Source organism: Strongylocentrotus purpuratus, unplaced genomic scaffold (genome assembly GCF_000002235.5).
Source record: "Strongylocentrotus purpuratus isolate Spur 01 unplaced genomic scaffold, Spur_5.0 spur5_scaffold_7, whole genome shotgun sequence".
NCBI lineage: Eukaryota > Metazoa > Echinodermata > Echinoidea > Camarodonta > Strongylocentrotidae > Strongylocentrotus > Strongylocentrotus purpuratus.
This window is the reverse complement of record NW_022145613.1, coordinates 8,363,787-8,491,928: the sequence shown is the minus strand read 5'-3', so window position 1 is coordinate 8,491,928 and position 128,142 is coordinate 8,363,787. Positions and strand designations below refer to the sequence as shown.

The 128,142-nt window shown below is 38.0% G+C and overlaps 4 protein-coding genes across 5 annotated transcripts; 3 read left to right on the top strand and 1 right to left on the bottom strand.

Annotated features, from left to right (window-relative positions):
• Nucleotides 1-27,033: 27,033 nt before the first annotated feature.
• LOC115919789 (putative neuropeptide Y receptor type 6) lies at nt 27,034-46,313 on the bottom strand. The gene is made up of 3 exons (XM_030973993.1): nt 46,050-46,313; nt 45,381-45,545; nt 27,034-27,618 (listed from the first exon to the last, which is right to left on the bottom strand). The coding sequence occupies exons 1-3, from the start codon at nt 46,311-46,313 to the stop codon at nt 27,034-27,036; spliced, it is 1,014 nt and encodes a 337-aa protein (XP_030829853.1).
• A 1,065-nt stretch (nt 46,314-47,378) lies between these two features.
• On the top strand, nt 47,379-68,490 carry LOC584366 (G-protein coupled receptor GRL101). The gene is made up of 22 exons (XM_030974624.1): nt 47,379-47,481; nt 48,816-48,935; nt 49,497-49,619; nt 50,086-50,295; nt 50,686-50,826; nt 51,624-51,794; nt 52,536-52,658; nt 53,305-53,439; nt 54,093-54,227; nt 55,349-55,468; nt 56,849-56,963; nt 57,818-57,886; nt 58,294-58,365; nt 58,955-59,026; nt 59,924-59,995; nt 60,691-60,762; nt 61,442-61,513; nt 61,930-61,998; nt 62,283-62,481; nt 63,096-63,755; nt 64,260-64,428; nt 65,107-68,490. The coding sequence occupies exons 1-22, from the start codon at nt 47,469-47,471 to the stop codon at nt 65,340-65,342; spliced, it is 3,168 nt and encodes a 1,055-aa protein (XP_030830484.1). The 5' UTR covers nt 47,379-47,468; the 3' UTR covers nt 65,343-68,490.
• Nucleotides 68,491-89,094: 20,604 nt separating this feature from the next.
• Nucleotides 89,095-93,626, top strand: LOC100891320. Its single transcript, XM_030973885.1, has 2 exons — nt 89,095-92,355; nt 93,562-93,626. The coding sequence occupies exon 1, from the start codon at nt 89,116-89,118 to the stop codon at nt 91,996-91,998; it is 2,883 nt and encodes a 960-aa protein (XP_030829745.1). The 5' UTR covers nt 89,095-89,115; the 3' UTR covers nt 91,999-92,355; nt 93,562-93,626.
• A 6,864-nt stretch (nt 93,627-100,490) lies between these two features.
• On the top strand, nt 100,491-123,062 carry LOC577208 (solute carrier organic anion transporter family member 4A1). Of its 2 annotated transcripts, XM_777452.5 has the most exons (14): nt 100,491-100,607; nt 106,108-107,165; nt 112,045-112,196; nt 114,265-114,520; nt 115,088-115,266; nt 115,667-115,760; nt 116,389-116,488; nt 117,204-117,325; nt 118,131-118,385; nt 118,803-118,998; nt 119,589-119,745; nt 120,115-120,290; nt 120,990-121,054; nt 121,477-123,062. In XM_777452.5, the coding sequence occupies exons 2-14, from the start codon at nt 107,015-107,017 to the stop codon at nt 121,749-121,751; spliced, it is 2,178 nt and encodes a 725-aa protein (XP_782545.4). In that variant the 5' UTR covers nt 100,491-100,607; nt 106,108-107,014; the 3' UTR covers nt 121,752-123,062. The 2 variants fall into 2 exon arrangements, with proteins under 2 accessions (XP_782545.4, XP_030829747.1); XM_030973887.1 differs by lacking the exons at nt 100,491-100,607; nt 106,108-107,165 and adding an exon at nt 111,281-111,458.
• The last annotated feature ends 5,080 nt before the right edge of the window (nt 123,063-128,142 follow it).

The window sequence follows — 128,142 nt, the reverse complement described above, 5'->3', positions numbered from 1 at the left end:
AGCAGCAGCATTCATTTTCTTTGCAACGTTCAACTGATTGTAAAACACCTGTGCATATTTATTGCGTTGCCCCACGCATAAGGATTGGTGTGGCGCGATAATCAAGGGGGTGAAATGCATGTTTCTTCACGCGTTCGCCTCAAAGATCGGGAGCGCAATCACTGTGATTGGAGAAATTTAAAACAATGCGTGAGGGGAATTCTATTGTTCTGATTGTTGAAACGGGTGGTTCGATTCAGAAAACGGACAGAGATAGTGGGATATATTTCGGTATGTGGAATAAACATTCAAATCAGAATTTCACAAAAGGAACTGTCGAATCCAAATGAGTGTATAAACTGAAATGAAGATAGAGAAACACACAAGAAGTCATTATGTAAGTTGTGTTGTATTAGGCCGACTATTCCAAAAGATTTCCTCTTCATGTTGAAAGGTGATCAACTATTTAGGGATATTTATTTTTAAATCTAGTTCATCCGTTTCTTGAATTTTCCTTGTTCTTATGTAACCTCTTTGTAAGCTCCTAGTGGCGAAGCAACGGATGTACAAGGAGTGGTACGTGCCTCCCTCATCGGTTAGCGACGAAAGACTACTACAGAAAGGGGAGAGAAGGGGTAGAGAGACAACAAAATAGAGCAATAAATCACGAGAGAGAAGGAGAGGGAATGGAAAAGAAGATGACAGGACCACTAGCACACCTTGCCTCCCCCTAATCGGTGACACAATTAATTGGCATTTTATCAACAGAGTAAGACTGGTGAACCCCCCCCCCCCCCCAGATGCCAGCGCCCCCGCAAAGCCTAGATCCACGCTACGCCACTGTTTATTCGTATGTATCCCGTTTGGATGCATCTTTAACCCGAGATCTTTAGCCTCTTGAGTGAGGATCTAGAACATTGGGATTTCCTTCTTCTTATTCCCTAAAGGTCTCACCTTTTGTGTATCTGTGTCGTTATTTCCGATATTATGTTCTCACTGCTAAATGCTTTGGATAAGTCTTGAACGCGCCATTCTCTGGCAATCCTCTTCATTCAACGGATTTAAGGAAAAGAGGGAGATGGATGGAGGGGGAAACATAGAGAGAAGGAAAGAGAGGCGGCAGAGAGAGAGAGAGAGAGAGAGAGAGAGGATGAGAAATAGTGAGAGGAGGGAATATGTGGGTTTCGAGAGATGATTTAGAGAAAGACTTGCAGAAAGAGAGGATTAAAAAGAGGGGAGGAGTTAGATGAGAGAGGGGGTAATAATGAGAGGATGAGGAAGAGAGAGAAAGAGAGGGGGTTGCATAAAAAGATGGGATTGGAGCGACTTCAAAACATATGGGAGGAGAGATATATAATAAACGAAGGAGGGTAGACAATAACAATTATTAATCACGCAAAAAAAAGACAATATATACTGTAAAGATTTAGAGACAAAGTGAAGCACTCATAAACACATAAATCATACCACTTTCGGAGAACATATAAATAGAAATGAGAGGCCAGATCCATCGAAACAAATACAGAGATGATCAAATCAAACCCTTTTTAGGTACATTGAGAATCGGAAGTCGTAAGGATCCGATGGCACGATTAAGGCCGAATAAGTCGGCAGAGAACTTCTTTAAGTGTTCATGGAAATACTCTAAAAAGTTAAATGTACTTAATTTAGCCAAAAAACAGAAAGTGATATAATCAAATCCGTATTTTGACTGACTACTCCCGGGTAGTCTCATCCCTAGGGCTGGTTAACCATCTTAATACAAGTATTGTACCCTCGAAAATTAACCCGGGTCGGTCCTAGGTAAACTACCCCTGGACAGTTACCTGCCCCCAACCCCCACCCCTTTCCAACTACCCCAAATATTTCCTCCTTGCGATATTACCCTGATTACTCTGAGACAACCACCCAGGGGGTACCTCATTTATAATGAGCGAGAAGTTGTACTGGATCTTTTTCAGAATGGTAGTTTTCCGCGTTTAGTTGCCAAAGTAAGAACAGTTGTCTGGGGTAGTTATTGTTCTGGTGGTAAGTTGGCTGAAATTATAGTCCAGCGGTAGTTATCCTAGAATTTGATGAACCAAGAACAATATTTAAAAACAAAATTAATAAATGCGCTCAAGGGTAAAATCGGCATCGTGCCCCGCAGTTAACAAGTGATTGAATCGATTTTTGGTTAGAGATATCATGGATTTAATGACATTCTGTGAATGTTCTTTTCAAGTCCTACCTCTTCGTGGTAAATCACGTGAAACCCGAGTGAATGAAATGAATTAAACATCACACACCCACACAATACATGGAACACACACGCACCTGTTGAAAGGCACGGGGGCAGAGGTGCGCAACAAGTAAGCACACTCTCGTTGGACGGTTGTGATTTTTTTGCATGGCGTGTTTGTGTTTTTGGCGGGAACGCTTTGTGTCGTCTGCGCTCACTCAGAGTCACGACCACGCTCGTATTACCATCTGCGAAACACGATAGCGTCATCGAGCCGGTGTTCGATGCCCGTTGAGTACCTCTTGCGTGGGTAGCGAACCAAGAAAGATGCGGTAAGGCACACCCTCTTCACCTGGGTGAGTGCCCCGGTGGAGCATTGAAGGGGCACGCTCAGGGGCGTGTTCTCATGGAGAGTCGTGGAATAGCTAACTGCTCTTGTTTTGTTTCCAAACTTTTGCACGCTGTCCGAAGGTTGACCTAGGGAAGACAAAATATCAACAGTTTTTTTTTTTTTTTTTTTTTGGAGGGGGGGGGGGGGGTGGGGGAGTCAAGTGAGTGAAGAGTTCATAGTGGAAGCATCCTATTAAAGTATGAATACTTCACTACTTTATTTTGTAGCTGGGATGAAATGCTGATTCTCCATTTCTTTCTGTATTTAAGCTTTTTCAGAATTTAAGTCAACTATATTTTTCCAACACTGTTAAAAAAAACTGCTTAAAATTCTCCAATAATTAAATCAATTAAATTGTTAATGTTGAGGTTATCACATTTTCATATCATACATTAAATTTTGTATTATTATCTAAAGAAAATATCAACAACTTTTTTCTTCTATCATCATCATGATTTTTTTGTTGAATGATTTTACAAACTGTAGCGGCGTCGATTTATGATCATGAACCATGTTAAATCGAATCGGGTCAAATCAAATGAAATATATATTTATAGACTGATTCATGTAATTACATATTTAAGCCCCTTATCTGATATCAGTCATATTCAAAATTGATAATGAAAAAATATGTGATGTCTAGGATTCATTGATTTCAATACACTTATAAACACAACGAGAGATGAAGAGTTAAGATAATCCAACATAATTTTATTCTCAATAAGTTCCAATTCATGCATGATTCTGTTCTTTGTTTCCAATTAATCAATTAACATTCTATTGTCATTTTTTGTTGTTGTCTTCCCGTTCAGAACCTACATCAATCCACTCCAGTTCTAGTGACAGATGTCTACATGATTCTGTTTCTGTATTAACAGCAGGTAGTGCGTGTCTGAGTGAGATCCACAAACTTTTAGTCCTAAGCATGATGATGGGACGACAGGCTTTTATTTTTCTTGTACTCGGAATAGGTAAGGTGTTTTTCAAATCTATAATTATTTCTTTAGTCATTCATTTATGTGTTCATTTGTTTATTCATTTATTCGTTTATCATTTAATTATTTATTCATTTATATATCTTCCTATTTATACTCATTTATTAGTGTACGAAGTTTTGAAAACTGCTAAGATGTGAACTGAAATTGGCAATTTGAGAACAGTTTGTATGGTGTTTGAGTTGTCGCTTATTATTATAAATAGTTTGTAGCTGATACTGTTGTAGAAGTTAGATTGAAAGTAGAAGTGGTGACGGTATTGGCGTTAGTTTTATAAGTCCATAAAACAGTTATACGACCTGGCAGATCAATCATTATCAGTAGTAAAAGAAAAGAAGTGGCAATACTAGAAAGAAGGAAAAGGAAAAAAGGAGGAGAAGAATTAAAGGAAGAAGACGAAGGAGGAGAAGAAGTAGTAGTAGTAGTAGTAGTAGTAATAGTAGCAGCAGCAGCAGCAGCAGTAGTAGTAGTAGTATTAGTAGAAGTAGCAGTAGCTGGAGCAGTAGTGGTAGAAGAGTTCTAGAAGTGTACAGTTGTAGTACCAAAAATAGAAGACAATTCATACCCAAAACAGATCAATTAACTCGTATTCGCGGCAAGACGAAAAATGACGTCATTATAAACATTTATTCAGAATCGCAAAGCCCATGAAAACTGTGTACATACGCATGACAACATCCTTTCTGTTTTGGCGGGTATACCATATAATAGCACTTCCAAAGGTTATTCAAATCATCGAAGAACGCCGGCTGGTCATACATCATCATTGAAGTGTCACGTGATGCTAATACCCACGTGACTGACACTTTCATGTTCATCGCTTCGTCTGCTCCTTGTACTGGGGAGGATTTTCGTTTCGTATTGACGAGTCGCAAACACCGTGAGAGGGCAGTTTGCCTCTGTAAAATCGTAATTATGAGACAGTTTCTTCAGTTTCTTCACTTGTCTCAATTAAACAGAAACAGTTGTACCAGAATAGTTGGGTACTTGGGCTTCTGAATGGTAATATGCATATACCGCCCTTCTAGCTCTGAGCGAAAGCTTTCTTTTGAGAATGCAAAAGTTTGCTCCCCCCTCCCCTCTATGTCTAGAACGACCCCTCTCAAGATGGGTAGCTGGTCAGGGTAGGTTGTCCTATGGGTCCTATTGGTTAATTGTCTTACCCAGTAATTGGTGTTGGGAGAGTTGTTCGGATTTAATAGTCTGTGCGAGTATCCCAAACCCTGATATACCTCACATACTCACATACCATGCATGTAATGTGTTTTTTCGTGTGTAGCGGCATTTTACGGAACTTCAATTTCTATTTATGAATTATGATTGTTTCAATGTCATGCAAACCTCTATGACTCTCCTGAGTCAACCTAAAGAAATCCATATGATCTAACTGCTACTGAATTTGAATACCTTCGCAAACCTGCGGTGGGCGTTTGTCAAACATGCCGTCCGCAGACAAATTAATGATACCTAGCCTATATTTCATATTTTTATTACGACCGCTTTTCTGTGACATGATGCAGACTGTATAGTTGAAGGAAGAACGCCCTCACTGGCAGCAATTCCCAAGACATGATGCTCTTTGATAAAACACTAAGTCTTGTGTTCCACAACCGCAATGCAAATGAAATACATGAAAACTGCTCTCGATTTATTGATGTTAAGGACTTGGAGAAATAATCATAATCACTAAATAAATTATAGTATTGATGATAATGAGAACACAACTTTGAACACCGGTCACACACCTTCCCGGCCCTTCGCATAACATCATGTGCATTAAATGAATGTAGTTTTATTATTTGTATTATTATCATTCATCGATAATACCATGAACAAAAATGCATTTAACGTTATGTATGGTATTAGTTAATGGGCTGGTTAAGCATAAGGTAAAGTAAACAAAAACAATTTCGAATACATCTAGCATGAAGTTAGGAATCGAGATTTGTTACTCCTTGAATCTGTACTTTAGAACATCGTATATACCATACCATTAAAGGGATAGTTGAGTTCTTGTTTCAGACCGCAAATGCCTTCAAAATGCATGGTTGTCGCTCTTAAAAATGGTATTTAGTTTAATACTATAGGAAAGTTCTAATGCATTTCAAATTTGATACGTCAAACAAACTTCAAACAAGGAACTTTAATAAATTCCAATCTCCATCATCATGTTGATCGTGAGGTCTTTGGCAATGCGAACGCAATTTCTTAGTCACTTCTGTGAGCGATTCTTGAGCAAATAAATATTGGAGGGTTTGGTTTGACGGCGTGAAGTGATGCGATCTTCGGAGGACAAACAAGAGATCTTGGTAGTAATCCCGAGAACAGATGATGTGATTAAGAGCTATGCTCAACATCGAGACACACGACATAACCATTTGATAACTAATCAATAATGATAATAAGTTTGATCAAGAACCAGGCAGATTGAAAAGGGGGGGAAAGAGGGGAGAGGGGAGGGGAGAGGGGGGGGGGAAGATAAGCGGTGGAAGGGCAAAAAAGAAAGGTTAGGACTTAGGAGCCTTATAAAGTAGCAACAAAAAGGAAAGCGATACAAAGGAAGGACTGAAAAAATTCCCACGCCGGATGTTTATTGCTAGTTTACGATTTCAAAGTTCTAAAGAGGAAGCTAAATCACTGACATTTGGATTTATGTATCAATCTTGGTAATACCAAATCTTTCGACAAAAAAAAATCAGGTGACGCAAATTATTCCGAAAAGGGACAAAATAAAACAATGAATGTACATTTCTATTATTATTGATAGAACGTGGGAATTACATGGGAATTAATCATTTGCGTTCTAGGAAATTGTAAGCAACGTGAGACGCGGACTCGTAAAGGTCAATTAAGAAGAAGATATATAGGATCGTCTTGTTGGTGTATCACAACATTCATGTTAGCGGCTTCCTCCATTGTTGGTTATAGGTTAAAGAACAAGAGAGAGAGAGAGAGACAGAGAGAGAGATGAGAGAGAACATGACGGAGGAAAGCGAGAGGGGGTGTGGTAGAGAAAACAAAGTGAGAGAGAGAGAGAGAGAGAGAGAGAGAGAGGGGGAGAGGGGGGGGGGGGGGGGGAGAGGAAACTACAGGGTGTATTTTGAATTGTCGATCTATCCGCTAAGAATTAAAAGAATTGTTGTCGCCTCGGTTTATGAAATAATCACCAAAAAGATGGAGTTCTTATTTAACACAAATAACAGCAAAAATGCATAATGATGCGACTGTTCCCTGAAAAATTGCCGAGTAGGCTTGCAACGTTGAATGCGACGGAATGGGTAGACGGCGAAGAAGGGTCACTATCGGGTCGACGGACTCATCGTATTCCGACTCGTCCTATACCGTAATCACTCCAACTGTTTACTCAAGTTTCTTGGATGACCTCATAATAACAGTTTGATTAACAAAGAGAAATGATTGGTGTGCTGTCAAGGATTAAAGGAACTAATCGCCCCGCATGTTCTGATAAGATAACGAAACCCATTTCACTTATTTAGCTCGACAACTCTCGATTTCTCTGTTTCAGGGATGGTGATTGATTATGATGGTGACGATGATTAAATGATCATGACATAAGTGACGATGATTAAATGATCATGACATAAGTGATGATTTTAAAATGAATTACCCATAGATTCAAAAGAATGCAATGGCCCCCAAAAGGCTAGATTTTCTTTAATTTGTCAAAATTGGTCAAAAAGTCTCGTCGATGAGCTTTATGTAAACTATCACCACTTATTTTTTGACGAAAGGTTACTGTTGTTAATCTAATCTTTATATCCAATTATGCATTGTGTAGTAAATGTCGGCGAATACTTTGATAGAACCTTGAATCTTATTTCAAAAGCGTTAAAGTTCGCAACAAGAACGATGTGTAATAACAAGACTCTTTAGAATGTACATCATCTCAACTTTGCTTCATTTGATGTGTATACAACACATCTCTCTCGAACATACCAAACCACGAATTTATGAACCTTTCATCGCGTTCAGTTCGCGCGGGAAAATATCATAATAACATACGCTTTCACGTCAAATATTGCAATATCGATACACAGTTGACAAGCATCCGAGCGAATGATTAGAATTTTTGGTATCAATCATGTCCAAGGTGAATTTCATCACGGATATGAGATCCCGAAAGTGTAGCATAATTGTGATACTGAATAGAACTAATTGGCTCGCCCCAGAAAATCGATAAACATTATTTGGATGCTTGTATCATTTTGTGAAAATCTCGGCTGATTTTATGAATGTGCGCAAGGACAGGGCGTTATTGTACAAAGATCATATAGCGTACGAATCATGTAGTACATTTCTCTTGCAGGCGCTTGATGTGTACTTTTAGACTAAGAGCCTATATATTCAGAAAGTGACATCCAAAAAACCCGTGGCATTTTTGTTCTCTTTTAGTTCCTAAGACCATCTAGATAATCTGTCTTCGAAAAAGAACCCATGCACACATCGGTCGATTTCATCCCATACCCATGTATTGAAAACATCGTCAAAAGGGGGAAGCATGATGTATTTTAAGCACAAATACTGATAAAATTTCGGGAAGGATTTGTAAGACGTTGTTTTTCTTCACCCTTTGACACTTAGACCTGTCAATCAAATTTTGTCATAAGGAAGAAGTCTATAAACTGTACATCACCACAAAATATGAAAAGTATAATTTCCTTCTGGAAGGAGGTTTAAAGTGACTCGGGAACATTGCCTTAGATTCTGAAACAAAATCTTGGAATTAGCTCATGCTGCAATCACAATTATAAAGCTCAGTCAGGAATCCTATGACTTTTACAAGCCGATCGCCTGTCTGATTATCCAGATATTTATGATTGGAAATCGAAATTTCATTTTTCGTTTACCTAACGGTTTTATAACACTACAGTCTAATGGGGAAAATGAGTACGGTAAAACCGGTCAATCAAAGATATTCCCTTTTTTGAGGCATTTTATGATCATTTTGAAGCGCAGTTTTTTTAGGGCTTCAAACTTACACCGTATCACCGACACTGATAACACGTAGGGCAATGCATCTTAGATTTAAAAACGATGCCTTTAATGTGTAATTGTCATATAGTCTTTAGCATTGTAATATAAGCAGTGGCGGATCCGGGGGGGGGGGGCACAGGGGGCACGTGCCCCCCCCCCCCCCGGCGAAAAAAATATGTTAAAATCAGCCCTAAATTCGCCCAAAATATAATGAAAAACAGGGGCGTGTCCCCCCAGCCCCCCAAAAAATACCAATGGCTGAATGGCTAAAAAAGACCCCCCCCCCCAACGGAGCAAAATGTCAAATGTAAACATTTCGTGACCAAAAAAGAAAGAAAAAAAGTGTCCTCTTACCCCCCCCCCCCCCTTATTCAGCGGCTGGCGATTTTTTGGGGACTAACAAATATATATATATATATATGTTCTCTTTTACACACGGTGCCCCCCCCCCCGGCAAGAAATTCCTGGATCCGCGCCTGATAAGATACAAATACCTGGAGCCTAACATGACAAACTGACCAACAGTTAGTCATCTCTGTTAGTCAAGGCAATTTGACGGGAGTAATACAATCAAATGCATCGGAGAAGGGATGCTTGCAGATCAAATGGGTGCATTTGTTTAATCTGATAATATTCTATTTTTCTGTGAGCAATGAACGGTTGTATACAAATACGCTCATTTTCGTTGCCCGTATTAACTATTGCCTGTCACTTAATCATATCTGCTTCCGCTTGATTCGAATATTCTATGGACTCTGCAATGTTGGTGAATAAGATCTCTTTCACCAATACATGTATACAGATTCTATTTGTTTCAAATTGAATTCACGACAGAGAGGCGCGGTGTTTATGCAAAGAGACTTTTCGAGAACAATGCATTCTAGGTCATGATTATTTTTGGTAATTACTTCCTCAAATACAACCCTTTATTCGGCAATATTTGTGTATACAATCATGTATTATCTGTGATTGAGGGTTGCCAATTTCAGGGAAGTGAAGGGGAGCGGTATATAATTCGGTTCCGGCTGTTTTTTCAACATCGTTATAACAAAAGATAAATCGATTAATTTGTTACACACATATCAGTGTACGACTCGCCATTTGCGGGAAAGATTGTACATATTGTCTCTTTCACTTTGATAAACAGGTATAGAGTCCTTCAAAAATTCTGTTCGATGCAGTTAAAAATAAGATTTACCCCTTTCCTTTTTACCTTTGTAATTTTCACTCGTGAAGACAAACATTCGAATAACTATAGGTAGGGTATGCTTACACAAAGGGAGAAGGGAGGGAATGTATAGTTTACAAGATAATACATTTGAGCAATCAATACAATATCTTTAAACCAATAAACATTGAATTTCCGCTTTCAGAAAATAGATTTGTTTATTTTGTTGTGGGTTTATTCATAATAGTTTTGTTTATCAGGTGTTGGTTGTTAGTTTTGTTATCGCAGTTCATGCCTCTGAAATTAGGATGAAGTTAGCGCCATTTCGGCGTTCGGTTAGCTTGAATGTCTGTTAATTCGTTAATATCTGTGCGTGAATAATACACCCACGCTCTGTAACAAGCTTTATGTAAAAATTACTAATTTCCGAATTTCATATTTCTGATGATTCTGTCTAGTCGTAGAAGTACATGCATACCCGACAGAAGGTCGTATTACATGGCTTTATTGAGCTTCATTTCTAAGACAGTATCAGCGAAAAGGTTAAAGTTAATTCTACAAGTATCACCTACTTAAACTCTTTTATTCACATTTTTTTCCGCGATGAAATTTCATATCGACCTCAAACAATCGTGCTAATATCCGTATTCGACCCCTATACTTCATGTTACACCGCGGATTCTGGAAGTCATTGTGTCGTCTGCTTCGGTTTTGGTGCACTTTTCTAAGGAGAATCGCGCCCTCTGGCTACGGAGGCCTCAAATTTCATATCATTTTTGCGATAGGTCGCTCTTCGCAAACACAAAAAACAGTCGCATCTCAAATCGATGACGACAAATGTATTGAATGAAATAGCGCCCTCGAATGTCGCCTTGTCTCCCTTTAGAAAGTTTGAGAAGCAGTAATATTTCGGTTTTCTGAAATGCCAGAGGAAGGCATTCTTCGATATTTCGTTTGATAATCAAACCTGGAACCTGACATTTGCATTACTTGTGAGACGCATGCAATAATTTCTTTAATCTTTAGCTGTTACTGAAATTTTGACAACTTTTTAACCACGAGGACATTTTTTCAAATTTTATTGTAAACTCGGGGGTAAGGCGCGGCTCAGGAGGGGGGGGGGGGCTTGCGTTTACAAGAACATTTCTTTTCTATCGGCAGGCACATAGCCCAATTTGATCAGAAAGCTCTACCCCTTCCCCACGATTCCAAAATGCTACTATTTCTAGTGAAAATCATTTTTTTTAAACAAATGGACATTGTCGTTGAGACGAGATATACATAGGGCTTAATCTTTTTTTTAAAATTGTAAATAACAATATCGATATTTACAAAAGAATAAAATAACACAAGCTATACGGTAAAAGTGTGAAAGAAAATAGCCAAGCTGACCATATCAAATCGGGTGGTATTTAATGCCACTGTGAGCTTCATGTCCACGTTCAACCACTGCGTACATAATGCTCATGCATGAAAGTAAGAATGGCGGTCACTGTCAAATTTTACGTCAAATTAAGAAAATTGCATACAACTACAAACAAACGATTATGTATTCCATTTTTTTTCACACTCATTATTATCTGAGGGGTCCACAATTTACAAGCTCTGCTTTTTAGTGGACCTCTCCATTTCCTCAAAATATAAATGCAGTTAAATTTTAAAATTCATTTTTTGTCTTCCTAAAATGTATAAATTATTATTAAGATTTTTTTATTACAAATGTAACTATGTTTTGTATACATTTTACATTGTATTCATTATTATGTATTGTATTTTGTTGGAAATGAAAAAATAAAAATGAAATGAAAATGAAAAACAAAAATTACGATTCATAAAAAATGAGGAGACACAACAAAAGTAGGCATACACAACAAATTAACAGACAGTGCTGAACAATATCTCTCAAACGTAAAAGTCATTATTCAACACAGTGCTTTCTAAAACATATACAAATTAAGGCTTGTTTGATGTTTGTCCAACATAGCAACATTAACTCTGCATCCGGACTATTGCAATTTAGTATCTTGTGACAGGTGAGTGAGATAGTCTGTCAATCGGACGTAAAAGAGTCTACATTGAGTACACTGTGAACTGGTAAAGTCTTTTCAATAAATTCAAAGACCAATAGAACGCTTGAAAATGGGCACGTGAAAACGAACCTGTATATTTGCTCCTTCCCTATCAGAAATCTTTTTTTGCAATTTCTATTTTCGTTTTCTCTTATCATTAGCTCTGGTCGACATCGTCGCCGGCGTCAATCTCCAGCAGTGCGATGTCGAAGTGGAGTTCGAGTGCGAGCCCGGTGTCTGTATACCTCGGAACCTGACGTGTAACGGTATTTTCGATTGCGAACTCGGCCAGGATGAGGAAGTCGCATTTTGTGGTGAGAAAATAAAACTAACAACCTTCTCACTAGTATATATGTTTTATTTAATTTATGCAGCATCCACCCCCCCCTTCCAGAACGCCAAGTCTCTTAAATTTTCGTTTTCACCGAGTCTGCATACAATTTAGTAAATACGTCTGTTACGACACAGGGACGATGTCATACAAAATACTCAAGAATCAAGCCAGGTTTTCCAGCATGTCATGAAATAAAATTCCCTGATTTTTTCCCTGAAAGAGTTTTAAACTTCCACGATCATTAAGGGCGGCATTTTACACACTTAAAACCTTAAAACCCACATAGCCTATCATCAAGTAAATACTGTTTTGTGGCTGTATGTATAGGAGACGGGCTACTTTCTTTTGGGTCCAACTAAATACCTTAATTTTCCCCTGGGTTTAGTATTTTTTTTCTCAAATTCCATGGCTTTTCATGACTCAAAAGAAGAGACTATAATTTAATTGTTCTCCCTGGTTCAAATCGGTAATGCTGTCTAAAGCAACTCGATAACGCGTACTGCTCGTACACGACTTCTAAACAGGTAAAAAATGCATCTTTTCACCGCAGCTTTGAATTCATGCGATCTCACCCAGTAAATCACTGGATTGGCGATCAAATTGACATTATATAATATCATTACAATTTCAAACGACGTCTGATCCTTGCTCGACGTTAATCCATGAATGCTTATCGGCAACCAAAGAGCGAAAGATGTTGCGTAAATGGCGGCAAAAGTCGTCAGCAACCGGCGATTCTCTCTCAACCGCTGATCGTTTCCGCCCGATCGTGACCGCGTCACACTGCGATAAAGAAGTACGTAACAGATCCCTGAAAGTGCGAACAGGGCAAAGACGGAGAGAGATATCCATCGCCCTATCCCGTCTTTTACTAATATTTGAACGAGAGGGAAAGAACCAACTAGCCATGCCAGCGCGCAGGCGAAAATGCATCGAGGTGTAGTCACGAGATTCCTGACGCCGAAGGGGTCGACGTGAACGGTTACGAAGCGGTAGACGGCCACAAGTAGGATGTTTAGACTCGAAACAACCGTGCAGGAGTTCCAAGTTGAGCTGTAAATTTTCTCCATGTGAACACTCTAAAAAACAAGAGACAAAAACACAATTACTATAGTATCTAAATGGGCAATGGGGCACGTGACACGGTCGCGCGGCACCAGAAGGGGCGACAAAAATGAAAAACAGAGAACATAATGGGGAGAGGAAGAAGAACACAAAGTGTTATACAATAGCGAGAAGAGGATAGAATATCCTTTGAAAGCAAATGTAATTAATGCAGTTGTTGTGCTGTCTCGAAATGTCCGTGATACCCGAGATGCCCTATATGCGAGGTGTCATTTTGATTGCGCTATTACCTGCGCTAATGGAGCCTATGAATGGAACTACATGTAATGCATGCGCCAATAATTCAACTGAACGTCGTTTTCCACTGTAAAATTGTCATTCATCCTTTGTACAATATTGAGCTGACCCATCACTTCGTCAGAAAATGACGCAAAGTAGATTAAAGAATACCCATGAACAGAATGATACTATGAGTGCTGATATTAATCATTAAAACCCCTCTAAAGTGTTAGGAGCCCCAAATTAGCCAACAAAATGATGGAAAAATCTCACTTAAATTGTATCATAATGTGAAAGAAAATTTCATTCAAGACACATTTCTGCAAAGACTTGTGTTTGAAGACAAATATTGATAAAAGAATAAGACAAATATTGATAAAAGAATACGTAATGTTGGTTTTCTGTTGTATGCAGAAAATCAAAACTTTGTATTCGTTCATTATTATGCGCGATAGCTTTAATATAGTTGGTAGAGCAGTGGTCTCGTAACCCGGTGACCCGGGTTCAAACTAAGTCGATGCGCTAGTACCCTTTGGTAAGGCATTCATTCTCATTACCAGGTCCCTCGGAGAGGACCTAAAGCCGTTTGCCGTGTGGTTGCTTACTTGCAAGCATTTATGCTTTCTTAGCAGTCAGGTCAAATAACCACTATCAATAATCAATAAATAAATATAGCAGAAACTTCAAACACATTTGTTTTAAAAAAAACCTTGCAGAAATGTGCCTTAAATGACATACTCTATCGCGGCCGAATCACGGCCAAAAATTTCTGCCCGTGAAGCAGACGCTGTTGGACGCTTTGAGGTCGCGATAAAGACGCGATACAGCCGTACTTTACCCGTCGTTACACGCGGTAAGAAATTCACACGCGGTTGGCCGCGCGAAAAAGTTTTGGGCTGCCCGAAAATTTAGACCGCGGGTAATCGCGGGCGGTAAACGTGGTACACGTGGTACACACGCGGTAAAGACGCGGTACAGACGCGGAACGAACGTGCTAGGACGTGCTACGGCCGCGGTTAAGACGTGGTTACACGCGGAATTGGACGCGAAATTTTAGCGGGTAATCGCGGGTGGAGCACGGTCATAGCACGTTTGTTCCGCGTCTGTACCGCGTTGTTATCACGTGCATTAGCGTGTGTACCGCGTGTAAGCTTGGTAGGCCGCGGTACCGCCGCGCTTCACCCGCGATAAGGACGCGGAACAGTCGCCGGCGTCTGTTCCGCGGGCATACCACGGATAAACCGCGGGTAAGCCAATTTTGCACATTTTCCACCACGGGCAACCGCGGGCAAAAAAAAATCGCGAAATTTTACCCGCGATACAGACGCGAAAGGCTGTGTGACCGGGCCTTTAAGAGGGCTTACACGTGGACACTTACCCGTGGACAATCGAACATATTGAGAAGTGTAAATACAGCGGCGGTTAAGTCTATAAGCGCCATGTTGAATGTAAAGACGTTATGCTGTTTTCTGAGTCTCGGTGAACCGACAATGAACAGGAGGATGAACCCGTTGAGGAGCATCGATATCGTGGTCAATGGAGTATTGATCATCTCAAAAAAGGTATAACGTGATTCGTGAGTCAGCCTGTCGTCGCACATATCTTCCGAAGAAGGATTAGTAGCCAAAGAATTCATTCTCGTACCCGATTCCATCATGGAATCTACGAAGAAAGTTAATTGATTTGGTTCACTATGACTGCAATATCTTTGGGATTAAAGATACGTTAATGTTTTGTTTTTAAGAACATTGGTTGCAGTTTAATTTCAAGTCGATTGAAATTCTTCAAAATGTTTCACGTTAATGTAAATCGTCATTGATCACAATTAAGCCTAACCAGGGCCACTGATTCTAAACATAACGTTCTTGTGAAGACGTAATTGCGTCACGCAGAAGAGTTGGCACGGTAGAGATTGATTCCGTGTTGGTTTAAATAGAACCAAATAGGTCGCATAAAGAGATCCCACGGGCTGTGTTTGTCGTCCAAGCGTAATTAAAGAGAAGGTTGAGTTCTGGGAAGAAGTGAAAAATAATTTGTGAGCGTTATCATTGTATTATGCAAGTGTGGAAGAACATCAGATACAAAATATTCCCTGAAAAGCATGTCTCTTGAAATGCCTTCATATTCTAAATATAGCATGTAACATCGTAAAAATAGGGACAAATTTTTATGCCACATGTCCGTGTAGTCCCATATACATCACTTTCTGTGTACACTGCTTGTAACTTTACCAAGACTGGGCCAAATTTCTTATCATTTTGATGATTCCAGAACCTTGCAGTACACACCAATACTTATGATTATGCTAGATGATCGACCTTTTCGGTCGATTCCACAACGTTTCTTTCACAATGCAACCGCATGACTGGAACTCAACCTTTTCTTTAAAGGGACTTGGTAACATTATTCAGATGAGAGATAGTGGTGCTAAGGTAGTGACTTATGGATGTACAATTAAAGATAATCTGAAAATTTGAGTAAAAACGGACCATTATTCATGGTACAAATTGGGAAAACTGATCTGATCGATTCCTTAATTCTCCCAACTATATTATTACAATTTAATTACATTAAATTACATCGTATTATGCAAGTGTGGAAGAACATCAGATACAAAATATTCCCTGAAAAGCATGTCTCTTGAAATGCCTTCATATTCTAAATATAGCATGTAACATCGTAAAAATAGGGACAAATTTTTATGCCACATGTCCGTATAGTCCCATATACATCTTTCTGTGTACACTGCTTGTAACTTTACCAAGACTGGGCCAAATTTCTTATCATTTTGATGATTCCAGAACCTTGCAGTACACACCAATACTTATGATTATGCTAGATGATCGACCTTTTTGGTCGATTCCACAACGTTTCTTTCACAATGCAACCGCATGACTGGAACTCAACCTTTTCTTTAAAGGGACTTGGTAACATTATTCAGATGAGAGATAGTGGTGCTAAGGTAGACTTATAGATGTACAATTAAAGATAATCTGAAAATTTGAGTAAAAACGGACCATTATTCATGGTACAAATTGGGAAAACTGATCTGATCGATTCCTTAATTCTCCCAACTATATTATTACAATTTAATTACATTTTAGGTGAATGGAAATCTCACAAAGCAATAAAATGGCTCTACATTCCATTTCAGACATTTAAGTGTTGACAGATTGTTTATAGCCTGTTTTATGTCTTTTTTTCATGGAAAAACGGTTGGGAAAATTCAAAAATGGTTGGGAGAATTTACTGTTAATCACTGTTAGAGGGTGTCATACATCGACGCCTTGAAAGAAAACCATAGATATCTTCGTGGTTTGAGAATTTTTTCAGGATTTTTTGCATGTCAGAGGGTTAATACAGTAGAAGGAATATAATAAGTAACATTTTATACAAAAATTAAGCAGTTTTTTCATCAACCTTCAACAATGTTACCAGTCACTTTAATGTCTCATTCCAATTTACCTTCGTACAAGATCACGTTCAAAACGCCATCGTGTTAGATTTTTAATCCCATGATTATCTATGGCTGAGACTACAGTCAAAATGTGGTAATACTAATACCGATCTGTATTCCAGTTCTGATTTTTAAAACGTATGATTATCAAGTGCTGGGTGGTATAGTTACCAATCAAATCACACGTGTCATTCATTCGGACACTCATTTAGGTTTTTCGCGACGAGCCTGACACGTACTGCTTAATTGCTTTTCATCAATGAAATATGAATTTACTGGTCTGTGACGTGCTAGTTACTTGACTTTTTCATTCTTTATTCATTTCAACAATCTTGATTATTAAAGTGTCAAATTTCAACATATATCATATTTATTCATATAATATTCATATTTTTATTTTAGGAATATTGTAATCACACTATGTACACAAATATGTAACAAGAATTAATCATTTTTGACAAAGTTTAAATTAAAGTGAGTCGGTAACATTGCCTGAGATTCTGAAATAAAATCCAGGATTTAGCTCATGATGTAATCTTCAATTATAAACTTTTTAAGTCAGTCAGGACATGACTTTTACAAGCCGATCGCCTGTCTGATTATCAATATAATTCTGATTGGAAATCAAAATTTAATTTTACGTTTTCCTAACGGTTTTTTTTCACACTACAGTCTATTGGGGAAAATGAGTACGGTTAAACCGGTTACTCAAAGATTTTTACTCTTTTTTTAGGGCTTCATTATCACACCATATCAAAGACATTGATAATACTTAGGGCCATGCATCTCTGATTTAACATTGTTTAACGATGCCTTTAAATATGCTAATTTCTTGTCTCTTTTTGTAGATGCTTGATACAATAAATATATACATTAAACAAAAATTGGCAGTATTTTACGGTATGTAAACTGGGTTGTTTTATACTTTATACACCTATACATGTACAAACAAATAAGACAACATCTATTTCTCTTCTAAACACGTTTTCTACAAGATTAAACCAGCCCTCTGAAATGTTCCGGAACTACACGATTTCTGCATACAACATACATACATTTATGACCGCATTCTCGAATTATTTAGACCAAATGCTATAAATAACGGAGTTGACGATCAAATTGGAGATTTATGAAACGATGACAATGATTTATTACGTCGAATTGGGAGTCGCCATGAAGCCTGAAGCCAAGATAAATACAGTGAAACCTGTATACAAAGACTACTCAATGGAGACAAGAAAAGCGGTCTTTATAGGTAGGTGTACTTGATGTACATGTTATTTAAGTACACGCTTTAATGACAGACATTATTCAAGGGAAACAGAAAATATGGTCTTTATAGACAGGTGGTCTTTTTATACAGATTGTCACAAAAAAAGGTTTCACTGTATAGGGAAGGGAAGGTGATAGTGAATATAATGGCAAACGTTTTCAGCAAACGACGATTCTCTTTCAACTGCTATTCTTCGTTCTCCGCTGATCTTGATTGCGTCAGACTGCGGTATAAAGCTAATTTCATTTTGTACTTGCTAGGCCTATTATTATTACATCTTAAAAGTCTTGAGATATTTAAAGAACAAAACTCTCACGCAACACCAGAATAACTGCATCTGACTGAATAATTCACATCTAAGAATATGATACTCTTTACATTGAGTACTTTGAAGGTTATATGTTTGATTATCTATTTTTGACAATCTTGTTTCGATTTATAAGTGTTAAATCCAGTAAAGTAACTCTTGGCTACTTGGAGGTCATAATAAACTCAGTCACATCGGAGCTTAAATCTAAAGGCGTCACGTTGAAATTGAAGATAGTATGCTGTTTTCTCATTCTCGGTGAATCGATGCTTAAAGGTAAAGACCAGTTATGGTCAGAAACGTTGTGGAATCGATCAGAAAAAGTTAATCATCTAGCATCTAGCATCTGCAAGGTTCTGGAATCATCAAAATGATAAGAAGTTTGGCCCATTCTTCGTAAAGTTACAAGCACTATACACAGAAAGATGTATATGGGACTACCCTATATCTCTCACAGACCATGAGAGAAACAAATATACCAAATATATGAATTAGTAGGCGGTTTCCCGGCAATTTTTTTATCATCATGTATTAGTCAAAACATATTCTTTCACATGATTGGTAATGAGAGCTTCCATTTTATTTTTTGAAATTGGGGCGTTTCCAATACTGGTCTTTACCTTTAAAAGGAGGATGAACTAGTTGAGGATATTCAATAAGGTGGTTGTTTGAAAAAAGAAAGAATTGTATAGGTACCAGTCCCGTACGCTGAGTGCTGGCGTATTGAGGCGATGCATAATTCTCTTCATTGGGAGTCGTTACAAGTGACACTGAGCATGTTCATGACAGTAGAGGCTATATTTGGCACCAGATGCGATAGGTAAACTCTTAAGAAGTCAAACAAATTATCGTGCATGTCGTGAACTAGTTGCGATTCGACATTCCTATTGGTCAGATGACCAATAATGGATTTAAGGTCCGGTCGGATGACATCTATGGTGCTCAAATTGACATGTCAAACATACTGTATACGGATGACCACATCAACAACTGACAGAAATCGCCAGTGTCACTCACTTGAAACGTGAATTATGTTCTCTTTATATCAAATATATATTTTGACTGCAGTGGGCCGATCTTGCTGCTAATTTGTTTTTGCGGATCAAATATGCAGTGACAAGCTATCATGCTACCTATTTGATAACTTTGTGTATTCCTTTGACAGTTTGAATGATTCACAATTCGGTGGTCAATCGTCTCTTTGTTTTCCCCATCTCTTTTGAAAATATATATTTGGTAAACCTATATCACTAACAGTCCAACTCATCACACTGATCAAATAATAATTATTATGACACATTACCCATTGTAAGTCGATGGAGGGCGTCTCTAATTCAGACAAGATTCGTTATGAGTCATAAGACATTTAATCTAAGTAATGTTTATTTACCGACCATAGACATCAAATAAATAATATTCAATACATTACTGACACAACGTCGTTTCTAAATATGCATCTTTTCACCTCAGCTTTGAAGTCATTTGATCGCACCCAGAAGATAACGGGATTAGTAATCAAACTGACAGCAATTGAAAGTATGGAAATGTTTTCAAACATGTCATTATCTAATCTAGAAATCGCAAAAGCGAAGCCCGGGATCCAGCTAGACACAGAGGTGACGTATATGGCGACAAAAGTTCTCAGCAAACGGCGGTTCTCTTTCAAACGGTGCTCGTCTACGTCCACGCCGCGCCGCAACGATCGTGGCCGCGTCACACCGCGGTAAAGAAGCACGTAGCAGACCCCGGTCAGTACAAAGACGACCAGGATAAAGAACATTATCCAAGGGAGAGCGTCTTTGACTAAGTTTCCAATGTAAACGAAAGAACCGAAAAACCACGTCAGCACACAGGCAGAGATGCATCGAGATGTGGTGACGAGATTCTTGACTCCGAAAGGGTCGACGCGAACGGTAACGAAGCGGTAAACGGCAACAAGGAGGATGTTCAAAGTCGATGAAACTGCGCTCGAACCCCAGGTTGAATTGAGGACTTTCCGAATCTGTAATTTAAGGCAAAATATACCGAACAAGTCTTAACAAAATTTGAAATAAATTCTTGTCTCTTCTTTCCTACTCAATTTCATATCTAAAAAAATAGAATCTAGCAGTAGCTTAGCATGAGCCACCCCACTCAGGGGGATTTCTCTAGTCATACTCATAAAATAAATTGGGAATGTATACGGCTAATGATTAGGTGTAGGGGGTTGGTGGTCCAGTCGTTTCCTTTATCTCTGTCTTCTTGCTTATTCATTCTTTTAAATTGTTCACCACTCGATTGGGGGAACGCGTCCCCGTCCCAAATGTGCCTACGCCCCCTGGAATTTGGAGACCCCTTCTTATATAACAAGGGTATTTTCATGTATCTTCTATACATGAATAAATCGTATGTCTCAACGAGCTTGAATGGAAGAACTAATACAGAGTTTTACAATTCTTTTTTCAGTCACAGCACCACTTAAGAAATAATAAGTTTCGCGTCACCCTCAACCCATATTCATCTCAAAATCACAGAATATTTATTTTGCATCCCTCTGGCACTAATAAACTGCTTTGTTCACATGTACGGGCACATTTGATACGAGCGAGCGAAGCGAGCGTGCCAAAAATTAGGATATTTCATAAGTGGTAAATATTTTTCTTTTGTAATCAATACACTAGATAAGGTATGTATGCGGGCACCTCACCATCGAATAGACGTGAATACAAAAATCGTATATCAGGTCATCTCGATATACGAATGTGTGTATATTCGGGCACCGCGTTGCCTAGAATTAACCTGTTTCTAAATGTTGCGAGCGAGGTGTACACGTAATTCCGATATGAAATATTATTAAATTAAACATTAAATGTTATTCGGGCACCACGTTGCTCAAATATAGAGGTATTCAGGCTCTACGCTGCCTGTCTCTAAAATTTGGAAGAGAGCGAAGCGAGAGAGGAAGAACGACGAATTTGTTCTTCTTTGAAATCCAATTTCCACATGACATTACATACTCGGTTTTTGATATTTGGTTTCACAAAATTGTATTCCAAAATATTTTTTGTATAACAAAGTTTCTCTAACAGGACTCTTGCAGGACCCTTGTCTTGCAGCACTCCGGTTGAAAAGCACTGAACTAATAAACAACAAATAACGAACAGATTCCATGGGGCGATTAGAATGCATTTCCATTACTTTGTAAACATGGTCGCTTCATGTAGTATTTTTTGTGAAGAGGATAATAATAGAAATACTGAATACAACGGTGAAACTTACCCTATCATTCGTCAATTCAATAGTCCACATCCCGAAAGCGGCGGTAAATAAGTTTATAAGAGTCATATTCACTGTAAAAATGTTATGCTGCTTCCTCAGCCGCGTCGAGCAGATCACAAACAAAATGGTAGAGCCGTTGAGGAAAATTGAGAGGGCAATCACTAAAATCATGCATATCTCCAAACTCTTGTATCCTGATCCCTGAGTCGGAGTATCGGGTAGGGGGTCATTGCCTGTTTGGTTTATGGCAGCAGATATCATGATGCGAGCAATGAAGCTTAGGAGAACCTGAAGAATGGCACGAGTTTCGTTTCGATTCGACTAAGAATTTAGAAATTACCCCTAATCATGGAGCTAGTGTCGATATTTTTCTCTGCTGTTGCTTCCTATATTCACGACAATGTCATTCTTTGTGATAACGCTTTTTAAACGTTGGTCAGTATCCGTATCTGTATATGAAATATGTAACAGACAAAGCGAAGTCGCGCACAACAACTTTCATGAAACGAGTGCATTGTGCATGAAAAAATCAAGATCATCTGATTTGGTAGCCTTATCATCCTGCTTATCATTCAAGATCGAAAAGAAAAAATAGCACCGTCATTAAAGTAATAACGATCGGGAATTAACCCCTAACATGCCACGCCCATGCCCTCTCACTCAAGAAGGCAAAATTACATACAAGATACTCACGTTCCTTGCTTTGCGTCCTCCTGGTATTGCTTCACCGTTTTAATGAAGTTTAGTTTCATCTAATTCATGACTGTCTAATTGGCCTTTTCTGCTGATGTATCGTGCGGAGGGCTTCGCCAGTCTTTTGATTGGCATCCTTTTTAGTCGGTGACATTGATAAGTTTCGAAATATGATTACATATTGCGTTTTTTGAACGAGACATTCAATGAACCACAGAGGTAATTAAGTGCTGATTCTGGGCATGCTACTCAATGGGCACGTTAAGATTAAACAACAAAGCATTTATGACATGGAACCATCGATGTTGACATTAATTGGTGATATGCCTTGTTGATTTCGTCAGAATTTTTTTCTTCCTTTCTTTCTATATGGAGTTTGTTAGCTTCATATCTCATGAATGAGAATGAAATTTCATGACGTGTGACATATAACCATATCGAAGAGATTATATACGAACACTCAAGGTTTTGGTGGTACTACATGACAGTTCTAACATTTACTATCTATCTCCATAAAGGTGTAGGCGTTTGGGGGCGCACCTTATAAAAAAAATTGTGATAAAGCGGATCAGTCAGAGTAATTAATCCCGTTGCAGACACAAATCCGGAAGTTCCCCCCAACAAACTAGCTATATCAGCCCCTGATACACGTGAGTGGTTAAAGCCCTATTTTTCTAAACAAATTAAAGCTGTCAAGATGAACACAATCACATCGCAACATCTTCTCTCTTAAGCCCCGTCTTAATAGAACTTTTTCGATCTTACCTGAGCGATATGTGGATGAGAAACAGTGGGGGGGGGGGGGGGTTGATCGTAAAACACGGGGTGAGCTTTTGGACACCGTCCTAATCAGCCATCTGCAAAAACCTCACTCAGGTGCGAAATTTTTATTCCCAAACAGGTTTGCAATTTCTTATATTTCCGTTCTTCTCAATGGCTAATATGTTCTACGTCATTAGCAGCTTGGAAAGAGGTCACAAACAATTATACTTTTATTTTTTATTGCTTTGCCTCACTATTTATAAAGGCAAAACAACTGAATACACTGAGACTTGAATCCACAACTCTAAGATTGTATTACGCTGACCTTACCGATTGGACCAACGATGGGTTAATGAAAGGTGATTCTGCATGATTTCTATAACCCTATCACTCACCCTAACGATTACGTCATTGCTAATGACGTAACATATCAGCCAATCAGATGACCGGAAATATTAGCATTGGCAAACCTGTTTGGGAAAAAAAATTAGCCACCCGGGTAGGTTACCATAACAACCGCCACCTGTTCATCGCGATCAGCTTGTGAGCGCTGTGTACATGACATGTAAATTTCGGGTAATTGTATGCATTTTTTCACGGCGATGACGCAATTTACCCGGGTAACATTCCGCGAGCGTCTTAATAGGCCGTTTATCAGAAAGTCGTCACCCTCCTATCACCTCGATATCGTCCGGACGTTACCCCGATTGACGCGTCTTAATTGAAAGTGGGTAAAACGACGTCCGGACGTCACCGCAACTTTACCGCAACTTTATACGCACGCCAGCTATTAGGGACTTTAAGATTCGCACGAAGACAATGGGGATTGCTACGGTTGACGTGCTTTTAATGCACTGCCTTGAATGGAGGTCACATGTATCAGTCCACGCAAATCTAAAAGTCCCTATTCTCCACTCCTGACGACGGATATTCAACCTGTTCGAAACGTCAAGCCACTCCAGCCACTCATCCTCTCCAAGCGATATAGTTCTCCTTAGAACTATAATCTAAGAAAGATAACCAACATTCTTTTTCAAGACTATACCAACAGTCCTTTTCAGGACTACAAACCCTCAAGAAAGATTACCGAGAGTCTTTTTCAGGACTCCTCAATCCTCCCTCTCTCTCTCACATGGTGCACCCGCAAGCTTTCTGTATATCTTTTCTGACCTAAAGGTTTGTAATTGCCATTGCAGCATGAGCTAAATCAAGAATTTATTTATTTTTAATTTAATTTTAATTTTAAAGGATCTAAGACAACGTTACTGGATCCTTCTAAAGCCGATTGTGTGAAGTTTTAATAATCGGGCGCTTATGGACAACAGTTAGTTAGATAGTTAGATAGTTTATTACATTGAATTTAATTTATTTATTCACTACCATTGAAACATTAAAACAAAAGATATATGTACAATGACGATGTCAATATAACATAAATACATGACATGAATTATAAAAATACATGTTCAACAGCGATATACATGTACATTATACAAAATATTCAAAAATAGTTATAAGTAATTTTAGTCTCAAGTAAAACAATAAATGATTACCTGTATTTACAATGAGTTTTTGATCGATGGTAGAATAGAGTAAAAAATAGCACATGTGCTAGTCGAGTCTGACTCTTGTTATCTAAAACCTTAAATAAATTTCATTGAAAAATACACAATGTGTTTCCAAATCCTATAAATAAGATTTGTGTATAAAATTACAATTTAAAAAAACGAAACTGGTTGCTATATACATCTACGGTATATAATTACAAGGTTATAATTCGTGGTTTTCACCCAAGAGTAATTTTGTAAGTTTTTTTTACGGAAAGAGACTCTTGATCTGTCAATTCTTAGATCAATAGGAAGCATATTCCAAAAATTACTTCCAACAAACGAAACAGAAAACTTTCCTTGGTCTGTTTTGAATAAAAGAAGACGTAGTTGTCGACCCGTTTTTTGTCTTGTGGAATATTCATGTTGTATCATACTGAAATAATGTTTTAAGGAATGACGAATGAGGTAGTCGTTCATTTATCAAATCACACACAAAAGTACAAATAGCTAATTTATGCAATTTAAAAACATTCAACAATTTGAGGTCATGAAACAGTGCATTAGTAAAAGAACGATGTGGCTTGAAAGTCATAGCACGTACAGCCATCTTTTGAGTATAACATCTACAAGTCAAGTCTGATTTATAAGTACTACCCCAAACCTCGATGCTAATATGTGGCTGTATCAGAGCTTTATACGACAGGATCAATATATGTTTAGGGACAAAGTGCCGTAATTTAAAGAGAATATCGACCTTTCTTCGTATACGGTCATTAACAGATTTGTTATGAGAATTCCATGTTAAATGTCGTCAATGGTAATGCCAACAAATGTCACTTCCTCCACTTCTCTTAATTCTGCCTCAGATATATTTAATCTCCCTCTAAGCACGGCCTTTCTCCTACGGCTACTAAAGAACATGAAATTGGTTTTTGACGCATTGATAGTAAGCTTATTTGCAGTGCACCAATTCTGTATTGATTTTATATGTTCATTTACTTCAGACTCATCTATTTGATCTACACCTTTGGGAAAAGTATGAAAAATATTAGAATCATCTGCAAATAGTCTAAAATTGAAATAATTTGTCACTGTTGGCAAATCATTTATTTAGATTAGAGTTGGTCCTAAGACGGAACCTTGTGGTACACCACATTTTGATATGTCTACTTTCTGATGATGACTATTTGTATTTCACAAACTGTATTCTGTCACTAAGATAGCTTTCGAGCCATTTCAGTGCATGTCCTCGGATGCCATAATGGGATAGCTTTTTAAATAATATGTTATGGTATGGTTTATTGTGTCAACAGCCTTTTGAAAGTCAAGAAACACACCAGGCGTAACACATCCTTCGTCAACACTTTTCAATACTGTATTCATAAGATTAATTACTGATAATTTAGTACTATACTTTGTCTAAATCCGTATTGATTGTGATATAAAATGTCATGCCTTTCTAACAAAACTGGTCAAACGAACATTAACCATTTTCTCTAATACTTTACCCAATATTGGTAAGACAGAAATGGGTCTATAAATCCCTGTTTTTAATGTTTATTACCTTTCTGAAACAGTGGACTGAATTTAGCAATTTTCATTTAATCAGGGAAATTTCCTGTTTCTAATGAAAGATTGAAGATAAGTGTTAATGGTTCAGCCAAAATAGATGCACCATCCTTAATCAGGCGAACTGGAATGTTGTCGTAACCACTAGCTTTCTTCTTAATTGATTTCCACAATATTTCATTTTACAAAGAGTGTAACAATATATTGAAAATGATTATAATATACATGTACATATAGTACCGGTATACATTATTCATAATATTGGGCCGATCTTGCTGCTAATTTGTTTTAGCGGATCAAATAGCTATCATGCTACTTATTTGATAATTTTGTGCATTCCTTTGACAGTTTGAATGATTCACAATTCGGTGGTCTTTCATATTGCTTTATCATAGTCATCTCGGCTTCGGTGTCACGACGAATTTGGTTTGAAAATTGATAGGCTGGTTAATCGTCTCTTTGTTTTCCCCATCTCTTTTGAAAATATATATTTGGTAAACCTATAGCACCAACAGTTCAACACCTCATTCCACAGATCAATTTATAATTATTATGACACATCACCCATTGTAAGGCGATGAAGGGCGTCTCTATTTCAGACAAGATACGTATGACATTTGATCCAAGTAATGTTTATTTACCGACCATAGACATCAAATAAATAATAATCAATACATTACTGGCACAACGTCGTTTCTAAATATGCATCTTTTCACCTCAGCTTTGAAGTCATTTGATCGCACCCAGAAGATAACGGGATTAGTAATCAAACTGACAGCAATGGAAAGTATGGAAATTTCTTCAAACATGTCATTATCTAATCTAGAAATCGCAAAAGCAAAGCCTGGGATCCAGCAAGACACATAGGTGACGTATATAGCGACAAAAGTTCTCAGCAAACGGCGATTCTCTTTCAAACGGTGCTCGTCTGCGTCCACGCCGCGCCGCAACGATCGTGACCGCGTCACACCGCGGTAAAGAAGCACGTAGCAGATCCCGGTCAGTACAAAGACGACCAGGATAAAGAGCAATATCCAAGAAATAGCGTCTTTCACTACGATTCCAATGTAAACGAAAGAACCGACAAACCACGTCAGCACACAGGCAGATATGCATCGAGGTGTGGTGACGAGATTCCTGACTCCGAATGGGTCGACGCGAACGGTAACGAAGCGGTAAACGGCCACAAGGAGGATGTTGAAAGTCGATGAAACTGCACTCGAGCCCCATGTTGAATTGAGGACTCTGCGAATCTGTAATTTAAGGCAAAATATACCGAACAACTCTTAACCAAATTTGAAATAAATTCTCTTCTCTTCTCTCCTACTCAATTTCATATAAGAAAATGGAATATAGCAGTAGCTTAGCGTGAGCCCACCCACTGAGGCGGAACAAACACGATTTGGAGGTGAATTTCTCTAGTCATACTCGTAAAATAAATTGGGAATGTATATGGCTAATGATTAGGTGGAGGGGGTTGGTGGTTTAGTCGTTTTCCTTTTTCTCTGGAGACCCGATGCGTTGTTTCTTGTTTAAAAATTATCTATTGGGGAACATAACTTGTTTTCTTTGTTATTTACCTGTATCTTCTATATATCTTGAAAGTAATGAATAAATCACATGTTTCAACGAGCTTGAATTGGTGAACTAATACAGCGTTTTACAATTCTTTTTTCAGTCGCGGCGCTCACTTAAGAAATAATAAGTTTTGCGTCACAAAATCACAAAATATTTATTTTGCATCCCTCTGGCACAATTAAAGTGCTTTGTTCACATGAACGGGCACATTTGTTTCTAAGTTTCTTTTGTAATCAATGTAATCAACTAGATAAGATATAAAATAATGTATGCGGGCACCTCACCATCCAATAGACGTGAATACAAATACATATATCAGGTTATCTCAATAAACGAATGTGAGGATATTCGGGCACCTCGTTGCCTAGAATTAGCCTGTTTATAAATGTTGCGAGCGAGGTGTACATGTAATTTATATTAAAAATATATAAGATATATCACTGTAAAAATAAAATGTTATTCGGGCACCTCGTTGCACAAATATAGATGTATTCTGGCAATACACTGGCTGTCTCTAAAAGTGACAAGAGAGCGAAAATTACATACTCTAGCGGTTTCTGATAATTGGTTTCACGAAATGGTATTCCAAAATATTTGTTTATATAACAAAATTTCTCTCACAGCACCCTTAAAAGTGTCTTGCAGCACTCCGGTTGAAAAACACTGAATTAATAAACAAACAATAACGAAAAGATTCCATCGGGGCGATTAGAATGCCTTTTTTATTACTTTGTAAACATGGTCGTTTCTTCTAGTATTTTTTTGTGAAGAGGATAATAATAGAAATACTGAATGCAACGGTGAAACTTACAGTATCATTCGTCGATTCAAAAGCCCAAATCCCGAAAGCGGCAGTAAATAAGTTTATAAGAGCCATATTGACTGTAAAGATATTATGCTGCTTCCTCAGCCGCGTCGAGCAGACAACGAACAAAATGGTAGAGCCGTTGAGGAACATTGATAGAGCAATCACTAAAATAGTGCATATCTCCAAACTGTCGTATCCCGATCCCTGGGTCAGAGTGCCGGGTAGGGGGTCATTGCCCGTTTGGTTTAATGCAGCAGATATCATGATGCGAGCAATGAAGCTTAGAAAAACCTGAAGAATATTGGCACGACTTTCGTTTCGATTCGACTAAGAATTTAGAAATTATCCCTAATCATGGAGTTAGTGTCGATATTTTTCTCTGCTGTTGCTTCCTATGTTCACGACAATATCATGTTTTTGTAATAACGCTTTAAAATAACGCTTGAAACGTTGGTCTGTATCCGTATCTGTATTAAAAAAACTATCAAATGAAACTTACTTTCATCTTATTGGCCTTTTCTGCTGATGTATCGTGCGGAGGGCTTCATCAGTCTTTTGATTGACACCCCTTTTAGTCGATGACATTGATAAGTTTCGAAATATGATTACATATTGCGTTCTTTTTACAAGACATCCAATGAACCACAGAGGTAATTAAGTGCTGATTCTGGGCATGCTACTCAATGGGCACGTTTAGATTAAACAACAAAGCATTTATGACATGGAACCATCGATGACGACATTGGGTAATTTTGAGATCTGCCACGTAGCGTAGCAGAGCACCTATTGATTTCGTCAGAATCTATTATTTTTCACTTTAATTCTGTAAGGATTTTGTTCGCTTCATATGTCATGAATGACATGGTTAATGACAATTAAATATTCATGGCATGTGCAATATGCATTATTATTGATCCTATCGAAAAGATCGAAGAGACTATGTCACATATAAACACGTAATACCACATGACAGTTCTAACATTTATTATCTATTTCCATAGAGGTGTAGGCGTATGATGCGCATCTTATTAACAAAAAATCGTGGTAAAGCGGATCAGTCAGAGTAATTAATCCCGTTGCAGACAAAACTCCGGAAGTTCCCCATACAAACTAGCTATATCAGTCCGTGGTACACGAGAGTGATTAAAGCCCTATTTGTCTAAACAAGTTCAAGATGTACACAATCACATCGCAGCATCTTCTCTCTTTTGTCACTCATTTTTGTCATAACGTTCTTCAAACCCGCCTAAAAGCAAACATGAACAAAATTACTCATTTCTTTCTATAATAAATATAGGATTTAAAATGAATTCTTTAAACACGCCGAGTTTCCTTCCACCAACATAATTCAATCGACCAAAATAAATATTAAAAAAAGCGTTTTGAATTTGAATCCAATTTAGTGTATAATTGAATTGAATTGACTTTATTTTCTTCTACAAAACATACAAATCAATTTACATTTCAACGATACAACATATACAAATGACATTATTTTTAACGTATACACAATAAAACAATGATAATAGAAATGTTGACATTTAAACAAAATGTAACTGATAACACAAAATTAATAATTATTCATTAATAAATCTGAAAAAGAATGAGAAGGGCTGCGCAATAGGTGTTCGCTTGATAGCTTGTTAGCCTGGGACGGGTTGGATGATTTAAATAATTGAACAAATGACAATGTTGATGATGAGAATGAAAATATGTTGATGTAAATATGACGGGGGGGGGGGGGATATAATTTACTTTCCTGACAAGTTTCAAACCTAGAAAATATGCAAATGACAATTCAGTGCCTTTGGACATTATTTAAAGGGATTAGACATGATAAATAAATAATAACATTTTTTTTTTTTTAATGAAATTTTATGTTATTCCGCATGTAACCATGAACCTAATACATTGGTATGTTAAAGCATGCATGTAGTATACGTTATGGAGATAGGAAGAAGGGGAACTGAAGAACTGAAGAGAAGTGAAGGTGGTAATGGAGAAAGGCCATGGTCATGAAAACCATCTTTCTCACAGTGATAGAAGCGGAAGAATTAATAAATAAACATATTAGATCATTATACAATAGAATCGCAGAATCGAAATCAAATTACATCTTCAAGTAAATCGACTTTTCACACTTCAAACACTAGTTTCGATGGACATTGCGAGTCCCGATACTTTTGATATTCTCAATTATGCCCAATAGATATACTTTCAATATCGTTAATCCGTTGTTTTAAAGCGTGACTTAATCGTCACTCGCTGGAATAAGACGTAGAGAAATACCAATTGCTGCCTTGAAGAATAGGCCTATCATAGTATTAATCCCGGAGAGAAAGTAAATATGCTATACCATCCCGTTGACAGGAAGTGGAACTACGTGCCTTCTGTATCTTTTCACCTCCTCCTTGAATTCTTTTGATCGTACCTAGAAGATAATTGGATTCGCATTCAACCTGACAGCGTATGGAAACAACCTGGTGTAGTATAACGCCGAATTAGAATCCTCAAACCCGAACGAAAATCTAGCCTACCAGATTGCGACGTTGGTGATGTATGTGGCGGCAAAAGTTCTCAGCAAATGGCGATTCTCTTTCAACCGCTGCTCGTCTGCTTCCACGCCGCGCCGATCCAATCGTGACCGCGTCACACCGCGGTACAGAAGTGCGTAGCAGATTCCGGTAAGGGCAAATACAACACCCACAGAAACCGATATCCAGACACCGCTTCCACTTATTAACACTGCCACAATTGGCAGGCGAAGATGCATCGAGGTGTGGTCACGAGATTCCTGACTCCGAAGTCCGAAAGGTTAGACGTGAACGGTTACAAAGCGGTAGACGGCCACAAGGAGAAAATTGAGACCTGACGCTACGTTGCATGAGCTCCATGTCATTAATAAGACCGTTAATCAGTGAACTATTAAAGTGAAAATAAGTTCCATATCATTAAAATTAACTTACAGGTGAGCGTTCGAAGATAAAGTAAATCCCGATGAAAGGAGTGATCATATCTATAAGCGCCATGTTGAACGTAAATATGTTATGCTGTTTTCCCAGTCTTTCTGAACCAACGATGAACAGGAGGATGAACCCGTTGAGGAGCATCGATAAGGTTATTGATGGAAAAAACAAAGAATTGTTTAAATACCAGTCCCGTACGCTGAATGCTGTCGTATTGAGGCGATGCATACGTCTCTTTGGGCTTTGGGAGTCGTTACCAGTGACACTGAGCATGTTCATGGCAGTAGAGGCTATGTTTGGCACCAGATGCGATAGGTACACTCTTAAGAAGTCAAACAAATTATCGTCCGTTTCGTCGACTAGTGGCAATTTAACATTCCTCTTGGTCAGTTGACCAATATTGGACTTAATGTCCGGTCGGATGACATCTATGGTGCTCAAATTGACATGTCTAACATACTGTATAAGGATGACCACATCAACAACTGACATAAATCGCCAGTGTCACTCACTTAAAACGTCAAATATGTTCTCTTCATATCAAATATATATTAGGACTGCAGTGGGCCGATCTTGCTGCTAATTTGTTTTTGCGGATCAAATATGCAGTGACAAGCTATCATGCTACCTATTTGATAACTTTGTGTATTCTTTTGACAGTTTGCATGATTCACAATTCAGTGGTATTTCGTATTGCTTTGTCATAGTCATCCCGGCTTCGGTTTCAAGACGAAGTTGGTTTGAAATTTGATAGGCTGCTTAATCGTTGTTTTGTTTTCCCCATCTCTTTTGAAAATATATATTTGGTAAATCTATATCACTAATAATAATAATAATAATAATAGTACATTTATAAAGCGCAGAAACTATCCAATATTAGGTATATATTCTACTGCGCTACAAAAGCTCCTGATATGCTTAGCTTTACGGTACAGTTAATTAAAAAGAAGTGTTTTCAGTTTTGACTTAAAGACGTTTACAGATGGTGATTTCCTGACTTCAAATGGCAAGTTATTCCAGAGTTTTGGGGCTGCACAAGCAAATGCTCGATCACCTAGCGTTATTTTTGTTTTGATAGATGGGATCTGTAGCAACAAAGTATCTCGGGAACTGCGCAAGTTGCGATTGTGTTGATTAGGTTTGAAATTCAACAGTTCTTTGATATAAGTGGGAGTTTGACCAAGAAGTGCTTTATATACAATCAGCAAGATTTTGAATGTTATTCTCTGGCGTACTGGTAACCAATGTAGATTTCTCAAAATTGGGGTGATCCGTGTGAATTTAGAACAACCACAGATCAGCCTTGCACAGGTGTTTTGAACCCGTTGCAATCTCACTATTTGACAGTCAGGGATCCCATACAGTAGACCATTACAATAGTCCAGCTTATTGGTAATACATGCATGTACAATGTCTTTCGTAATGTCCTTATCTAAATATTTACGAATACGTCTGAGATTATAGATCATGTAGTATGCTGATTTACAGACATTTGTGATGTGCTCTCTCATATTCAAATTCGAATCGAACTGTACTCCAAGATTTCTTGCACTAACAGATGGTTCTATTACAGAGTCTCCAATTGATACACTGTTCAAGTTGATTTTGGATGTCTGTTTAGGTGTGCCAATGATCATTAATTCAGTTTTACCATCATTAAGCATGAGCCTATTTTGCAACATCCATCCACGTACATAGTCAACACATGTTTCTAGGAGTGAGACACATCGCTCTTTAGCATGTTCATCAGGTCTGAATGATACGTACAGCTGTGTGTCATCTGCATAGCAGTGGCATGATATCTCGGGGAAATTTGTTCGAACATTTGAAATGAGATTAGCAGTGTACAGAGTAAATAACAAAGGACCCAGCCGAGAACCTTGTGGAACTCCGAAAGGCACTGGCAAATCATCAGAGATCACATCGTCTATTTTGACCTTCTGATATCTATTCGCCAAATACGACTTTATCCATTCAAGAACACTACCATCTATGCCAAAACAGGTCTTTAAAGTTTCTAATAAGCAAGAATGATCTATGGTGTCGAATGCACTACTTAGATCTAATAACAGTAAAAGAGAGACTTTCTGGGAATCCATAGCCATCAATAGATCACTCTTTATTCTTAGCAGTGCAGTTTCAGTACTATGGAATTGTCTATATGCAGACTGAGTACATGGCAAAAGTGAGTTGTTATTGAGGTGATCCATAATTTGCTGGGTAGCAGCACCCTCAACCAACTTCGATATATATTTCAGATTGCTGATAGGTCTTAAGTTCTTAAAATCTGCATCAAGACCAGGTTTTTTCAATAAAGGTGTGATAAGGGCATTTTTCCATTGCATGGGAAAATGACCAGTCGAGAGAGAAAGATTAATCAGTGATGTGAACACAGGAATTAATATGTCGATACATTGTAGAAGAAGTTTCGTGGGCATAGGATCTAAAGAGCATGACTTCTTACTGAGGTTAAGTATAAGTTTTTCAACTTGGTGCTCAGAAAGAGGTTTGAAATTGCTCAAAACATCGACATCATGGTAAGTTGCTAATGGAGAATAGGTCCTGGGTTCATTCATTGCATCTAATCTAGTTTCAATATTCTTGTGGATTTTCACGACTTTGTCACGAAAATAATCACCTAGGTCATTCACAAACTTATGTTTATCAGTACTACAAGGTATCAGGGGTTGTTTATTAGACATGTTCAATAGAGACTTGACAACATTGAATAACTTGTTTTGATTATCCTTGTTTTCCATGATCAGATCTCTGTGATATTTTCCACGAGCTTTGTTCAAAAGTTTCAATGTTGCATTTCGAACAGACTTATAGTTGTCCCAATCACTATCGGCCCTAGTTCTCAACCAGCGCTTTTCAGCCTTTCTCTTTTTCCTTTTTTCTGTCCTGACACAGTCAGTATACCACGGTACTTGGGGACGTAACACTATCTGTTTAGTAACAACAGGGGCATGTTTCTCTAAGATATCACTAAGCGTAGTATCATACAACAAAGCTAGTTCAGTGAGGGTACTAGGTGTGTGCATACAGAGCTCGCTTTCAGCGATGTCTAACTTCAATCTATTCACATCAATAGCAGACAGCTTTCGAAATGATATCAGTTTAGAAGGCAATGGAGGTTTAGAAGAGTTTAGAAAACACATGACTGGAATGTGATCAGATAATATAGAACTATGTGGCCATGGTGACCCAAATACGATATCATCAGACTAACAGTCCAACACCTCATCACACTGATCAAATTATAAATATATATTTTTTTCAATGATATTTTATTTTCTCCATTGCTTTTCACAAACAATAACAAAAATAACAATAACAAAATCAATACATAAAATAGTCTGCATGTTAATATTATTATATAGAATATGATTTTACATTCACATCTAAATAATACAAATGAACTTATACTATTTACATCAAATAAAGCATGAAACATGCATGCATGAAGAAGGCATGAACATTAAAAGACATTTAAGAAAGAAAAACACACACACACACACACACTTACATACACACATGAGGACACGTGCACAGACACTCACACAAAAACCCACTGAAAACATGCTAACATTTTGTGAGAATCTCGACCATTATATCAGCCATGTCCATTTCATTGCTTCTATTCGCCTTCCTTATTTTATTTATTCTGCACGAAGCTATTCTTAATTGTCCCACTTTCTGAAATGATATGTGAGTGTACCTCGGTTTTCAGCTAATTTCTTCTCCTCCTCTCTATTTTCTAATAATCTTTTCTTAATCTCAAAATAAGTTGGTGGTTTTTGTCTATTTTTATGACACATTAACCATTGTAAGTCGATGGAGGGCGTCTCTAATTCAGACAAGATTTGTTATGTGTCATAATACATTTAATCCAAGTAATGTTTATTTACCGACCATAGACATCAAATAAATAATATTCAATACATTACTGGCACAACGTCGTTTCTAAATATGCATCTTTTCACCTCAGCTTTGAAGTCGTTTGATCGCACCCAGAAAATAACGGGATTAGTAAACGCGTCCCAGTCCTAAATGTGCCTACGCCCCCCCCCCCCCCCCTTGAATCTGGAGACCCGCGGCGTTGTTCCTTGTTTAAAAATTACCCGTTGGGACCATAACTTGCTTTTTGTTCTTCTTATATAACAAGTTAGGGTATTTTCATTTATCTTCTATACATGAAAAAATCGTATGTCTCAACGAGCTTGAATGGGTGAATACAGCGTTTTACAATTCTTTTTTCAGTCACGGCACCACTTAAGAAATAATAAGTTTCGCGTCACCCTCAACCCATATTCATCTAAGAATCACAGAATATTTATTTTGCATCCCTCTGGCACTCGTCAAGTGCTATGTTCACATGTACGGGCACATTTGTTTCTAAATGTTACGAGCGAGCGAAGCGAGCGTGCCAAAAATAATGATATTTCATAAGTGGTAAATATTTTCTGTTGTAATCAATACACTAGATAATAATGTATGCGAGCACCTCACCACCCAATAGACGTGAATAAAAAAATAATATATCAGGTCATCTTGATAAACAAATGTCAGGTTATTCGGGCACCTCGTTGCTCAAATATAGAGGTATTCCATACGCTGCCTGTCTCTTAAAGTGGCAAGAGAGCGAAGCGAGAGAGGAAGAACGACGATTTTTAATTTTTTTTTGAAATCCAATTTCCACATGAAATTACATACTCTAGCGGTTTCTGATATTTGGTTTCACGAAATTGTATTCCAAAATATTGTTTATATAACAAAATTTCTCTCACAGCACCCTAAGAAGTGTCTTGCAGCACTCCGGTTGAAAAATGCAGAACTAATAAACACAAAATAACGAAAAGATTCCGTCGGGGTGATTAGAATGCGTTTTTATAACTTTGTAAACATAGTCGCTTCATGTAGTATTTTTTTTTTGGGGTGAAGAGGATTATACTAGAAATACTGATTACAACGGTGAAACTTACAGTAGCATTCGTCGATTCGATAGCAAAAATCCCGAAAGAGGCGGTAAATAAGTTTATAAGAGTCATATTGACGGTAAAAATGTTATGCTGCTTCCTCAGTCGCGTCGAGCAGACAATAAACAAAATGGTAGAGCCGTTGAAGAACATTGATAGGGCAATCACTAAAATAGTGCATATCTCCAAACTGTGGTATCCCGATCCCTGGGTCGGAGTGTCGGTAGGGGGTCATTGCCCGTTTGGTTTAATGCAGCAGATATCATGACGCGAGCAATGACGCTTAGAAAAACCTGAAGAATGGCACGAGTTTCGTTTTGATGCGACTAAAAATTTAGAAATAACCCCTAATCATGGAGCTAGTGTTGATATTTTGCTCCGCTGTTGCTTCCTATATTCACGACAATGTCATTCTTTGTGATAACGCTTTTTAAACGTTGGTCAGTATCCGTATCTATATAAAAAAAAAATTAGACAAAGCCACTACCGCGACGAGGTCGCTCACAACAACTTCTATGAAATGAGTGCACCATGCATGAAAAAATCAAGGTCATCTGATTTGGAAGTCTGATCATCCTGCTTATCATTTAACATCGAAAAGAAGGCATAGCACCGTCATTAAAGTAATAACGATTTGGAATTAACCCCTAACATGCCACGTCCATGCCCTCTTATACTCAAAAACGCAATTTCACGTACAAGTATACTCACGTTCATTGCGTTGCTTCCTCCTGGTATTGCTTCACCGTTTTAATTAAGCTTTGTTTCATCTAATTGGCCTTTTCTGCTGATGTATCGTGCGGAGGGCTTCGTCAGTCTTTTGATTGGCACCCCTTTTAGTCGATCACATTGATAAGTTTCGAAATATGATTACATATTGCGTTCTTTTTACAAGACATTCAATGAACCACAGTGGTAATTAAGTGCTGATTCTGGGCATGCTAGTCAATGGGCACGTTAAGATTAAACAGCAAAGCATATATGACATGGAACCTACGATGTTGACATTGGGTAATTTCGTGATCCGCCGCGTAGCCTAGTACAGCACTTATTGATTCCGTCAGAACCTTTTTTTCCTCTTTCTTTCTATATGTATTTTGTTCGCTTCATATCTCATAAATGACATGGTTAATGACAATGAAATTTTCATGGCATATGCTCTGCATAATTTTTGATCCTATTGAAGAGATCGAAGAGACTATGTCACATACAAACACTCAAAGTTATGGCGGTCCAATGGCACTACATGACAATTCTAACATTTATTATCTATCGCCATACAGGTGTAGGCGTATGGGGGCGCACCTTATTAAAACAAAAATATTGAGTTCAAGGGGCTCAGGCCGAGTAATTAATCCCGTCGCAGACAAAGGTCCGGAAGTTCCCCCATACAAACTAGCTATAATTTTGAAAACGGTCAGCAAATAAACCATTTGGGTAATGGATCAAATTTGATGCACAAATCTTTTAAGTGCCTCGTTACAAATTAGTTCATTTACCTGATACGAAAAATGGTTTTTGAATAGTCAGAAGTCAAATTGCGTACATTGATTGTTGCTAGGTAGGACAAACACTACGGCCTGTCCTACCTAGCAACAATTAATGTATGCTTTTGAAATACCATTATTCGTAACGGGTAAATGAAATAATTTGTAATGAGGCACTTAAAAGATTTGTGCATCGAATTCGATCCATTACCCAAATGGTCTATTTGCTGACCGTTTTCGTGATAGTTCAAACTGTGTTTTATTAGATTTCATGCACTTCGTACTTTTATCTGTCACGCGATCGTTATATTACCAAATGAAAAGTCTATATTAGCTGCATTATCAAAATGGTCCATTATCTAGCCGAGCCGTTAATCCCAACTAGGAGATTAGATATTAAGTGAATACATAATTGCTTTACATGTGGTTACTAGCCTTTTCAGTTTTGAAAATATGTTATAGCACTGTTGTGAGCGAATCAAAACAAATACTATTCTGAAGTTTTGAAACTAGAAAAGTTAAAGCCTCTCTAAAATGTTGGGAGCCAAAAATTCGCCAAAAATGTTTTGGCAAAATTTGACTTAATTGTATAATGATGTAAACGAGCACGTTATTTAACAAACGTTCTCAAATTATTGGGGCCCCCAATACTTTGAAGGGGCCGAGAAACTAAAGTCCCTGGTTAAATTGTTCCCGTGAGCTCATTGCTTATGAGTGCATTTCAATCCTATTACATATACAGATAAACATGCTCTCTTCCTGGGTGAACCCGTATCAAATATTCGACACCATCTCCTTGATTGACAAGACGCTGCTTCTGCATACGCATTTATTAACCGCAGCTCTGAATTCCTTTGACCGCTTACTGTAGGTAATACGATTTATAATTACATTTGAAATAAATACCAGGAGGTAGCAATGATTTTAAAGTTTTTACTTTAATTTTTCATGAACCTATATATGTATGTCGGTAGCCGGAAGGAAACAGATTTGATGTATAAGGCGGCGAATTTTTCAGCAAACGGCGGTAAAATATAGTGAAAATATAGTGAAAATATAGTGAAAGACGCTGTTCGTCCAACGACCGTAACCGCGTCACACTGCGGTAAAGGAGTCCAGTTAGTGCAAACACCACCATGACATAAACATGATAACTCGACAAACATTCTCGAGTAAATCTTGGTACCAATTGAGCTACGAAACCGACTAACGAGGCCTATGCGCGTGCGAAGATGCATCGAGGTGTGATCAAGAGTTTCCTGACTCAGGAGGGGTCGACATAAACGGTTATGAACCGCTGGACGGCCGCTATCAAGATGTTTAGACTTGAGACAACTTTGCAAGAACGCCAAGCCGTGTAGATAAAGAGCAGGATATGCATCAAATTTTAAAGGAAGAAATACAAGTCTATTTGCTATTTATTTTCCCTTTATCAAATTACATGGGCTTTGAATATATTAACTTGTTATATTTGAACGACAATGATGTAGGCTGTAATGATTTAATGATGGACTTTTATAATTCATACAAATAAATGGTCACATTATGATCAACTAAAAACAAAACAACAATACTACACAGGGGAAAAACCATCATTGACAACCGACTATATTTTAATTTGAATGAAGTGGTTTCATACCAATATAATTATGAATATAAAATACAAATAGAAGCCGGACTCGAACATTGGCCAAGCCTTACAAAAATACCTTTTGTTGAATTGCAATGATTAAACTTACTCGTTGGCGTGCAAATGTAATAACAATTGTAGTTACAGCCGTGATGATATCTATGTACAGGGGCCAATTTGAAAGTAAAGATGTAATGCTGTTTTCTCAGTCTCGGTGAAACGATGATTAACGTGAAGATTTTTTTCCTTCATAGGTATTTAATTCTCTTCTCTCATAAAGTAAAGTGTACATAATTTATAACATTGTATACAAAATTACAAATAATCTTCACATAGGTCTAAATAATTGGCTTTTAACGTTTTATATATTTTTTACGATTGCCTTGTTTTAGCACATCTAAACTACTGAAACTATATTTGGGGAAATACTTATAAATCACTTCTTATCAAATTATCTATTTACAGAAAAAGTCTCTAAGAAATATAACAAAGTCACAAATACAAAGTCCAAGTATACCACTCTTTAAACAGATGCAAATATTGCCCTTATACGATTATATTACATTAAATACTCTTATTATTATGTACTCTGTAAGACATACAATTTTTCCTGAGATGTATGGTAATATGTTATTCAAAATTTAAATATCAATTCATATGCCACTCGTCTAAAAGACTATTTTCATCAATCCACAGTAAGACCTGCTTCTTTACTTAATTCATTAAATGTTGCTGGCGTGAACAAATAGAACCAATTACCCACTTTTGTAAATTAAGTTCAACTTTAGTCTGTGTTTATATGATTTGACGAAAAAGTGTAACAATACAATATTTCGTGTAGTATGTTTGTGTGTGTGTGTGTGTGTGTGTGTGGGGGGGGGGTATGGTAACTAAATCATATTTTGTTCAATTTTTTTATGTGGGAGCCTTATTTATAAGCAATTATCTTCATTGTGGTCCTGACCATATATTTGTATGTTTTATGTATTCTATTTTCTATTGTATTTTTTGCTTTTACATGTAAATGGTTCAATAAATTCAATTCAATTCAATTCAATTTTTGCAACCGAAAATAATCGAAGCAGCACATACCGATAATTGAAGTACCAACAAATGGCATGTTCCTAGTACATGGTGCTCCTGTCAGGTATCAGAGACACTGCATGGTCTTATGACAAATCGTTCACCTTTCTCTTCAGCGTCTACAAACAATATCACACTCCAGCACGCCGTTTGTATGGCATTCGATCATTCTGTATGAGGTGACTAAATTAAAGTTGCCAAAGTAACCAATTACCTTTTGCTTCTTTAACCGTTCCTGTCTTCAAACAATTCCTTTTTGACATGAGCGTTGATTAATGTTTTTTTCTACTAAACATACTTTCGTAACAACACGACTCGATTAGCAAATCCGTCGATCGGTAACAGCGCCTGTCAGTTCACGGCAAGTATGATATTTAAATATAGCCGTCAGGCACAATTACCCAACCAATTACACGCGTAAGACATATCGACTTCCATTTGAACCTCTCTAAACATTAATCGCGGTTCTACGGAGTAGGCCTAATTACACATTAGAAAAAGTGCACTGAGGTTTAAAGGCCCACTGTACTAGCTACCTGCTCCCTCCATATAGAAAACAATGCCTAATCGGTGACCATTGGTCCCCTATAATCCTCTTTTTCTTATGTTAATTGAGAGCTGAGTTGATGAGATAACCACCTTTCCAGTGACCCTGCAGAGTGGTATAATCTCTCCTGTAAACTAGTACAGATAAGCTTTAATTCAAGTTGATTTAATCCTGTTCGCTGGCAACAATATCGATAATGTGATAGTCTAAAAAGCAAGAAATTCAGAACAGAAAAAATGTCTTCGATGTTGAAACACAAAACATTCCAACTTCTACGAGTACGAAGAAATTCTTTCCCTGATTGAGTCTTAAAAGAACAAGTTCTCTTGCAATGCACACGTTATGAACATTGTTAGTGTAATATCTAACGTTGCTTTAACAGTTGCTGATACTGAAATCATTTATCTGCAGTTTACCGGTAATCAGGCTCACAAGCAACCACTCTTTCATGAAGTCAGATTAAAGTGAGTTATTATCAGGGATGGCACATGCACTTCTTACAGATTTTCATGGTGGAATTCAACAGAGTAGCGGTTATGGTATACGACTGACACGTCTCAACGTAATTAATCCATGGCATAAGTGCATCATCCGTGACCGGCTATGCCATTGTTAACATGTGTTTATCAAAAGTGAGAATGAATTTATAATCAACATGAATATATAGCTATACATGTATATCACATAATTAATCCATCATCCTATATAACTTTGTTGACATCAACTGGCTCGACGCGATTGCCCCATATGCATTTTTTCACCGCAGCCTTCAATTCATTCGATCTCAACCAATAAATAATAGGATTAGCGGTCATACTTAAATTATACAACGCTATTCCAATGTCTTTCAAAGTCGGATTGCCACGGGCTGACAAAAGCCCAGTCACGGTAATCGGCAATGAGAGAGAGATGGAGGTGAGGTAAATGGCTGCGAATGTTCTCAGTACACGGCGATTCTCTCTCAACCGCTGCTCGTGTACGCCCACACCGCATCCCATCGGGCGTGACCGCGTCAAACCGCGGTAAAGAAGTGCGTAACCGAGGGACTTGGTAATGACAATTAATGCCTTTTTACTGAAAGGAACTCGCGTATCGACCCGGGAGCTCTGGTTTCGAGACCAATGCTTTTCTACTAAGTCATTCCACCTCCTCAAGATAATTTTCAGTTGCACACTTTCAACTTACAATACTCGATTGCCCAAGGACAATGATAAGAATCGCATTCGGAGCTGTGACGAAGTCTATACGCGCCATGTTAAAGGTAAAGACGTTATGCTGTTTCCGCAGTCTCGGTGAACCAACGATGAAGAGGAGGCTAAATCCTTTTAGGGGCATCAAAACCGCGATCTCGAGAACGCCCAGGATATCCCAATAATTGTATCCGGATTCCTGCGAAGGAGAGTCACCTTGCGTGTTGTTTAGAGTAAAATTAGTCGCTGCAGGTACCATCTTGAGTTAAACAATATCTCAGTCTTGTAAAACAAATATTTCAATCCGTAGGAGATGAAAAGTGAAAAGCGTATGACACAGTTAACTTCATAATCATCGAAGAAACATGAATATTATCGGATTCGGGTTGCACTTCGCATTAAAAAAATCAATATCACACTCAATCTAACGTTGCTGGAAAAAATAATCACACAAATATGATCAATTTTGTATGCTTGAAATGAAAAGGTCTTCGCCAATAAGTCAAAATGCCATACAACACCAACTATGAATACAAATAACAGGAGTAAGGATCAGAACTATTCAAGTAGACATGCTCCTTTATGCCTGCTAATATTGAACTCGAAAGGTCTTCTTGTCAAATAAATTGTATGTGAAGTTACCATGGTAACCTACTCTTAGAAGGAAATGAAGATAGACCCGTTTGATATTCACAAGGGCTTTTTTGAAATTCATAATAACTTCGATGGTTATATTAAGTGCTGAATGTCGATATTTAGAGTTTACACAGGATTTGTGTCAATCATTTAAGAACTCATTATGAACGTAATAGCACGCTGTGTCCCTCACAGAACTCCTGTTTCTTGTCACACTTTGTCAATAACGTTATTTTATGTTTAGTGTGAACCTCTTTGCATCTCACTGATTGGTTTATTAAGTCAATAAGACCTGACATCCATGCTTTACACAAACAATTTCCCTAACCCAGATTACCGACCTTTTTCTCTTTCATTACAGTTGTCAAAAGAAATGTCACCCCCTTCCATTCAATTCAATTCAAATCAATTTTTGCAACCGAGAATAATCAAAGCAGTATACCGATAATCGAATTACCAAAAAATGGCATGTTCCTAGTACATGGTGCTCCTGTCAGGTATCAGAGACACTGCATGGTCTTATGAGAAATCGTTCACCATTCTCTGTAGCGTCTACAAACACACTCCTGCACGCCCTTTGTATGGCATTCGATCATTCTGTATGAGGTGACTAAATTAAAGTTGCCAATGTAACCAATTACCTTTTGCTTCTTTAACCGTTCCTGTCTTCAAACAATTCCTTTTTGACATGAGCGTTGATTAATGTTTTTTTCAACTAAACATGCTTTCGTAACAACACGAAGCGATTAGCAAGTCCGTCGATCGGTAACAGCTATTGTGAGTGCATGGCAACTATAAATATGACATTTAAATATAGCCGTCTGGCACAGTTAACTAATCAATTACAAGCGTCATACATAGCGATTTCCATTTGAACCTTTTTAAAAATTAATCTCGGTTCTACGGAGTAGGCCTTATCACACATTAGAAAAAGTGCACTGAGGTTTAAAGGCCCACTGTACTAGCTACCTGCTCCCTCCATATAGAAAACAATGCCTAATCGGTGACCATTGGTCCCCTATAATCCTCTTTTTCTTATGTTAATTGTGAGCTGAGTTGATGAGATAACCACTTGTCAAGTGACCTTGCAGAGTGGTCTAATCCCTCCTGTAAACTAGTACAGATAAGCTTTAATTCAAGTTGATTTAATCCTGTTCGCTGGCAACAATATCGATAATTTGGTAGTCTAAAATGTTAGAAATTCAGAACAGAAACAATTTCTTCGATGTTGAAACACAAAATAATTCAACTTCTACGAGTATGAAGAAATTCTTACCGTGATTGAGTCTTAAAAGAACAAGTTCTCTTGCAATGCACACTTTATGAACATTGTGATTGTCATATCTAACGTTGCTGTAACAGCTGATGATACTGAAATCATTTATCGGTAGTTTACCGGTAATCAGGCTCACAAGCAACCACTCTTTCATGAAGTCAGATCATAGTTAGTTATTATGAGGGATGGCACACTTCCTACCGATTTTCATGTGTGGAATTCAACAGACTAGCGGTTTTGGTTCACGACTGACACGTCTCAACTTCATTAACCCACGACATTAGTGCATCATCAGTGACCGGCTATGCCACTGTTAACATGTGTTTATGCAAAATGAGAATGAATTTATAATCAACATTAATTTATAGCTACATATATATCACATAATGAATCCATCATCCTATATAACTTTGTTGACTTCGACTGGCTCGACGCGATTGCCCCATATGCATTTTTTCACCGCAGCCTTCAATTCATTCGATCTCAACCAATAAATAATAGGATTAGCGGTCATACTTAAATTATACAATGACATTCCAATTCTTTTCAAAGTCGGATTGCCACGGGCTGACAAAAGCCCAGTCACGGTAATCGGCAATGAGAGAGAGATGGAGGTGAGGTAAATGGCTGCGAAAGTTTTCAGTACACGACGATTCTCTCTCAACCGCTGCTCGTGTACGCCCACACCGCATCCCATCGGGCGTGACCGCGTCAAACCGCGGTAAAAAAGTGCGTAACAGATTCCGGTGCTGGCAAAAACCACTAAGATAGCGACAGGTATCCAAAATCCCGAATTACTCGCTACGAATTCGATCCACGGAAAAGAGCCAATTACCCACGCCAACGCACAGGCGAAGATGCATCGAGGTGTGGTCACGAGGATCTTGACTCCAAAGGGGTCGACGTGAACGGTTACGAAACGGTAGACGGCCACAAGTAGGATGTTCAAGCTCGAGATAACCGAACAAGAACTCCAAATCGTGTTGCAAATCTTGTAAAGCTGTATGTGATAAAAGGGAAAAAAACATAATCAATATCTTTTTAATAACATTCTTAATGGACTATTACGGAGTTGCTTCAAATAGGAACGAAATTGTTCTCTACATTTTACCCTGCTTTCGTAATCAGTTATGCAAACCTCAGGCTGGGTTACTATCAACTTTCGGATACAACTGCACATTTTCTAGAACAATGCAATTGGATTTCCATAGATAATAAGGTAGCACCTTTTTTTTTATTTTCTAGAACTCCATTCTACTCAGTTTGTTTCACTGTTAGTTGTTTGTTATACCTAGCTGACTTGTGTGCATGCTTGTACATGAACATAAGCTCTAGGGGACTGACGTTTAAGCCATCTCCGAGGGACTTGGTAATGACCGAAAGGCATTAGCGCATCGACTTGACTTTGTTTCGCACCCATGAGCTCTGGTTTCGAGACCAATGCTTTCCCACTGAGTCATTGCATCTCCTCAAGCTAATTTTCAGTTGCACACTTTCAACTTACAATACTCGATTGCCCAAGGACAATGATAAGAATCGCATTCGGAGCTGTCACGAAGTCTATGAGCGCCATGTTGAAGGTAAAGACGTTATGCTGTTTCCGCAGTCTCGGTGAACCGACGATGAAGAGGAGGATGAATCCGTTGAGGGGCATCGAAACCACGATCTCGAGAATGCCCAGGATATCCAAATAGTTGTATCCGGATTCCCGCGAAGGACAGTCACCTTGCGTGTTGTTTTGAGTAAAATTAGTCGCTGCAGGCATCATCTTGAGTTGAACAATATCTCAGTCTTGTAAAACAAGTATTTCAATCCGTAGGAGATGAAAAGTGAAAAGCGTATGACACAGTTAACTTCATAATCATCGAAGAAACATGAATATTATCGGATTCGGGTTGCACTTCGCATTAAAAAAAAAAATCAATATCACACTCAGTCTAACGTTGCTGGAAAAAATAATCACACAAATATGATCAATTTTGTATGCTTGCAATGAAAAAGCCTTCGACGATAAGTCAAAATGCCATACAACACCGACTATGAATACAAATAACAGGAGTAAGGATCAGAACTATTCAAGTAGACATGCTCCTTTATGCCTGCTAATATTGAACTCGGAAGGTCTTCTGGTCAAATAAATTGTATGTGAAGTTACCATGGTAACCTGCTCTTAGAAGGAAATGAAGACCCATTTGATATTCACAAGGGCTATTTGAAAGTCATAATAACTTCGATGGTTATATCAAGAGCTGAAATTTGATATTTACCAGGATTTGTGTCAATCATTTTATAATGAACGTAATAGCACGCTTTGTCCCTCACAGAACTTCTAATTCTTGTCACACTTTGTCAATAACGTTATACTATCCAATCCAAAAGATATTTGATATAGCGCCTTTTCCTTGCAGTTACAAAGCGCTGCACACACGCTACACACTGTTATACTATGTTGCGAACCTCTTTGCATCTCATTGATTATTTAGATTGAGGCAATAAGACTTGACAATCATGCTTCACGCAAACAATTTCCCTATTAACCCAGATTACCTCCCCTTTTCTCTTTCATTACAAATGTGACCCCCTTCCATTTATGACAATTCCTTTATTTTCCTACACATTGTAACTTGAACTGATTGCACTATTTTTTAGAATCAACTGACAGGCAATTTCAATGCCCTGTTGTATTCCCTGTAGAGAGCATTTCAAAAGATGACGCACATGACTATATTAATTAGACTTGTTTTAGATCCATATTTTTAAAGTCTTTACAAACATCGTGATTTTCGTATTTTGAGACAGATCCTCTATTTTGTAATTTTATTGTACAGGATGTGCCAAGGATGAGTTCCCATGCAGTCATTCTTGTATACCAATAGAACTACGATGTGACACGAACTGTGATTGTGAAGTAGACTGCGCTGATATGGACGGATGCGGTGAGTTTATCTTTTCTTTTCCTTGGGGCAGGGGTCTTTTCTCTCCTTCTTTTTTTTTGTTGAGTGGGCAATTTAGTTTTTCCATATATAATCATATATATAGTTGTCACCAATTGCCTGTCTCTTCCGCTCTTTCTTTCCATCTCACTCTCTTTCTCTCGCACCTGCTCTTCCCATTTCTTATACCAAATCGATTGCAGACTACAATACAATCCAATATTTAATTTTTTTCTTGTGGATACTTGTATCTTAAAGGAAATAAAAATAATAAACTGGAAAATGCGAGCACTCTTATTGCAATGTTAATTATGTTAATTAAAGCTTTCAAAGGTCATTGGCGTTTTGAATAGACTCAAAGATATTTTTCCATTGCGCATACTTGTAAATTTGTAAAGCACTATGATTTTGCCTTATTTTAATTATTGTATTATTGTATGGGGCAATTGCGCTTCGTATTTGCTTCAAAAGCTTTTTTTTAAAGAGCCGTAAGGGTTATAAGAAAGTCATATTATAGAGCACATACAGGTACATTATTTTTTAAGTTAAACTTTTAAAAAAAAATTGATTTATATGATAAAAGTATTGGAGCTTTTATGTTTCCTTACATGTACTATATAACTACTTTACCTGATTGTTTTAATAATTATTTTATTTTTAATGGAGATATAAATCAATATGGTACTAGAAATTCAAACACACTTTATGTTCCTTCATTTCGCTATAATTTGTCAAAAACAGTAATAAAATATAAAGGATCCATTATTTGGAACAACTTACCCAATTCTCTCAAAGCATGTCCAACATTGTCTAGTTTTAAGCGTAATTTTAAACACAAACAAGTATCAAGTTACAATATACTTGTTTAACTTTTATTAATTCTGCCTGTCCTATCTTTATGTGTATGTATGTCTCAGTTAATGTAATGTCTATATTGTCAATATTTTGCTTTTAATTACTGAAGATTTTACTTTTGGGGTTGTAGAAAAAAGGGGACCAGCCTAGATATGCCAATGGCCTTTTCTGGTCCCCCACATCCCTACTCCACCCATTAATTATTTGTAGTGTTACTGTTGTTCTTGTAATTGTTCTTATCATATTTTACATATATTGCATTTTATATCATTGTATTTGAATGTTAATTGATGTAAGTTTTTTATTGGATGTGAAATAAACTGAACTTGAACTTGAGCTTGAAAGTACCATTTATATTTGAGAGGTTTTGTAACGTGATATTCGTTACAAAATATTAAGTCATATAGATTTTATATATACTTTGATGTATATAAAGTAGACGTAAATAATTATCGTTTTGTATATCTAATTTCTGTCTGCAGAGGCGTTCCCATGTTTAGAAGGATACGAGAAGTGCACCAAGAATCATTACTGCATAGCTAAACACCTCTGGTGTAATTTCGTGGATGACTGTGGAGATAATTCGGATGAAGATTTATGCTGTAAGTAGCCAAAATGAAGATTATTAATTATGACGAATTCGTACAGAGATTGTCCGTATATGAGAAATACAGTGCCCCTTTCAAGATAAAAGTTCTTTGAATAAGCAATAATGCACACAATAATACTTATGGTGATTAAAATGTCTGTCCACATCCAATTTACTTTATAACATGAAGTCATGAATGGATTAAGTTGATCAAGGCTGGCTCAAATATGCTAAAGAGTATTGCGTTTGATTCTGATCCCGTTCTAAATCAAAGCTAGTACTGAGAGACTAAATTCAAAGTCACCTTGTTGTGCGACCCATTCTCATGCGACAATTGTTTCCTCGATCAATTTCCTTTACACTAACCGATTTCCTAACTTCAGCATTGGAACCAGCACTATACCTAACCCTTACCCTAAACCCAAACCTTATCTCAGTCGAAACCTACGCGTTAATCCTAGATGTTTGACGACATCGAGCCTGGAGCTACAGTTGCTGGAGCACAGGGCTGATCACTTAGTCACCGATATCTGTTTCAGACTCAATAACATAATTACTTTGTTCACCTTTATAGATCATCCGGATTGCTGGAAAGGTGAATTCCAGTGCTCTAACAAGCAGTGTATCAACACGTGGTTTGTGTGTGATGGGAGTCAGGATTGCATTGATGGGAGCGACGAGGCACGCTGTGGTGAAGGTAAGGTGAACACTCGGTAAAAACGGACGTTTAAGGAGGACAACGGAAGTCCTCCGCTAAAGATACAAGTTCCGCATCAGTGAACACACGTGACCTTTAAGTCACGCTGCTCAGTTTGCCGCTGCTTAGAAACTGTGTGCGCAACTAGACTTGATACACTTGACATAAATTTCTTTTAAAACAAATATTAAGATGTCTTTTGTGTGTTAACCTTCAAAATCGTGATCGTAATCTGTAAATCTCTGGACTACTAAAAGATGAATTATTATACATATGCAATGAATGATAATATCCCTACAGACTATTCCACTTTGCATATTAGGGTTAAAAATGGGAAGTTTGGGGGTCGTATATGGCCCCTTTTGTTTAGAAATATGCCATACAATTTTCTCGCATTCACTGAATGATCTATAATACAACTACCACTTTAAACTGTATTTTTTAAAAATCTTTCTTAAATCCTCAGAACATTTCGTTCTCTGTGAGAATGGTAAAAAGGTCTACGAACACGAATGGTGTGACCGCCTTGTGGACTGTCCTGATAATGAAGCAGATGAAACCAACTGTGTTTGTACCGCGGATGAATACAGGTGCCCTAATGGCAAGTGCTTGCGACCCTCGGTGCGGTGCAACGGTGTCTGTGATTGTTTGTCTTGCGATGACGAAAAAGAGTGCGGTAAGTGGCATCTAGTGTAGTAAGAATGTTATCAATATCTTTTTAAAAAATGAGGGAACTTTAATGTTGCGTTTTAATTAGAAATTACACATCTTTAGATAGGAGGGTGCTGCCCCGCCCACGCCCCCCGCCAAAAGAAAAAATCCCTGGCCATAGGCACCCCTTCGTTACTGTTCCCATGTCGTTTATATTGGGTGGAGGTAATACATCTGCCATCATTGCAAGATTATTCCCATAAGTCACTTCATGAATGTCGGTTACGCTGTCCTAAGATTTTTTACGGTTTCTTAGCAAACCCTTTCCCGAAAATCCTTGATCTGCTTCTGCTAAATGCACTAATTTTCTCTTGCTTGATTTTTTTCCTGCTTATTTACTCTTTCAATTTTGCAGCGGATGAAGACATGTGTAATTATGAGACGAATGGCATCCTCTGTCAGATAGCAAACAACAAACCATCGAGGTGCGTCAGGAAAGAATACATCTGCGATGGATTTGGTGACTGTCCCAACAAAGCCGATGAGTTCAACTGTCGTAAGTTCACCTTTATTCTTCAGGAATAGGGACTTTTAGATTTGCACGTCGACATAGTGAACGGCTACGTGTGACGTCATTTTAAGGCACTGCGCCAGTGCCTTAAGTGCCTTAAAATGACGTCACACGTAGCAGTCCACTATGTCGACGTGCAAATCTAAACATCCCTAATACCTCAGTCTGCACCAACAAGACCAACAGCATACCAACAGCAGACCGATCAAACAATTACATTACCTCTTCAGGCCAAAATTTGGTCGGTTTGGAATGGCGATGTTATCAACTTCTGATTGCAATGGGTTGTGCTGCCTTTGCCTATAACCAAGAGAAACGAAACGAACGTATTCAGGGAAGAAATATGGGGATTTTATTTCATTTCGTTTTTGAATGCAATATTGAGTAACCATGATAAACTGCTCAGTCAATTTGATGAAAGTACTTGAATGTATCTTGAATGTATCTTGAATGTCCCAAAGTTCGATGCCTCCCCGATGCAATAGCTACACACCTTTTCTGTTGGGAGATCATAATTATATGTTACCGTATGTTAGCGTATGTTACATTCTGTATATGACTATATCGCTCATACACATTAACCTTTAGGACATCAGCATTTACTCCTATCTTAGAACAGCTAACTTTTGAACAACTTTCCCCGGACAGCTATCTCTTAGTATGGGGATTTTATTAACCAGTGAAAAATGACATTGGCTAGTTTTCCTAATTTTGTTGTTGTTGATGTGTTCGGCCATTCTGTAAACCTTGCATATTTTAACCCTCTTTTCCATCTTATTCAGAATTGCCAGGCAACACAACGGGCCACTGTGACTCGGAAGGTAATCCTCCTTACATGATGTGTGATATCAAAGATGGCGCCGACGATCCTCGATGTTTGCCTGCGCTGAAAGTACAGTGTGACAGATACCGACGACCACACTGCATGTATGGCTTCGATGAAGAGACTTGCAGTAAGCACCCTACATAATTTGTCTATGTTGCTAATTGCAAAGAAAAACAAACATATAAACAAACATACATACAAATAGACAAACGAAAAGCCAAAACTCTTGGGTTTTATAAATATTAAGGTAGAATGCATACACCCCAAGCTTCCTTCCTTTGGTCCGACTGATAACAGATTTGAAGAAAAAAATGCAAAAGATTTACAAATCTTGGAACTAGAAGCTATTTTGATAGACACTTTTTCAAATAAATACTTCAATAAGATTCAATTATCGAAAGGAAATGGACACCTATGCATCATCTTTCTCACGAGGATAGATATAGAATTACACGAACTGACTTCGAATATCCCTCGTTAGAAATGCATTTAAAGCAAATAATTTTGAAAAATTACCGAAGGCAATTGCAATAGCGTTTTCAATTAAATATCAACACGTACATGTGTACCAACATTACAATGAAATTTTTAGTAATTCGAGCAATATTCTGTAGGATAATACAATAAAATTGTGTTAACATCTTGAATTTTTTTTGCGATTGTGTTTTGAGTATCATTAACGTTTCAATGGCAAAATAGGCAAAATAGTCAGCTTCCATTTGGCCTATTGCAAACTTCTCTAATATCATAATCGTTGCACCTGTTTAATACTTTTAGTGGCTCTGCTACTGAACTGAATGCGGCAGGACACATCTTTTTCAAATAAATAATTTATCCCTCTCCGGCTCTTTTTGCTCCGCTTTTTCAGATGCGACTCGCCCTTGTGATCCCGAGGTAGAATACGAGTGCCCGTATGGGAGGTGCATCGACCTAACAAGCCGATGCGACGCACAACTGGATTGTTTTGATTTCTCCGACGAAGCCAACTGTGGTAAGTTGTGACCAACTCATCCTAATTTGTAATGAACCCCCTCTTGCACCACCACTACCGCCACCACCACCACCACCCCCATATCAAAATTCAGGAACACTGTCTGCAAATAAGTAAAAGCAACATAAAAAAGAAGGGGAAGAGATAAACATGCGAAAAGGGAGTATCCCTTTGGAAAGAGAGAGGGTTTGCGGGGCTCGGAAATGAAATGAAGATATTTACATACTCAATAACAAAGGAGAGTAGTTTCGACCTTCATGACGTTTTCACTTGCCCATATTTAGGAATTGATTCCACTTCAGTCTCTAGACACTTTACGTAATTATTATGCAACCACTGTATAAAAAAAGAAACAATCATAACGTCATAGCATTCCTAATATTAACATGGTTTACTCGGCTATTGCTTCAACAATGGCGTAGGTCATCTAAGTCCCTGCAAAAGTGTTGATGTTGAATATTTACCCCAAAATATAATGACTCACATTTTGTTCGTGAATGAAGCGAAGCAGCTGGGGTCTATTTCCTATCGTTTTTATTCAGGTGCTTTAATATCTTATTGAGCTTGTCGATACTTCGGACTTTTCATCACCATAATTATTCAAATTATTCTGATTTTCTTTATTGATATTGGTTCTCCCATGTAGAGTCTTTCGAGTGTCTACCGGGAACCTGGAAGTGTCACAGTGGACAGTGCATCCCTGAGAAACAGAAGTGTGATTACACACCAGATTGTTTTTACGTCAATGGAACTGTGGATTCGTCTGATGAAGACGAATGCGGTAAGACCAAGGCACCCATATTTTTCTTCTGGAATTGCTAACTTGCTGATATTAATTGAAACCACATTTATGGTCTATTACTGTTTTAACCGCAGCTTTTTATGAAGGACCTGTGAGAGCATTGGTTTGACATTATTCACCTCTTCTATTAAAAAAGTATTCAAGTTATCGGCTGAATTATTTTACCATGTTTACTGCAGTTAATGGAGATAATGTGGCATTATGCTCTATAGGGTAATGACTAAGAATCAGTTTATACCAGAAGCTATGCCCAATAAAACGGTCAATGACTCATCCATATTTTGGAAGTCTTCCCCCTTGCGATTGAATTTCATTCCAAATTGTTGGAGAAATGGTAGTGGTAGATTTCAAGCAAACAGTTTACCATAATGCTCTGTCTTTCTTTGAATGTTCTTCCTTCCTCTGTCTGTTTGCTGACACACGCACTGACAGAAGTTTTAAAAAATACAAAGTGGTGTTGCCTATTTCCACGAGCAATTTCAATTCGGTGACATACAAGTCACTTTATGTTTGTCTATGTGATTTTCTTGTTCCGTATGTGACTAGGAACTTCTTCTCTAGCACACCATTTACAAAGTATTTAGTAGTCCCATATATAAACTCCGATGTCGTTCCTCTTGTAACTTGTCCAGACTATAAGATCTTTGGATGCAGGGAGGGTGAGTTCAGATGTCACAGCGGTCAGTGTATACCTCAAGATGAAGTGTGTTTCTTTGATTCTACGATGAAGAAAGGATGCAAGGATCGCTCACATCTTAATGATTGTGGTAAGCCATGCTGATTATTATTGCTCAGTTATGTAGTCGATATTAAAGTCCTAAGATGATAGCATGAGTATCAACGTTATGTTATAACTGCAGTATAATTTTCGGTTATCAAGGCCAACTTTGACAGCTTTCAACAATCTAGCCGGCGACTACTGCTGCTGCTGATACCCGGCCCCCCCCCACTCAGAGGTCGGAATGACCGCATGCGTGTTGCCAAAATGTCCGGTAAAGGGGTATTTTTCGTGCGACAAAGTCCGGCCCGAGAATTGTAAAAAAAGGGGTGTATTTGACTTTCCACCCTGAGATTTCTTTAAAAAGGGGGTGTTTTTCTTTTTTTCTCTCATCTCTTTGGACTCCTGAGAAAATATTCCGAATTAAGGGGGGTACATTGAGCATTTTTCCTGATTTAGGGGGGTCTCCAAGGCAGGAAAAGCCCGCGAAAAGCCCGCGAAAGGGGGGTTTGGAAATGTTGGCAGTCCTCAGATAGGGGGTGCTTTCAAAAAGAGGGTACGAGCATATGCGTACCCTAAATAACACTGAGTGGGGGGGGGGGGGCCGGGTGCTGATACTACTTATATTACTAATACTACTACTACTACTACTACGACGACGACGACGACGATAACAACTGTTACCAGGGACTTTTAGATTTGCACGACGGAGAACGTGGACTGCCATTTTAAGGCAATGTGACGTCACTGCCAGTGCCTTAAAAGGACGTCACATTGCCCTAAAAGGGCAGTCCACGTTCTCCCCCTCGTGCAAATCTAAAAGCCCCTACTATTGCTACTACTACGACGACGACCTCTTCTATTAATATTAAAATACTGGTATTAATACTTCCCAAATTTATAAAGAAACTTATTTCATTCAATGTTGATCTACCAATTAAAATAGCATGAAATGATTATCGTTGCATTATTGCAGATAGAATATTTTCATATTATTTTTAGATTGCATGACTGTAATATATTTGAAAAATTGCACATGACTTGTGTTAGATAATTTTATAGTGAATTTATGAAATTCATTATAAAATTACAGGATCGTACACACGATGTGGCATTATTGATCGTATCTGTCATACTAATTGATATCTGTTTTGTTACTGTTTTGTTCAGCAAACCGGACTTGTCGCGAGAACGAATTCAAATGCCGTAATGCTCATTGTGTCAATATGAGTGACGTATGCAACGGAGCTGTTGACTGTCTACCCTACTGGACAGATGAAGATTTCTGTCGTAAGTACTTTCTTAACTTCCAATTTTGTTTTTGATAAGCAGACAGTATGATACTCAATGTATGATCTTTGCATGGTATACTGGCATTGTTATTTGCGTCTGAGATACATGTCTCGTACATATGCATTTGGAGACCAAACCCTAAACCTAACCTTAAGCCTATAATACTAAGCCTAATGGCTCGTTCAGATATGAGGTGGTAAAACCGAGTTTTGTTATAATTTTGTGATGACGTAAAGTGTAATACGCGTCATATTCCTCTATCTTACCGAGCTCATTAGATGATTTCAAGTTCGGTGTCGAAAGCTGGTGTTGGTGTCGTGAAAACACCAATACCAGCCACAACACTGTTCTTGAAATCATGCTGGTGTTGAGGTTGACCTCGGAAAATATGATGCGTTTCCGGTAGTCTGTGTTGAGGGCTGGTGTTGAATATCGTCTGTTGAACACAAGCCCTTAGCATGGGCGTCAATCCTTACGTAATACCTATTGTTCAGGGAAGTGAATGAATAGATCACCCCCCCCCCCTGAACAATAGGTATCAATTACAGATCTACGCCCATGGCCCTTAGGATTGGTAAATTTATCATTTCAAGTTCGGTGTTAGTGTTTGTGTTGACGCATACCGCAGCTAACAATGCGGGAATCTGTCATGAATCTCACGATCACGCCACGTTAAAACCAATTGTACGGACAAAATTACTGTAAATCATAGGAGCTGTTTATTTATTTATGAGAAATTGTATTTTCTCTATTTTTTTTACAATATGCTTTTAGATTTTAGAGTCTGTATGATGAAATTTGAATGCTATTTGTCACAGATTTCACTTTCATCGTCGAGACTTTTCGCGTGAAAGTGTGACATCACTCGGTGTTTAGCTAACAATAACTTGATCGGTATCGTGATTCTAAACTGACCATCGGTGTTGAAGCTCGGTTCAGCAGTCTTTCCGCGCTCCTCAACACCACCAACGCCGACACCGAACTTAAAAAATTATGCGCAAGTCCTTTGTTGCGCGCAGTTGCTAGCCGTTCTACGCGTTAACACAACCGCGGTGGCTTTTTTTTTGCGGCAGTGTAGCGCGCCATATCTGAACAAATCTTAAAGCCCCATTGTCCTACTTGTAGCTACTTGCTCCCTCGATATAGAAAACTTCCCCGATCGGTGCCTGTTGGTCCCCCATGATCTCTTTTTCTTATGTTAGTTGAGAACTGAGATAATAAGATAGCCACCTGTCGGTGACCTCGCTGTGTGGTCTAATCCCTTCTGGCCCAGTAGTGTTGACGGTCTTTAAGACAGTTACCTCCTAGCCATCATGATATTTTATAATCAAAAGTGATATGAGTATTCAGATCCTTTATTGTATTTCCACCTTTTAGCTCACGAGTGCGGACCTGCACTTATGTGTATATGCAACCATACACAGATGAGCTGCATCAACGCTGGACTTGAATCCTTCCATAATTTCTACGTCGAAGAACAGATCTCGGAAATGTAAGTGTTCATAGAATAAATCTTGATTTTTTTTTCGTCTCCAAACGACCAACAAAAAGGACATGAAGAACTAGATTTTTATTTTTAATAAAATTGATTTGATTTAGTTGAGTTTGTACTCCGGAAAATTACCGGTTGCTTGTGTATTTGAGTTAGTCATGGTCATCGACAATATATCTTTTTTGTCCTGGAAAATGTGTCCAAAATTTGTGCTTGTGTCCTAGATTGCAAAGGGCACCAAGTGCCAGTAATTTATCGCAATACACATTTTCTGTGTGTATGTATAATTAGGTTTTTACAGACGGATATAAAAAAGTTATGATTATTTATGTATGGGACCGACCTCTAACGTCACCATCCGAAGACATGAACCTGGGTTCGTCAGTGTCGGTTTGATAATCGAAAACAAAGAGCTGACCGAGTAAACTTTACCGCGAAACCAACTCACATTGGAGGTGAGTTGGCTTAGTTGATAAAGCGTCCGACGGTTGATTCGTGGGTTCGAATCCAACCCAGGTAGTTGACTGAAGCCTGCCCTGTGTGTTAACAGGCACCTCCCCCGTTTCATAGACGCAGACAGTACAGTGGGAAACACTCCGTCCCTCGGATAGGCCGTTTGAAGACAGGCCCTGTGTAGAGGAGAGACACCACCTTTGCACGTGAAGATCCCATTACTTTATTCGTATAAGTGTAGAGGAAACATCGGTGTAGTGGTCCATCTGCACTCACCCAGTCAGATATACCAGGAGGAGAGATGCGAGGGTTGCAGTGATTCAGTTCGATTTTCGCCTTCAATGTACAGATGACGTCAAATACTAATGATAACAATATAATCTGTTTCCTGATCTTTACAGAAATCTGAGTGGGAACAGGATTCAAATCTCAAACGAGGTCCTTTCTGGGCTTCCCGGTTTGCTTCGATTGTGAGTATTTTTTATTTGGCTTTTAACATTTACTGATAGTACTATTCGTTGACATAATAGCTTTCCAATTAAGACCTTCCACTGATCCCGAATTTTCATTACTTGTTGTTTTTCGTTGGCGTGCAGGAAATGTGCAGGAAATATTCAATACGTTAAAAAGAAAAAACATTTGATGCCTGTGTTTTTTTCTCTAGTAGTTTCTACATGAATGCATATTCTCTGTTGGAGATCATTGTCTGCTTCGTTATGCCAAGGGGTGACATTCAAACCTCATACATCCTTTATTGCACTTCATATTTCCACGGTTAGTGGTTCTGAAGTGTAAGTCATATGCCTGCTTGATTAGCCATGAGCATCTTAATATCTCACTTCTATTTTTTAGAATTTGATTCCATTCTTTCTTGCAGAGACTTGTCAAACAATAGCTTAAATGACATCGGAAATGATACCTTCAAGGGTTTAGCCAACCTCAGATATTTGTAAGTAATAAATATTCCTTTACAAGTTCCTTTCATTCTTTTTTTTTTAGTTTCACCCTTCTCTCCTCTTCTATTTATCTTTTTTTCCCTTCCAGTTTCTTTTATGATTTTTGTTTACTAGTGCTTTATGGTTGTGCCTTGGTCGATATAAATATTCTCGTGTGAATAAATATATCCTTGCAATATTGTTTGTCCACCGTGCACCATCTTTGAAAATATACTTCATCCTGAATGATTAGCAAAATATGTTTAATATGAAGTTCGATATACATTTTCGATGAACATTAAAATATGTCACTGAGTCAATCGATTTCAAACTGTGGTTGTTATTATGACTATTTTTCTATTTTATGATTTTCTTCTCATCAAACAAAAAGAAGACATTTGCAGTAAGGTGAAGAGTTTGTAAATCGAGTCGTTTATTAGTGCAGTCGACGACCAACTGCATAGGCCCATCAAGTTTGAAACATAATGTACATTTTACATAATTGAACATAAAACAGGACATTGTCTTGTCTGAGGTGTTTCTTTTCTTCTGAGTTATTAGCGATATGTAGTTACGTACATTTTGTTTTGTGTTTTACGACAGGAATTTAGAGAACAATAACCTCAGAGTGATTCGTAAACAGACTTTCAACGGTTTGGAAGGCCTTCAGACCCTGTGAGTATATGATCCTATTTCAATATATGAAAATCTTAATCTCCGGACTCTTCGATTAGTTTTGATTTTGATTTTGATTTTGATTTGATTTTGTAGTCCAATAACTAAGTCTACGAACTATTTTTTTATTCCGAGATTGATATGAAAAACACCAAAAAGGGTAGCAAAAGTATCAAACAACATTAGACTGAAAATAGGGAAGAATTTGAAGTATACAGATGAGTAAAATTTGAACCAAAGAAAGAAGAAGATTAGGAAAATGAAGAGGTTTGAAGGGAGGAAATAAACGGGAGAATAAACAGTGCAAGAGCGTAAACAGACACGCCTTGTTCAGATACGATGAAGGAAAACCGCGGCGGTTCTGTAAAACGCTTTGCATTTTGTATCTTATACATGTAAATGGTTCTCTATATCCGATAACGTTTTACAAAATTTGATAATAACGTCGTATTGTTAATTCGTGCTCCTTTTCTTAACGAGAAGATTGAGTTCTGAGGAGAGGTGACAAATTATTAGTGAGCGTTATCATTGTTATTATGCAAGTGTGGAAGAACATCAGGAGAAAAGAAAGTTCCCTGAAAACCATGGCTCTTCAAATACCTCCATATTCTAAATGTGTCACATGTTTCTGTGTACAGTGCTGGTTACTTTACTTGACTGGGTCAAATTTCTTATCATTTTGATGATTATAGAACCTTGCAGTACAATAATACTTATTTGCTACAAGAGCAACTATTTCTGATCGATTCCACACCGTTTCTTTCACAATGCATTCGCATGACCAGAACTCAACTTTATCTAATTCTCTTCTAACACTCAAACACTATAATGTCAAAGATTTTTGATGATCTATCCTCGTTTTTCATCATTGCTTCTTTATTTTTTTAATCTGGACAGACGACTTGGAGGAAATAACATCCACGCAATAGAGCCTCATGCTTTCGAAGGGCTAAGGAATATCACAACGCTGTAAGTAGCAAATTTTCCACACTCGACCCAGGTGATGTAAATGGGTACCTGGTAGGATTATTCCTTGAAATGCACTGTGCGCTTGGTTTGGTTTGGTTTGGTTTGGTTTTATTTTCCGTATAAAAATTCAATACATACAAGAATACAATTTACAAATAATACAAATCAAGAATTAAAAAACGGCTGGAAACTTCAGAGCCATTATTAAAATGGCTCTGTTCTTCCTAGAGGTCCAGATATCTATGACTGCCGGAGCTAAAACTATTTGGTAATAATTTCCAAAGCTCTTTGGAAGCGCATAAATACTATACAAGAACCGAATATTATTAGATTATTAAGTATGACCTCTTTAGATATACTTGTTTCCAGTGCTATAGACGCATACCAATCATTTATAGTAAAATATACAAAATTCTCCAAAAGTATTGCTGTAGATTTAACAGAAGTATATTCCATATTTTCAATAAAAATCACCACTGCCTTTGTAAACTTAGCAACTAACTAAGGGTCTTTGGTTGAGCGCTATATTTTTTAATCCTCCAATATTCTTTCCTCATATGCACAGACTACTCACTGATGCCACGAAAACAATTTTACACGCACATGCACAGCCCGTCTTGTTCATAACTTTAAGCAAGTAGATAATTATCACATTTGATTATCAAACTCTTTCGATACCTATTATATTTCTTCAGAGACCTAAGTAACCAGAATTTGACGGAGATCCCAAATGCTGCGTTCGTTGGACTATACCGGCTTCACTTCTTGTGAGTATAGATTATGTTTTACTACAATTAGTACTTTAAGTGATAGAATAAAAAGATGTAATCTTCAGTTGGAAAAGACAAACCGAATGTATTTTTGTATCCATGATTAGCCCTTCTGTTCCAATGCTTGATATATTGGTAATGTGGTAGAAGTGGAAACGAAAACTCATATTAATTTCTTAGTACCCGATGCAGAGTGGTAATAACGATTGTGAGAACTTTAATTAGTTAGACAATCAATTACTTTTTTGTTAATTTAAAAAAAATAGTTTTAACGTTTTTGGAAGGAACAAGAAAATACAAATGTTGAAAGCTGGCGACTGTAATTATATGAATGCTCACTTCACAGTACTCGCCACTCTGTAATACTTAAGATATCAATGGGATGTTGTCGTAGTTGGTTTTAATTCACATGAGCGAGCTTACAATGTTAGTATACAGTAAGAAGTGAAATTAGGTGATTAGTATATATATATCTATCCTCCTGATAATCTATTGAATGTAACATCTTTTAGCCAAGCGCATTTGACCTAATGAATAGCATCAAAGAGTATTCTTCTTGATATAACGTACAGAAGTAAACGTTTTGAGACGTTAACGAGATTTATAAAACCTTTAATAAAATTTGTTTAGCGTCGATTAGAATCTTAATGGTATTCTTTGTCCATGTCACGTGCAGAGACCTTTCAGCCAATCACATCGTTATGGTACCAGATGGCGCTTTCTATGGTCTTTATCAACTCAAGAAACTGTGAGTAAAACTGTCTAATACCCTTTAAGATGTTTAGATACAACATGCTGAGAATGTCGTGGTTTCTCTTTGTTCGTATGTCCCTTGAGTTAAAAAAGAATTGACATTTGTGCAACCTTCAATACTCCTTCAAATTTCATGGCATTCTTTGTTATAATTTGGTCAGTGCTTATCAACCTGCAACATCATCGTCATCAATTAAATTAAGAGGTTCTAGCGAAGGAACCGGCATTACCGTTCAATTTGACATGATGCTTTTAAAACCTTAATGCAACTAATTGTATAAGCGTTCCAATTACGTGTTTATTACCTCATTGTTAATTTGCCGTTGTAATGTATGAAGATTTTCGTTGAGGGAGATGGCAAAATAAAAGTTTTTTCTTTTGTTGAATCATTTTTAATCATCCATATTTCAGAGACATATCAGAAAATGCGATTGAGGTCGTGAGCAGACGAACTTTCAACCTGCGTCTTTTGGAAGAGCTGTGAGTAAATTTTTATTGATTACTGCCTTGTACAATTAGAATAATAAATGCTTACAAATCATTTCTTGGGCTATTTGCTACAAAGATATAATTATTCTGTAGTCTTTATATTTATTATTAGTATCAATATTTGCATCACTATCATCATACTGCCGACTCAAAATGGCAAGACAATCTTATGTCCAGCGACTCCTTCTGTTGTTTATTTTTATGTGGACTCGTTTAAAAAAATAAATCAGTTTACACGATATATTTCAATATCTTTTTGCCTGAATATTTTATAGAATTACAGACGAATATCGCTTCTGCTGCATGGCCCGTCACGTGTCTAAATGTCTTCCTCTACCGGACGAGTTTTCATCTTGCGAGGATCTCATGTCAAATCCCATACTGCGCATGTGCATCTGGATTATCGGCATGATCGCTTTGATTGGAAACTTGGTCGTCATCATGTGGAGGGTCAATAGCAAACGAGACAATAAGGTAAGGGAAAAGGCCTGTATTGACAAACAAACAATGACATTTCCCGATTGGACTTCTTTGGCATATCAGTAAAGCTTCCTAGTATCTCCCACCGACAGGTTCTGCCAATAAGGTGTGCCGGTAATGTTTGCAGATGAGGTGTGCCGATGAGATGTGCCGATGATATGTGTCGAGGCATTAAGGTATAAATGTCGATGAGGTGTGTTGATAAGGGATGGCGGTAACCTGTTTCGATGAGGTTTGATGATATGATGTGAAGATAAGGTATGGTCATAAGTTGCGTCTATGTTCTATGCTGATAAGGTTTAGTTGATAAGGTGTACCGATAAGATGTGCCAATGAGGTGTGTTGATAAGGGATGGCGGTAACGTGTTTCGATGAGGTTTGCTGATATGATGTGAAGATAAGGTATGGTCATAAGTTGCGTCTATGTTCTATGCTGATAAGGTTTAGTTGATAAGGTGTACCGATAAGATGTGCCAATGAGGTGTGCCGATATGATAATGTCGATAAGGTGTGCCGATAAGGTGTTTACGCCTAAATGACGAAGCATGGCAAAGTTTTTTCTAACTGATGAAAATAATCATACCCCTCTCTTGTGTTTCCGCACACAGGTTCATTCGTTCCTCATAACCAACCTAGCCGTGGGTGACATGTTAATGGGCATCTACCTCCTCATCATCGCCGGCGTCGACGCCTATTACCGCGGTGATTACATCGTTCACGACAAAACATGGCGTAACAGTGGTCTCTGCAAGTTTGCCGGCTTTCTCTCCACATTCTCCAGCGAGCTCTCCGTGTTCAGTCTCACCATCATCACCCTCCATCGGCTTTCTTCGATCGTCTTTCCCTTCCGGATCAAAGACATGGAGTTCACGCGCGCTGTCTGGGTCATGTGCGTGTCATGGGGACTTGTCGCGTTTCTGGCCGCGCTGCCTCTGTGCGGAGTGGCGTACTTTGGCAATTTCTACGGACGGTCGGGTGTGTGTTTAGCCCTGCACATAACGCCGGATAAACCCAGTGGATGGGAGTACTCCGTGTTTATATTCCTGGGGTTAAACTTCGTATCTTTCATAACGATTATGGTGTCGTATGGAGTCATGTTCAACGTCGCAAGGAAAACCCAGAAGGCAGCGATGAGGTCGCTGAAGTCGAAAGGAAGCGATTCGATGGCCAGGAGGATGTCGGTGATTGTCTTCACGGACTTCTGCTGTTGGGTTCCCATTATTCTCTTAGGTTTGGCCTCACTGTCTGGAGCGTATGTACCGACCTCTGTAAGTGAATATATATAAAATTCTGCTTAGTTGAGACTGGTGTATTTTTAACGGTTCCTCGGTAATTAAGTTAATGAAGGTTAAATCTTTGGCGTTACATATTAAGGGTGTATACTGTGCAATGTTAGAGAAAAGTTTTAGAAAGTTATTTACAGAGAAAAGAAAGGGTATTCTCATCGATAATTAATTGATTGTTCCTTGATTGTTCATGTCTGAATTTCTATTCAATTATTCACCCCCAATTTTAGTCAACAAACTTTGACTAATCATTGAATAAATATTTTACTTGGAATAATGGACTCCAACATACACTTGGTACGACCAGCCAATGTGTCTAACGCTTAGGTATGTCACACCACACGTTTGTTGCCCTTGTAAAATACCCCATACTGTCTTGCTTTTCATGAATACATAGTACAATCGATGTTATATGGATAACAATTGAAAGATTGCTTGGATTAACAAAGTACAACACGGCGTGTTTGCCCTCTTCGTATCTTACAGGTGTATGCTTGGGTAGCTGTGTTTGTGATGCCGGTCAACTCGGCCGTCAATCCGATCCTTTACACCCTAGGCAGCGCCATCACCGTCCGTCGGGCAATACAGAGGTTCTCCATCAACCCCTCTACAACAGTTACATCAGAATACAAGACTGTCATGAACAATTCCTCAGGTAAGATGATAATGATGACAGTTACTGTAGTATCAGCGGTGTAGCTGGCATTGTTGGAATGAGGGTCGGTGTTGGAGCCGCGTGTGGTACTCACTCGACGTCCAACCCTCCTTAATCCGGGCATTGGACCATGCAGCAATGACTGCGGATATCGACATGAATCATGTGAATTGTGCCATGTATTGTAGTCAGCGAAATTATAATCAATGTAAGCTCATTGTCATTTGCCCAGTAATAATACAATGGTTGCCGTATCCGAATCTCCTTCGTTAAGCAAAATGTATTTTGGTTACTCCTTGACGAATCCTTGAACCTCCCTATCCAAAACCTACATTTCGTTCTCTGCACGCTATTATATGCCTCAAACTTAAACTTTGACTATAAAGATTGTCATTTCATTTTTTAAAGTTTCCACGCAAACATGGATTCTTATTTTTGTCCAACGTAGCCTATGTTAAAAGTCTAATATCAAGACAAAAAGAGGGAACCAATTTGCAGTTCATTACCCTATATGCAATAATAGTGAAATATGCAATTGGGAATCACAACAGCTGTTAATCCATTGCCTACTGGAACCGGGTGGTCCTTGTATTAAGCCTATGGGGATCAGAGAATTGAGGAGTCAAGGGGTTAACACTCGCATATCACCATCTCATTTGTCTTTTGTGTGTGTTTCAGACCGGAAACAGGGTGGATACAAGGGACGTCCCATGCGGACGATGTCGAATACCGCTACTGAAAATTGCAAACCCGCTACGACGACGACGACGAAACCGAAGCCCCCACCTGCCAAGGAGGAAACGATAAAAATGATCGACCTCGGGAAAAGACGGCACGATAACGGAGACGATGGCGAGAAGAGGGCATTGACCTCGGCCGGCAATAACAATGAAAAGACATCAAATAACGTGTGAACACTGCGGGTGCCATGATCGGTATACACATTAAAAGGATATGTTGTGTATTCGTTTTGCTACGCACCGTGAATTGTTTCCATATCTTGAAGGAGAAAGGAAGGGGAGGTCTGGAAAACGATTGCGAATCGGAAACTTTGCCAAGTGTATGGAACATTGTTGTCATCGTATGTTCAGACTTTGCTCGTCACACCGAAGATTTAAGCCAAGTGAGGAGGAACAATGATGTTGTCCCTCACACTAGAGGGCAGTATTCAAATAGCTCCTTGTCGGTCGATTCGAAAGGATTTTCGAGATTCATTACAAATGACGCCGTGTAAGAATAGAATACCAGAATGTGAAGACTTGGTATGCAAAAGTAAGGACATGGTCTAATCGATCTCTAAAATTAATGACCACATTTGATCATTCTTCTTTTAAAGCATGGTTTTGTTTTTGTTTAAGTTATGGAGGAAAGTTTTGATTTGATGGAGAGAGAAAGGATTCCCTTCATTCTCATATGGAAGGCTTTTGAGGAAAAAGCTAAGAGGATATGTCCAATGTTGTTAAAACGTATATCGCGTTTCTCGAGTACAGTAGTTATTTGTTTGACCGCTATTTGAAATACTCAATTGTATCTAGCTGTGACTTTAAAACGGGATCCTAATTGTGATATTATTGTAGTTAGGTCAGTGTAAACTGCAAGAAAACGGAGTATATTTTGTTTGCGTTGTTTTAACCCCTTGCCTACGGGAACATGGTTGGCTACTATATTGAACCTATTGACATAAAATAATTCAGTAGTCAATTGGTTGATAAAAGAAACTGAATCAATGAAGTCCATTAAAGATGGTAATTACCACACGTTAGGTGTTTTTCGGTATGTTTAACCCACCCCCTCTCTTCGTTACTCTCTCCCTCTGTATTTCTCTTTCTTTCTCTCTCCCCCTCTCTCTCTCTCTCTCTCTCTCTCTCTTTCTATCCCCTACCTCTCTCCGACCTTTTCTCTAAATTTGGACAAACCCTTCTTTTTACTATCTTTATCAGTTTATGTCTCATCTATCTCAAAATGTACTGACCACGTCCTAAAAATGCGCCATCTACGTTAGGTATCTGAAAGTCGTTTGCACGTAAATGGAACGAGATTATGTATTTGTAAGAGGTGATTTTCATAATATTTTGTACTTTAGAATCTAGGCCAAAGTATTTTTCAATATACATCTGCCCCTAGGCATAAATACTATTGTACAGTTGTCAAATAGCATTACGTGTAGACTGAGATCAGTAATATGTATTTTTATTATAATGCTAATTACAGGATTTTAATTATTCACTTTATTGTCTTCGACCTTTTCTCTAAATTTGGACAAACCCTTCTTTTTACTATCTTTATCAGTTTATGTCTCATCTATCTCAAAATGTACTGACCACGTCCTAAAATTGCGCCATCTACGTTATGTATCTGAAAGTCGTTTGCACGTAAATGGAACGAGATTATGTATTTGTAAGAGGTGATTTTCATAATATTTTGTACTTTAGAATCTAGGCCAAAGTATTTTCAATATACATCTGCCCCTAGGCATAAATACTATTGTTGTCAAATAGCATTACGTGTAGACTGAGATTAGTAATATGTATTTTTATTATAATGCTAATTACAGGATTTTAATTATTCACTTTATTGTCTTCGACCTTTTCGCTAAATTTGGACAAACCCTTCTTTTTACTATCTTTATCAGTTTATGTCTCATCTATCTCAAAATGTACTGACCACGTCCTAAAATTGCGCCATCTACGTTAGGTATCTGAAAGTCGTTTGCACGTAAATGGAACAAGATTATGTATTTGTAAGAGGTGATTTTCATAATATTTTGTACTTTAGAATCTAGGCCAAAGTATTTTTCAATATACATCTGCCCCTAGGCATAAATACTATTGTTGTCAAATAGCATTACGTGTAGACTGAGATCAGTAATATGTATTTTTATTATAATGCTAATTACAGGATTTTAATTATTCACTTTATTGTTGTGTATTTGGATCGGATTATGTGACACAGGTTACTTTTATAAGTATAGAGAGATATAAAGAAGCGCGACACCAGTTCATCACAATATAATATAGAGCATGCCATTTAATCAGATGAAATATAACATGAAGATTCTGATAAAAAATATTACAACGCGACAAATTGAAGTCTCGTAGGTGATTTGGGCAGCGTCTCATGAAACCGTCATTTTAATAGTGCAAGTTCAACGACATCCCGTTGAAATGCACGCTTTTGAATGGGATGTCGGTGAACTTGTACTTATGACGGTTTCGTGAGACGCCACCTTGGTGACTGTACTATCTGAAAGTTCTGTGATCTATCTCTGATAAATATCTCTGAATCTCATGACTGGAGTCCTGAAGTGAACATCTTTTATAATTAATGAGTAAACCCTCTGCTGGGAGTTGGTAAACATTGGGCCATAGACCAAATAACTATGATTACATCATAACGACGACTCCTGATTGGGGAGTGCGTCTGTTTAGAAGAAGTATCTATGATGTCATTGGAAGCCCATAAAATGACCAGTTCGTCATAACTTTACTTGGAAGTTGTATGATTCATAATTCAGAAGAAGTGTAAACTTTGTAAACATTTGAACTTCCTATAGCAATATTGATAAACTATTGATAAACCAGTGCTTAATATAAAATGTGGTCTAATCATAGCATAACATATTGTAGACAAGAGCGTGTGCCGTGGTGACCGGTAATGGCCGTGTATATGGGCAATCACAAAATTAAATCATATTTGACGCCCCCTCTGAAAAATAAAAAAATAAATAAAATAGAATGCGTGTTATTTCAATGTCATTGCATGAGTGCAATCAATTACAATGGGTCACGTTGCATCCGATATTCAGAAGTAGAAAATGTGGCCATTTGGGACAGAGATAACATTTACTTCCTCGTTTAGAGATAACTGAAAGGTCAGTTTTCGGGCAATTACTTATTTCAATTATTTCCCATTTCAGCTCGATCATTTATTGTTCTATTTCAACACTAACATGAATCTATCCTGTTGAATTTGCATGTTACTCATGAGTAAGGAATATGTCTGTATTTTGTAATAAATGATTTGATAATAATAAATGCATAGTAACATTGAATACTTGTAATACATCGAATGTAATGGTTGATGCATATTTTTTTCCTATCGGTTTAGAGTACTCGAAGGCGAAAGAGGGGGAACGGGCTGAGGAGGCTGCAGCCCCCACCCCGATTTTTTTCAAACAATGGCCGCCTCATATTCGGGCAGCCGGACAGCGAGGTGATCACCTTTTAAAAATGTATTACCTACCAATTTTGTATTATGAATTACACCGTTAAAACAATAAAGGGTCGAAATACTCCCTTGCTTCATTCGGTCACGAGATTCGGAAATTAAAGGTTTGTATTCAGGTAAGGGACGTTAGCCCCTCTGATAAAAGTGCACCCGTATGCCTATGTTAATGACCTGTTAGTTCCTGTTTATGCGGTTATTTACCTTGGTGTTTTAAAACCATAAACAGGTACTGCTTCTTGGAATCGAAACCATTAGATGTCTCATTGATTTCATATTTCTGCAAATATTGTTTTTCAAAGAGTTGAGGTAAAGGATATAGACGTTTCTTTGTAAGAATGTTCTCTAAAACGAAATTAGATTTTACAGGCGTGAAAAAACAAAATTACATGAAAATACAATTTCCACTCCTTTAAAAAATAAAAGGGAGTAACAACTTATCATAATAAACAGACAAATTATCATAATGTTGTCGATTTGGCACTTCGTTTCATGATATATTTGTTTGCTAATTATCTGTCGATATTCTTGAAACGTAGTAGTTTTATCGTCCACCAATAAGTCGGTGATTATCATTTATCTTGCCAATGACGTATTTCTGAATCACCAGTCACCCAGGTAACATCTTTAAGTCAAGAAAAGAGTCTCTTTCATTTTGTATTCCAAATTACATAAGATAATATGCCATTCAGTGGGGCCGAGGAACGTGCCCCATGCCCCATGCCCCCCCCCCCGTAGCTACGCCACTAGATGTGACCAGCAGTCATCTAGGCGACACTCTACCTTCAGGACCTCTTGATAGAAACACGTAAGAGCTCGAGTTGGCGATTTGATATACCTAGACATGCCACTTGAGATGTAAACTAGCTGCATCCTAATAAACGCTCAGAGGCATTATAGACCTTTGCACAAAATGTATATGCAGCAACTTGGGCAGAGAGTGAAGGAAGCATATAAGTGTCGGGGGGGGGCACCATTTTAATTTCTGAAGAATGAGCTTAAGCACTTTAGTATGCGTTTAACATTTTATGGGAAATATTGTAATTAGAAATATGAGTCAATTGACGAGTGAAGAAAATTCGTGCTTTAACCAGGGAGAAAACTGACATCTCCCTGCTTTAACCAAGCATGGAGTTTTCACACATTTTTTTTATCCAAGTTTGTCCTCCCATAACCCAGTGGCGTATCCATAAATGTATGAACGGAGGGGCGGAATCCTCATTGGGGTGGGGTGGATGGATTATCTTGACAGCCTTCCTTAACATTTTATTTCAATTCCAGCAAATACATTTAAATTACATTGATAAATACATAAAATATATACATGCATATACGACTTTAAACAAATATATATATATATATATATATATATATATATGTATATATACAGTTTAATACAGTACAAATTTATTTTAAAAAACGGTATTATAGGAATAAGGATGGCCATTAAAAACCGATTGGGGGTTTTGTCGGGACGGCCAACTGAACAAAGTATATTCTACAGATGTGTCCTTGATTTATATATATATTTTTTGGGGGGGGGGGGGGATTGGGGACAGCTGTAAATCCGCGCCAAAAGTCACCAAAAAAAATTATTTTAAAACTATAATGAAATTTGGTTATCTATTAGTTTATATCAGATTGATTCAACATGAGTATGGTAATTAAAAGAAGATATATCCACTCTTGAATATTGATATTGGGGCCTCAATGAGGGTATACTCTTGCAGCAGAGTTGATATTTTATGAAAATGGTTCTAAACTGTATCTGTATTCATTCGTAATAGTAGCTTCAACAGGTTCAGTGCAATTCAAATGTGTATTAATGCATTTCAGTTTGTGACCTCTCCAATAGTTTGTTCATTAATGAAGAACGGAAGGAGTGTTCTTGCTTCGACGTATCTGATTGTAAACAAACGTGTCGCCACCCTATCTGATTGTAAACAAAGGTGGCGACACGTTTGTTTACAATCAGATACGTCGAAGCAAGAACATTAACCGAGAATTTTGGAAAACATCATTAGAAGAAAGAAAAATATTTATTTTTTGTACCGTTACTCCATAGCAATATCATTATTGATATTATAACTTGTCATGTAATTTTTATACCATGTAACGTTAGAGTGCAAATTATGTGAATAACTGTTTCTACAATGTGTTATATTGATAAGCTTGTGCAGGAATTGATTGTGGTTTATTTATTATATGAATGTATCTGTGTGGTAATGAATTCGGAAAGGTTTTGTTGCTCTGTATATATTTGTGAATAATGTAATATAGCAATACATCACACACTGTATGATATCAAATTAATTTTGTGGTATTATATACAAGTATGATTAATTGTGTGGTAAACGAAGTGCAAATAAATATTTCAGATAAAGAGATGATTGCCTGAACATTGTCAGTTTGTATTATTATAGACCTGAGGTTGTAGATAACGGAGGGGATGCGAAGGTCACTGGTTCGAGCCCCAGCACAGCATGGGCATGACTGATGTTCATTTTCCACAAGAAATTCATCTGTATTGACCGTTCCGACTGAGGTGTAGTATTTGAATACCCGGTAGGTGTTATTTGAAATGCACTGAGTTCTGATAAGTCCGGAATTAAAGTTGAGGTAATAACGTTTCCGAATAATAATCCCGATAATAATTCAAAAGCACTTTAAAATTACCGCATTTAGAGAGACGTGATGTCATATGCGCTAAAGCCATAAAACGCCAGTTATGATCATCAGTAGGCTAACCTTCCTGCTTATTTGCCTCTTCATGATTATATGTCTACGTAATGTTATCAAACTTTCTGAAGCATTGATACACAAAAGCTCAACCCCACATAAGGGTAGAATATTCTGACGGTAAAAAAAAGAAGAAGAATAAGGAGAAAGAGAAGAAAAAGAAGAAGGAAAAAAGAGAAGAAGAAGAAGAAGAAGAAGAAGAAGAAGAAGAAGAAGAAGGGAAAAAAAGACGAAGAAGAAGAAAAATGAGAAAAGAAGAAAAACAAAGGAGAAGAATATGGAGGAGGAGGAGGAGGAGGAGAAGAAGTAGAAGTAGAAGAAGGAAATGAAGACGAAGAAGAAGGAAAAAAGGAGGAGGAGGAGGAGGAGAAGAAAAAGAAGAAGGAATAGAAGAAGAAGAAGTAGAAGAAGGAAAGGAAGAAGAAGAAGGAAATAAGACGGAGAAGGAGGAGAAGAAGAATCTAGGTCCATTTTGGTCCCCAAGCATCATCTTGTAACTGTCAAATTAACCGAGTTCTTGACTTGAGTTGACTACAAAGGTGAACCGTACATAACTTTTCGTGTTCCTAGCCCCACGGGTGATTTTGTGGAGGCCAAAACTAATCTATCCAGTGTAAGATGGCAAACGAGTTTGGGCAGGCGTTTCCCAAGACGGCACCTCGTTGTCACGTAGTTGATGGAGGTGCCATTAAGAGTTGAAGAGAAATATTTCACGAAACAAAATATTAGTATTTTATTGTAAGATATAGTGAGATATATACATATATATATATATATATATATATATATATATATATATATATATATATATATATATATATATATATCGTGTATAGACGGTACTACACTTATACAAACAAAATCAAATTCTATGCGAGAGTGAGGTGGGGAGAAGATGGGGGAAGGAGAGAGAGAGAGAGAGAGAGCGAGAGAGAGAGAAAGAGAGAGAGAGAGAGAGAGAGAGAGAGAGAGAGAGAGAGAGAGAGGGGGGGGGGGCGGGGCAAGTAAAACAGCAAGAAAAGCAAAGTCAGCCAAAATACAAATTGTTGTATTTTTGGAACGGGTGGATGTAACGAATGATTTTATCAAGCTAATTACGGAGAAACCGCTGGTAAAAAACACAAATATATTATATACGTCATTTCACTCAGATAAAGAGAGAGAGAGAGGGAGTGAGATGAAGAGAAAATGAAATATGGCAAACATAAACATATACAAAATGAAAGTTTACCCATTATAATCGGTTATGGTGGTCAAATATTTTGCCTGGATTGTATTTACCGTCAAAAGGAAACATTACACCTATCAATCCGGGGATCTTTATTATTATGAGGAAACCAAAATTGATCTCCCAAATCCCTTCAATGCATGTGATCTGAGGTGATTGAAAACATTTCCTCGCAACCCCACCCCCACCCCCCCCCCCAAAAAAAAAGAAGAAGAAGTTTGTTTGACGGATTAATCTTCGCCTTGCTAGTGGCGTAGCCAGGGTTTTTATTTGGTGGCCGGCGGGGGTGGCGGAAAAGTAATGATTTAAGTGATACTATTATTCTGCGAGATAACATTTGAACTAAACATGTTAGATCATGGCAGCGCTTAGAGTGTTACTAAACACTAATCGTGAAATGATATTTTGCACATTTTCAGATATTCGCGAGGGTCACCGCGGAGGACATTGTATTTTTCGGGGGCTCGTGTCCCTATGCCCCTCCCCTTCTACCTGTTAAACCGATAGCCCTGGGATTGGTCCTTGGTATAAAAGGGTCTTGGTCGTTGGTCATGGCCTCGTCAAGACTTCACGAAGACCATGACCAATGAATGACCAATTATCGTCAACTTCGTCAAAATCGAGGTCAGTCCTACATGCATAATTCACTCAGGGAAAAGAGATTGGTGGCATAGATGAGAAAGAGTGTCTAATCAATTGCGAGCGGAGGCGAGAGACAGTAAGAGAAAATAATAATAATAATATTGATATTTATAAAGCGCAGGTATCTGCCAGGCTCTGACGTTCATGTCGATGTACATATTACAATCACAAATATATCACGTAAAGTATGACGGGATAAGTTTGTGTAAGAGAGAGAGAGAGAGGGGAGGAAGAGAGAGATAGATAGAGAGAGAGAGAGAGAGAGAGAGAGAGAGAGAGAGAGAGAAAGAGAGAGATAGGGAGGGGGTTGAGAAACTGAGAAAGAAGGAACAAACTCACAAAACCAAATCGGTATTCTGTTCAATTGCGAGAGAGGGAAAGAAAAAACCTCCATTGCTTTACAAAAGACACCGATTATAGACATTTTATTTCTACACGTTCGTCTTCAGAAAAAAAAAATATTCGCTTGCACCTTCTCATGTTTGCTGTTTGGAGATGCAAGCAACATCCAAGAAATCATTTGGAAAACGTGGCCAGTGAAATCCAACTGCACAAAATGAGGTCGATTTCTGCATTTAACGGAAGTCATACCACGCTTGCTTTTTATATAAATGATCACCATGTATAAAAAAAAAATTGGAGATACAAAAGGGACAATATGTTGAAAGAGAACAACGTTGCTTGAAAACTTTGATCGTAAAAAAAGACCAGACATCATTTTAAGCAACGCCCACCAAATCTGTTGTACCATTTCCCCCGGGTAATGATCAGTGCATTATAGTGTCAATGTCAGATTGTAATTCCTAGGTTGATCTGTGGATGTGAATGAACCATGAAACGTTGATGTATGCTTTCAATCTACAGATGAATAAGGAAGGTGAGAGCCAGATAAAATATAGAACAGAGAGAAAGAGAGAGAGAGAGAGCTAAAGAAAAAGGAGAACAAAAGATGGAAAGAGAGAGAGAGAGAGAGAGAGAGAGAGAGAGGGGGGGGGGGGGCAGTCCCCAGGTGGGAGTCAGACACAAACAGACATACAAAGGATTGAAGAATTGTTAATATTTGATTTCGGAACATGATTACGCAGTGAGGATTATATAGACGACAATGTCGGCGCCGCCGCCTAGCTACATGATCGTGATGATCTGGTTTAAAGGAAAACGAATCTAGACAAGCGATTTTCTTTTTTTGATTTAAAAAATCTCACATAAATCATGTCTCTTTTCATCATAAATAAAGACATTCTGGACTATTCTGTACAATTATTCAAAGAGAATGACAATTGTTTTTAGTAGACAATCTCTCTCTCTCTTATGATACAATTTGAAAGGAATGTTAATTTACACAACACACGAGTGGTAGGGGGGGGGCAAATAATTAGTAGCGATATGAATAAGTGGCTATGATACCGAACCACAGTATCAAATTTTGATAACATAATTTTGTTTGATTAATCACATAATGACTGTTATAGCCAGTTCATAGATACAAAAACTTAGTCCCCACATTGAACTTTCGTATGTTGGTGTTGTTATATCATCAGGTAATGCCGGACGCTATTCAGGCCTGGTCATTGTTCTCGATTTTCCTGACAATGATAGCTTTGACCTTCGTACATTGTGGTATATTGTCCGGTCAATCATGTGTTTATCTTTCCAAAGTAATGGTCCTTAAATATTCACTAGTCAAATTTTGTATGAAACTTCCGTGTGTGTCTGTGTTAATTGGTTTTTGTACATACGGTACAGTGTCTTCGGGGTAATTCATGAATCTACATTTGCCACTCCCCACCCCGGAGTTAATGGGTATCGATAGGAAGGGATGTCTAGTGGAGCTGGCCTAATACGTATTGGAGCGCTTAGCTTGACCACCTTGCGTGGTGGATATGTACGTGGATTAAATCCTAATTTATTATATTGTTATAATCATTGATCATATACGACTAATTAAACACCAATCCTTTACGTCATCACCCGAAATTAATAACAATGCCCCCCCCCCCCCCCCCCCGACCCTCATGCCACCAGAGCCCCTACAATAGGGACTTTTAGATTTGCGTAGACTGATACGTGTGACTTCCATTCAAGGCAGTGCATTAAAAGGACGTCGATCCTAGCAATCCCCATTGTCTTCGTGCGAATCTAAAAGTCCCTATTGACTAGACCCCATGTAAAGTAATCTCACAATTCTGAAATGTAGGTCTCCTTTTCTCTTACCATTCACTTGCTTACAATATAGGCCTATTATATATATATATAGGTATTGCGAAGGTTTTTACACGTATATTACATTACAAGTGTTTTGTTTTTTCGTTGTAAACAAATCCATTAGTCAGGCTTCCTGGGAGAAATTTCAATCATTGTAAAGAATTTGTTTCGTTTTTGCTTGTTTTGTGTTTTCTTTTTTGTTGGCTCTACTTTGTGCAGGCAAATAAAGTTTCTTTTCAAAAAATCCATTATAGGCAAAAATATCTATAATTATGATTACCCGACCATTAAACGCTAGGGGTTGGGCTTTGAAAAGGAATTTAGAATAAAGCTGCAACCGTGCCCCCCCCCCCCCCCTCAAGAAAAGGGACGAGTTCAACTTCGTATAAGTACAGTCAACATACAAACACTGAAGTTGCAAGTCCTACTGTAGATTCAGCACAAATCTATTGTAACACTATCATGAGTAAGACTGCAAAATCTTTGCACTGAATGTTCTTTTGTGCATTTATGAGAGCTCAAAGTCTTTGTTTGGTGATTGTATAAAGTTGAGGGAAAACTTTTTGCGGTTAATGCTATAGTAATGTTGACGGGGTCGAGACGTTTTCTTTAAATGTGTTGTGCTGACGGACGGAGGAGAGTGTGGAAGACAAGAAGGTTAACTCGTCGGGTACAAGGATAGGAGGTCGGGAGAAGTAGAACGTCGGAACATCATTTCTAGGATAACAGTAAGTTCTGTATATATATAATTTAGTATCTAGTATAGTTATTTAATTTCACACACTGACTTCCTCAAACTTTACCTAAAGGACCAGGCTAGATCAGATGTGAAAAGTGAAATTTGACTGAACGCCAATAGTACAATCAAAAACAAGAATAACGACGCTAACTGTATCAATTTGTATCGAGAAGTTGTATTAATGAATGTTTTTTTTATCCTGAGTTAAATATCATGAATGTTATGTGATAATGATTGTGATGGATGTCAACAAGTGATGAATTGGTGTATTCATAATGACGATACAGAATTCATCAAAAGGGAGTGATTTATTATAAGAAGGACATTGCATTTTGACAATACTTTGAGGCTTCATTATGAAATTAAATATAATGAAAGTTTCGTTTTGGGCGATCATCAATATCGGTATGATCGGGGTGCCATAATGAGAGAGATGAGAGAAATGAATAAAAACCTATGAAAACAAAAAAATAACTAGACATATAATACTTGTTTGGAACAAGTATAGGTGGGCTGGTCAACTTAAATTTGAGACAAAATAGAGCAAAAATAACTGAAGCGAGATAGGCCTACTGCTTAAAAATTCTTAAAAAACAATATCATGTAGTTTCATGACGTGAACGAAATTCACCTACTATAGGGATAACGGAAATTATGAAATGTTTGACATGAGGCCTTTAATCGAGATTTTCACTTTGATGACGTCATCAAAATAAAAAATAGTTACTACTGCGCTTGTAGAGAATTGTCTTAGCTACAACATATCGAAATTTTGAAGAAAATTGATCAATATTTACAGAGATACAATCAATTTTACATATTGCTGACGTAATAATATGCAAATTCGTATTTTGAGTTCCAAGGCCATTGTGATGATGTCACGATACACTTAATGGCCAAATGAGACATGAAATCATATCTCCGACTCATACTCTATCAGAATATAAAAAAAAAATTGAGGATCTCGGTGCATTTCAAAGAGCTATAATGGATTTTGTATAGGCATGTTTTTGCCCATATATGCTATGTATTATAAGAGCTCGCGCGCACGGACATTTATCTTGAATGGACGCTCATCTTAATATTAATAGTCATAAAGAGATGAACATAGTATTAAATTGTTTAAACAAATATGGAATTTATCATGAAAGAAAAAAAATGGCGATTCTGCGTTGTGTAATGGTGTTACGCGCGAAAACGCGCACGCATGCGCGTGTGCGCGATTTTTTTTATAAAATGCTTAAAATGACCTGAAACGTATGCAAAATAAATTAAAGACGATTTTGAGCATTTTAAAATTTTGCGCGCGCACTGACGCGCGGACGTACGCGCACGCGCGCGTTTTTTGTCCTGAAATTGTCCGGACTGATATTGACCTTGATCATGATAAATATGAATGAGAAATGACGTACCGTTATGAAAAGATGATCATGAGTAAATTTTCAGAAAATTTCACAAAATGGCGCCTAGATGACGTCATCAGTCAAGGTCAAGGTTGAAAAGTTTGCTGTGTTTTGTTCATATGCCTATACATATGTGTGTCAAATTTCAAGGTATTTGATTGAACCATTTTTAAATTATCTTGAACACAAAAAAGTGGGTAGAAATAAGAAAAATAAATAAATAAATAAATAAATAATAAATAAAGGCGATTTTAACAAAAATATAAGGTGGTCTGTATTAGATACAGCCCACCTGATAATGATGCAGCGTAACTTGAGCTGTGTACCATTTTGTGATGAAATAAAACACGATTTTGCGGTATATCGCATGGAACATAATCGCGTAATACTTTGTATGAACCCACTATAAAGACTTTGCATGACCTTTGACTTAATATATCCCTTTTTGGGATCATTATTCAATGACCATATTTCTTTTTCCATTTGTATTATTTGCTTAGTCGGTATGGCTATCATTTTGGAATGAAATAACATACAAATTTGTGGTATATCATACGGGATATAATCGCGCACTACATGTCCTTGTTAATGTACTTTGTATGAACCCACACTAAAGACTTTACATGACCTGTGACTTATATTCCTTTTTTTGATCTTTAGTCAATAACCGCTATTTTTTCTTTATTTGTATTGTTTGCTTAGTCGGTATGCTAGAAAATGTCTTCAGAAGCCCCTCTAATACGAATTAGCTCCGAAATACTCCCGGGAAAAAAAAAACTGAGGATAGCTTGTGTACGGGTTATCCGAGCTGATATAGGCAAGGTGGATTCCATGGTCCATACATGTATATCATCCATACAAGTGCTACCTAACAGGTGATTTGAATACAAACTAAGATAGAAAAAAACAAAGCAAGAACCATTGAACACAACATGGCAACTGATCATGTCAATAGTTTCTCAATTTAGGATTGATTTGTGTTCAAAACCAACACCCAATGACATTATTTTATACATGGTGTGAATTACAGATCACGGGATTAAACAAAATACTATTAAGCCATAACAACATGGATATACAAGTACTCGCATATTCTAGTTGTACTGCGATGTAGTTCAATGCATAACTTACCACTGACTTGGCCTAGTATGGGCTACAGCATGGGAACCAATGTTGAGACTTTGTGATGAAAACGCTTTGAGAATGTTTGTGTAAAAGCGCTATATAAATTTTAATATGTATGTATGTATGTATGAAAACGCAAAACGCAAAATATGAAGGACTCATAGGCCCGAATTCACAAAGAAGGTTTGTCGACAAACCTTGGTTTTCGTACGTCATATGACGCGTTTTACGCGTTTTTTACAAACCTGGTTTGTAAAGAACAAAAGGAGGTTTGAGCTCAAACCTTGCTTTGTGAATTCGGGCCATACTGATCTAAACAAAACAACAAAGCGCAAAAGTTGTAAAAACGAAAACTGTTATTACTCATGCATTCAACCATGGACCTAGAGATCAACATTCCAAAGTCTAATCACGTTTGAGAGATCGGCATTGTTGTGGTGTTGGTATTTGTGGTTACTATAGCCCATTTGCAGGTCAAAAAATGAAAAGGGTAAATTACAACGGCATTTGAAAGACAATACTAATTTCAAACTTCCCTCAAAACGAGAGGGCTTGGAAATGGCTTTTGGTTATATGGCAAAATGACGTCAATTAGTTGTCGAATCGACTTAAGTGATTGAAATCACTTAAGTAATAGTCTGATTTCCAGACCCCTTTACCGAATGGTCGTACGTTTTGTGCTGCACAAAGATTCAATAAGTTTAATTTTGGCCATTACAAGTAGTGGGTTATTGATGTAGACAAATGCTCATGTACCTGTTACAGCTCATTTTATATACGTTTAATACCAAAGAAAAAAAATGTCAGTCAGTCACTCAATAGTGTCTGACAGTGAAGTCTAGAAGGTAAACGGGTTTCCTTGCATAATTTGAATACTAGGACACTGCTAAATTTCACAAATAGGACATACATGACATATTCATAATTTCTGCAAAGTTCTACAGAATTTTACGTTATACAGGGACATAGTTTCTTTAATACATATGAGGGCATAGCTGTATGTATATGTACTCTTCCATTCATTTATTATCAGTCGTTGGGACTTCATTTAGAGGACCTTTCAAATGGGGAGGGGGTTTGCCACATCCACCGTTCCCCGTGTAGCTACGTCACTGCATATTAACCTGTCCTCGGTTTGATAGTAGTGTGTTATAGTTTGTCGTTCTCAGCGGGTTTACTAACTATCAGAATGATACATTTAATAATAATAGACACACTTTGCCTGAGTGCACTTCGTGAGATTTTTGGCAAAAAACAGCACCACTGTACTGTTTATTACAATTACATCATGGTCTCCCTGCTGCACGGTTGAGCATTTGACCTCTTAACAAAAATCCTTGCTCAATGACGTATTCAGAAAGTTTGGATAGAGGGAATACGACTCCGGGTGGCCAAACCAGGAGTCACATTATATAAACTTGTTACATGTCCATATTTACTTAGAAATATGAGATCATAGAAAGCTATTTTGTTTACTTCTCCGCAACTGTTGTGCAATGCCCATTAATAAAATGAGGGTACATCTGTCGCCTTTTGAGGTATTAATAAAGTATCTTTCCGATATAGAATTACTCATTTCGAGCCACCATTTTTACTTGAGCTTTAACCGCTCGAGTGACTTCGAATAAGAAGGGGTTATGTAAGATTTTATCGTGTTTCATGCAGGTATTATCTTATTACCACATTATCAAATACATGTATGTGACCTTTTGACCTCGGATGGTTTGAATATTCATACATGGTGTCACTGAATGATATTGGCCCATTTATTGTTAAACCCGGTTTGCTCAATGATTCACTGATTTATGCATGGAAGTCGAAGTGTAACCGTATAACAGCCTTTTCACACATAGCTAAAATTCATCGTATCTAGAGATAATTAGTTTAAACGTGTTTAACTCAACAGTTTTAAACATGTTTATAGAATTTTTTCCCTGTGTGAACGAACAGCCTTTTCACACACAGCTAAAATTCTATAAACATGATTAGTATAAACGTGTTTAAACTAATCACGACATCACACACAGAAATTTCGGTGCGATCGTTAATCGTTTCGTGATTAACTACTGCTCGTAAAATGCGCAGTAGTGCCATTGCGCATTGAAGGTTATGTCATATCAATCAAAGCGCACGCTCCATCCAGTTTAAACACGTCTGAAACACGTTTAAACACGAATAACCTTTCACACACAAAATTTCAAGCTCTCTAGATACGAACTCCGTATCTGCAGCCTGCTTTTAGGGGCGTATGAATCGCGGCTTCGTATCTATCCCAACATCGTATAAACGACGTTCACACAGGGAAAATTTTCTATAAACATGTTTAAAACTGTTGAGTTAAACACGTTTATACTAATCATCTCTAGAAACGATGAATTTTAGCTGTGTGTAAAAAGGCTGGAAGTCAAATTTCTGTACTGTTACTTGATTGCAGAATTATAATGAGGATTTGTACGTGAAGAAGATGTTAATATTTGCTACTAGGTAAATCAGTGGACGTTACGCATTAAATGCCTCTGTCACACCAGCACAACAACTCCACACCTATTTCCATCCGACCGCTTTTTTGCATTTGGCGATATAAATCAATAATGTAATTGCTTGTTCGGTCTGGTGACAGTCTCGTTGGTGTGACCGAAGTGTTAGGCGTGGTTTTAACCAGGCCTAAAGTTAGATGGCCATTGAAAATATAACTACCCGGTGAAAAGCCGACCTATCCTCTCCATGTCGGCTTTTATCCTATATTTTCCACGTAAAAGAGTATGCACTCCCATGAAAGTGCGTAGGTTCACCGGGAAATGACCCTCAACACTTGAAAGGATGGGAGCGATTAACATACTTCTTAGGTTTCTTTACAAATGCGTATGGGCTTATAGCAGTATTAGGTTCATGCTTATAGAATCCTGCATCTCAGAAACGATGTAAAACTTATAATCCTACTTGCAGATTCGTGCAATTCTTTAAAGCGTATCTGCCATAGTTTACAGGAGGGATTAGACTGCCCTGCAAGGTCACTGGACAGTTGGTTATCTCATCAACTCAGCTCTCAGTAAACATAAGAAAAAGAGGATCATGGGGGACCAATGGTCACCGATTAGGCATGGTTTGTTATATAGAGGGCGCAAGTAGCTACAAGTAGTGCAGTGGGCCTACCCTCACCTTTTGTCAGTTGACCCTTATGACGTAAGCTTATCATTATAGATGCGTCATGTAGAGTTCGAAATGGTAACACATGCATAGTTTATGACTTTGTTTTTCTCTTTCCTTAATGAACTTTTCGTTAAAAAAATCTTTTACTTCTATTAACACAGATTGCACGCAACTGTTCATGTGACATTAGTCAATTACCACTATCACGTGACTGTTTTCTTGTAAGTTTTGTAATATATAGTCCCTTACAGGATCATATCTTTGACTTATAAAGGGTGGAAGCATAGGAAGTGTGGTTGGTTGAGTAACTACAAAAACGAACTGATTACAAAAACATCTGTATTTTCAATTACTGAATAAATACGATTCAGAGTCGATCTGCCCAGTGGTTTAGAAATCAATTAAATCCTTAATGACCAGTCATGACAAAGGCCTAAATGTGAAAATGTTTCATTCTGAGCTTTAGTATTCGGGGAAGAAACGATATTCTTATGATTTGACCATTGTTACAGTATGAAAGAATTTCAAAACAATTAACATACTTGCTAAATACATGTCATACATATTTATCTATTTCTTGTTTTGCTTTGTTTCGTTTTTCGTTGTATTACCTTCTCATTCCAAACAGCCGATTGTCCATCGTTTATACCTGTTATTGTCACTGAATACGATAACTACATAAGGATTTGACAAGGGTATTCATAACTTGTCTTCCCTCGACGTATATAATGTAAGTGAAGTTTGCTTGGTTTACTTCTGTGCTCAAAATATCGCTTGATACTGAACTTTGACATAGGCTATATCAATAACAGGCCACATACATATGTTCTTCATTATGGTGTTAGGTGTTGAAGGTGAGAAAACCAAACAAATATTTGAAATACTGAGGGACTTTGTTGTTGTCATTTTTGAAAACATTGCCAGGCATATCCAAATAGGAAATTTTCCATATTTTATGTTGTGTGGTTCTGTTTTGTTGAATGCGGTTTTTGTTGTTGCCTGATTTGACATGGTGAATTTAATTATCATTTTACCCTGTTGGTCATAAAGGTGGAATGATTTTTGTTTACCCAAAGTTATGTAATGATTTTGACAATGAAGTATTCCGAATAGATCTAGATAATAGTATACATTCTCAGATTTTATTGAATACTAATTTGCCAGTGTTTGTTTTGCGTGACTGCTAAAGCATGTGTATGCTACTATGCTTATCACCTAGGGGACCTACGTCCTTAAGTCATAACTGACAGTAGTGAGGATTAATGCCTCATAAAAGGAAACTAACGTAGCACATCGACACGGCTCTGATCCTGGGGTCTCACAGTTACGAGAGGCCGTTGCTTTGCCACTGATTCATGACTGTACGCAGCGGGGGCTAGGGTAGGGGGCAGCCCCCACAAATAAAAAGAGAAAGAAAAAATGCAATAAATTATCAATAATTCATTGCATACATTATCAATAATTCATTGCATTCCCCCCGGTCCCCAACAGAAAAAATACTCTGTGCGACCATGCCTTGAACCATAATGCATGGCCGTAGAGAGGATTTTTTTTCTTCAAAACAAACACTCGCAAATTAATATTAAATATAATCTTAGAATGTATACTATTATCTAGATCCATTAGGAATTAATCATTGTCAAAATCATTCCATGAATTGGAGTTGTACACTGTGTGTACATTCTCCACTCCATGTTATGTTAAGTCTTCGGACAGGCGCCATTTACATGCTTTCACAATGCTGAACAAATTACTATGACGTCCTCCCAGGGACCCATTTAACACTTGGGTGGAAAGACAGTGGCGGATTCAGGGAGGGGGGCCCCCTCCCCTGAGGAAAAAACAGGTAAAACACGTCAATTTACCTTTATTTGTATCCAAAAAAGAAGACAGGCCTCCTCCCCTGGTGCTCAAGGGGGGGGGGGGGTGCAATTTTCAAATTTTCGGGGGCAAAATATGACTTTATTACTTATTAGTCTCAGGAATTTTTGGCATGTTTTTTAATTAAATTCCATAACTCTCCTTCCTTTTCCTGTTTATTTGTTTATTTTTTACAATAAAACCGAAATTGAATTGAAATGAATAGGTTTTAAGTTCAAGGTCGTGCAAACAAGTCAACGGATATAATAGAGCTCGTCAGATGATATATCGTTAGAGCATTCTTCGATTTAATTAGGGTATGTCAGTGAAAATTCTCCCGGTCCTGCGAAATTGTACCCATTGATTTTACGGGTCAAAGCATATGGGGAATTTCTTTTTATCAGGTTTCTATTAACCGAATCTGATGAAGATAAAGACAGCAGTAGATGCAACTTTAGGGTCGATCATATCTATGGAACGACGTTCTCTTCATGCTTGCGCATTCGATAAAAGTGAACCGTGTTTGTTCCACACACGCACAATCACTAACATACGCACACCCACACCCACACAAAGGCACCGATTGCACCTCTCTTGACATCTTGTCCCAAAAAGGTCGACTGACACAAAATCGCTTGCATTTGATTGGTTGATGACCGCATGTATGGCACATATCCAATTCCATAAAGTTTCATCCATGAGAAGATGGATCCTTTTCACATCGATCTTTGTGGCAAAATATCCCTGCCATGTGCATGCAATCTGACTGGTCTTGTGGTTTTTAGACAAATCGTCAGTTTTAGTTCCATCTGGTTCTGATCCTTTCTGGACGTTTCTGGGCTGAGGTTACCAGGGGTCGAAGGGCTCATGATCCCTAAGAATATTTGATGTTTTTTTTCTTATTTGTTTGTTTGTTTGTTTAATAAATTTACTAAACTTCAGATGTGTACACGTGCTGAAAGAAAAAGAATAAGGCTATTGAAATGCGTTAGTGATCCGGCTTATGTGGCCACATTTTTTTTTATGTTCTTCATGATTACAAGGTCATTAAATTGCTGCTATTGTGGGCATCGTGAAGTGAGAAAATCAGTTGTACACGTAAATGACATCAAATAATCGAGGATGATAGTTATAAGGTAAAACAAAAAACTCCGACAAAGCACTAAAGTCAACTTTCTTAACTTAACCTTCTTAACTTAAATAAATCCAAAGCGTCAAGGACTAAAACAAGAGTAGACAAAAATTCCGAATGAAATGATGTCCGGAAGAATAAGAAAACAATTTGATCATGCCCTCGCTGAATGGACGTTCTCCTTGAATGTAAAATGCAAAAAGGAACTGGATTGAAACATGTTTTTTTTTCCGTTAGTATTTGCAAACGTTTCGAGGTAGTCACAAGGAAAATGTTAACACCTTAGTTGCCCTTGGAAGTGTATAAACAGCACATTTTCCCTCTATTTGTTTGTGGCGACATTTTCAACTTCATTCTTCTCGTTATAGTTCAGTCGTATTTCTCGTTTTTATTCCCATATTTTCCTCGACATCAGTTACACTACCTTTAAGATAAGGTTGAATGGAGCACAGCTTGCAGTTCAAAGAGATCACCTTCAAATTTCAATTGTGGAATTCGCACAAAATAAATACCCAACGGGTTCCTAACTGCTTTAGAGCACCAGCGGCCCGTATAATCTTTCGTTGTATTTTTCTTGGTCGAATTCAATTTTGTCTTGTGCACTGATACATTTGTACAGTAAACCAGGTCGAAGAGGTTTTCATAACAAGGCAGTTTAGATGAGTAAACGCAAGAAGATTAAGATCTGATATTGCGGTCCCGATTGAGGTAAATCAGCCATAAAATTCATTCAAATTTCATGCAATATCGTAGTGGAACGATTATCATAAATACAAGAACGGATATTTCATGCTCTGTGTCGGGGTAAGTTATTTTCCGTTGACAAGCATTTTTAACGCAATGTCTGTGCTTGAGAAATGGCGTGTTATGTTTGTACGAGCGTGTGTCGGACTAGAGCTTTTAAAGAAGGCAAATGTCAGAATTAGTAGAAGATTTTAAGAAGGAAAGAGGGAATGATGGTGGGAGAGAATGAGAAATAGAAAGAGAGAGAGAGAGAGAGAGAGATGGTGAAAAAGAGGGCGGGCAAACATTTGATATCACAGTGGCAGTATTGAGTACCAGAGGCGGATCAACAATTTTCACTGGGGAAGGGGCACATTTTCCGGGCATAATAATTCCGGCCCCTAATTTCCGGATCTATTGGCCCTAGAAGTGAACTGGTTTCTTAAAATATGATCAAAAATGCATCAGTGCAAACCTGTCACCATTCTTCGTTTTCATTATTAATCAACTAGAATGTGGGAGTGTTTCACAAAGACTAAGATAGACTTTACGTTGGACTTAACTATGGCAGGCCGTTCATGCCACTGTTTGCTCTCACCATTTACTGACATTGTTCTCTCAAGTTACGTACAAATCGTGGTCACAAATCTAAATAATTTACCATTTTTGATAGTCCATCATTGGAGGAAAAAATATTATCTAAAGATTAATTGAGAGAACAATGGTAAGAGCAACCAGTGGCATGAAAGGCCGGCCATAGTTAATTCCAACTTAAAGTCCAACTTAGTCTTTGTGAAACACCCCTAGCCTATGGCTGATGTCGTTTGATAGATTCTACTAATCACAGCAGCTGCCAATCATCGTGGGATATTAAAATACTCAAAAGGAAAAATTATGTTGGTTAATGTCCCTTTTGAATCATTTTCATGATATAGTTTGGACCGACACATTTTGCATTAGTTCTGATTGCGTATTGGACGTTCCTGTATTTGTAAATCTTTAATCGTAATTAATGATTTAAAAAAGAAGGGAAAAAAAAACAGAAAAGCGACTCACATATTAAAGCGTGAAACCAAAGTGTTTTACCAAGGAAATAAGTTCCCCCATGTTATTCCAATGAATGGAGTTCCACACATTCTAAATTTAGTTAAATAAGACCAAGAGAAAATGTACGTCTGAACACCTCTCGAAGAAACAGGAGAAAGAGGGGCATGTTCGAGGGTGATCTTGTTTTAGAGAGGTAGTGTGGATGACTCCATAATATCAGGGGAAAGTTATTTTAAAAAATGACATCTGACCAATATTTTGGATAACACTATGAAAGAGTGACTCTGTGATGGTGAACAGAATAAGGTAATTAGTGAAAGTTTGAGCAATATCCGATACAAATAGGAAAGTTATGAACTTTTGAAGTTGTCATCAGTTACAAATTGGCAACACTGCACCCTATCTTGCGAGCTTCTCTCCAGTTTGCTCTTAACGGACAAATTCATGAGCTTTCATTTTCTTACTTGTTTCGCCGAGCGATGATTTTTACTTGGTTTAGATTTTCTCTTTTTTGCTCTTATAAGCTACCATAGGTTAAGTTCGGCACTGTCGCCATGTTCTTCAGTCAACGCAGTGCACAGTCAGAAATGTAGTCCAGTTTGACTCATTTACCAGTTAACCCGTCAGTTGCCATTCAAGTATTCCCGACGAAGTTTTGTCCCGCCACAGAAGTGAGTGTTTAGATTAATATAAACTGGAATGTGAACTCATAAAACGGAAAATAAGATAGTTTCAAGTTGAACTGTAAATATAGATTCTAAAAAAACTGTATTTAACTCATTAGCATAATGCACGTGTGGCATTAATTCCAAGATGGCTGCGCCTAAAATGGCCGCGCCCATGAGACGTACTTTTAGTCATGTGTTTTTCAGGTTAAATAATAATTGTCAAAATAGAATTACAGTATAGGCAGATATTGCTTTATGTCATTTATAAAGTAAACAGTGTATATTTATAGAAGTCCTAAATATAAAGGATGTTTATATTTGTGCATGCTAGAATCTTGGATTTTATGCATTTTATGTTTGGGTGACAAAAGTTGGTCTGTGGAATTTGATTTAGCTTGCTTAAAAGTTGCAAGACACCATTTATTGACTTGGTGAAAGGTTAAAATTTGCACCTCTGGCATGGTATTTAGAGTCAGAATTGAAGACAGTGTTTAATCAATTTTTAAGAGTTAATAATGTAACTCGAAAGGATTGCTGTAATGTACTGCATGTGTGGATTACAGATGTAAATTACAGGTGTAAATTACAAGTTATGCCAGATAGTTTATTTTGTATTGAAGTGTAAATCTCTAGATTATTACTGGGAAGTTTTAGAGCAAGTCAGGTATTTCAGTTTAATTCATCAAACAGGGTTGAATTGTATGAAGACATTTTATGAGACAGTTTTTCTTAGGCGAGCAGAAATATGCAAATTAGGTGCCTGTCAAAGTCAGTGAAGGTCATTCGATACATTTAAAGTGACAATCCATTGTTGAGGTTTTTAGAAGGAATTATTTATGCTATGAAGATAGATGAGAATTATCAAGCTTGTGTATGGATGCAAGATAAAGATGTTTACAGTTATTTTGGTTCATGCAAATTGGCAGTGATCTGTTTAAAGGGAAGTCTGGTCAGTTTTAGAAACTCTGAAAGTATGAGTATTTGAAAGTAATGCATATTAGAAAATGCATAAGGTTTTGTAACCATTGGTTACTCTGAGTTTTTGATAGTTAAAGGACGAGGTCAAGATTGACAGTTTATAGAACAAAAGCAAAATGTGTTTAAATGAATCTTTATAGATTACTTGGTTTATTCAGATGTTTTGTATTGTATCTCATGTCAAGAATGATATACTAAATCTGTCACTGTTATTTTATCTGTTTTTTACAGATCGAATAAATAAGCTTCACAGCTTAATATCTCCATTTACGGCTGGACTCCCAAACTTCATTTTTTCCCTTTCCTCAACTATTCATTGCATTCGATTTCTTCGCTGACCTGGAATAGGAGACGAAGGGATTAAGTTAACCAAGATGACAACTGAACAAGATGTGAAGGACCTCAAGATCAAGAGGAGAACTGCAAAGGCTAAGTTAACCCGGATGTCCAACGCCTTGCAGCATTTGTTGGACCATGACAGGGACCTTGAGGAGGTCGACGAAGCTTTCCAAGGTTTGCAAGTTACATTTATAGACTTAGAGAAAAGGCATGAGGCCTTCTGTGAGACCATTGATGATGATGATGAATTCACTAAAGAGGAAGCCTGGTTGGAAAGCTGCCAGTCTACATTCATTGATATGCAGATGAGAATAAGGGACCATGCCAAGTCAAAGGCAATTGTAACTGTACCTGATGGAAGTGATGGTCCAAGCCAAGCTACTGCTGCATCGTCTGCAGCCGCAGAGACAGCAGGGCAAGAAAATGAGACTGTGAGCAGAGAGGCAGAGGTTGACTCGCGTGTTGTCACCTCCTGCAAAGTACAGATGGAACGCCCAAAACTTCCAAAGTTCAGCGGTGACGTGAGAGAGTTTGCTACGTTTCGATCGGACTTTCATCATCTCATCGATACTCGATATAGCAAGAGAGATGCTGTCACCATACTGCGTACCTGCCTCCAGGGAAAGCCCTTGGACATGATAAGAGGGGTAGGCAACGATTACGATGCTGCTTGGGCATACCTGAACTCTGTTTTCGGTGACCGGCGATTTATAGCAGATGCCATAATCTACGATGTGAATTCTTTTAGGGATTTGAGGGACGGAGAGGACTCCAGATTTTGCGATCTGGTGCACCTGTTGAGGCGAAGCTTCAATACACTGAAGGAAGTTGGCTGTCCACAAGACATTGACAACAGCCAAACGTTGGCTCTAATAGAGCGCAAGATGACCCTCGAAGACCGGAAGGTGTGGTTCAGACATGTAGAAAGTGCTGACAAGGATGTCAGTTTGCAGCACTTACTGGACTGGATGGAGACGGAGATGATGACACGTATGCGGGCCACTGCACCACTTAGAAGTGCAACTAGTAGCAGCAGACAGAAGAGCACTGTCCACCACGTTAGTGCTGAGGACAGTAAACAGAGAAATGATAGTAACCAGTATACCCAATACAAATGCTGGATCTGTAAATCATCGGAGCATTGGGTTGATCACTGTAAGAAGGTCCTCTCCAAGAGTCAGACAGAGAGATTCCAGTTAATGAGAGACAATCATGCTTGTTTCAGTTGTCTCAAGAAGGCAGGCAGAGAGCACAACATGAGAACCTGCAAGAGAAGGAAGAGGTGCTCTAAAGAGATAAATGGGGAGCAGTGCTCTTCATTCCATCATCCTCTTCTGCACAGGGAAGTCCAAACCAGAAGTGAGATAGTAGCCAGTGTAGCTGGAAAGTCGGCCCTACTGCCAGTGGTTATGGTGAAAGTTCTTGGTCCCAATCAGAAGAGCTCAACAGTCAACTGTCTGCTAGATTCAGGAGCCCAGATAAGTCTGGTGAAGCAGTCAATGGCAGAAGACATGGGTTTGGTTGGGAAACCGATCACAATCAACATCACTAAGATCGGAGGCCATGTTGAAGAAGTACAGACGAAACTGTATAGGATGAGACTACAGTCCCTTAAAGGCAAGCAGGCTTACGGAGTGTCGGCACTTGGGTTGGAGTGCATCAACGATAATGTAGCAGAAGTTCGGGTTGATGAGCTTGCAAGGACATTCCACCTGAAGAAGGATCTTCTACACCGTGGTTTTGGATCCATCGATGTGTTAGTAGGAACCGACCATGCTAAGCTTCATAAAGGAGAAACCAGAGAGAGAGGGAATATGTTGGCAAGGCATTCACCTTTAGGATGGGTAGTGTTTGGAGCTACCTCAAAGCAACAGCCAACCAAGAGTACAGTTATGAATGTTATGCTTGCCAACTCAGTGGACTTCAATGATTTCTGGACGACAGAACCAATTGAAGTTTGTCATGATCCAGTGCAGTGCCATCCTAGTGGTATCAGCAGGCAAGAAGCAGAGGTGAATGTTGCAGATGATCTCACCCAAGATTTGAGTGAAGATGAGTTTGACGGCAGATGGCAGCACGGACCTGATTTTCTGTGCCAACCAAAGTCAGAGTGGCCAGAAGAACCAAAGCTAGAGGGAAAGGTGCCTGAAGTTGAATCAGAAAGAGGTAAAGAAGAACAATCAGTCTTGATAGTAACCAACAAAGAGGACGTCATTGACTGCAAGAGGTTCTTCAGCTGGAGAAAGTTGATCGGAGTGACACTATATGTGCTGAAGTTCGTAAGAAAGCTGAGATCAAAGTGCAGGAAGGAAATTGATGTTGGTGATAATGACAACATTGGCACTTTGACACCTGATGAGTTAGAGAAAGGAGAAGCAGTATTGATCCAGAGTGCCAAGAAGTCACTGAAAGGCAGAGACAATATGGGAGAACTGAAAGCCCTTAGTGCTCACACAGACGGTACAGGCATCACCCGAGTAGGAGGCAGAGTTGATAGAGCTGAGATGTCGTTTGGAAGGGAACACCCAGACCTGCTTCCTTTCAAACACGACAAGTTCACACGACATGTCCACAACAGTAGTGGTCATACTGGAGTTGCAGCCAGTACAGCAAAGGCCAGAAGGAGGTATCGGATTCTGAAGGGGCATAGACTAGCGAAGACTGTCAAGTTCAGATGTGCAGTGTGTGGAGCATTTGATCATAAGGCAGAATCACAGGAAATGACCGAGTTACCCAGAGAAAGACTAGCCCCACATACACCACCAGTTTTGTTCACATGTCTGCATTTAGAGTTTGCAACTGAATGTTCCGCGATGGAGTTTGTTCAAGTACTTCGTCAAATCTTTGCTTTGAGAGGGAAGCAATCACAGATTTGGAGTGATAACAGTACTCAGTTTGTAGGTGCTCAACGTGTGCTAAAGGAGTTCTGTACTGTAAAGGGAACGAAATGGACGTTCATAGCCCCGCATCACAACGGCTGCGCCGAGTCATTGGTGAAGAGTTGCAAGTCTGCTCTCAAGAGAGCCATTGGAGAGCAAATCCTGACACCGTTTGATCTGTATACATGCCTGATAGAGGTGGCCAATCCAGACAATCAACCGCCGATTGGCAGAATCCCGACTGATCCTGATGATGGGAGCTACCTGAGTCCTAATGACATGCTGTTAGGATGTGCATCCAGTGATGTCGCACAAGAGCCGTTCCGAGAAACCAAGAACCCAAGGCATCGAGTAGAGCTCATCCAACGGATTGCAGACGCCTTCTGGCAGCGTTTGAGAAGAGACGTGCTCCCGTTATTGACGCCAAGATGGAAGTGGAACATTGATCGTCGCAATTTTTGTGTCGACGATATCGTTTTTGATGGCTGACGCCAACGCGTTACGTGGAAAATGGACCATCGCTCGCGTTGTGGAAGTGTATTCAGTATACCCAGTTGAAGGCTACGAACAGTAATATAGCAAGTGTTAATTTAATGTTAATGTTTTTCATGAGGAAAGTTCCCTCATTGGGTGGGGAGGATGTTTCGCCGAGCGATGATTTTTGCTTGGTTTAGATTTTCTCTTTTTTGCTCTTATAAGCTACCATAGGTTAAGTTCGGCACTGTCGCCATGTTCTTCAGTCAACGCAGTGCACAGTCAGAAATGTAGTCCAGTTTGACTCATTTACCAGTTAACCCGTCAGTTGCCATTCAAGTATTCCCGACGAAGTTTTGTCCCGCCACAGAAGTGAGTGTTTAGATTAATATAAACTGGAATGTGAACTCATAAAACGGAAAATAAGATAGTTTCAAGTTGAACTGTAAATATAGATTCTAAAAAAACTGTATTTAACTCATTAGCATAATGCACGTGTGGCATTAATTCCAAGATGGCTGCGCCTAAAATGGCCGCGCCCATGAGACGTACTTTTAGTCATGTGTTTTTCAGGTTAAATAATAATTGTCAAAATAGAATTACAGTATAGGCAGATATTGCTTTATGTCATTTATAAAGTAAACAGTGTATATTTATAGAAGTCCTAAATATAAAGGATGTTTATATTTGTGCATGCTAGAATCTTGGATTTTATGCATTTTATGTTTGGGTGACAAAAGTTGGTCTGTGGAATTTGATTTAGCTTGCTTAAAAGTTGCAAGACACCATTTATTGACTTGGTGAAAGGTTAAAATTTGCACCTCTGGCATGGTATTTAGAGTCAGAATTGAAGACAGTGTTTAATCAATTTTTAAGAGTTAATAATGTAACTCGAAAGGATTGCTGTAATGTACTGCATGTGTGGATTACAGATGTAAATTACAGGTGTAAATTACAAGTTATGCCAGATAGTTTATTTTGTATTGAAGTGTAAATCTCTAGATTATTACTGGGAAGTTTTAGAGCAAGTCAGGTATTTCAGTTTAATTCATCAAACAGGGTTGAATTGTATGAAGACATTTTATGAGACAGTTTTTCTTAGGCGAGCAGAAATATGCAAATTAGGTGCCTGTCAAAGTCAGTGAAGGTCATTCGATACATTTAAAGTGACAATCCATTGTTGAGGTTTTTAGAAGGAATTATTTATGCTATGAAGATAGATGAGAATTATCAAGCTTGTGTATGGATGCAAGATAAAGATGTTTACAGTTATTTTGGTTCATGCAAATTGGCAGTGATCTGTTTAAAGGGAAGTCTGGTCAGTTTTAGAAACTCTGAAAGTATGAGTATTTGAAAGTAATGCATATTAGAAAATGCATAAGGTTTTGTAACCATTGGTTACTCTGAGTTTTTGATAGTTAAAGGACGAGGTCAAGATTGACAGTTTATAGAACAAAAGCAAAATGTGTTTAAATGAATCTTTATAGATTACTTGGTTTATTCAGATGTTTTGTATTGTATCTCATGTCAAGAATGATATACTAAATCTGTCACTGTTATTTTATCTGTTTTTTACAGATCGAATAAATAAGCTTCACAGCTTAATATCTCCATTTACGGCTGGACTCCCAAACTTCATTTTTTCCCTTTCCTCAACTATTCATTACTTATTGATGATACAAAATAAATTTGTCTCGTACAGGGGTTTGCCGGTAAAAAAACATCTTTACAATAATTATATTTAGAGTGAATGTATGATCGAAAATTTTCTTACGGCAAAATACAGTTTTTTGAAGTTTTTTAGTACGGGGCCTATTAGAAGGGATCTCGCAAGATACGTCACAGAGTTGCAAATTTGTGATTGATTTATCGCACCTTAAAAAATTAATAACTTTTTTTATTTTTCATAGGTTTTCACTCAACTTTCACTGACCTGTTTCTTTCATTTTTCTTTTGCTATTAACATCAACTTAAAATCAGGGTGGACTTCCGCTTTATAAGCGAAAGAAAAACGATTATTATTATATAGAGAAATAGAGATAGATATTATTTTGTTACTCAAAATGAATTTGCAAACCGAAATCGATTTGATCATGACGATTGCTTTTGTGTCTATTTATAAAATGATTGTTTTCCTAATAAGCATAGGGATGATAATAAGGATCCGAATTTGATATATTTATTCAAGAGAGAAATGACCCACAGACTAAAAATAAATGAACTTTTGAAAGGACAAAATATGATCTTTCCTGCAATTTTGCTAAGTCATAGCTGAAAACATTTTATGTGTATTATTGATGTTCCATCATTTTTTTTTAATTGTGTGTGAAATAATGTTATTGTTAAATAGTGAATAAACACCTCATTAAAGGCAAAGAGGGAAAACAAAGCTTATAATCAGGGTCGATTTCCCCTGTTACTGACTGTTCTCTTTGATGGTAGCATCAAGATGTTTTCTGAATCTTTATAATAACCCTACAATATTTTTGTTTATGAATATCACGTGCTTGTACAAGGCTCCCATGGTACATTTTGAGGTTGTTTTATCTTTAAATTACCCTTTCACTTCAGATTTTCACAAGATTTTAATTCATAAAATGGAATCTGTATAGGACATGAAAATATCGATATATCTATAACTTGGGTATTAAAAAAAGAAGAAAAAAAAGTGAAAGTATGTCGATCATTGCAGTTGCACAGGGTTTTCCCAGCTCTTTGTTTTTGACACAGATGTCATTTGACTTCATAGGACGAGCATCTTGACAGAGGCATCGTCATTTGCAGGGGAATCAGTTTCCATTTGTTTTACCTCTGGCTAGGAAGAGATAGGGTCCGTGTACACCCCCTCCCTTCCTCTCTCCTTTAAAACTCCCTTCGGAACTACCACTATGCTGCTAATAAATTTTCTGGCGATTCATTTCGTGTTATTCCAGGCCCCGATTCAAGACAACGGAAGGGGTGGGTCCATGAACACCCCCACCCCTCCAATTGCTACCACCACTTCCCTCCACCCACCACCAACTTATATACCACTACCACTCCATTTGGAGCTATATATTGTACCTCTACGCTGCTCGTTTTCATCCTTGGGGAAGTATTGGAGACAACCAAATATGACAATAATAGAACCGAAAGAATCTCAAGACGAAAACAATGGGATTAAAACTAATGAAATATACTTGATTTGGGGGGGATTTTTTGTTGTTGAGTTGTCGTTCGATAGAAAAACATTTCCTTTGTGAATTCCCGTGGAATAAAAGTGCATTTAAAAGTGTAAATAAACGCAACGCGGAAGTGCGCTAGTGAATGAAATGGTCATTTTCCAATTCCAATTCTACAAGACCATCACTGGTAAATCGCTTAGGAAATCGAACGTTTTTCACCAAAAGAGGCACGTCACCTTTTTTAGTTTCAGATAAACATACTTCACATGTTCAATGAACTCGTTATTTCACCCGCCCATTGAGTATCGATTGTTATGTTTGGTTGTAAACAGGGAGGCGTGTCTCAGGGGGTAACCTCGCTAGTCACGTGAACCGCTATTCATAAGGAACGCTATTCATAATACGAAATGAGGTTCGCTATTCAACTTAAATCTTCTCGTATTATGAATAGCGATCCTCTTCTTGTATTATGAACAGGAACCCCTATGAATGACAACCTCGATTTTATATTATGAATAGCGACCATCTTCTTCGATTATGAATAGCGGTCCTTACGAATAATGACCCTTATGAATAATTACCCTTCTCCTAAATTATGAATAGTTGTCCATATGAACAGCGGTCTTTATAAAAAAAAGTTGTCCTTATGAATAGCGGTCCTTTTAAATAGCGAGCAGACCCCGAGTTTCACCACCCCCTGTTGTAAATAAAGCTTGTTTTCTTTATTGTATAATCTGGATATCAACATTAAATTTTGCCTTAAACACCATGAATGTTATAAAAGCAGAAAAGACAACGAACGAATGAGATATGGAAGGAATTTGAAAGATTAAAATGTGGGATTAATGTTTAAGCTACTTACTGTAAGATGAAAATATTCTGAAGTGATAATGAATGGATTTTTTTTTCTTTCTTGATGTTTTATTTTGCTATGTGTATATTTTAGTAGTATTTCATATACATAAAAGTGGTAAGAATAATTGTAAAACTGCATATAATTATATATTATGGGCGGGGTTGATTGTAATTTCATTTCACGATATACGATAGATTATACTGTATCATATATCAACTTTGTATTTCAATTTACATTTATACGCTTTCCAGCACTGAGAGTTATTCTTCGCCTCGAAAATTATTATTGTTTCACTATTTCTACTATTCTTTGTGGTACCAAACTTTAGTTATGACCGATTGAACTTTTACGAGACATAATGTTTGAAAAGACTAGATCACGTGACGGTATTCACCCAATTATATTGTCAACATTTTTGTTTCCAACTTGTACTACGTCGGAGAGGTGGCGCTCTACCTTCCTCTCCTGCATAGTCATCTATGCACAGAGTTTTGCCAACTTTGTTTTAGTTGGTCACAACATGGCGTACATTCCTTTGTTTGTGCTTACTCAACATAGCATTATTCGTCATTTATGCCCAACTCGAACCAAGTTGACTAAACTCTGTGAATAGATGGCTCTGCTCTCTACAAAAGAGTTTTGCCAACTTTGTTCCAGTTGGTCACAACATGGCGTACATTCCTTTGTTTTGTGCTTACTCAACATAGCATTATTCGCCCTATTATGCCCAACTCGAACCAAGTTGGCCAAACTCTGTGAATGAGATGGCTCTGCTCTTTAGAAATTATGGAAATCATTCCCCTGTCTCAGTCACGCACAGGGGACATCGGTAAACACTGTATTTCCTTCCGCTCACAGCCTAATTTTTTTCATTTTTATTTAAAGTCTCTTTCAAATTAACAGATTAACCTCTGGATGAAAGTGACCCATTTTCCTGTTATGATCTTGATATGCTGCCATATAAAGGCAATTTCCAAACCGTTGAATACAGCAGGTGCTTCAAAGATATGAACATAATTATGTGATCAGGAAAGTCGCTAGACTAAGGAAAGTATGGTACCTTGTGACATCCCCTCTCAAGATTCTGACAGAATGGTTATATTTCTCGTCGCCAAAATAAAAAATTTAAAGTCAAGTTTTACCCTTGAATCACGAAAGACGCTCTTTTGATATACTGCGAATTCAAAACTTCATCAGCTTGCCGGAGAAGGCCCCCACCCCCTCTCAATATTCGCCCTCTCTTCTGTAGTTCTGTAAAACTAATTGTTCTACACCAAAGGCAATACAAAGTTGGAATCAGGAACTCCTCAAACTCTTTTTAGGATTTATGACCTAATATGTCCGTTATATCATGGACCTATCATGGTTATATAATGGTTTCCTCAGACTGATAAAGGGCCGCCTACTCTAATTTTGTTAATATCCGAATAGTCCTGTCGGAGAGTTTGCAAGACTAGTGCCCTTGTAATATGTAATGTCCATGTTACGATGGTATTAGTACACCCAGGAAGAAATATGGTGGTCATTATCCTCCTTCAGTAATCCCGGAGTCTCGTGTTTCACACGCTAACATACCGATTTTCTGACTAACGTTGGTCATCATGGTCATTGATATTTGGAAATCCTTTAGTAAAGGGGAAAGGAAAGATTGATCATAATCAATCGATATCCGTGTCGGACACACGCATCTTGAATTCATTGGCCAGTGTGAAGGTCGGTGGGAAAATTTCACTTGTTATGTAAAAAAATATTAAAACACAAAACCTGGCGTAGGCAATGTCATTGAGTGTACGTCTAGCCGGGGGGGGGGGGGGGGGGGGGGGGGGGAACTGGTAAGTTATTAGATAGAGGATATATTCGAGAAGGCAAATTGATCGGAGAGGGAGTAGGAGATGACTGGGTAATCTTAACCCCATATCTTACTCTCTCTATTTCTGCATCCTTATCAGGTGGGCTGTATAACGTACAGACCACCTTATAATTTCGTTAGAATTGCCTTTATTATTTATTTATTTATTTATTCTTTATTTTTCTTATTTCTAACCACTTTTTTGTGGACAAGATAACTTGAAAATGGCTGGATCAAATGCCTTGAAATTTGGCACACATATGTATATATAGGCATATGTACAAAGCACAGAAATTTTTTCAACTTTGACCTCGACTGATGACGTCATCTAGGCGCCATTTTGTAAAATTTTACGAAAATAAACTCATGATCATATCTTCATAACCAAAAGGTATTTCTCATTCATATTTATCATGATCAAGGTCAATATCCGTCCGGTCAATGGCAGGTCAAATAACGCGCGCATGCGCGTACGTCCGCGCGTCAATGCGCGCGTAAAGTTTTGAAATGCTCAAAATCGTTTCAAAATCATTTTGCATACGTTTTAGGCCATTCTAAGCATTTTATAAAAAATCGCGCACACGCACATGCGTGCGCGTTTTCGTGCGTAAAACTATTGCACAACATAGAATTGCCATTTTTTTTCTTTCATAATATTCCACATATTTTTACAAACAAATTGATAGCATGTTTATCTCTTTATGACTATTAATGACGGAATGATCGACCGTTAAACATAAATTTCTGTGCGCGCGAGCTCTTGTAATACAAAGCATATATGGGCAAAAACATGCCTATGCAAAATCCATTGTAGCTCTTTAGGATGCAAGGTGACCCCAATTCTTTTTCATATTTTGATTGAGTATGAATCGGAGACATGATTTCATGTCTCATTTGACCCTCAATTAACTCATGACGTCATCATAATGGCCTCCGAACTCAAAATTTCAATTTGCATATTATGACGTCCGCATATTTTTGGAAAATTGATTGTATCTTTGTAAAAATTGATCGATTGTCTTCAAAATTTTGATATGTTCTAGCTGAGACAATTCTCTACAAATCCAGTCATCATGATTTTTCATTTTGACAAAGGCATCATGGCGTATTTTTGCGATTAAAAGAGGCATGTCAATTTTTCACATTTTGCGTGTATTCTCTACGGGACATGACTTTTTCTCAAAACTTGATTCTACATTCCCGTCTTTCGCGAGCAATATCTACGTCGTTTTAGCTCCATTTACGCTGAACTTCGAGTATGTTGTAGCTGAGACAAAAAGCTATCTCAAATGTACCCTTCATTTTGTCTCAATTTTTTGTTGGATCAGCCCACCTATACTTGTTCCAAACAAGTATTACAAATCTAGTTTTCTTAATGTAATTGGTTCGTTGAGGATGGGACATGTGTCCCTGTGCCCCCAATAGCTATGCCTCTGGATGTTGAGTTACGGATAGCTGTACAGCACTTGATAGAGAACTACCAGCATAATATTACTGAGGTCCGCTACATGACATCTCAAGTATGATGGCCAACTAAAGTGTATGCCACCGTTATGATTAGTGAAGCAAAATAGATTAACATTTAGAGCAGCAATTGTATGGCTGCTTACCTGTAAATATTTACATGTCTGTACTTTTGTAACGTCACAAATAGCGTAATACCAAAAACTTCAATGAGTATGTAGGTTAAATTTGTGTTAAATAGTGGAAGTCCTGGAAATGCATCTCCATTTTGCTATTTAGATACAAATGATGACGATTGTATTTCGTATAGAGATCTTAAATGATAATTCAAATACCGCCATGTGTACTATTTGGTATTAGGGCACGTCCAAGTTATTTTTGTTCCATACATTGCCTACCATATCTAACATGTCTTAAAGTCTTGTATAGCTGATGATTGTATGAAGTTAATAACCCTGCCGGGAATAGATCGGACAAAACATGACGACAAATGTCAGAATAGATGTCAATTTTTCTGTTCATAACTCCTGATATTAACTTGGTTTTAATAAAAGCAGGACAATTTATTTTTGAAGGTTTAATCAGTGAAATACAAATTGGCAACACTGATGTATCTCGCGAGCTTATCTCAAGCTTATATCTTATAGCTTATCTTATAGCTTATCTTGCGAGTTATGTGTATATAATTTGCTCTTTACAGAAGTTTCATAAACTTTCATTTTCTTAGTTATTGATGACGGAATAGATTTGTGTCATGGAGGGTTTGTATAAAAACATATTTGCAAAAATTATAGTTAAGGTAAATATAAGGTTAACAGTTTTCTTACGGGAAAACATATTTTTTTGAAGTTTGTTAGTACAAGGCAAATGGGAGGGAACCTCACAAGATACGTCATAGAGTTGCCAATTTGTGATGTATAGGTTGCACCTTCAAAATGCATAACTTTCTTACTTTGAATTGCTTTTTGCTCAAATTTTCACTGACCTGTTTCTTTCATTATTCTGCTTCTATTAAAAGCAACTAAAGATCATGGTGGACTTCCACTTTAAAAGCGAAAGAAATGCAATTATTGAAAACATCTCCAAAATAATTTACGTCATCAAATCACGTGACCCGGTCCTAACTTTGGACGTAGTAAACAGAGTTGCCTAGTAAGTCCTTCCGTCCATACAAACTCTGTTTTGGGTTATTTAACGAGCATTGGCAAGAAAAGACAGAAGTGCCGTTTGATATGCAGATTTGGGATTGATCATATTCCATTCTATCAGGAATTGTTTTTGTAAGATATAGGTAAGTTGTAAGATTTATTTTCTACTGAGTTTTCACAAAACAGCTACGATTTAAAAAAAATCTTTTAGTATGTTCTGTGGTGTTATTTTCGGGCTAATTGAGTTTGAAATGTGTGTCCCCCAACCACAAATATAGAGCGCCCTTTAATTTTTGTTTTCATTGTTATGGGATGCTTTACGCCATTTATGGAAATATTATTCCAATAATCCCTCATTTCTTCATAATGCAGATCGAGGATTAGATGTCAAATAAATCTGACTGCCGAATTGATTTTTTTTCCCCTCTCAATCGTATGCTCGTATTTCGTCGTTTATTCAGTGTCTAAAGTTCATTTTGTGAATGTTAATATTTTGTTCAAGGATCAGAGCCTAATAGGGCGTAAGGCTATCTCAATATGCATATCGGTAAACATGTACATGACAAGGAAATTCATGTTTCTGTATCTATGTATGTGAAAGAAAGAATTTTTTAGCGTACTTCATTTCAACTTTATTGATTGCAATGTTACGCAATCAAATAAAGGAAGAAATGAATGAATGAATGAATGAATAATTGGATGTATGGATGAATGAATAAATTAATGAATATATCGATGATGTACAATTAAAACGATGAACAATAAACAATGAAGTAAATTAACAGATGTGGAGATAAAAAGCGTCGGCGATAGTGAGATATACAATCATAATGATCATTGGAGAGGGGACATTATACAATATACAGTAGACTAGAACAAAGACAGCTGTAATCGCTCTGTTGGCCTGTAATTAATCAACATTTTGTGGGACCATTGTTGTGACTGTGTATGTTATTATGATTTATCAATACAGACCTGGAAATTATAAGATTTTGATAGACATCGTGTACGCTGCTTCCTAGCTCGTGCACACTCTCATTTATCTTTATTAAACGATAATGAAATGGCGTATCCAGCGTGTGCCCCCCCCCTCTCTCTCTCTCTCACTCTCTCTCTCTCTTTCTCTCTATCCCTCTGTTTCTCTCTCTTTCTAATTTCTAGCAATCTATCTACTCTCACGAATATCTTAATGCAGAGGAGTACAGACCAATTGTTAGGTGTCACTAGAGGAACCACTCACTTTAATAGAGTAGAATCCACTCCAAATTTGTTGAATAATTCTTTTGAGAGTGCATTGCATTTCAGCGTAGATTCGACTCCGAACAAAGTAATCGCTTATGACTCCTTCTCATATTAATTTAGATCGTAAAGCTATATAATTTCCCAAATCCTGTTCAAATACTGCCCCGCAGAATTTCGCCTAAACTCTTCACTCTCTTTGTGGTTTCTCTCAAGTGATATAGCAGTATAATAGTAATAACTGTGTTACCTAATCGTGATACTTAGCTCATATACACGTAGCATCATGCTGTCAGTCAAAACAGTACATCAACACACCCATTTCCTTTTGAATAGACAAGTTTGTATTTTCTTTTCCTGCTTCTGTTTTTATTGAATCGTTTTTTGTTTTGGTTATAAAATCCGTTTATATTAGTCTGTCAATACGTAACTGTCATTGATAACTGGGTTTACTCACGAACGAAGTAAAAAAAAAAAAAATCACTGGTACCCGTGACATTACACGTTTACATCAAGGCCATATTTGTCGGATATCGAATGACCATAGGATGATATTGATGCATGACAGATATAAACAAAATGAAAATAAATACAGGTAGTTTTGACGCTAAATCGGTGCTTAACACACTCATGATGCTTCCCAAAATGACAGTCTGGTTAGATTGAATGTACATATTTTAAGGAGTGGCGTAGCATCCCCCCTCCCCCCCCCCCCCTCCCCTCCACGCAGTGTTATTTAGGGTACGCTTATGCTTGTTCCCTCTTTTTGAAAGCACCCCCTATCTCCGGTGTGAAAATCAATGGCGGGCCGGACTTCGTCGCGCGAAAAAGTACCCCTTTACCGGAGGTTTTGGTAACGTGAATGCGGTCCCACCGACCCCGGAGTGGACGGGGAGGGGGGGGGGGGGGGGCGTAGTATGAGTACACCCTTTGAACGGGCGCTTGAACGATCGGGGGGAGGGCGGCCACCAAAATTACTTGGAAAATGTATTGCGCATTTTACAAGGCTACTGATTAGAGGAGGGTACAGTCGTCTTCTTTTCTCGTCCTTTCCCCTTTCTCCCTTTCCCCATCGCTGGCTTCTCGCTGTTTCTTTCTTTTTTAGTTTTTTCATCAGTCGATGGGGGACCATCTCCTGCTTTCGCTGATTCGAAATGATAACTATTCAAAAAGCAGTGACTAAAAACCTATCCACAGGGCATGCAAGTAGGCAACTCCAAAAGTAAAAAAAGGGTGGGGAAGAAATCTGACTGATGTTTACTGGAATAACTTCCGCATTGCCTTTTCTTTGTGAGTTCCATTTTGTGAAATTAACATTAACACAATAATCATTCAAGTTATTAGAGTTGGCGAAGGTAATTGATTTGAGGATCTTTCATATAGAACTGCAACTACTCAATCAAATATTAAAATCACTGTCTTTCTTTAAATAATCCTGAGAGATACATGTATTAGAAGCCTAAATTAAAGGGGTCCTCTTTCTGATAGATATGTTTTCCCAAATGATGGCTATGCTCTCCTATTTAAATTATTATTTTTGAATGATCAATTCATAAAAGTAGCACCTCATCTGAATCTTTGGTAAGTTCCGAAACGAAGCAAGCTAAAATACTTTTGGACTATTTAGTAGAGTGACATTCACAATTATACATATTTAGTATGAATTCTAGCGTGTTTATGTAATTCCCTTATTGACATAAATAAGACATAGAAACAACGCGAAAACCACCTCCCTGTGAAATATGAAGTGACGCATGCCCGAATATTGGTTGTTTCAAAATTCTTTGAAGGGAGTGTGTTGTAGCTCAATCCAGGCCGCGCCAGGCACTGCTGTAGCTGAAGCATACTATTCTTATGAGCTGAACTTTTTCAAAGTTACATGATTTGTCCTCAAATTCTTTTATAACATAATTTCTTAAGGTGGGTAGCCCTATTGTTGTCTTACAATCGGTTGATTGCCATGACATGGATGACTTCACTGTGTTGACGTATTTTTGTATTCATAAGAATGTGGTTTGGGGTTTTCCAGCCCAGCCTCTTTTATTCGAAGTATATGAGTCAGTTCTTAAGATTCATTTCGTAACTAATGGAAACTAGCACGTGCAACTGCTGGACACATAATCATTTTGATTGTAATGATCCCTGTGATTTCTTACACGTCGGCAGAGGAAAAGGTGTGCTTTGATCATGGTTGCACACCATACCCCTCAAAATCATCAATAATAATTCACTTTCTTTATGAATCAAACGATAAGTTAACTATACACATTTGACAGTAAATCAGACTTTTCTTCGTTGTAGAGAAGGGGAGGAGGAGAGAGGGAGAGATGGAAAGAGAAAAAAAGAGAGATACTTTAACAATTAATAGTTTTTGAAGAAAAAGAATACATGTACTAGAATCCTAGGCGGCCCTGTAGCGTGACTGCGAACAGGTTGTGAACACTATTATGAATCAGTTGTTCCTCTGCAAAACATGGACTTTTGAAAACTGACAGTGGGACCACTGTGCTTGATTCTGATTGGCTTGAATGGATGATGGTGATATGGAGAGTGATGATAATATTAATGGTCAGGGGAGGCGAGCCCGGGTGGACGGGGGGGGGGGGGGACACGTCCCCCCTCGATTTTTGTTTTGTTTAGCAGGGATCGCTAAACAACAACAACAAACAATTTTTTTTTTTTTTTTTTTTTTAAATCGCTAAACAACAAAACAACAACAACAACAACAACAAAATGTATAGAAAATACTAATTAAAGACTGCAAAACACTTTAAGTTTCTGTAGGGCCTAAAAGTGCAGCGTTTAGACTAATAAAAATGAAAAATCTTCTTGCTCGGTGGCTACGCTCACTCGCATAATATGGTAATGTTGTTATGTAAATGATAATGAAAATATTGTTAAATGATAGTGAAGTGAAATTGCATAAAGATATCGACTGCTTTGAGATCCCTGGATGTTTTCTAGGCTCAAGGGAACGTGCACATCCTGCCATGAACCCGAGGCGCGCCTAGGTGGATGTGCACGTTCTCGAGAGCCTTTAAAACAGCCAGACCTCGAATATTAAAGCAGTCGATATGTCTTTTTTTTATGCCGAATTGAAAGAAGAATCTACCAAGAATTCTTACCTTATCCATTTAATTGAGTAAAGATTGGTTAAGACATCACGGAAAATTTGAGACACTGTCTGTTCATTTTGGCTGGAAAAATGACTGAAAGTTTCAATCATTTGGGAATCGCAGTCAAAAAGCACTGTTTGGTGTCCGCGCTCGCACAAAGACAATTTTAACACGTTAACCAATGGGGATCGCAGCATGAGGGCACTTTTCAAAAGTCTATTGACTGGTAGATGGTTATGTGAGCACTTTTAAAATGACTGTTGACTGGTAAGCGGGCATGGTTAAAATCACGACTCAAATTTCGACCAATCAGATGGCATTTCTAAAGTGAGGTATATAAACAGTGATATTGATGGTGATAGTGGTAGTGATAGTGATATTGATATTGATAGGGATAGTGATTTTGATAGTGATAGTGATAGTGGTAGCAATAGTTATAATGATATGCAAGCTGTGTGATAATAATAATAATGACAGCGATACAGACAGTGATCTGGAGGTGGGGGCAGTGATGTTGATGGTGATACAAGTGATGATAAATAATTGTGATGGTTTTTCAAACTTTTGTCTACAACAATTCAGTGAACTAGTTAGACTACTGAATGATTTGATTTTATAAATAAATTCTAGTGTTATGCTAGAGACATTATATTATAAAGAAGGTTTATTGGGTAATGAAAGGGGTCTGAATTTGATAAGTCAATTTACGCGTTACGCTAGGGATCTCAAATTGTAAAGATGATTAATTGCGTAATTAATTGGGTCTGAATGGACGAGCCATCAACTTTTTCCACCCACGTAAAACCTTTCGAACTTTGATCCCTACGTAATACATCCTATGTCATGTGAGAAAGATGCGCAGGGGTTTTATTTTGGGGGAAACAAAAACCACACCAATTGATCGAAAGTTCGCACCCAAACAATTCCAACAAGCTACGTACGTGGCGATCTTGAGGAGGGTACATGCACGTAAAGAGTTCATTAGGTTGGTCGTATCAAAGGTATTCTACGTGCCACTGCATCTGTAGATAAACTGAGAACAATCGAAGATATCTTACGTAGGGAACATATCAATATCGAAAGTAATCAATATCCTGGTAATCAATATTTCTGGTTTTTCTTGATATTTCTTCAAATAAATCGCCTAACTTTTTTCTGAATAATGTAGCCTTTCATTTCCCCGATTTCTTTGCACAAAAAAAAATTGATTATGTTTTTATAAACCAGATCATGATTTCCTGTTGATTCATTTTTGATATTTTTGCTTCCTTCTCTTTCCACCGTCCAGGAACTGGTCCTTGATCCACCGAACCTGCAGAAGGTCTTCCTCAGGGCGAGTTCAATACGTCACAAGAAAAACTTGCTCCCGAGGTCACGCTCGCCCGAAACACGACTCTGTATTTGTTTATTCCCGAAGTTTCGATGGTGACTATCGATTTTTAAATTAATGTGACGTATATAATTCATTGTACCGAATTATCAGATTCCTGGCACGCAGCTGTTCGGTAGCCATGGTATATATTTGATTATAAAAAACACGCCACTGGAAATGCTCTCTTTAGGCTTTTGAAGACAGAAGCTTATAAGTGATAGCCGGTTCTCAAAGATTACTTCAGACGATTTCGGACACCAGAGAAGGAAGCATCCCTATTAATATATGATACATGATACAATAACTGGGAATTTATCATGAACTGAGATGTTGTTTACGATTGTCATTGACTTCTCATCGTTGTCTCATCTGCTACCTGTAAGCAAGCGTACTCGTCGTTTTAGCTCTTAGAGTGCGGATCTCTACCTGCAACTGGTTTATATCGGACATTAACGTCAAAGTTTCCACAGGACATTTTAATCGTCATATACTTAGTTTCTTATTAATCAACTGCAGTATTGTTTTTAGTTTCGTGATTTGATATCATCTGACATCATACGCTTAGACATAATGAAAGATTTCACATCGTCTTATTTCTCATCGTTTTAAATAAGTTTGGACAGATACGTAATTCCATCAACTCATTGCGGAAGCGATCGAGCTCTATACAGTTACATTTGTAACACTCGACAAAAGTAAAACAAACATTTCATCTGACTTAGTTCATAGTTCGGGCCTCATTCACAAGCACTCGGAAAACCACAGGTATTCGGATAGTCTTATCGCAAAGATCTAAACGGGCAGTTACCTACACTTTCACAAGATGGGGAACCGGAAGTACAAAACGGACGCAGGCAGTCAAACCGGAAGTGATTACGTCTATGACAACCCAATAGCAAGTACTGTGTCCAATGGGAATGGAATCGCCGTGATATCCACGGGGAACGTCGGCATAGGCCTACATACAAACGGAGGTAAGCGAAGGTGAACTTTAAAAAGTAACAATTACCATTTTTGAGACCGATAAGAGGGGAATAAACAAACCTAAAGGTGAAGGTGGCCTCTCTAACGGCTCTGAAATATACATGTAGTAGTAACTAAAACCTGAAAACAAATCTTTTAAACTACTTTAAAAGGGTTAGGTCAAAGATCAAACTTCCAGCAAAAATAGATATGAAACCCGTTTCATAATGCCAGAAGCAAGTTTAGATGCATGTGAAAAACCCTATAATTGTAATATGGACATTTAAAACAAATGAAATGTATTGGATTAAAACTCCGATAAGGAATGTAATATTTGCAAGTACCATAACATGATATCTGTCATGTCATTGGCACCGTTATTAGGCCAAACGTGACGTGCTTAATCTGGTTTCAATTTATCCCAGAGCTGGGAACAATTAATAATTTCTACTTGAAGTTTCATGGAATGTTGTTGCCTTCTCTATGTGAATTTTAAATATTAAAATGAGTGGATACTTGTAAGGCTCACCCATTTAAAAGATGTATAATTCTGTGAGCAAATGTAATGAATTGTGATTATTGGGCAAGCCAGGTCAGAGTGATACAAGTCAGACAGGAGCTGTGTATTTTGGCTATCGTCGCGGATGGCCATTGGCGAACAGGAAGAGGGATGATCCGATTCCGCTTTAACTCCATCCTTGATGGTGCACTTGACTCCTTTAACACCCTGAAGCCTGAGGGCGTTACATTACTCATGTCTGTGGTGTTGTGACGGGGATGGCAAATTGGGAGGTGCATCCCCCCCCCCCCCCCCATCAAAGTTGTAGTGGCGGTTATTTTACCTGACTGCTAAGAAGGCATAGATGCTTGTTAGTAAGCAATTAGAGGACCGACGGCTTTAGGTCCACTCCGAGGGACCTGGTAGTGAGGATAAATGCCTTACAAACCAGTGCGAAAAAGGAGGCGCGAAAAGGAGAAAGAAGGCGAGGTTGAAAGCAACGTGAAAGGAAAAAATGAGACAAACCTATCCAACACTCCTCTCTTAGTCGATGACTCGCCTAGTTTACTATCTAACGGAAGCCGACGTACACGATTGGCAGCCAAATACCTATTCCATTCACTTCATAGCTTGCGATTTTCAAGAATTACTGGGTTAGATGTTTTACTATAAACCGCAACTCTAATTTCCTTGCCAAGTTCCGATGCTGGATTTAGAAGGGAAAACAGTGTCATATTAAATGTACAGTCTCATTTGAAATAAAATAAGCGAAGCCTAAACATTTTTCAAAAAGCGACCATTTTGCAGGTTTTCCCCGAGACTAGAGAGTCGTCACTTTGGTTTGTAATAGGAAGGAATAAATACTGCCCCTCCCTCTTCTCTCCTTCTTAAACTCTCAGTCCCTCCCCTCTCTCCCTCCCTCCCTCCTTCTCTATATCTCCCTCTTTCTTTTTCCATTTCCTTGGCTCTTGTTCTCTGAGGTAGGTCCTAAGCATATATTCGTGAGGAGTATGATCTTGATACTTCAAGAATGATCGAACGATGCCGACCAAAAGCATTATTAGGTTGTAGATGTTTGTCAAAAAATAATAATATGAATCGTTAGTCTGACCAACATTTTTGATCGGCCATGAAACTTAAACCCCCCCCCCCCAAAAAAAAAAAAAAAAAAAAAAATGGAAAGAAAAAATGACTTGAATCAATCGGTTAGTTTGACCATTTGACCACGCCCCATGATCGGACAAAGCGACATTATGTAATGATTGGTCGTTAGTGACTAACCACACCGATGGCCTTGCTGTAGTATAACAAACCACTTTCCGTTTCCGATAGTCCAGAATCTGGCCTATTTAATTTTGATTTCCACCAAATCAACGCTACTTCTCGCCACTTACTTGCTACCAGCCGAAGATGGCGTGATCATTATTAAATTATCATGCTAAGGCTGGGCTGGTGAGCGTATAATTATATGAAAAACCGGCCAGATTCTGGATTACGTATGCGACCGCGACCCAATTTCGTTGGTGTTTACATGGATACTCCAAAAACATGTTTGATTGCTTGTTTAATGTTGTCTCTTAGTTTCTCTTTGTTTCAATCGAAAAGTGAAATGGATATGCAAAATAATATTTTATACTATTCTGACTTGATCGTTTTCTTGCGTATACCCATAAATTATTATGCTTGGATAGAAAGGATAGTGTGTCTGTGTGTGCCTGCGTGGCGTGCGTGTGTGCGTGTGCGTGTGTGTGCGTGTCAGAGATCGGATCTAGGGAGATGCATATTATGTGCATAAGGAAAGGATTAAGGAAAGGAAGGGAGGGAGAAGGACAGACAGAGCCAGGCGCGGATCCAGGATTTTTTTTTTTTTTTTTTGCTCCCGAAAATTTGAAAATCGCGCCGGCCGAAAAAAAACGGTCTTAAAGGATAAAGATATTTAATCATACTGCAAGATTTACTTGGGAGCGTGGGAGTAGCGTGGGAGTAGCGTGGGCTTTGTGGTCATCATGGGGGCTCTGGTATCATATGGGTGGGGGGGGGGCTGCGGTCTGAGTAGATGTGTTGAATGTGAATTATTATTTATTAGGAGGAGCATGCGTGAGTGGATCACGTCCCCCCCTCTCTCTCTCTCTCTCTAACTATATATATACACATGTAAATCTTATTTATTCCGCCGTTCGATTTTATGAGAAAATGCCCCTATGCTCCTGTAGCCACTATCCTGGACTACTGATTGCACGCAAATGGATTATCCTTAGCAGTATGGCTAAATTTAGACCAACATACAACATAGAAATGAACTTGAGTGAGTCTCCTCGTTTTACGGTACTGTAGTCTGAAGAGCATTGACCGAATTGGACTTAATCTGCATGTATTGCAATATAATAAAATTGACGTAGAGCCAATTTCTCAATCCGAAACAGATTGCCGCTATAACAACAAAACAAACATTTTCGGGGATGTGGGTTTGGGACTAACAGGCAGGCATTCGTTCTTTAATTCTAATTACCATGTGACCGTATTTTCATTCTGTATAGGGTTTGAAATTTATGTTGAAAACATAACGAATAATGACTTTGTTGCGATGATGTTAATCGCATTTTCTGAGGTTTGGATCTTCGCCACGGCACTACAACATCCTTCGGCAAGACATACATTTGTCACTCTTTAAACACCCTTGCTTTCTTTTGGCGCGCCACACTTTCACGAAACTCTAGTCACATGTTTGTGGAAGTAATACTCCCAAGGCTAAGGAATTTATGAGACCTGGAATCCCACGGCGAAATAATTGTTGAATAATGTCTAACGTGAGCCCTTTAATCTCAATTCAATATTTAGTATAGTAGTAATTTTCTATCATAAGAAGTTCTTTTTAATAACTTGAACACAAAACCAAGCATAGCCTTCTCAATATTTTTAATTGTTTCCCGAACTGTGCCGCAGATTTAAAAGGCGGTCTATTTGTGCTGTCCATGCTATGCCAGAAAGAGGTCGGAGCAATCTTAGAATAACCCACCATGGAAGTTAATAAGACCATAAGTCCGCTGGTAGACCCGGCTTTACCAATGAGGCTAAATCCAAAGACTTAATTCTAAACTAACTCTAACCATGACCTTAATCTTAAAACTGACGGTTAACCCTAACCCTAACTCTTTGCATTAACTGTCCATATACATGAAACAATAATTGGTGGAGTATTCTTCAGTTAATCTAAGACATATGTATGGACACCCTCTTTCTTAAAGCAGATCAAGGTACATCTTTATAGCTCACTGACATCATTAACCGGGCTAGTGGCCGGTCACCCCTTCACCAAAACGAATAACAATAACCAAAAAAAAATCGGTCTATGAGCAACTTTGGAATACTCCACCTCAAGAGTTGACCACATGTCTGAATATTACTACATGATAATGTATATAATGTATATTATACATGTACCGGTGAAATGTGACCGGCTCTTTATCCCCCTTATATAATTATCGTCTCTGTCCGGTCTTGCGTACTAAAAGACCCACCCTCATTGAGAGCTGAAAGAAAAGCTCTTTGAATACGTTACAAAGGTACCCGTATTCCTATACCCGATTTATCTTGAAACACTTCATTAATCATTATTGTTCATGTGATACCCAGCGTATCATTGCTCAGATTTTCTCCGTGGATTATTCACAGCTTAACGACACTCTAGCTTGCAGGACACTCACACATGAATAACGACGTATCATTAGATGAACTCTCTGCGGATATATATATATTCTGGGGGAAGAATTTTGGCACAATTTGTCGCTTGCGGATCATAAATTGGGTATCAGTACTCTTTCGCATTGCCAAATTTTGCACGACCAGACGTCAGAAAGCTTTTTTGCGAGAGCGAGGGATTCGAAGGAGTGTAGACGTTTAAAGCAAGCTTCTTAGTTTTCATTACAAAAGGGAAAAAGTATCGATGTGGCCCCGTTTTTCTTTCAAGAGCTTCTTGTCCCTGTATTGACACAACTTTCCCTTCGCTGGGCGATGCCTGATGGCATGCAAACTACATACAAAAATTGTGCACGGGTGGTGAAAGAACGCTAGGAACGGAGTCATTTTATATCAATACCTGCCAGTAAAAACCCACTTTGAGTGACTTACCCAACGCAGGTGTTCGGTTCTCACATATACAAGAGCTGCTGTTGGACCTGGTTTAGCTAAAAATCGAGTGTATTTAGCGAAAGTCCTTCATTGAATATTTCTTTTATGCAGATTCCTGGTGGAACAGCTACGCGGAAGAGGAGTTTTATTGTTTCACGACATATTGTAGAGTGTTTGCTTTGAGTTGTTTGGATATTTAATCAGAATGGAAGATTGTTGGAGAAGGCCGAAACAGTTTTATAATTCATTGCTTAACCCATCAGCCCCCAAACGTGACGATGTGAAGGAGGATGAGAGGAAGCACCGTTTGACATCCGTGTCAAAGGTTGAGAGAGATGACACCGTCGACCAAGACGGCAATGACAACGTGGAGACAAAGTTCGGATGGCTGTGGTTTCGTCCAAAATGCTTGCAGGTAAGCTTCAATTTTCATGAGAACTTCCATCCTGGAGCAGTTTTTTTTTTGTTCTTTTTTTTCCCCATCAAATATTAATTTAATAATATATACTTACTTAAAAAACACACATAATCATTTTGATTACAAAGAAAAACGCATATCACAAAATCAATAATACTTTATTTTTTTAAATAATCAACATTTTTTCCAGAGGTGATACTTTTCAACATTTGCCCTCCATAATATTTCCTTTAAATAAATGTCGTATATGTTTGAAATTACATTTTCTTTGTTGCGTATATAACGCATACTAAGCTGTATCAATTAATATATATATATATTTTTTTTTTACTTATTTTGAATTTATATAATCAGATTGTTCCGGGAATAGTTCATTTATACTATTACCCAGTACACTTAAGGTTAACCTTATAATCTTAACTCTAAACTAATTAACCCTAACCATTACAACTATTCATCTCACAAAAACAAACAGACAAACTAAAGATATAATCAGTTAAGCCTGTAATAATGTTTTTTTTTTCTTCTTTTGTTTTTCATTGTACTGGAGGATACAAACGGTAGTCTATCCTTTATTTTCTCTCCTCATTCAATTTCCTTTCTCTTCCAAGCCTACTTTTTTTTTTAATTTCCTACTAATTACGTCAACATCCATATTAATATGTGTGTGTGTATTGGGTTTTTACAGACGTGTATCAATCAGATATGATTATTTACGTCTGGGGACCGACCTTTAAACGTCACCATCCGAAAGACGTGACTCAGTTTCGAACCTGCGTCCTCGGCTGAATCAGTTTGTAACTTCCACTGTTAGCTGGATTACAGGCGCACGCCACAACGCCTATGTTCCTTATGTTCGTATAACACTTCATTCCACTTATACCAAAAATTGTGGTTTAAAACTTTAAATTATTCGAGCAATTTTTCGAGCGATTCATTAAAAAAGGATGAATCGTTCATTTTTTTTGTATTCAAAAGATAAGAAAACACTACTTTGACAAATCATTTATTTCAATTTTAGTAGAAATTTGATATTTTTGCTTAAATAATGATTATACATCGTAGTGAAGGATAACATTTTCGATATAATAAGTTTACAGTCTGTGCATTTTGAACTTTTAGTATAGAGCACTACAAGTATTTACAATTGCCCATCGCACAAGTGGCATGATTTCGTCTACTTCATGTGTTACTACGTACGCTAATCATGTTCTACTACTATAATCAAGTTTTGAAGGCAGTTAGCATATGCGCAAGTACCATTAATTCAAAGAATTGTTTTTGCATTGTTAATTTTGCATTTGCTTAGTGTAAGCGCTCACTCTCAAATGATGCGTCAACGACCGCGCTAGTCCCTGACGCAGTCCTACGTCAGGCAAATAGGGATTTTTAGATTTGCACGTCGACATGGTGGACTGCTACGTGTCAAGTCCTTTTAAGGCACTGTGATGTCCTTTTAAGGCAATGACAGTGCCTTAAAAGGACGTCACATGTAGCAGTCCACCATATCGACGTGCAAATCTGAAGTCCCTAATGATGCCACATGTGCAACGGGCATAACGAAGATACTATATGACGTAACGAGGATCCAGTCGTGGCTAATGTAAATGTATTTTGCTCTTCACTTATTCACCTTCAGGCCTTCAACAAGCCCTTCAACACGGCATTTAGCATATGCGCAAGTACCATTAATTCAAAGTATTGTTTTTGCATTGTTAATTTTGCATTTGCTTAGTGTAAGCGCTCACTCTCAAATGATGCGTCAACGACCCCGCTAGTCCCTGACGCAGTCCTACGTCAGGCAAATAGGGATTTTTAGATTTGCACGTCGACATGGTGGACTGCTACGTGTCAAGTCCTTTTAAGGCACTGTGATGTCCTTTTAAGGCAATGACAGTGCCTTAAAAGGACGTCACATGTAGCAGTCAACCATATCGACGTGCAAATCTGAAGTCCCTAATGATGCCACATGTGCAACGGGCATAACGAAGATACTATATGACGTAACGAGGATCCAGTCGTGGCTAATGTAAATGTATTTTGCTCTTCACTTATTCACCTTCAGGCCTTCAACACGCCCTTGGGTTACTGTTTTATGCTATGCCTGGTCTCCCTCATACAAGGCATGACGGCGTTTGGCTTCGTCTTCATCGGCCTTTCTACCCTGGAGAAACGTTTCTTCCTGACCAGTTTGCAGACTGGTAGCATATCAAGTGCTTATGATTTTTCGTCGCTTATCATAGCTGTTATCGTCAGTTATATGGGCGAGAGGGGACATCGACCACTCTGGGTGGGTTATGGCTGCATGCTGTTCTGCGCAGGTAAGACTCGATTGGATCTTTTATGAATAGCACCCCCTCCCCCCCCCCCCCCCCCAACAAAAAGAGAGAGAGAGAGAGAGAGAGAGAGAGAGAGAGAGAGCGAGAGAGTGCGTGAAGGTGGGGAGGGAGAGAGATTTGGAGACTCCATATTCGTGATATTCGATTTTCGAACAATCTTAATCTTCCAGGTAGCACAGAATCTTATTTATACCCAAAACATTTTCGATACAACATTGATACGTAAAGCACCATTGTATGCCAGCATAATAAGAGAATGGCCCCATTTTCAAGCTATTACTTGTCATATTTAGAATATGAAGGCATTTGAGAGCCATGCTTTTCAGGAAACATATTTTCTCTGGTGTTCTTCCACACTTGCATCATAACGATGATAACGCTCACAAATTATTTTGCACCTCTCCCCAGAACGCAACCTTCTCTTTAATACCCGATTTCCAATTTAACTCTGACTTAAGGATTTGGAAACACAACCAGTAAAGAAAATAAATAGAGGTATATAGTGAACCAACAATCATAATAACTTCAGTATTTTTGTATGCTATCCAGGGTCCATCACCTTCGCCATCCCTCATTTCGTAACGCCAAATTACGTCCACCAAGAGGTGGACTCAGGCTACTGCGGTCTGCCAAACGAGACTACCACCTGTGACCAGCTTGCTGACGGCATGATGGGTTCAGAGGACACTCCTTTATCCAGCTACTACTGGTTTTTCATCGTTGCCCAGGTAACATGCGTCATGTAATCAATTTCAAGATATTTTATTGGCGCCAAAAAGCGCCATGTAGACACTATTTTCTTATCTTATAAGATAATTGATGTGTTAAAAGGGAATCAAGGAATGCCATACGGAAGCTAAATAATTTTTACCGAAATAAATTTGAGGATTCTTTTATTTTAGGATGCACATTTTATCGGTCCAAAAGTATTATATTTTTGGAATAACTTTCATTGTTGTATTCGTTGATATTAATTTTCTCTCAAATCACCTCTCCCCTCCTCTCATATCATCCCCCCTCTCTCTCTCTCTCTCTCTCTCTCTCTCTCTCTTTCTCTCCCTCCCCATTTCTCTCTCTCTCTCTCTCTCAACCGCTCTCTTCCTATATTTTATTTGTAAATAATTGTAGATATTACACGGCGTCGGAGCTGCGTCTCTTTACACGCTCGGTGTGGCCTACGTGGATGACAATGTTTCTTCCCGACAATTTGGCACATTCATGGGTAAGAGGGTTTGTGTTTTCTTCATTTTCTTGAACTTCAACAATTGTGTGTGTGTGTGTTTGTGTGTTTGTGTTTTCCTTGCTAAAATCATGGTCCACTTGTGTTATCCGACACTCATTGATCTAGAATGGATACACTAAAAATAATACTATTTAGCTTAGCATTCTAGCATTCTAGGATTCTGAAAACAATTCGAATAAGTTTTAACATCAAGACATCAAGTAATCAATTGAAAAAAAACTTTGCCTGCTATTTACCAGTTTAGTCGAAGACTTCAAAATGGCTATCCTTGATATGATTTATTTTATTATTGAATTCCGTTACACTACCTTCAAGTTGAACCACAATGCTGTGGTCTGCTGTTGGAATCTCACCCGGGCCACTGTCTTTTACTAGACATTAATCTACGAATTCTACTCTCCACCCAGGTATATGGGTACTTGGTAGGAATTATACCTTGGATACTTCTAGTACGTACCTTAGGGGGTGCCGGACTCAAACCATGGAATGGAACTAGCAATATTTTGCAAGCTCCAACCGCGTCCCTTGAGATACGAACGCATTGTAAATAAAGCTATTATTTTCAATATCACTAAAACCATTTTCATAATTATTTTACAATTTACAGGCATATACCAATCGATCGTTGTGGTAGGGCCTTCTCTTGGTTACATCATAGGAGGGGCCTTCCTTAATATTTACACCGACCTCAACGTTGATGAAAACAGGTAGGATTACCATGGTCATTATACTTTTTTGTTAATTGTAATGAAGGTGATATCTATTCTCCTCCTTCTTATCCCATCAATATCAAACTAAGAAATACCTTTGTTTATCAAAGAAGCTATTCTTTCTTCAATATCATTAATATTGACTCAAGATGCTGCTGTATGCACTGAATGAACATAACTGGTGGTTTACATTCTTTCAATGCGCAATCTTTCCGGAAAAGGAATAACATTTACTTCTTAAAGGCCCACTGTCCTACTTGTAGCTACTTGCTCCCTCTATATAGAAGACTTCCCCAATCGGTGCCTGTTGGTCCCCCATGATCTTCTTTTTCTTATGTTAGTTGAGAGCTGAGTTAATGAGATAGCCAACCGTCAGTGACCTCGCTGTGTGGTATAATCCCTTCTGGCCCAGTAGTATTGACGGTCTTAACAAGTGCCTGCAAGAGAAGACCCTTCGAGGTCAGGGTTTGGTTTTACTTGCTTTATTTATGCATATGCATTGTGACTTTAAAAAGAATATAATACAATACGGTAAATCATTTTACGAAATGAACCTCGATAAAAGTACATGCTACTTTAAGCGGGAATCTGAAACACTTATTTCACTTATCAAAAGCCCGAATTTTTGATAGTATTTCTTATCAGTTTTGCCTTTGCTTGTTTGAAATAACCTTTTGAAAGCAAGAATTGACTTCCATTTTGTTTTCTATAGCCTTAACATCGATGTGAATAGTCCTCTGTGGGTAGGTGCCTGGTGGATAGGATTCCTAATGAACGGTCTTCTTCTCTTCATCTTTACACTCATCTATATGGGATTCCCAAAGGCTCTGCCAGGTAAAGTGACAATATGACGAAGATGATGTTGATGATGATGATGATGATGATGATGATGATGATGATGATGGTGTAATGATGGTGATGATGATGATGATGATGATGATGATGATGATGGTTGTGATGATGATGGTGATGATGACTGTGATGATGATGATGATGATGATGATGATGTCTGATGATGATATTGATGATGATGATGATGATGATGATGGTTGTGATGATGATAATGATGATGGTGATGGTTGCGATGTTGGTGATGATGATGATGATGATGGTTGCGATAATGGTGATGGTGATGATGATGATGATGATGATGATAGATTTATATAATAATTGATGTAGTACTGCATGTTATTAGCTGCTTTAATTCTCTTTTCAATAAAATGTGAAGGAAAAAATAGATAAAGCACCAGGATTTAGATAGACGAATGAGGTCGTTATGCGTACAGCAATTCAGCTTCCGCCAAATGCAAACTACTTATGCAAACATACAGCTGAACATGACCGTTGGCCATCGTAAATCACTGACGGAACATAAAATACCTACCGCATGTGCATTCCAAAACACAAGTGGAGACAAAATGAACAAGTTTCATTTCAATCCACAGCCAGGCTTTATCTAAAAGCCCGATGAATCAATGAATTATGATAAAGTACATCTACAGGACCATTGTTTTACCCCTCCTTTCGGCAGTTGGGTCCCAGTTTGAGATTCGAACCGTGAACTCTGAGATATGAGACACACACGCAGGCGTAAATCTTCGCATATTTTTATGTTCTCTGATTTCTTCTGATTTTCCAGAGCGAGAGAAAGTAATGGCGGAGCGACGAGTGGAGACGCAGAAAGGGCGCGATTTCACCACCGAGAAGGGTGCACTTAATCATCTCAAAGCCTTACCCCGTGCCATTTTCAGTCTCTGCACCAACCTTCCTTTCATGTTCTTGAATGGGGGCGCTGTCGCGGCGTTCTTCATGGTGGCCGGTGTGAGCGTCTTCGGTCCCAAGTACGCGGAGGACCAGCTGAGCATGACTCCGAGTGAAGCCGCTTATGCCATGGGTAAGTCAAGGGGGGAAAGGGATTGGTGGTTTGATGATTGGTGGGGGATGGCGTAAAAGGGCACGGAGGCACGTGGGGGCACGCCCCCCCCCCTCAATATCGAACGGGAAAAGTAAAGGAGGTAAACATGAAACAACGTGAAGAGAATACGGTATAACTCGCTTCCACGCCCTACTACTGTAGACTGCCTTGTTATTTAGCATTTCATTCACTGCACCTCCTACAGGGCGTCACCTTCACGTCAAGCAATATAGTACATAATGCACAACGGTATATCAAAACAAGTCCCCAACTCAAATAAGGAATCATTGTGTACATCCCTATCGCGCAAATACGAACTACATTTCGTTACATGAAAGACACACGACCAAATTAAATCGCCTTATTCCCTCGGCGTTTAATGTTCTTTTCTTCAAGGCGTTATTTCGGTCGTGGGAGGCATCACAGGCGCCCTCATCGGTGGGATCTTGATCAATCGCTTGGATCTCAAGTTCCCTGGTCTAATGAGGCAAAGCATCATCTCTACCTTCCTGGCAATCTTCGCATGTGGAATCTTCTTCGCAGTTTGCCCTACCGTCGACTTCGCTGGAGTGACCGTAGGATATAAAAACAGGTATGTCCCGGTTCCGCGCTATAAGCACAACTTGAATCACGATTCTGTATCTGAAATAGTGTAATTAATCATATTGTCATCTTACTTTAGTCATATATCTTGATTAAATTTTTGAAACTTTCTGACCCTTCCTGAACTCAACTTTCTCTTTAAGGACTATCAGATTGGAATGTTAGACGGGGGCACTGATTGGCTGCGCCCCCTTAAATCCGCCAGTACTACTTAGCCCAAAACACCCTCTATTACTTGACTTTCTTCATTCTTAACTAACGCAATAATTTGTATCAATAAAGATTAACGAATATGTGACACAGTCAAGTGAAGACTTTTCTGTAAAACAAGACTATAAGACGGGGCGAAATGTAGGTGTAATCTAAAGAAAATTTGTAGAAAGCAAGGTACCTAAACTGAACAAGTTTAATTTGGGAAACCCCAGTTACAAGCATGAAAACAAAGCGTTGCTTACTTACAGGTTGAAGAATTAATGTCTCATGATCGCACAACTTACTGTTCATAAATAACACCATGCATTTTGCTAAATAGTTTTATTAACTATTCGTTTTCTCTCCTTTTTAATGATTTCTTTGTAGTGAACCTTTCGAGGGCTCGTTCGAACTGAACGCTACGTGTAACTCGCGCTGCTCTTGTTCAAGCAGCTATGATCCAGTATGCGGGAGCGATGGGATCCAGTATTACTCGGCCTGTCACGCTGGCTGTGAAGTAGACATCTTGAGCACCGGGGAAGTGGTACGTTTTTTTTTTGTTTTTTTTTTTGTCAAAATATAATTGATAGTGTACATTTCTTTCCAAACCCTTCACAACTATTAATGAAACCGATTTTTATTCTTATTATTTACTGAATTATCAAGGGGTTATTTCCTAAGTGAAAAATAATATCTGGTCATCCACGGTTCGGAAAAGTAAAAAAAAAAGTCTTACTCAGCCTTTTAAATCTAGTATTATATTTATATTATATTATTGATGGGGTTACTCTGGGTAAATAAAACAAAATAAATAGATAAATAAATAAATCTTTACTCTCATGTATCAGAAAAAGCAATTGAACCCATTTGAAATCAAATGTAATCTATGATACCCTTTTGTTTTTCTGTTCAGATATTCAGCGAATGCAAATGTGTACAGGACTTGGAATCACCTAGCGGGCTTGGAACCGTAGAGTGGGGTGCCTGTTCCTCGTCATGCTCATATAGATGGCTCTACTTTGTAGGCTTAGCCGTCATAATCATGCTTGGTGCTATATCGGGTGTATCGGGTTGGACGGCTACTATCAGGTAATGACCGTTACGAAACCTATTTCCAATCATTTGTTTAAAATTTTTCTTGTTTTAATATAATACATGCTTTAAATAACGGCCGGAGGTAGGGTTTGAAACCCAGTGGACAGTCAGCTTAAAAATCGTCCCCTTATATTACTATAAAAACCACCTGTCAAAAGTGGTCATCTGCATTGCCCCCCTTTAGGAAGGAATTTTGTCTGTCTAAAACACCACCTGTTTACAGAGGCCACTTTTTGTATTTTCAGTTTTCTTTTTGTTACCAGATCACATAATAAATTGTTTGTTCACCTGTCGGGCAGGTTCAATCAATCAAATTCTTATAATGATAGTAATAATAATAATAATACTAATGGTATTTATTCAATAGTCATCAGCGCTGAATCACAAATGATTTTACAATAACATGTGCATGAATTTGATAAATTACAAACGGCGTAAAACATAAACAAAATATATGCTCATACAAAATGGTAGGATTATTACGTTAGGACAGGAAAAATGTGCTTATCACAATTTAGGCTTGAAAGGGGTGTAGAAAAGGAGAAGTTGAGTTCCTAAATACAAAATAGGTATATATAATCAAAAATAGTTCGGGGAGGTAACATATTGTATTGGAAGTGTGGCGGTAACATATGGATTCGCTTCTGTTGATTCATTTTATGTGATTTTGCATGTGATTTTGTTCTCTACCAGATGTGTGCCTCACAGCCAGAGGGCGTTTGCCATGGGCATCCAAACACTCTTCTACGGTCTGTTAGGTAAGAATCTACTATATATATACCTCTATGCTAATGACCCTGTGTAAGCATATTACGCACATGCACGCGATTTTAACTACTCCGATGTTTAAAGACTAGGAACTAGTCTGTTTCGACGTTCCCCTTCAACGTGATTTAGAGTTGTTATATGCTTTTATGTAAATATTGCAATATCCGAACAAAGTATCTTGCGCACTCGAGATTCGAAATTAATTCAAAGTCTTGTTAGCAACGTAATAACAATGTATCCGCATCATTTTAAACGCCCCCACCCCTCCCCCCCGCCAGATACACCATTCTACTGCAATAGTACAGGCTCGAAAGCCCTTTCAGAATAAGGCTTAGCGATCCTAGCATTTTGTGGTCGTGCCAGAAAATTTAACCTCATCATTTCCGTCTCGTTTGTCATTTTGTTTACACAGGATCTGTACCTGGTCCCATAGTATTTGGAATACTGTTGGATAGCTCGTGTCTGCTATGGGAGACGAACTGTGACGGCTCGGCCAATTGTTGGCTTTACGACAACAAGATGTCCGCTCGGGGGTTCCTGATCCTCACCGCCAGTTGCGAAGTCATCGCCACCACTTGTCTCATCCTCGGACTGGTGACGTACAAATCGCCGAGCGAGCAATCGGAACTCGATGGCGGGATGAAAGAAGAGTTTGCAAGCCAAGACGAACTGGATACCATTGCATAGATTGCTCTCCATCGATCACCTTCACTATCATTATGGTGGATGCATGGTGGAAGTCGATGAACAAAGACTTATAATCTAGGCAGTATCAGACGAGACACTTTCAGACGACTTATGCTTGCCGAAAGGGTGGGTAGCGTCACTATTCCTTAAATTCTATTATAAACGACTGATGTGGAAGACTATTCAACGCACCCTTTTGGCAAAACCGGGGGGGGGGGGGCTTTGGACGAATGCTCACGTTCCAGTCAACGCGATGCGACGCGACACTCCTGACCCACCCTTTCGGCACAACCCGGGAGGGGGGGGGGGGGGGGCTTTGGACGAATGGTTGCGTTCAAGTCAACGCGACGCGACGCGCCGCTACCCACCTTTTCGGCATAAGCCCTTTTAGCCTGTCAGGACAGAACTCTCTTTCGGCGGAGCATGCCTATTTCTATCTACCTATCGCGTCACTAAACTTACTTAAAAATGGCATCGCAAAGATCATTTTGCGGAGTCATTTTATTCAAGTCGCACGTCTAGGCTTAGAATACCTTTTCCATAAAGGAGTGCTTAGGATAATCGTTGGAGCATTATGAATTTGGGGATGCAGGGAGGTACACTTCAAAATCAAAAGCAAAAATAACTTCAAGATCACATTCTCCTACGACATACACTTTTGGTTTCTTTGTCTATACTTCCCGTCAGAATCACCTCGGGAAATGGTCGGTATCAATACAATACAAGGATATATACTGAGGATGTATTGATAATAATATTGATACATGGCATTCATGCATCCAACATAATCAAAACTCAGATAAAAGGACAAAATAGTTTTTTTAAAGTGAAAAGTTGACAGGGTCTATCTAGAGATGTATGTCTATGGAATATGCGAGGTTGCAAAAATCTTTCGATTTAAAGTCCTGCCAGTAGAATTGCTACTAGATATCAATAATGTATCACTGTCAGATATCTAGAAGTGTTTGTGGGAAACTGTTCACGTGTCCCCTGTCTAGATCTGTAAAATAATGGCAAAGCCTATCTTAATATGACACGAAACACGTTTCTGGGGCCTATCTCATAAAACTTGATATCAAACTGCTAAATTTCTATAACAAATTTGCTCTTAGCCAATCAGATACCACGATTTCAGTAACTAATAACAGTTATCGTAACTTGTTATTAATATCAAGTTTTATGAAACAGGGCCCAGGTGTAATTTGTTTCATGACCTCTGTAACTGCCATCATTAATCCCACGCTTATGTTTAATGATTTCCGTAATACCTCAGAAATATATATTTAAAGGTAAAGACCAGTTATGGTCATGCGATTGCATTGTGAAAGAAACGTTGTGGAATCGATCAGAAAAGGTTGATCATCTAGCATCTAGCATCTGCAAGGTTCTGGAATCATCAAAATGATAAGAAATTTGGCCCATTCTTCGTAAAGTTACAAGCACTACACACAGAAAGATGTATATGGGACTACCCTATATCTCTCACAGACCATGAGAGAAACAAATTTACCAAATATATGAATTAGTAGGCGGTTTCCCGGCAATTTTTTTATCATCATGTATTAGTCAAAACATATTCTTTCACATGATTGGTAATGAGAAATTGGGGCGTTTCCAATACTGGTCTTTACCTTTAATGTAATCTCTCTATAAGTTACCCATGAAAAACTTCAAAGTTGTTATATTAAGCTTAGTATTTTATACATAGTGTACAAAGTTATACTTAGTGTAAGTGTATATAGATTGTCAAGCAGTACTATTTTATGTTATGCGGTCAGTAAACGACTGCTCGGTATTAAGTTAATTGTTATTCTTTTTATAGAGACTCCCGAATGTTACCCGGGATAAAATATGATATGATGTAAAATGTTGAATTATGTTCATAGTGGATGCTCATTGTAGTAAGGTTACTGACGTTATTAACCACATACTGGTTGATAATGCAATGTATCATCGATTTTACATAATCTATGTACTTACCCGTCCGCATGTGTTGACAGGTAAGGAACCTACGACTTTTTGTCCCAACCTGGGGAATCATTTTGTTATCATCATTACGGTAAAGAGAATCACACAAACTTTGAAAAATGAACTCAAGTTCTAGGCCTACGTCAAAACTCTTATGTTTTTTAATCATGTTTATTTTACCTAATACGTCATTGTTATGTTCGCGCATTTAAAAAAAGGTGATGAGACTATTAAGGATGGTATTTTCGAAAGCGGACTAACTTTAGTCCATGGTTTAATCCACCGACTAAGTATAGAATGCCAGGTGTCCTTATGAATATGTTTTTGAATAATTTAATCTGTCACCAAATTAAAATAAAATTTAATAATATAATGAATAAACAATAATATAACTATGATATAATTATTTTATCATGGTAATTTAGGGACATATCAAATTATCCAAAAATATATTCATATGGGCACTTGGCATTCCATACTTAGTCGGTGGATTAAACCATGGACTAAAGTTAGTCCGTTTTCGAGAATACCACCCTAAGTGTTTCCTCGAAAGTCTTTGCGATCGTGTTGGTGAGGGTCATCACGTGGGAGTATAATATCTTGATCTTGATCTCTATGGCATTCTTGATATTATTTCAGTTGGTCTAGAAATAGATGAATTTAGACAACGCTTCTGTAGTTAAAAGCAAGGGGATAATGAAACGTGATCTTCATTCATATATTGTTTGAAGAAGGTAAAGGGATTGGGTATCTTTGTCTCAGATTCTGAAACAAAATCCTGGATTTAGCTCATGCTGCAATGGTAATTATAAACCTGTAGGTCTGTCAGGAACCCCATGACTGATTATCATGTCTGATCATCAAGATATTTATGATTGGATATCGAAATCAAATTTTGCGTTTTCCTACGGTTTTTACATCACTACAGTCTATTGGTGAAAATGAGTATGGTAAAAACCGGTCACTCAAAGATTTTCATTTTTTTGAGGCACTTCATAAATTTTTTGAAGCGCAATTGTTTTAGGGCTTCAATGTTACACCATAGCCACAGACACGGATAACACGTAGGGCCATGCATCTCACATTTAACATTGTTAAACGATGCCTTAAAGGGACACTATTAGCCCATGAAGAAGTATTACATAAATATATCTCATATATGATTATATGGGTTTTAGAAATAGTGTTTCTGCATTTAATTTAATTTTATCCTATTTTACACGAAGGTTTACGATTTACGATTACATAATGTATGTTGTAGACAGCTACGCATACATTGAATTTTCATACTTTTAATTTGTAATACTTTGCGTAAAATATAAGGTAGGCCTACAGTATTATTGAGAAAAGGTACTAGTAAAGGTAATATTTTTAATAAAGGAATTATTTTATTTAATGAGAGTAAGTTTCTCGGTACAGTACTGTTTATTTGTAAATATTTGTCCTTGGGTATATTTTTGTATATCGCATTTGCAGATTTAAATGAAACTATATCTCTTTATATTAAAAATGGCATGTTAAATGCTGCAGTAGTACAAGATTGAATCTGTTGTCATTTTTGTTCTTCATTTTTACGCACTAGTTATAATATCACTGACACTTTCTTAAAACTGAGCATGAAATTCTTTCCGTATGACGTACCCCCTAAATAAATCATGGTATTTTTTTCTTGTATTCTCACTGATTGATCGTCTATTTGCTGATTTTATTTGATCCTAAATCAACGCTGCTTATCTCCCTCCAAGAAAGACTTGTAATATAACATTAGACAATATGGAATATATATAGACGTATGTTTCTCCTCAGTATACCAAAGCAATACGATCAGACGAAGAGAGACAATGAGAGAGATTGAGATTGGCAGACTGAATTGAAAGAGGCAGATACATCTTACAGAGAGTGAGAAAGAGAGAGAGAGAGAGAGAGAGAGAGAGAGAGAGAGAGGGGGGGGGGAGAGGTGGAGAGAGAAAGATAGAGGGGGTAGAGAGATATAGAGGGAGAGAGAGAGAGAGAGAGAGAGAGAAATCGAGATGTTTATAGAGAGAGAGAGGGGGGGGTGAGAGACTCTAAATGTCTTATTTACTATACTTCAACGGTTCTAGGACTATTACCCCCTGGGCAATCATTCCCGGAAAATTACCCCCCCCCAAAAAAAACAAAACAAAACAACAACAAACAAACAATTACCCCCTTGCAATTTACCTCCGAGGACAATTACCCCCAAAGACAATTAGCCCCGGAAAATTACCCCCGGAGAATTACCCCCCGAGGACAACTGGGTAAATCGAAGTTTGGCAAATTTTGTCCGATAATTCGGTTATTTTCTCCCAACCATTTACTATATGAAGTTACCTAATGAAAGTTAAAAAATAGGTTGGGTAGGTGTTACTAGGCATATCGATGTTCGGCAAATGTCGTTCAACAATTGGGTCATTTCCTACCAACCATGTAGTAACCGATGAAATAATTCGGTAATGTTATTGGGCAAATTAGAGTTGGGCCATTTTTGTCCAACATTTGGGTTATTTCCTCCCAATAACTACATGTATTTACCCAATTACACAATCGCCCTCGTGTTGGGTAAAATTGGGCAATTTTTTGCCCAATATATTTTAGAGTGCATCCGAGGACAATTACCCCCTCCCGAGAACAACTACCACCCCCGAGGAGAATAACCCCCCCCCCCCCCCCCCCCCCCCCCCCCCCCCCGTTGACAATTATGATTCAAAAGCAAAAGACGATCTGACACATTGAGAGATGGCTAAGATCCCATAAAATCCCATACATGAACCCACATTTGTTCAGATACTATAGCACGTTATCCCTTTAATCATAATTTATGCAACGCCAGTGCCATTGCCGTTTCCACCAAGGATGTAAGTTTTAGGTAAATGTCCAGCGCGTCTCAAAATGCATGAAATACATTTCTCTTGAGCCACGTTATTTCAACTTTTTGTTAGTCACGGTACCCTCTTAAGAAATGAAAAGTATCTCCCAATCCCAAATTCTTCACAGACTATTTATTTTTCATCACTCTGGCACTCGTCAGGTGCCATTTATACACGTATTGGCACATGTGTTTCTTAATTTAGCGAACGAGCCAGAGTAAAAAAGGAAAAAACGTTTTCAAACTGGTAAAAAATAATTTGTAATCAACACACTAGAAACAATTTAAAGTACTATGTTGGCACATCGCCGTCGAATGTACATGAATAAAAATGATATATTCGATCATGACATTGGTACACGAATATGGGGCTAATCGGGCCTCTCGTTGCCCTTATTTATCATGTTTCTAAATGTAATGAGTGTGGGAACAATGTAATTTCGAAATAAAAGATACTCGGGGGCCTTGCTGTCAAAATATTGTCAGCGAGAGCGGGAGAAAGTCACCTTATTTTTTTATTTTCTCATGTAATTACATACTCTTTGCCGCTGCTCTGGAGTTACAAAATCAAATGAGATAAATGTACCAGAGAGCGAATATTTATTTTCTTTTCACATGACACCGTACATATACCTTGAGGGTAACTTCTATTACAAAATAAATTACTGTACAAAAAAACATATTTTACTTCAGCATGACAACATAAATATATATATATATATATATATATATATACGTGAAGAAAACCAAAATTTTGGATCATGGATGAGCTCCCATTATACAGTGCGTCCCAGAAAAAACGAAACCGAGAACTATCGATGTTTTTATCATAACTTAATCACAATTACAATTAGTAAATGACATATATTTGTAAAGCTTATATCCTGTTCTTTCATTTGGTGCTGCTCATAATGATGCATATTTCATGCATGAGTGATTTAAAACAATTTGAAGAGACAAAACCAAAAACTCATTTTTAGGGCGGTATCTGAATTTCAAAGAGAAAATCACATTTCGAGAAAGTTCATTTTCTGCCCTTTCAGATGACACCTCAATCAGGAAAAATCATATGCCAGGAATAACAAAGTTCTGTTTGTTTAAAGTAATGCTTGCATTTCCATAAACGAATTCGTTTTCACTGGCTGCCTGTCGTAGCATCAAACAGAGTTGACAAACGACTTAACTCCGTTTCGTTGACGATCAGCCATGCACAAAGAAGACGAAAGACTTGATACTGAACGATCTAATATTCAACAGTAATTCAAACATTGATCACTGTGTAACTAACCTTTGACTAGTTAGGTATAAATTTGAAGAAAACAAGGCTTCAACGATCCTACCCTCCCCCCCCCCCCCCCCCTCCTCCACCCCCTTCAAAGAGTCCTATTATTATTCAGGTTAATCAGAGGGCGCTGTTTTGCTGTTTTACCGTTTTGCTGCTTGCCCATATCGCTCTTCATCAGGATACTAATTTTCTTATTTTTTCCCAATCTTTGGAGATTTAAGTCAACTTGTGTTTGTTTGATGTGTTTTATC

Excerpts from the sequence above, each read along its gene's own strand:
- LOC115919789 (XM_030973993.1), bottom strand. The coding sequence starts at position 46,313 with ATGATGCCTGCAGCGACTAATTTTACTCAAAACAACACGCAAGGTGAC. Across the intron at positions 45,546-46,049 it reads TCCTTGGGCAATCGAGTATT|CTTTACAAGATTTGCAACAC; the intron begins GTAAGTTGAAAG and ends TATCACATACAG. Across the intron at positions 27,619-45,380 it reads TCGCCTGTGCGTTGGCGTGG|ATTCGCAGAGTCCTCAATTC; the intron begins GTAATTGGCTCT and ends CTTAAATTACAG.
- LOC584366 (XM_030974624.1), top strand. Across the intron at positions 53,440-54,092 it reads GTCTGATGAAGACGAATGCG|ACTATAAGATCTTTGGATGC; the intron begins GTAAGACCAAGG and ends TAACTTGTCCAG. Across the intron at positions 55,469-56,848 it reads GACAGATGAAGATTTCTGTC|CTCACGAGTGCGGACCTGCA; the intron begins GTAAGTACTTTC and ends TCCACCTTTTAG.
- LOC100891320 (XM_030973885.1), top strand. The coding sequence starts at position 89,116 with ATGGAACGCCCAAAACTTCCAAAGTTCAGCGGTGACGTGAGAGAGTTT.
- LOC577208 (XM_777452.5), top strand. The coding sequence starts at position 107,015 with ATGGGGAACCGGAAGTACAAAACGGACGCAGGCAGTCAAACCGGAAGT. Across the intron at positions 107,166-112,044 it reads AGGCCTACATACAAACGGAG|CCCCCAAACGTGACGATGTG; the intron begins GTAAGCGAAGGT and ends TTAACCCATCAG. Across the intron at positions 115,761-116,388 it reads ACAATTTGGCACATTCATGG|GCATATACCAATCGATCGTT; the intron begins GTAAGAGGGTTT and ends TACAATTTACAG.